Here is a 134936-nt window from a genome sequence, read left to right as displayed (position 1 = left end):
CTGGGAAGCGTGAATCTTGAAGAATGGCTATGTTTCAGTTTGCCTATTGTTTTGGAAAGTTCAAATCAAGTAGGTTTGCCTTTAAATGTGAAGTGAATTAAATTTATCCCCCATCCCTACTTGGAAATATGTTCCATTGGATTCAGTGCTACTTAAATTCACAGTAAGGTTGCTTAGGATTGCAAGCTTTCACCCTGCCCATTGGGCAATTGTCAACAGTCCATCCTCCTTTGCTGTCTAAAATAACATTTGAAATTAATGACTCCTGGGATAGGCATGCCTGTTAGTTTCAGTAGGTCTATTCTGAGTAGGACCAGCATTTTTATACACCCCAGTGATACAGCAGGGAACAGTGATGGGATTTGGGCTTTAAAATTTCAATGGCACCCTATGTGACACCAAAATTCGGTGCCCCCTGCCACTCATCTTCCGTTGTTTGTCATTGTTGCAGTGCCCCCTGCAGGACCCTCTTGGCTCAGCATCCAGTGCAAGTGAACTGGTTGCACTCCCTTAAATCTGCCTATGCAGTGAAGTGGCAAATATGACCAGGTGACCTGTGCACCTGCTTAGTCTGCCATGGGCAACTTCAAGGCCCCTGAACCCCTCCCCTCTTATCTTTACAGTCCGCCACCTTGGACTGGACAGCCTTTCAAATACAGAACATATCATGGAACTTGATGTATGAAACAGGGGTTGGGAACCTCCGGCCCAGGGCCAAATGTGACCCTTCTGGCCTCTCCGCTCTCACCAGGCCACCAAAAGGGTGGTTCTAAATGCTCCTCAAAAAAAGCCCTATAACACATTCACTTTAAAAAGCAACAACAACTTCCTGGAGTCTTTTCACATGCTGCATCTTGGCCTTTATGTCCCCCATACCATATCCTCCAAGTGTCCTGATTTTCCAGGGACAGTCCCGGAACTATGAAAGCCATCCCGGCTTCTGATTTGATCCTGGAATGTCTCCATTTCCTCTGCCAGGGCTGGCGCAACCAAGCTCAGGGAGGTGGATGAACCAGTGCTTGTCCCGAGCGATGGCAGTGGCAAGGCAACATCCTGTTGCCTCTCCATGGCCGCTGCTGGCATCCTCTCTTGGGGAGCTCATGGTGGCTGCTGGAGAGTGGGCAAGGAGGAGGAGAGGATGCTGCTGCTGAGGCCTAGCCCCATGTCACGCACTGGCTCTGAGGTGCAGGCAGAGACCTGGTTGGGAAGAAAGGGGGAGCGGAGCAGAGCGCAAGGAGTCTTGATGTGAAAAAAGATACTTTGTGTATCTGTGTCTAATCTTGCCCCTTTCTAAATTTTATTTATTGGTGTGTATTTCTTTTTGTAAATCTACCTAAGAATAAAATAAAATTGGGATAAAGGGGTTTTCTCAGGACGGTAGAGGACGTGTGTGCTGTGTCCCATTAGTGAAGTGGTGGGGGCACTCACCCTTCTTCTAATAACAAATATTCTGCCGGGGGGCACACAAAAATGGGGGGGGGGGTTAAGGAGGGTCAGTTGTGGGGACTGAGAAATGTCCCTATTGTCATCTGAGGGATATTAGAGGGTATGCCATACACCCTTACGACATGGGGACCATGATGTGCTACCCCTCTCTCACCCACCACTGTGAGGTCTTGAATCTGATGGACCACAACTCCCTCCTGGTTCAGTGCTGCTGCAAAGGCTCACCCAAGGCACAACGCCTTCCTGAGCACCGGATGGACAGACGCTGTTCCCAGCGCAGCTAAAACAACAGGCTTGCTGTGAAATTGGTGAGCGAGGAAAGAACAGGCTGAATATTGAGATGCAAATGAGCCCAGCCAGGCCAGGAGCCCAGGCGATACAGCTATTGTGCCTCTTTGCTGGGAAGCGAGGAGAGTTATTGTGAAAAAAGGGGAGGCTGAGATCCCACATTCAGCCTAGAGGACTGAAGGGGGGGGGATCTGCTTTCCGGGGGGTTAAACCCTATCTGGCAAAAGCAATGCTTGAACAGCTTCCTACAGTCTTGTTTTGGTGACTGCTGCCTCATCAGGAAACCCAGCCTGGCTGCTAGACCGAATTCAGGCATAATACCCTGCAGCTACCTGGTGCCCTTGGCAGCCATTTCCCATGGGTATAGCAGACATGGGGAACCATTTTCATCTGGAGGGCCACATTCCTTTCTAGGCACCCTCTGGGGGCCACATGCCAGGGGTAGGTGGAGTCAAAGGTAAAAGAGGGCAGAGCAATGCATGTAAATTTTGCTTTTCTAAAGCAGGCTATACATGCACCCTATCCTCCCTCCAGGCGAACAAGAAACTTGATCAGAGTTTGAGGACTCATTGCAGCCAGGAATCATAGACTTGCAGAGGTGGAAGGGACCTTGGGGGTCATCTAGTCCAACCCCCTGTAGTGCAGGAAATTCAGCTAAAGCATACATGACAGATAGCCATCCAACCTCTGCTTTGTGAAACAATACATGAATGGAAACATATCCCTCCTTTGAAATTTGCACTTCCTTGAATTTTGCAATGCAGTTCTCTCTCCAAGTAAGGTGTACATACTGGGGTAAAGCATGCATATAAATGAAAAGAACAAAAACATATTATATTGAGGAAAACTGCTTTGTGAAAAATGCATATTCTGCAAAATTGCAATGGATATATTAGGAGAGAGTTGCTGATGAGTTTTTAATTGCAAATTGATGCAGAAATGTGGAGAACTGAATTTAAGACTGAAAAAATAAGAAACAGAGAGGAACCAAAATGAATAGAGTCACCCAGCCAGATAAACCTGCTAGGCAAGGGGGAGCTCCTGATTCCATAAACCAGATCTACCAAAACCCATAACTCTTCCACTGTGGATTCCTTGTTATTAGAAAAAGCCTATTAATGTGTTTATGAACTTAGATGCTGCAACTGCCAGGTTCTGCTACTCGGCTCCTACCATTTATGTCCCTCTTAATTTTTATATCACCATTCCTTTAATTACTTGTGAGCTTTCCATATTCTGCCTTGCAACAGACATGGCAGATCTCAACATATTCTGGAGTGAACTGGCAACCTTCTCCTCCTGAACTGCATTACTTCCCAGGCCAAAATGTCTTGGTCAAGCCCTGAGAGGGGCTTTGCAGAATGCAGAAGCTATTGCTAGCAGGTGGTGATAGAATATACCATAAGGGAGCATTGGTGGGTGAGGACTATTTCCCCAGCAGTGATGAAAGGGAGAAGCTACAGGAATGATCACCTGCAATCAGCCTTGTTTCTTGACCGTGCAGACTGCCGCGACACTGCAGAAGGATCTGCAAGGAGTTGGCTGGAGCCAAACTGTGCGGTGAAAGTTTGAGTGCCATGAATCTGTGCAATGCACACCCTCCTCCCTGTGACAGGAATCCCTTTAGGCCTGGTCCCTCATATTAATGTCCATTAATGCAGCAGCGGCCAGAATGCTTCCCCTCTCTTTTACGGGAACGCTTCCGCCTCAGCGAAAACCAAAGCTACTAACAACCCTCCTCATCCGCCGCCCGCATCCCAGCACCCAAACTGACAAGTAAAATGGCCCTGTGCTGCATACTGATGGGGGGGGGGGGCATGCCAGAGGGAGCCAGTTCCCAAACTTCTGCGGCCTCTCTTGCCTTCCTGGCAAGAGGAGCCTTTTAGAACAGCGTCATTGTTCAATATGGCAAGGCAGGCTGGCTTTGGAGTCTTAATTAGTGGTTTGTGCAGCTATAAAAGGATTAGCTCAGAAACCATTGTCTGTGGCGTGGATTTGTCACCGATAGGAGCTGAGCAGGGGTGAGCCTTTGTCTCCAGACGCTGCTGAGCTCCAGCTACAGAGATTTCTCTTGGAAGGGTTAGGAATTGACCTCCTCAAGTGCCACAGGATCCATTTTACTTGTTTGTCCCTTAACCAGGGACAGTTCCCTGTGCATTTATTGCATGGCGGGAAGAGTCTGTTTTTTTTGGGGGGGGGGCTTCCAGATTATTGGGATAACAGGGTCCAATTACCCACTGAAACCCTTTTAATATGCAGGGTGAGCAGCGTTTGACTGTGGAATCTTGGTTAGAGAGTAGACTTTTCTCGTTGCAAACATACCCAGAGATGCTTGCGAGGAAGAAGTGAAGTGGACTTCACTCGTCTGATGGCAGACCTGCCTGATTCCCCATCAAAAGGAGGAAAGGAGAGAGAGAAAGAGAGAGAGAAAGGAAGAAGAAATGAGCCAGGCCAGATTCTTCAGAGAAGGAGTCATAGCTCAGTGGCGGAACATCTGTTTTGCATTCAGAAGAGCCCAGGTTCAGTCTCCAGTGTCGCCAGGTAGAGTTGGGAATGTTTCATTCCCGAAATCCCAGACAGCTGTTGCTAGTCTTTGTGGACAGGATTGAGCTTGATGAACCCCAGGATCTGACCTCCTGTATTTATAATTAAACCTGTCCTTAATTCAGACTCATGAGGACTGGAACCTTGCTTTGGTTTTAGAGAAAAAGCTGTAGCTCAATGGCAGAACATCCCAGTTTCAATCCCTGGCATCTTCAGGTAGGATTGGGAGAGACTTATCATCTGACTCACCCTAAAGAGAACCACTGCCAGTCAGTATTGACAAGATCAAGTTAGATAGACCCAATGGTCTGACAGCTTCTTATGTTCCTATGAATGAGTGATGAACGAGGTAATTAAAGCAACCCCCCCTTCATATCCATTGGCTAGTCTCGCCTATCAAACACTATCAGCCAATGGGCTCCATTTGGTCCCCCGTTTTTCAATTGCTCCCAGATGAATCGTGCTCCTCCTCCTGCCATCCTCTGAATCAGGGAAGGACAGGCTCTGTTGATTGTTAAAGCATCCTTCCACCGGGCATGTCGTTTCGCTGCAGGGACTCTTCTGCTCCCTCCCGAGCCTGGCTTTTTCTAAGCCAAACAGTAGCTGAGGAGTCTGGAAATGAAAAGGAGGCGGCTGCGGAAAACAGAGAAATGCCAGGAGAGGCGGCCCGGGGCTTTGTTAGTTCTGCACTGTCGAAAGGAAGGGATAATTTTAGATGCTAAATAGAGCATTGCAAGAGTGAATTATTAATAGTGCACCAGAGAAGTGACCTGGCAGCTCATGAAATACTTATAACCCAGCCCACTCAAAAATTCACTCCCAGCTTTTTGAAATGCAACCTCTGCTGTTGCCTCTTCTCGAGGATACGGACCAAGGCATGTTGATTTGTGTGTGCGTCATATGATAAAGATTGACTATTGAGTCAGGTCTCCATGTAGATGTTAATAAATGGGCTGCATTCCCAGGGAGATGATATATAGATGATAGATGATAGATTAGATGATAGATGATAGATAGATAGATAGATAGATAGATAGATAGATAGATAGATAGATAGATGATAGATAGATATCCTATATATCTCCTATTTTGCTGCCAGCTCCATTCTGCCCCCCTTGTTATTAGTGCTTTTGCTCTGACACTGAGACAAGATTATGCTTAGATGAAGGATATATGTTAAGAGGTCAAGATTACAGCCAGAAAAGGCCTTTCTCATCATATATATTTATACACACAGAGACATATTCTATGGAAATATTCGTATTGAAAGAGGGTATGTATTTATTGCATTAAAATCCCTGTTTTTCTCCAAGGAGCTCAGGGTGGTGTACATGGTTCTCCCCCTCCTCATTTAATCAACCTTGTGAGGTAGACTAGACTGAGAGGCACTGTCCTAGTCCAATACGCTAACCACTTTACACCACCTTCTTTACTTACCGTATTTTTTGCCCTATAGGGCACACCAGCCCATAGGGCACACCTAGTTTTTTTTGGGGGGGGGAATAAATAAAAAAATTTTATCCCCCCCCCAGGCGTGGGGCTGGGGCGAGGGAAGCCCAAGCTTCCCCCGACCCCAGCTCCCAGAACAGGCTGCTGTCCGCAAGCCTTGGGAGCCCGGCGGGAAGTTGCGCCGGGCTCCTAAGGCTTGCGGATAGCTTCCTGAAGCCTGGAGAGCGAGAGGGGTCGGTGAGCACTGACCCCTCTCGCTCTCCAGGCTTCAGCGAAAGCCTGCATCCGCCCCATAGGACGCACACACATTTCCCCTTCATTTTTGGAGGGGAAAAAGTGCATCCTATAGGGTGAAAAATATGGTATGTGTGTGTGTGTGTGGTCCCATATACACTATACATTTAAAGAGTACCATACCACTTTAAGCAGTCCCTGAAAGATTCCTGGGAGCCGCAGTTTGTTAAGGATGCTGAGAGTTGTGAAGAGACCCCCTATTCACCTCTCAGAGCTGCAATTTCCAGAGTGGTTTAACAATCAATCCCTTTTCCCAGGGAACTGTAACTTTGTGAGGGAAATGTGGTGGGTTGCGTCTTAATAACCCTCAGAGAACTTAACAAATTACAGTTCTCAGGATCCTTTTGGGGAAGCCATGGCTATTTAAAGCAAGAAGTCAAAATGACGTGCTCAAAAACATCAAAACTGCACCCTTAAATATACACACAAAAACATGGAAACTGAAAGTTGGAGATCTGCAGCCCTGCATAACAGCTGCATAGTAAGGCTGGTCCTGGAGGAAAGATGGACACATCTGTCAGTTTTGGTCTTCCAGGTTTCTAATTTTCCTAATCTTAAATTCAGCTCTCCATATTTCCCCAGCGATTTATGAAATTTCTCCTAATAAACATATTTTTGTATGCAGTTTTGACTAACATGCACATTTTGGCAAACAGTTTCTCCTAGTAGAACACAGTTCTTGTATGTTATTTTCACAAATATATGCATTTTTCCACACTTTTTTGGGGGGGAGGGTACACATTACTTGGCTTGGCAAAATTTGGAGGTGTGAATTTCAAAGGCTGGCTGTGATTCAGTTTGCATATTGTTTCAGAAAGTGTGGACTTGGTAGATTTCCCCTTTAAATGCAGACATCCCTATCCTGGAGGCAAGTGGTTCCTCCTCCTAGTCCAGCAAGCTTGGTTTTACCAGCTAACCTCACATCCTTGTTCACATGTATGGCTTTGGTAGTAATCAGTGGAAAGTTGTGTATTAGGGCAAATGGGGCACTGCTTCACCAACCATTGCCTGCCCTTAACCAGCCCCCATCTGCCTGCCTTCCTGTTTGCAACCAATCCAGGGGGTGCAACTGCCTTCTACCTCCTAGTCTCAGCTTCACCCTTGTAGAACTCAGCAGGGAGGATGATGGGGACAAGAAGAGCACATTAGAGCCTGTTGGATCAGGCCAGTGGCCCAACTAGTCCAGCATCCTGTTCTCACAGTGGCCAACCAGATGCAGGACCTAAGCCACAAGAGCACTCTCCCCTCCTGTGGCTCCCAGCAACTGGTATTCAGAAGCATTACTGCCTCCGACCATGGAAGCAGAGCAGAGCCATTGTGGCTAATAGCCATTGATGGCCTTCTCCTCCATGAATTTGTCCAATATCCTCTTTTAAAGCCTATCAAGTTGGTGGCCATCCCTGCCTCTAGCATGATCCGCTCCATAGTTCAGCTATGTGCTGTGTAAAAAAAATGTCCTTCTTTTTGTCTGTCCTGAATCTTCCACAATTCGGCTTCACTGAGTTCTAGGTTAATGAAAGAAAGAGGAAAAAACCATTCTCTATCCGCTGTCTCTATGCCATGTATCATTTTATAAACTTCTTCCATGTCACCTCTTACTTGCCTTTTCTCTAAAAGGACAAGTCCAAATTGCTGCAGCCTTTCCTTATAGGGGAGCTAACCAGAATGAGTTGCCTCTGCCTCTCATTGGCTTTTGCTTCACTTGCTGTTGGGCTCCCAGACCCCACGAGCCCCGGCCACTATTGGTCGTACATATTTGATGCTCCCAGGGAACAGCAGCTGCACTCCAAACACCACCCATTATGAGCCCCTTTGCTTCGGCATCCTTGAAGTTGCCTTGCCAAGTGCGTCCAGCTCCCGAGAGGAGAAAGGTGCAGCGCAACACAAGGCAAAGACTGCTCCGAGCATCAGTTATTAATATTTCATACACGTCAAAAAATTCTTTTATTTGCTGCCATTGCTGCTGGGAAAACTCAAAGGAGGGGGAGAAACAAAGGAAAGCAGAGAACAGCAAAAGGCCGGATGGAAATCAGAGCTGGAGAACTGACTTATAGCCCAGGGAGGAATAATGCATATATATAGTCAGACATTGGCTGCAGATTTCAGGGCGGCCAGATTGGGCTCTTGTTCAAGCTGCTTGCTTGAAAGGCAAAGGGAGAGGTCCACAGCTTAGTGGCAGAGCATCAGAAGGTCACAGGTTCAATCCCTGTAGGGCTGGAGAGAGTCCCTGCCTGAAATCCTAGAGTGTCACTGCCTGTCAGCACAGACCAGTGGTTCCTAAACTTTTCTTTCCACATACCACTTGAAAATTGCTGAGAAAAACAACAACAAAAATAACATAGGTCCTTCTGCACTGGGGACAATCCACTCCCTGCCCCTGAATTCATAAAATCCTGGAAAATTAATGGCTGGCACTTGATCTAAAACTCCAGATATCTGGAACTACCCATACATATTTAAAACCACACTAAATTGAGGGGGGAGTGAGAAGAAAGACTGAAAGCAACAAGCCACTCTCCCTTGCAACTTAAGGGTAGTATTCAACTAATATGTTCTGTCTCCTGGTTGTGGGCATTACTCAGTGAAGAGTTCAAAAAACATGTTCCAAATCCCATGGAAGCTTGACTTTTTATGTCCTTTATGGAGCAGAATTTTCTTATGAGCTGCTAGTTGCAGGTGGTCTTGTATCCAGTTTTCCATGTTTGGTGTGGCATAGGCTTCCCAATGTCATTTTGCTGCTAGTGTGGCTCAGTTGAACCATCCTTCCTTTCCTTTCCACCTGGCAGACATTGCTGATTATTCTGTTGGTGCCTCCATTAGTAGGGGGTTTGTCCAGGACCAAATTCATTCTGTACAGTACATCTCTCTCTCCTAGCGTCAGTCAGAGGCAGTGTGAGAAAGACTTCCTTTATCTTGATCCTTGCAGATTTCAGCTTTATCGGGTGCCTCTTCCAGGTCAAGCAGCTGGTCTCTCTCCTGACAATTTCCAAACCATCCATGATTTATGTTACGACTCCAGGGAGGTGCTTGCTTGACCCCAAGAAACTGAGGTCACTTGTTACCAATGGGAGCTTCCGATTGCTGGGAACGAGGCAAACCTCTCTTCTCAGCTAAGCAATTAGGTTGTTTATTTCACCAAGATATTAACAGCAAATGTGTTTGGGGCCAGATGGTTCCTTTCTCCAGGCACAATGTGATGCCATCGTACTGCGGGCTTCCCTGTCCCTTCTCTCTGGCTAGCAGGGAGACTCCTTGCAGGGTGATGTCATGCCATTAAATGCAATTCTCCATAATTGGGGATTAGAGGAGGACTTAACATGTGGGTGTCTTAAGAGCATAAGAGTCCTGATGGGTCAGCCCAAAGGTCCATCTAGCCTAGCATCATGTCCCCACTGTGGCCAAGCAGATGCCTGTGGGAAACTAGCAAACAAGACACAAGCAAAAGAGCACCTTCCTTCATTGGTGGCTGGTGAGGCAGCGTGGCAAGGGCTCGCTTGCTCTCCTGACTTCCCAACATGGTGGGTCACTGCCACTTACCAGAAGGGGAGGGATGGAGCACAGGAAGGTCAGCCTACTGCATGACAGAAGGAGCATCAGGCTGGTTCTGCTGCTACACAGTGCACCACGCTGAGGTCCCAGTGCCTCAGCCCTCCTCCTCTCAGTAAGAGGCAGTGACCCACAGTGTTGGGAAGCTGGAAAAGCAACGGAGCCCCAGCTGCCCCACCTCACTGGGCAATATTCTCTACCTGCAATCCCCAGCAACTTCTGTTCAGAGGCATACTTACTGCATCCAACAGTGGAGGTATAACATAACCATTGACAGTAGCTATGGATAGCCCTCTCCTTCATGAATTTGTCTAATCCTCTTTTAAAACTACCCAGGCTGGTGGCCATCACTGCCTCTTGTGGAAGCAGATTCAATAGGCTGTGTGATGTCCTTTTTTTTATCTGTCCTGAATCTTCTACCATTCAGCTTCATTGGGTGGCTCCTAAGTTCTAATATTTCTCCACCATGTGCATAGTTTTTAATACACCTCTATCATGTCCCCTCACCCTCTAAAAAGTCCCTTTCTTAATGGGGTGGGTGGGTGTTTGTTCCATCCATTTGATCATTTTGCTTGCCTCTTTCTGAAACTTTTCCAGCTCTACAGTATATTTTGTGTGATGCAGCAGCTGGAACTTTAGACAGTATGCCAAGTGAGGTCACACCACAGATTTGTATGATTATCAAGTTGTCATAGTGGCATCATGGGACTTTTGAGTTTAGAGAAAAGGTAAGAGTTGACATGCTAGAAGTTTATAAAATTAGGCATGGCATGGAGAAAATGTATAAAGAAAATTTTTTATCATAACACTAGAACTTGTGGACATCCAAAAGGAATGACTTTTTAATGCAATGCATAGTTACAACTATGGAACTCACTCCCACAGGCCACAGTGATGGCCACCAACCTGGATGGCTTTAAAAGAGGATCAGACAAATTCATGGATGTGAGGGCTATTGAGGGCTACTAGCCATGATGACTATGCTCTGTGCCCACAGTTGGAGGTGACCATGCTTTTGAATACCAGTTGCTGGAAACCGCCAGAGTAGAGAGTGCTCTTGTGCTCGAATCCTGCTTCCCACAGGATGCTGGACTAGGTGGGCCATTGGCCTGATCCAGCAGGCTCTTCTGATGTTCTCAGGTTCTTGTGATATCGGTGTTTTTATTTTCAACCCATTCCATAACCATTTCTAACACAGAATTCACCATTTTTACAGCTGCCACTCTCTTCATTTTGGAAGACAACCTTGGTTTCTCTCTCACACAGGAATGGGGAACCTGTGGTCCCCCAGATGTTGTTGGACTCCCAACTCCCATGAGTCCCAGCCAACATGGCCAAGGGCCAAGAATGATGGGAGCTATAGTCGAGCAACATCTGGAGGGTCACTACTTCCTCACCCCTGCTCTAATGGTCCTGAGAGAGGTCTCAACTACATGTGATCAGAGGGAGACAGAGAAACTGCAGAAACTGACTTTTTGGATGCTGCCTTCACTCATTTTTTTTGCAGAGCCTTGGAGGAGGAGGAGGATGGCAGCAGAGCAAAGGTCAGGAGAGGTCCTTTCTCTATTAACCAAAGGGCATAAGTTTTCCCCACTTCCCAGCCTCTAAGAGGAGCTGTTGGCACGTGCACTCTCTCCCACGGCCTTTTCTATTCTGAGAAGTGTTTTCCCCACCCCTCTCTCAGAACAAACAAAATATCCCCTAGAGAAACAGCGCCTACCATTTCTAGATGTGAAAAGGCCCAAGATGTTGTATAACTGGAAAGGACCAGTGTTGACTTCAAACTCACTTCTTTGTTGAGATGCATCCTTGTGCTCTCCTAGAGATCCAGGGCAGCTTAATAATTACCAGCACCAGGACCGCTTCACATAGGATGTGGGTGGGGAACGGCCATAGCTCAGTGGCAGAGCATCTGCCTTGCATACAGAAGGTCCCAGGTTCAATCCCTGACATCTCCAGGTAAACCTGGGAAAATCCACCTACTTGAAAGCTTGGAGAGCAGCTGTTGGTCAGTACTGCAGACAGTACTGAGCTAAATTAACCACTGACCAGTTTGAGGCATCTTACTCCATCCTGCAGTATTGCTCTGGGCAGAAGGGTCTGTTCCACTGTTCTCCCTGACCATTTTATTTTCCTGTCTTTTCATGTACTTGGTAGGTAACACTGGATAGTCGGTGCGGTGTAAATGTTGGGCCATGACCAGGGTTTGAATCCCCACTCAGCCATGAAGCTCCCTGGGTAACCTTGTGCACTGTATCACTGTATCTCATCCTAACCTACCTCACAGGGTTGTTTTGTAAGGACAGGTGAAGGAGTTATTTGGAGGAACGGTGGGATATAAACTAATATATAAAATAAATAAGTATGTAGCCACATTATTGTCCTACACAGACTTGTATTGGGATGCTAGTCCTTAGCCCAACTAATGCTTCTCTGGATAAGGTCCAAAATATCTTATTTAAAACAGCATCGGCTCATCACAGTATTGACAAAAGAAAAACGAAGCAGCAGCAGCTGCCTAGTTGGGATCCTCTGGCACTTCTGCTGCTCCCTCTCTTTCACATTACCCCTCCTGCCAATTGCCTTCTCGAGGGATTGGAGGGATTGTAGATTAAAAGACCACAACAGATAATACTCTCTCTGATATTAGAGGGGTGCAGGGAAAGCAAGATAGAGAAAGGAAATTACAGGCACCGGGGGGGGGGGGCAGTCTGGGAAATAAGAGTGGGGGTGGGGAGGCCAGGGGGTGGGGAAGAGAGAATGTGTAGCTTTAATCCACCCAGCTTTGATAAAGCTGGTGAGCTTTCCAGGGATTTCTTCACATGCACTTGCTTATAGTAATCCCCTCTCTTTAGGGAAAGCAAAGCATTCTAGGTGAAAACCACCATTCACTGAAGCTATCAGGGTATTTGGACAGGATGCTTCCATCCTGGATGACCAAGGGCTGAATCCGAGAAACTTCCTACGCCACCAGCCCATTTACCCTGATCTTCACGGTCTCCAGAAGAGACAAGTGTCTTGCCTTAGCAACCGAGATCCTTTACACTGGAGATTAGGGATGGATGGATCTTGTCAATTTGGTTTCTTGTGGTAGAACTGCTCTGGCAGACTCTGATCACTGTCAGGTTTGGAACTTAACTGGTCAAGAAGTTCCCATGATGCCTCAATTCTGACGTCAGCTTTTAGAAGCTGGGAGGAGTTTCTGTCTGTTCCCCTCTGGTCGTTGAGGGAGAAAGACGTAGTCTGTAATGGAGGCGGTGAGCCCAGGAGATCCCTGGGGGAATGTCGGAATAAAGAGCTGAAAAGGACAAACCTGGACTCTGTGTGTGTTTGACAAAGGACGTGACAGTTTTTTTACCGCTGTGTTTATCTCTGCTAAGGTGTGACTGAGAGTTACCGGACGACGGAGCTGAGTGGCGCAGCTGAGGGAAGCGCGCCGGACCGGGCTGCCATAAAAGCTAATTGAGGACCAATAAATCAATTAGCGGGGTCCCAATATATCTATTGCCACAGGTTATGGGTACTAATCACCGCTTGTAAAACTGTCACTGAAGAGGCTGCCGGAATGCGTTTGAAGTTGGCGATCGGAGCAACGGAGCGGCAGGAGATGGTGTTTTGCCTGGTGTTAAGAGGCAAGGAGTAGCTGCGGAGCTAAAAGCGGCTGACTGAAAGACACAAAGTGGTTGCCTGTGTTGCGGAGAGCTGAAGAGCAGCTGGAAAATCGTTTCTCCACGGAAGGGAGTGCCAGAGGAGCTTGTGATCTGTAAGTACAGCTTGGGGCCCCTTGGGAGAACGGAAGAGGATGGCAGGCTGCCAGGTCTTGGAGGACATTCCATGCTCACTTTAAGAAGTTGGGCAACCTGGCTGCTGATCTGAAGTCTACTGTTCTGGGTGCCAGGAAGCCAGAGGCCGTTTGCCTAGCTTTCCAGGGAGTTTGTAAGGCTGGAGGCGGAAGCAAGGGCTGGGAGATGGCTGCTTCAGAACAGGAAGGCAAGATGGCGCTGCCCACCTTAGTGAGAGCCGGTGCACAGCTGGGAAGGGCTGTGGGCCCCAGAGGGGGGACTATTGGCACTGTTGCTGTTGCTGCCAGGTCTGCAGAGTCTAAAAGGGCTATCTGGGAATGTGCTGTTGCTGTGAAGCTTCAGCAGGAGGCCAGAGCCTGGAGGAGGAATACAAAAGCCTAAAGAGGCTGGAGCCCCTGTCCCTGATGCTTTAGCCACAAGGAGTGCTGCTGAGCAGATCGGGGGGGCGAAGGTTTCCAAAGGCAAGTTTAAGAGCCTGCTGGAATGAAGTGGCGGTTCAGAGGGGGCAAAGCTGGCAAGGAGTGCTTTTCCGGAAGAAGGAGAAGGAGGCCAGCGGGAAGAGCCCAAGGCAGTGATTTTCCACTGGAGTTCGTCATTGCTACACGTGTAATGCAACGTGTCTGCATGAGGAGCTTGGAGAGAGGCAAGCTGCTGGGAGCCCTTTACCTACCACTGGGGGTGCAGGAAAGCGTCCTGGGAGCCCTGGGAGCAGTGGGGGGGCGGTGAGCAGTAAAAGCACAGAAAAGCCTCTTTTTCCAAAGGCTGCCAAGAGCTGTTTGCGTCGAAAGTTGAAGCCTGGGAAACAGGACACAGCTACAGGCTTCAAGGCCAGCCATCTGCTGCAGAGGGAGATACGTGCTGCAGAGTTGTCTGGGAACTCTGAGATAAGTCCGGTCTTCAGAGCAACGCAGGATGTTGCGGTTTCGGACGCTGCCAAGGACAGAGGCAGCGGGACGTTTGTTGCTTCTATGGCAACTGTGAAGAACAACTCCAGCCAGGACACGGTGACACGCTGGGTGTTTTGGATTCTACTATCAGGCAGCACCTGATAGGCAAACTGCGGAACTGCAGGGCTGTTTCAACAGGATTGACTGTTATGTTTAGCAGACGGAATGAAAAAAGTCGGTTTCTGCTGTGGCTAACGTGTTTTTCTCCCTTTTACAGGAGGAGCAAGAGGTCTACGTTGTGCCGGGACTGAATTGTTGTCGGTTATCTGTATCTGCTCTAATGAAGCAGGGGTTCAAAAAATATGCTTTGAAAATGACACCTGTTCCATTTTCAGAGGGGGGCGACAACGGGTCAAAAGGCGAAGAGCAAGAATAATTTCTTTGTTCTGGAGACACCTCTGGAGGGTGGTGGGAATACTGGAAAAGCGCAGGTGCAGTGTGCTAAGGTTCCCAGTCATGTGCAAAAGTTGCACAGGTGCACAAAAGGGTACAAACTCCGGAAATGTGGGAGGTCCCAAAGGTGCAGGGCATGCAAAGATGCACAGGTACTTGGTTTTCCCGGGTTTGGGAGGGTAGCCAAAGAAGCCCTTTGAGCTTGTTCACACACAGATCTGTCAGGACCCAGAGGTGTGAGAGTCTGGGTGAGGCCAGGTATGTGCCATCGCTGACAGATGACCACAGCCAGGTTGGCTGGTGTCTCTCTCTCAAATCACAGGGGGAGGCGGCGCAACTGATCAAGGATTGGGTTGCGGAGGTGGAACTAAGGTTTTCCACCAAGGTGCAAGGGTTCAAGAGCGACCGAGGGTCACAGTTTACTGGGTCTGCTCTGGAGGAGTTTTTCAAGGAAAAGGGAATACGTCACCAGGTGACGGGTGCGAAGTCTTCTCAAGGGAGAAGGGAGGCTGTGGCTGAGCCCGGTGATGGGGATCAGGTCCAGAATCAGGGTTCAAAACCCGGTGATGGGGACCAAGTCCAGGGTCAGGGTTCAGGGCAGGTTTGGGCATCTCCAAGGGTTGTGAAAGGAGTGTCCAGGTGTGAGGCTTCATCTCCGGTAAGCGTAATGGAGAAAGCTCACAAACAGGGTGTCAAGTCAGAGGGGGAAGAGTCTGACGGAGAAGACACAACTGCTGGCCTTAATGGGTCAGTAGGGTATCAGGTCACAGGTGCGTGGAAAAGTGTCGCACAGTGTGATTCTGGGAGTGTTGAAGGGGTTCAACAGGTGCCTGGGAAAGATGCCGGGAAGTGGCACAAGGCAAAGGGGAAGGTGTTGAACTCAGAAGAACTTGTCAGAATGGTTTCGGCATAGAGGGGGTGTCAGGTTTGGAACTTAACTGGTTAAGAAGTTCCCATGATGCCTCAATTCTGACGTCAGCTTTTAGAAGCTGGGAGGAGTTGGGAGGAGTTTCTGTCTGTTCCCCTCTGGTCGTTGAGGGAGAAAGACGTAGTCTGTAATGGAGGCGGTGAGCCCAGGAGATCCCTGGGGGAATGTCGGAATAAAGAGCTGAAAAGGACAAACCTGGACTCTGTGTGTGTTTGACAAAGGACGTGACAGTTTTTTTACCGCTGTGTTTATCTCTGCTAAGGTGTGACTGAGAGTTACCGGACGACGGAGCTGAGTGGCGCAGCTGAGGGAAGCGCGCCGGACCGGGCTGCCATAAAAGCTAATTGAGGACCAATAAATCAATTAGCGGGGTCCCAATATATCTATTGCCACAATCACATGGTCTCACAGCCAAACTAAATGGCATATGAAACATGCAATTGCAAGAAATAGTAGGCAATGCAATCAGGATTGGGATGTGCAAAGATCTTTTCCAGGTTGCACTTTTTTCTCTTGAAGGCGATGTTGATCTTAACCCTCTTTAGCCTTGTTTATGCAATGAGCGCTTTGCAGAGCATCCAGCTAGGAACGGACAGGCATGGTCCATCCCCCACCCCCCGCAGCTGCTGTTATGATAACATGTTAGGACAATGAACCCTAGCCTGTTCTGCCTGCTAGGCTGGAGCTGTTCAGCAAACTGTTTAAAAGCCGGGCAGATTTTTTAAAGCGACGCCAGGCCAGGAAGGAAGTCTCGGCTACAAGTAGAGAAAGAGTGGTGCTTTAAAACAAACACTCAATTTGTTCACATGTGAAACTTTCCCCTACACTTGGCAGCTCAGCATCCAGCAAGGCAATCAGATGTAAAATTGACTGACACTTAAAAAACAACCACCCTGCCCTATTGGAGAGATCCTTTGATACATCATAGCACTCTGGAAGAACATAACGTAAGAGCATAAGAAGAGAATTCAGTTATCAGGCCAATGGCTCATCTAGTCCAGTATGCTGCTCTCACTGTGGCAGATGCTTCTGGGACACCTTCAAGGAGGACCCAAGCACAAGAACACTCTGCCCTCTCCCTCATCATTTCCCAAGAACTGGCAGTCAGATGCCTCTGCCACGGCTAGTAGCTGCTGACAGCCTTCTCCTCCATGAATTTGTCCATCACTGTTTCCTGTGGAAGGAAGCTCCATAGTTTAACTATGTGCTGCATGAAGAAGTGCTTTCTTTCATCTGTCCTGAATTTCCCATCTTTTATTGGATATTCATGAGTTCTAGCATTATGAGAGAGAGTGACTGGCCAAAGCTCACCCAATGAGTTTCATGGCTGAGTGGGGAATTGAACCATGGTCTCCCAAGTCCTAGTGCCACTACACTCTAACCACTACACAAGCTTTCAAAAGGGAGAATAATCAAATATAGGAACATAGGAAGCTGCTTTATACTAAGTCAGACCACTGGTCTGTTTACCTCACTGTTTGGAAGCAGATCTCCTGGATTTCGGGCAAGGGACATAGCTCAGTCAGTAGAGTATGAGACTCTTAATCTCAAGGTTGTGGGTTTCTGCATTGCAGGGCGTTGCACTAGATGATCTTTGTGGTCCCTTCCAACTCTACAACTTTACGATTCTATGATTCCCAGCCCTACTTGGAGATGCTGGGGATTGAACAAGGGACCTTTGCACGCAAGGCAGATTAGGTGCTCTACCACTGAGCTACATCCATTCCCCTTTGCAGGAAGCAATTCATTCCTAAATGAAATAAAATCATCACCACCTTGGAAGCTGTCTGCCAAGCAACCACCTGGATGGGAAGCCCCCCCTGGGAAACCTCTGCATACTGCCCTGTGTCCCATGATGGAAGAAAGTTGGGAAACAGCTGATCAATAGAAGAAACAAACGTCTACCACTGTCCTCTTCATTATGGGGGCTGACCTCTCACTTGAGGACACTGACCCTTGAGGCAGGGATGGTGTTATGATGCAACCCTGACATCCAAGTAGGGCTCAGGCTGCACTATAGGAGAACAAAACTGTAATGCTGCTTCAGCATCAGATAGCCTTTGGCTGAGCCTTATATAGGAGCAGAAAAACTATCTCAACGGTAATCTCCACCTTTCCTGAAAGGTGACTCATAAGGAACAGTCCACTCTGGCATATATATTTTTTTACTCCAGTTGAGCAGAATTGTCCTAGGGCTTCTGTGAAGGAGGCTTCTGAGTCAGGGAATGGCAATTTCACATTTTTAGGTAGGAGGGGCACAGGTACTACAAGCTCTTCTTGTGTACTTGCTTGTATGGCTAGACTGGGATGCTGTTTGCCTTTGGATCCAGTCCTTTAGTTCAGGGGTGGCCAACTTCCAAGAGACTGCGATCTACTCATGGAGTTAAAGACTGGCAGTGATCTACCCCCTTTTGGGGGCTTCTTTGGGGGAAACCAGTGATCTACCACAAACATCCGGTGATCTACCGATAGATCACGATCTACCTGTTGGACATGCCTGCTCTAGTTCATTGCCCAAAGAAGGGGAATCTGATCCCAGGGTCAAGACTGATAGGGAGCCCGTGCCCTGCCAGCTGTTGCTGAAATTACAACTCTTGTTATCCCCAGCCATTGGAAATGCTGGCTTGGGCTGAGGGAATACAACAGCATCTGAAGCGCCATAGCTTCCCCACTCCCCACTCCCAGGAGAACCACTGTAATAGTCCATAACAGTATGTGCCAATTCATCCATGCATTTTTAGTAAGTAGAAGTCTATCTCCCAATTGAGGACTTAACCTGATGAACTTAAAATCCCTTCCTGGCAAATCAAGGCAAGCATATCAAAATCAAGGCGACTATGTTTGGAGTGGAAGCTGGAAAAATCGGAGGGGATTTTGTGAATCAGAATACAGCTGGTTGGTATGGAGACTCTTTGATGTAATATTCTACATAGGGTGGCCCTCCCCATCCTGGTGCCCTCCACTCCCTTTATGGCTAGGGCTGATGGGAGTTGGAATCCAAAGCATCCGGTTGCCACATGCTGTGACAAATCTGCATGGTTGGTTGGCTTTTCAGTTGTGTACTTTGAAGTTGCATTGGCCATCTATGTTTAGTCTTGTTCACTGAGTATCGCTTTATGACCTCAGCTTTAAAACAAATACAGACTCAAATGCCTTTCTAGCCCTTTGTATATATGAATCACAATGAGAGTTTCCATTCAGGCCAATAGACTAGAGAAGTACTTTTGTAGAGTCATCCAACATTTGTAACCATAATCACCAGTTGAACATTTCTTTGGTTACTGGCATGGACATTTGCAACACTTCATAGTTTATTACTGAAAATGTGGAGCACTAGGGTTAGTTAGCTAGGGAACAGGTCACCTAAGATCTTCAGAATGTTCTCCATACATTCGAGAGGAACTCCATTGGCTCCTGGGCATCCACACTGAGTCTCAAGGCATCCTCAGAAACACCAACATGGCAGCAAATGTTTCAGATGTTGTGATCAGAACCTGGAATCCTCCTTTTGAAATTTCTGACCAGATATGCCCACCTCTCTCTCTCTTTGTTTTCTCCTGTCATCATACTTCCTCCTCCATTCTACTTCTCCCTCTCCTGCCTCTCATTCGTATATATAAAAAATGAAAGGAAAATGGTGATGATGCTATTAGTGCCACCCATTTGTCCAGGCAATACCAACTTGTTGGCCTGATCCACCCAGTTGAAGACTATCGCTCAACATAAGGCTAAGGCCTCTTCTGCATGACTCATTTTTAAGTAGAAGCTCCTGCATTTCAGGCAGTTTTCCCCAGCCCTGCCTGGAGATGTTGGGGACCTCTTGCATGTGAAGCCCTGGCACTGAGCTATTGCCCTCCTGTAGTAGTATATGGCAAGACCAGTTATCTTGAGGATGGCCTGGGTGACATGTTACATTCTCCATTGTAAATGGATCAGGGTGTTTTCTGCTAAGAAGTTTTTCCATGTCAGACTCAGTTTGGTAAAGGCCTACAAAAGCTGCTCTTGAGACCCAGCAGAAATAAATGTTGGAAATCTTCATCTCCACTCCCCCCAATGCACATGCCAGCTGGCATACATACGCAAGACAAACAGAAAGCTCATGAGATCAGATGGTTTGCAACCCTGACTCACCAGATGGTTTAAGCGGTTTGAATCCAATCCAGACTGAAAGCAGCAGAAGCAGCATGGGGAAGGGGAGGAACGAGAGGCAGGTATAAATTCAGAGTCCTTTCTCATTCAGTGGACCGTACTGCATGATCTAATCCCTCTGTATTTCCAGTGATGAGGAAGATTAAATCATTTTGATGCTGCAGTGGATTTTCAAGATAAACAAAGCATGACACTGGCCCAGCACCAATAGAAAGCAGTTTGCTATCAGAACGAAGAATTTCAAACTACTGCAGACCACTAAAATTGCTTAATAATAATAATAATTTTATCATTTTCAGAAAAAAGTCTCAAATAAACAATGTAAAGCCAAATATAAAAACAAGGATAGATGCTCATAGGAAGCTGCCTTATACTGAGTCAGACCCTTGGTCCATTTAGCTCAGAGTTTACACCAGAGGTTTTCAACCTTTTTGAGTCCACGGCTCTCTTGACCAACAACATTCCTTCTGCGGCACCCCTGTGGGGCTCAGGAGCCCAGTTATGTCACCCGTTGCCTGCAGAGCTGCCAGCCTCTCATCCTTTTTCAAACTTCCTCCCTTGTGGAGTGTTCCCCCAGTCTCCTCTCCCCTCTCCTTGGAAGTCCTCTGGGCAGCTGCAGGTGCTGCCCCTGGTCTCTGAGCTTCCCCCCTGCCCCCAAAAGAGGTGCCTCCTCACACTGCCCCACAGGGGCCTGGGAAGCTCCCCCTGGCCGGCCCCAGAGCTGTTGCAACAAACAGTCGCACAAGCCTTTGGGAGGCAGAGATGCAAGAGGGCATCAGAGGAGGGAGGGATGGAAAGAGGGACAGAGGCCAGTGTTGCCCATGGTACCCCTGACAATCATTCACGGCACACTGGTTGAAAACCACTGAATTATACTAACTGGCAGCAGAGATGCACAGGATTGAGCCTGGAGCCTTCTGCATACAAAACAGATGCTCTACCACTTTACCTTTACCTTTTTACCACTATCACTTTGGAACTACAGTCTTAGAGAACAAGGCCATCCGTTGGGAATCCAGAGCGGCACCAATTGGGGAAGCAAAGGATGGTGGTTGGGGGCCCCTGTTTATGCTAGCAGTCTTGTGCCAGAATAGAAGTGAGCACACATGGGTGACACTATATCAAGGCTCATGCCTTTGGTTGGAGGACTGAGTCAAACAGTTGGACTGCATTAGAAGGCAAACCCCAGAAACCACAAGCAGAGTCTTTCTATGTAACTTAAGGAGGGAGATATTTCCTGCTGACAACATCACATGGCGCTTGAGCAAGAGTAGTAGTAGTGGTGTATTTCTACTTACGGTAGGGATTCTAGACCATAATCATTGCTTAAGATGCGGTTTTGTTGCTTTTAAGTGAAGCACTAACATAGTTTTGCAAGAAAGGCTCAGATAAATCATTTTTATTGGCAGCAGTATTCTAACAGAGAAGTAAAGTCCTGTTTTGGCAATGCCAGGGCAGGGCAAGAGTTCCCGGGCGTTCTCCAATGCTTGGCAGAAGACAACACAGGCACTGACACTGTGCAGACAGAGAAGATCAGGCTGCACGTCTTCTCCCCCTTACGAGTTGTAGAGTGCTGGCATCAGCAAGATGAGTGCAGCAAGCTGAGTGCTTGCTCCATTCTGCCTGTGACCAGAGTGGAATTGGCAAACTGCCCCCCTCAGGCCAACAACAATGCTCACACCAGAGTAAGACCCAGGGAAAAGCAGACACAAGAAAGAGGACATTCATGCGAACTCTCAGCAAATTAAGTAAAAGTGAGAGAGAAATTAGAACGATTTATGATCTCCATCCTGCAATGAGCATGGCAAGATGCACATACGAAGAGATTTCATTTTCATTGGGATGGTGGTTCTGTGCAGTATTGGAGTCTTGTTCAGAAACATGGAGTGTGTAACTTTACGAGTGTTTTTCCAAGGCCCACTGTGCATACACAAGACCACATGCACACAGAACAGGGCTCTATGACTAGGCACAAGTGTCACAGCTAAAGGTTGTCTCTGTTATGGCTTAAGAATATACACAGTGGCTATGTGGCAACATCAGATTCAATGCACATCTGTCAACGTAAAGCAGGGAAATACAAATAACGGCCTCTCTCTGATGGGAGTCCATATGGTGAAAGAGAGACATGGAGGTGCTGCAAGGTGCACCCATGCTACTAAATGGGCCTCAATCACGTCACATCAAATCGCAAGGAAGGACAATACTGTGTATTTGGCTGTTGCTACACGAGGCTGGCAGTGCACCAAATGAGTCCAGATCCACAGCTAAGCAAGAGCCAGCCAGCTCCATGTTTGAAGGGGTCCCCTAGTGCCCCATCCTTGGCAGTGTCTCAAGGCCAGGGCCTGCTCCACTGGCCTTGCCAAAACCACCTGAATTCCCCACTCAGGGCATTGCTGTTTGCCTGAGGATGAAGTATGGAAGCACTGGCCTGAATCGTGCCCTGGGTATGTCGTCACTGTCTGTCCTGAGTAGAGAGCAATGTTAATGCTAAAGAGAGTGTGTGTGTGTCACACAGCTGGAGGCTAGTGGTTGTGCTATTAAGATTGGCAGGTACCACCTGCTATGAGGCATGGTGGAAACAGAAATGCCAATGGGTAGGAGGAAGACATGCTGGAAATCAAGGACTGGTGGTGAAATGAACATTAAAGCTTTGACTTAAAAAAAGGTTAAAAAAACCAGGAATGTTCTTGGCCATCATAGAGGAGCTGACTTGAGAGGTACACCGATTATTGCTTTGTACTGTGGCACTTAGTAATGGCTCTTCAGTTGAAACTTAATGGCAAGGCAGTGAGTACTTTGGGCCTTCATCTTACATAAACACACTGACCTAAAACTATTCAGAAAGAATCTGCCCCAAGGACTTTCAATGGAGCTGACTTGAAAAGCGAAGTATGCTTCCAGTTTCTTGTCTAGGAATCATTTCTCTCACGTCAAGTTGCCTGAAATACAATAAAGTCCTGCTCCCAAATTAAGCAACAGATAAGAGGCTATCCTGCCTGCACCACCACCAGCTTCTATTAGGCTGCTCAAAGGAGATTTGCCTCCAATATAGAATTCAACGTCCAATAAAATGGCTTAAAACATTTTTTAAAATCACCAAGTACATGGATCCATCATCTGCTTACTAATTGTTCTAAGCCTCACTAGGGCCAAATTATGTAATAGGGAGCTCAGAATGATCAAATACTAGATAATAAAGATCTGTGGTTTCTGGTCTATGTTGTAAAAAAGAATGGCAAGTGTGTATTCTCTACTAAATATTTATATATCAAAGTTTTGCAGCAGTCTACATTTGTCCTAGAATTGTCCTACAGGCGGTGTAATGCAGGCAGTGACCATTTTAGACATGTCCAACTGATGCATGATTGCCTACGCACAGGTCCTCGGACCCACAAGAAGGCAGAATGGGGGCGGGGTGGAACAGGGTGGGACGGGCTTATATGCGTTCCGCCGACATGCGCGGGGGCAGGGAACATAATCCTTGCACAAAATGGTCACTGCCTGTAATGATTCCCCGCCCCACTTTTTAATGGACATATCACAATACCTTGTAGAAGTGCTGTGACAAGCTGAGTGGGGCTACTTTTGAAAACAACAACCATGTCATATACTCTATAAAAGAAAGAAAAAGTCTGGGATGAGTAAAACTAAATGTCGTGACCTGGGAGCATATTTACATAATTTCCAATGCATTTTTTTCCCCAATTTTGCATAATCTGCTATTGGTTTCTAGTCACTTGCCAGGGGCACGGGAGGCAAGGAACTCTGTAATTAACTATGGACCAGACTAGACACAATGTTTGTCATGTAGTTTGACATTGCATAGCTGATTCCTTTTCAACAAAGAGCTGGTGTGGGTGAGAAATGGATCAGGAATATACCAGGGAGAGCATGTAACCCCTTGCCCACAGAATTCCCCCCACCTGCTATCTTCAATGGGAATAAAGCCCTATTAGCACCCATGAGAACTTTCTTCCTGTTGCAAATAGCAGATGTACATGGGCTCCATTCTAATCAGGATGGCAGAGGTCCTGATTCAGCTTGTCCATCTCTCACATCCCACCATGGCAGGTATTTGTCAAAGAGAAATCAATCACATAAGCTACATTATACATTTCAGAGCTAGCTTGCCCATTAATTCATAATACCTTAAGAACAAAGTCCTCCTGGATGAGGACATGGTTCCAACCAGACCAGCATCCTCCTGTCTCTGACAGTGGCTGGCCAAATACTTTTGGGAACCCTGCAAGCAGGGTATAAAAACATTGGCTCTCCCCAGGTGCTTGTCTCCCAACAGGAATTGATTGGAGCTGGGCAGACTCTTCAGACCACTGGATCTTATTGGCCAACCCTTTGGCTCCCAAGCTTGTGACAGGTGTTGCCCTTACATCTTTACCTACATCATCACAATCACCTGGGCTAGACACTTGTATGTCAGGAGTGGGGGGAAGTGAAGCTGAAATTATCAAGAAGTGGAATTGTGTGTCAGATACCACACACTGGGCTCCTGCAGAAATGGCAGCTTACCCTAAGAAAACAAACAAACGAAAACAGATTTCCTCTCGGCTGTCGCGTTAATTTGGCCACCTGATACTTCCAGGCTGGCAATTTCTAACTTGGGATTAGATAATGTTTTGTTGAGTGGTGGTGGGGAGAAGGAATTCCCTCAATCCAGAGGAAAAGGGGAGCCCATTCCTGAAATGAATCCCTCCCTCCCTCCTTGGAAACTGACCGCCCAGTCAGTTTTTCTTGTCAAAATGAAGCATCCATCGGGTACCACTCGGCAGCTGCTGTTTCCAAGGTGTCTTTTGCCAGGAGCAACAGCCCTGCCTCTCCAGTGTTCCTTTCCGGCTCAAGCATTTGCAGTCCACCTCAGTTGCTGCGAATCAGTCCTGCTTCTCTCCTTTATGCTTCCAAGGGTAGATCAGCTCCCCAACAAGCAGCTTCTTGCACAAAGAGCCCCAGGAGTCCTTGGGGTAGCAGCTGTATGTTGGGAGCTTGTACAGCTGCACCACGCGGCCGTAGGTCAGAGGGTTTATCTGCCGGGGGAGAAGGAGCGAGAGGGACAGTTGCAGTGGCTGTACCTGGACAAGGCTGAGTCGTGCGCACGGGGTGAGCGGTGTGCCTGTGTGGATGTGTGCGTGCAACTCCTTTTCTGCGTAAAGAGTTGCTCCTCTCACATTAAAGCTTCACGCCTGACCGTTTGGTGATCTATTTCACACTCTTGGAAACAGGAGCGCAGAAGCTCAGCATAATGTGAGATCACAACTGACATGAGAATACCAAAGAAATGGCACTCTAAGTGTTTTTTCTGACATGGCTGTTGTTGGAAGACAGAATTAGGAGAGTGGAGTTCTTAACAATCTCTAAGCCACTGGAAATGGCTAGAGGATTCATAATTTGAGGTGACAGCACAAGGCTATTCTATATTCACTGCAAGTCTCACACTACATGTTATAGGAAGGGCTCTGGCCCTGATCCAGCAAGCCACTTAAACACAAGCTTAGCTCAGCATCTTAGGGGACTGAAGCCTGTTCAGATTGGACAGGATCCAGAGTGCTACAACTGACACCTTCCTTGCTGGGCTAAATGTTTTACAGAAAACTGAAGAGGAGTCCTGTGCACTCTCACAGAAGGGAAATTTGGGGAGCAGATCAATATGGAAGAGCAAAATGTTGTTCTAAAAAGCAGGAAAAGTCCTAAGCACAGGCCATCAAGCAATGAAATGATTTACCTGCATTAGAAGTCGAAGAGGTTTCCCAGCTTCCTGCTCCAGGACTCTGAACTTCACACCAGCTGAAAATACACAAGAGTAGGTAATGGAAAGATAGAGTCTGTATTGGCTGATTGGTTCAGTAGTCAACATGGTGCCCTCCTGATCTTGTTGGGACTTCAGCACCCATCACCCCTGACTATAGGCCACGTTGGCTGGGGCTGATGGGAATTGGAGTCTAAGAACATCGAGAGGGCATCATTTATTTATGGCTTGCATTTATTTATACTCCACCTTTTCTCTAAGGAGCTCCAGGTGGCACACAGGGTTCTCCTCCTCATTTAATCCCCACAATCACCCTGTAAAGTAGGCTAAGCTGAGAGGCAGTGACTAGCCCAAGGTCACCAAATGAACTTTATGGCTAAGTGGAGATTTGAACCCTGGTCTCTGAGGTCCTAGTCCAACACTCTAACCACTACACTACACTACACAGGCTCTCATGGCTCCTCTTGCAACAAGGCTTCTCTAAAAGATGCAGGAGAAGCCAAGCTAGGAAGATCACAGAGAAAGGTGAATAAACTAGGGAAGAAGTCCAGTTTTTCCATTCACTTTGTTCAGGGTTCAAACAAGCTGGTGTTTGTTTAAATGCCCTTAGCATTTCTGAACTTCTTGCATGTACAACATGATGGCACCATAGCTCAATGGCAGAGCACCAACTTTGCATATGGAAGGTCCCAAGTTCAATCCACTCTTGGCATCCCCAGCTAACAGAATCAGGAAGCAGGTGATGTGAAAGGCCCCCCTCTCCACCTGAGACTCTGGAAAGCTGCTGCCAGTCTAAGTAGACAACACTGAGTTAGATAGGCAAAGAGTCTGACCTGGTAGAAGGCAGATTCCCAAGAAACGGTCCACGGGGTTTTGGTGATCTCCCTTCTGACCTGTTTGTCAGTGTGACCCTACTGATGTATGTGGCAGGAACACCAGAAAACCACTGAACGCCCATAAGGTTTCTTAGCTGTTGGAGGTGATAGCATCTTGTTCGCGAAGCATAATGACAGATGATAATTTGCCTGAACTCCCCACCAGCAACCAATTAAATACATAGCCTTCCCAGTACCATGCAAGCCTTATGCAAACCATTGTTATTGCAGCAGTGGTGAGTGTTTCTATGAAATTGAACCCTGCTTTAAAGTACACATGGCCAGTCTTCAGATACCTGTCACTTGCTTCTGAGCAAAAATTTCCAACCTCTGTCCCCGCTAATATGCAACTTCTGAAGTTTTGCCTTGACTATAGTATGGAGCTTACATGCAAGTCTGTAGGATCGGCAGAGCCGGAGAATGACTGAATAAAAGGGCAGCGAGTTGATGAGGTCCACTAGCAGATGGATCAAGCCTTGTACAATCACCACCAGTAGACGGAGCTAGAAGGAAAAATGATTTTTTTTTTTAGTTCAATCTACAGCAGTACCACCACTGGACAAATTTGCCAAACTTAGGTTTGTCAAATACTCTAATTTTTCATTCTGAAAGAAGAAGCTGCAAGCAGAGGCCATTGGGACTCATTGGGACTTCTGGGGCAGAAGGCAGGGAGACAAAAAGCAGGCAGAGCCAGAGCCAAGGACAATTAATGGTATATTTGTCCCCCTCCCGCTCCTCCCTGCAGAGTTCTCACAAGGGCAACGCTGAGACTAAGGAGGAGAAGGAGGAACTGCTAGTTCCTAGACTGGCAGCAAGCAGACATCTAAGAAGGCAAGCAGGTGGAAGCTGGCTGAAGACAGCAACCACTGATTGCAACAATTGACACAACTGTTTTAATTGAGTGCTACTCAGACGCAGGTGGCGCTGTGGGTAAAAGCCTCAGCGCCTAGGGCTTGCCGATCGAAAGGTCAGCGGTTCGAATCCCCGCGGCAGGGTGCACTCCCATTGCTCGGTCCCAGCGCCTGCCAACCTAGCAGTTCAAAAGCACCCCTGGTGCAAGTAGATAAATAGGGACCGCTTACTAGAGGGAAGGTAAACGGCGTTCCGTGTGCTGCGCTGGCTCGCCAGATGCAGCTCTGTCACGCTGGCCACGTGACCCGGAAGTGTCTCCGGACAGCGCTGGCCCCTGGCCTCTTGAGTGAGATGGGCGCACAACCCTAAAGTCTGTCAAGACTGGCCCGTATGGGCAGGGGTACCTTTACCTTTACCTTACTCAGACACATTTTGAGGCAGACCAGCATATCAACTGACCAATCATCCCAGACTCTTTTCTGGCTCCCAGGAGAAGGGGAAGGAAAGTCCTCTTTCCCCTCCCAGTCTTGCATCCTGTCATCCAGCCAAGTGCAGTTTGGACCATACAAACCCAACTCCATTCCACTTCGGCCAGGAACTGTTCAGCCACCCTTCATAACTTTTGTATATCCCTTTGAGAGCATTCCTATAGAAAAGCAATCAATGCATTTATAAGTAGCAACAAAATCAGCAGCAAACTTACCAAGGTAAAGACCAAATAGTACAGTGCGGTTGTGGGCAGAAGAAACAGCAAGATGGTAAACAGCAAAGTGCCGATGAATAGCTGGAGGAGGAAAAGGACACAAATCAATCCTATAGTAGCTGAAGCCAGCTATAAAAAGAGATCTAAGTTATGAGTCAGTAGCAATACAAGGCTGAAATACTCTGAGAGCAAAGAAGCCTTATCCGTCCTGTTTTCAGATACATTTCATTCTGGGCAACCTTCTGGGGCCACATGCCAGTGGAGGGCAGGGCCATAGGCAAAAGCAGGCAGAGTGGGGAAAGTAAATTATACCTTTGTACTGCAAGCTATCTTCTATACACATTCATACACCATCCAGGGAAGTGAGAGGCATTATCAGAACTCAAAGACACATTTCAGCCAGTGAAAATGTTTACAGGTTTGGCGTATGATGTCAGCAATATCTGCAGGTGAGGCAGTAGATGTGCTGGACTGTTGTCTTACCTTGGTAATGGACTGGATGAAAGCCAATAAACTGAAGCTCAATCCAGATAAGTCTGAGACACTGTTAGTGGGTGGTTCCCTAGACCAGATGGCTAGGAGGTTGCCTGCTCTTGAAAGGGTTACACTTCTTCTGAAGGTATGCAGTTTGGGGATACTTCTAGATTCTTTGCTGTTGCTTGAGGCTCAGGTGGCCTTGGTGGCATGGAGTGCCTTCCATCAGTTTTGGCTGGTGGCTCACCTGTGCCCCTATCTGGACAGGCATAGCCTAACTACAGTGGTTAAGAACTTAATTCGTTCTGGAGGTCCGTTCTTAACCTGAAACTGTTCTTAACCTGAGGTACCACTTTAGCTAATGGGGCCCCCTGCTGCCACCATGCTGCCGCCACATGATTTCTGTTCTCATCCTGAAGCAAAGTTCTTAACCCGAGGTACTATTTCTGGGTTAGCGGAGTCTGTAACCCAAGGTACCACTGTACTGTTGTCCGTGCTTTAGTAACCTCTAGGTTAGATTACTGCAATGCATTATATGTAGGGCTGCCTCTGAAGATGGTTCAGAAACTTCAGCTAGTGCAGAATTTGGCAGCCAGGTTGCTCACTGGGGCAAGATGGTTTGACCATATTACATGAATCCTGGCCCAAATGCACTGGCTGCCAATTAGTTTCCAGGCCCAATTCAAACTGCTGGTTTTGACCTTTAAAGCCTTAAAGAACTCAGGACTGCAATACATCCATATGAACCTATCTGGAGCCTGCAATCATAATCTGACGCCCTTCTTCATGTGCCTCCTCCACAAGAGGTTCGAAGGGTGGCAGCATGGGCATGGGTCTTTTCTGCAGTGGCTCCCCGTTTGTGTTATGTTCTCCCCAGTAAGGTTCGGCTGGCACCTTCATTATACACCTTTAGGTGCCAGGCAAAAACATTCCTCTTCAACCAGGCCTTGGGCTGATTGACATCCAATGCTCTTTTAAATGTGTTGTGGGAGGGGGAAATAGTGGTTTGTTTTTGGTCTTACTTTTATTATATATTTTGTGTTTTTTATATTTTTATGTTGTGAAACATCCTGAGATCTATGGATGAAGGGTGGTAGACAAATTTAATAAATAATAAATAATGATAAATAATGATAACGATAATAATAACAAACACTTGGAGGGTGTGAAGCAGGGCCAGTAGGGCCTGGGTCTGGGCAGGGAATGTGTGGTCCCGGGGTCAGACAGAGAGGCTTGGAAGGGCACATTCAGCCCCTGAACCTGAGGTTCCTGAACTCTGATATAAAAGATCGTCAGTTGACGAGAACAAGAAACAACTTGGTTTAAAGCACTTCCCTTGCCACATACCCACCCCCCAGGAAGGACTGAAGAGCAGTGGCCTCCTTGGCCAACTCTAGACTGAGAAGAACCTGACAGCCCTCAGACAAAATTCAGCAGCACACTCTGCTTAAGCAGATCTCCAAAGCTCAGAGAGACAGCAGCAGAAGCTGGAAGGAATATTTGCATCTTGCAACCCCCACCCCCAGCAATCTCTTGTCTCCTGGCAGACAAAGGAGTAAAATAGTGGTAAGGAAGTTCAGCCCTAGCTTCCTCACTTTTCCTGCTTTGTTTGAAAGCAGGGTTGGGGATTGCGGGGACCCAGCCTCCACACTGGTCATGCTGTTACCTTGACATTTTGTAAAAGGTAAGCAGCAGATAGAGCCACCCCCCCACCCCACTTCAAAACATTATCCACATCCTGATGGGAATGTGTGGGCCCAACTCCATCTGATGTGAATTAAATGGAGCCTTTTAATAGAAACACAAAGCAGCAGGTAACTATGGCAACACTGTGGGGGTATGGTTGTAATTATTTGGTGTCTTTTACTCAAATTGCTTCCCCCCCCTCCCCACCCGCCCTTATCACTCCAGCGCTCTGACTTGTATGGCACCAGGCATCTGCCAAAGGAGTCTCTCAGGGATTAGGCCCCCTTCGGCTATAATTGCCTGAGAGCCAGGCAGAAAATTGGCCAGCGGAGAACAGTGAGATTCAGGGTTGAGTGATACACAGGGAGGCCGTGCCTGGCCATTGTATGGGCAAAGAGGAAGGTTGGGACTGAATGTTCCTGATATGCACCAGCATCCACGGTGTTCAGAAACATGCACAAAAGGTTGAATTGCAGCTCTTTCTGCCAATACACCTACAGATGCACAGCCGGTGACAAACAGCAAACCATTGGAAATAATGCCAAATTAAGCCCTTTGCATATGCACCACGGGGAAGGGGAGGGGGGTGAGTGTGCACATGCAAATCCACATGGAAACACAGAACTATCTCCCTCCCAGACACCCTGAAAACCCTCACCTGGTCCAAGTCGTAGGAGCAGGAGTCCACACGTTGCCTCAAGACGTTCCACTTCTTCCCACGGAACAAGCGCCACAGTGACGACAAGCCATAGATTTTGAGGCAGTAGAGCCTGGGTCCAGAGAGGGGGAAAGCACAAAATCGTGACTGATAGAAAATACCTCTGTCCACCCCCAAAAGTACCTTTAGGGGCTCTTGCTTCAATAGGGATCTCCTCGGCCAGCTGTCTAACCATGAGGTTCATTCCTTCTTGTGAACCACCCTAAGATCTTTGGATGAAGGGCAGTATATAAATCAAATAAATAAATAAATACATAAAATTCCAATGGCAGATTTCTTTGTTCCTGGCTGGGCACTCCACTGCACATCTGGCAAGGCAGGATGTTTACTGGAGAAAGCCAGGTCTCTTTCTCCACCAGCTCATGTAAGGTGACAGTGAGGCCCAAAGGCAGAGAGGTTGAGGCAGGGGAACAAACGCAGCCTTTCAGGCCTCGTTATCCAGCCCTCACCAACCATGTTCTACGCCTTCCTTGAATGCTTCTACCTGGCTGGAATGAGTGTGAAAATGCTTTTTGCTCGCCCGGAGGGAGAGCTGAGCATGTGTGCAAATCCCTGACTTTGGTGTGGCTGGAAACACTGCCCACTCCATGAAATGCCCTGTCCACCTTATGGCGTGCAGCCCCTGGAAGGTTGCCTACAAGTGAATTCTGGAAAAGGATCTTGGCTCTTGCGGTAAACAAGTATTCAAACTTGTACCCTAGAACCTATCTTGGAATGCTCAGGAGTTGAGGGGGTGTTTCAATAGGCCAGTAGTCCCTGTGGAAAAGGTTTTCTGAAGACTGAAGTTTGAAAACTTAGTAGGCTTCAGAACAGGAACACGGAAAGCTGCTTCACACTGCGTCAAAGTACTGATCCATCGAGGTCACTGTCTATAATGTCTGCCAGCATCTCCTGGGGTTTTCAAAACAGAAGCTTTTCCCAGCCCTGCGGGAAGGTGCTGCCAGGGACAGAACCTGGAACTTTCTGCAGGTGAAGTAGATGCTCTACCACTGATTTATAGTCCTACCCCCTTTCAGAACCAAAATCGCTTTCTGAAATTAATGAACAGATATATCCATCTTTCTCATTTTTCCTTTTCTTCCCTCATCTTTCTTTGTCCTACAATTTACTTCTCTCTCTCCTGCCTCTGATTTTCTAATAAAGAAGAAAAGAAGGAAGGAAGGAAGGAAAGATGGTGATGATGCTACTGGTACCACCCATTTTAAGCCAGGACATGAGCAACTTATAGGCCCGGCTCACCCAATTGAAGCCTTTTGCTGTATACCAGGCCCAGGCCTCCTGTGCATAACTGTTTTTAAAGCAGCCACTTCCCACTCCTTTAACCCTAACCCTTATAAGTCATCAGGATGGATCTCTGGCATCCAAGTTCACCTGGAGAGTTGCTAATTGCGTTCTGGGAATGAACCACCTAAAAGCTTCCTCCTTGGTGGAATCAGTTTTGCAAGTAAAACTTCTGGCCACCCAGCCCAATGCTCCTCCTGCACCAAATGCTCTCTGCAGCTCTGACAACCTTATACTCCCAGTCTCCCGCAGCCCAAGAAAACGCTGCCCTTTTATTCCCCAGCATGGTATCCTTATGAGAACTTGCTTTGTTTCCCTGGGCTTCTTTTCTCCAATTGTCCTCCTTGTCTTTGGATACAAAAGATGCAGCAGAGAACATTTTGTTTGGAAAGGCTATGGTGAAAGTAACCCTGACGTATTGGGTATGAAATGTGATATGCGCTGTGCATACACATTCTCCCCGTTTTTTCCTGTTTGCGACAGTAAAGAGTGCAGCACCCTCTGGTGGTCCAGACAAGTGCAGAAGGCTAGGAAAAAATATATTTTACCTGGGACCCTGGAAAGATGCTATCAGTCAGAGGAGACACTGCTTGCCTAGATGGACTCTGAAAAAGTTCGCTTCCCCCCCCCCCCAGATGCTGTTAGACTCCAGCTCCCATCAGCCCCAGCCAGGATGATGGAAACTAGTTCAGCAACCTCTGGAGAAGCACAGAGTCCCCCAACCCTGCTTTATAATAACTAAATTACTTGGGTATCATTGAGACTTCATAGCTCACACTCTTCAGAGTTCACATTACACCAACACCTGATACATTGAACAAGGTGTTTTACAATCTTTGGCCTAGTTCAGAGACACAACAATCCTGATTCAATGAGCCATGATTTGTGGGACTAGGAACGAGCCTTGTGCCCACACACTCTCTTGCGTGCCTTCATCCAACATTACTCAGTTTTCTATAAACACACTTTTCTGTGACCTTTGTATTAGGAAACTGCGGCTTGAGTGATCCTTACAAACTAGGATACCAAACTATGGTCTGATTAATCTGGTTTTCAGGAACCTCATTTTCCTGGTTTGCATGTACATGTAAACTGTGATTTAACAACCCAGCAAGTACTGAATTAAGATTAGCAATAGAAGGGAGGAAATGCATGGGCACATGCTCATTCCTGATCTGACAAACCATGTTTTGTTGGATGGGGCCATTATGTCTGAATCAGGTCAATATCTGGTTCATATTTTTCACAGTTCAGAGTGATCAGTCTCCACATTGTAAAGTTGGAGAAGCTACCTGCCCAAAGGCCTCTCAGTGATCTCTTGAATGGTGAGATATAATCTCAGGCCTTACATGCTGATGAGTAATGAGTTCACAGTGGTTCTTAGCACATGGGCATATGCCTAGCTGCAGCAGATAAACCACACCCACCTGGCTCCATAGACATAAAAACAGTAGATGTGAAAGGTCATGAGTGCAATGATATCAGAGACGATGGAAAGGGCCACTGTCAGGCCTAGACAGGCTGATAAGCCAACATGCCAGAGGATCATCTCAATGAAAGGAGACATCAGATGGATATAACCTGAAAGAAAGAAAAGGAAAGAGCAACACTGAAAAGAATATCACTTCTGTTCATTGAGAGGTTTCTGAAACAGAAGGAAACCAATGTAGCATCAAAATATCCACCCCCACCATCTTCCTCAAAAGGCTAAGGACAAAACCCAAACGTCTCATGTACTCTCTTCTCCAAGGGGTGACCCCCTAAGGCAATCTTCCCCAACCAGGTGCTCTCCAGATGTTTGTGGGCTACAACTCCTGTCAATCCTGATCAATAGCCATGATGGCTGGGCTATTGGTCCAAAACATCTGGAGGACACTGGGTTGTGAAAGATTGCCATATAGGTTTGCATGGATCTTAATATGTTCATTCAGAGCACAAATCCCAGTAAGCACACATTACCCTTTTGCCTGACTCGCATGGCAGGTGCATTTCAGCCTGTCAACATAAAGGAAGTAGAGTGGTGCATAGTTGATGAACAGCATCCCTGCAACTGATTTAGTTAAGCACAGGACAAGGATGGAACAGATTTGGCTTAATTCTTGAGTGGCTCACTTCCAAATTCACTCTGTCCACGGAGTATAAGCACATTTGGCCACAAAAGCTGGCCTGCTCGTGGATGGACAGGCTCTATATTAGTCTTTGCCATTCCAGTGCCCTCCCGATACATTGGACTACAACTTCTGCATGATTTGCCTTGTATCTTGGGTCCTTCAAATGCTACCAGAACGTGGCAATTTTGCTGGCATTTCTAGTTAATTTGAGGAAATCTACTTCTCCAAAAGATCAGTCTTTCTGCAATAAGGAAAGTGATGAGGAAATGCAATGGAAACGGTCTGACACCACTTGCTCTGATGCAAAGTCATTTGCAAACAAATCAGGAAGAACGCTGGATATGACCTTACTTTAAAAGTGGAAGTAAAATCCTTTGCATTTGGAAAAGTTCACAAAATTCTTTCTCTCGTTTTAAATCACAGGTAAACGCAGGTGCACTTACTAATCCAAAGGTGAATGTGATAAAGGAAGAACCGCCCCAACACTTGGTCCAGAGCTCTGTTCATTTTCAAACCAGCTGGCACACCCATCAGCCACTGCAGAAGGTCCTGGAGCTGCTGGGCCACATGCTACCATAAAGGATAAAACAGCTGGGGTTAGCAGAAAGCTGTTCTGTTGTGTGTGCAACGTGCTCCCCGCAAAAAGATGAGATCATCTGAAAGATTCTGTTACTCTTTCCTTTGTGGAAGGAAAAATAATGTTTTCATGGTTGTACTGGAAACATTCAGCTTGTTTGGAGTACACAGTGAGATTTGTTGGTGGGAATGGATTTAATTTTTCCATGTTGTGGAAGGAAAAAGTTGTTTGATAGTATAAAATGAAGACCACGTTTCCAGAAACTGGATCACCAGTTGGCGAGTCAGCAAAATATTTAGCAGCAGAGGAGAGCATCTGGTCTTCAGAAAAAGAACATTGCACCGTAAAGAACATCTTAGGAAGAGCTATGTGTGCAAATTAAGGCAAACAGAATGGATACTTGGGTAAAGTCCATCAACATCAGTGGGCTTAAGAACACACCATTCAGTAGACTCGCAAAAGAGAGGGAAACAGGAAAGTTACCACCATGGGAATGAATGCCAGAGGGGACATGAAAGGGGCATTAGAAATAATTTATCAGGGCCTGACACGTTTCAAATGGAAGGAGTCTTACAAGAGAACACAAGAAGAAGAGCCCTGCTACATTAGACCAAAGGCCAACCTAGGCCAACATTCTGTTCTCAGTGTGGCCAACCAGATGCCTATGGGAAGCCCATAAGCAGGACACACGTGCAATAGATCTCTCCTGCTTGTGATCCCAAGCAACTGGCATTCAGAAGCATATAGCCTCCCATAATGGATTTAATATAGCCATAATGACTAGGAGCCATTGAGAGCCTTCTCTTTTGTGAATTTGTTGAATCCTCTTTTAAAGCTTTCCATGTTGGTGGCCATCACTACATCCTCACATAGCAAATTTCATAATTTAACTATGCATGGGGTGAAGAAGTATTTCTTTTTGTTTTAGCTGACTTCTGAATGAAATTCAAGAAGAGAACAGACAATCCTGCATGCTATCTGACCTCCGAGGTATCATATTTCTTTCATCCTCAGTCTTGCAAATAGCCACATGCCTGGTTGCCTATAGTAATAATAATAATAATAATAATTTATTATTTATACCCCGCCCATCTGGCTGGGCCTCCCCAGCCACTCTGGGCGGCTTCCATAAAAACCAAAAATACAATAAAATATCACATGTTAAAAACTTCCCTGAACAGGGCTGCCTTAAGATGTCTCTTGAATGTCAGGTAGTTATTTATCACTTTGACATCTGCTGGAAGGGCGTTCCACAGGGTCGGCGCCACTACCGAGAAGGCCCTCTGCCTGGTTCCCTGTAGCTTTGCTTCTCGCAATGAGGGAACCGCCAGAAGGCCCTCGGCGCTGGACCTCATTGGTTAAAATGGCCTCTACACAACCGGGCAGGATGCCCCCCACTCCCAGTATTTGGTTTTCTATTTTCTTTCCCATAATGACTAACACGAGGAAGTGTAGTAACATGTATGAGGAATAAATACTTATTGTGCGCTTATTTTCAAGGCTGATAAATAAGATAATATATTGAACATGTCGTGTGTGTGTGTGTGTGTGTGTGTGTGTGTATAGTTGCCTTTTCTCAATTTTATCTGATAAGACAGAGTCTCTTAAGATTCTTTGAAAATGCATGGAAGACTCTACTGGGAATCCCAGAGACCAACCTTTAGAAATCTGCTACCCTTTAGAGACAAGCACATTGTTTTACTTACAGCAAGTGTTCTATTTACAGTAAAGTACAGCTCATGCCTAAAGACATACTCCCAAGATAAGTAGTTCTGCTCTACTTATCAGCTGACCTAGAGACATTTATGAAGGGTATTCTGCAATTAATCTGGAGCCTCAATAGTGGCAGTTAAGGATTCTTTCCTCCATTAAATATTTCATTGTCTTTAAACCTTCATCTGAAGCATCAGTGATGGATACAGCTACGATGGATTTCTGTTTAAGTAGCAAGAACAATTACCTTGGGATGGGCTTAGCAGCCAAGTTTTATGTCTACATTGAAGGCCACTTGCTACACTACCCTTTGTGTTTCCAGAAGTGGCTGACATGTCATTGCCATCAGCCCTTCGATTGCTCAGCACCTCTGGGTTTTGATGCTGCTTGAGTGGAGCTAGCTGGCAATACTTTATTGGAATGGGCCATCACATCTGAGGTGCCTGGGATGGAGTTGGGTATACAGCACCCATGTCTTCTTTACAACTTATGACCTTCACACAGCACAAAGTTAAACTGTGGCATTCACTATTACAGGAAGTCGTGATGGCCACAGACTCGGACTACCAGTTGCTAGGAATTTCAGGTGGAGAGAGTGCCTCTTGTGAGCTTCCCATAATGGATTTCTGGTTGGCCACCATGAGAACAGGATGCTGAACTAGATGGGCTGCTGGCTTGATCCAGCCTCATAATGCTTCCTGGGGAAAGAAAATCACACCTGTGCCTCCTGCTATCCCCACATTGCACTACCACGTTGAAGTGACATTGGATCTGCTATTCAGATTCTCCACCCCACTCCTCAAACATGCAGCCTTGGTAGCACTCTATCCTTTCAAACACTGTCCACAATATTCTAGTGCCACCCTGCTATTACCTACTGTAAAATTCAACAAGGGAAGAATCTGTGTGCTTCTAGCCACAAGACGGAAATGGCAGGAAGAGAATTGCAAAATGGCATGGGAAACTCATGTATACTGAAAGAAAAGAAGAGACAAGCACAGGAAATCCTTTCAAGGTATTTAGTACTCAGGAGCACTCCTGTGCTGATGCTGTCAAGTGGCACAGCTGTTGTGAAGGCAGCAGAAGGCTGATGGCGTTGGTGGAGGAGAGCCTGGTATAGGGTCTAGTGACAGGAGAGACTGAATGCTGCCAGTGGGAATGACTGAAGGCCAAGGAGCCTGGGAGGGCTGGATTTCGTGTTCTGATTCAAAATAAATGAACCGAGCATTTGGCTTCAGATCTCTAGTTTCTATGATTTATGAACTTGAGGTTATCTCCATGTTTGCCACACAGCATTTGGCATTCAAGATTCAGCCACAGGCTAGAGCAGTTTTCATTAATAACCAAACTGACTGTGCCATCTCCCTCGGTTTCACTCCCACCTGAGGCCTGGCTGGCTAGGGTCCAGGGCTGATCTGTGCCACCGCTGACTTCCACTGACTTGCTGTTCCAAAGGGAAGCGCCAGACACTTTAGAAACAGAGCTCATATAATATTTAAAGCATCCACCGGAATTAAAGATTTAAACATCCAAGATAGAAGAAAGCTATTTTGTGGCATGGCACGTGTTTGAATCTCTTGGTGCCTGCAGCTTTGCATGTCTGTCCACAGGATTGAAGACCCATAAAACTGTGGTTTTCAACTTAGCCTAGTATGAAGCCCACAATGCTTAACCATTTTGGAAAGGATCAGAGGTGGGGAACCCACAGCCTGAAATAGACTGTGTCTTTAGCTGCAGTCATTCATATTAAGCAGGCCTGACAATGAAAGGAAAAATGCTGGGGCCTGGGTTGGAATATCTCAAAAGTATCTTCTTACCCAGTGGCTAACAAGGGGCACAACTCCCACCAGACCCAGCAAGTATGGTCAATGGCGAGGAATGATGGGGATTGTAGTTCAGCAACATCTGACGGGCCAAAGGTCCCACATACCTGCACTAGAAGGTCTGTCTGCACAAACTCCATTGAGTGTACATGGGGGCTGTACTTCTTTTGGAAGCAGGTAATGCAAATCATATTCAGTCAACCCAAAGTCTAATCAGATGGAGACTTGCCTTTGCAAGTTGCCAGCTTTTAGACAGCTCTTCAGAAAAGAGATGTAGGAGAAGCCTCGTTAAATGTCTGACCCTCAGCCCTCACGTGGTCCTTGGCCTACTTTCATGCTGGTATTGAGAAAAACATTGGCTGGGGGGGAGGGGAGAGGGAGGCAGAGAAAGAAGTGGAGGGATGGGACCTGCCCATCTTCAGTTCTGGCACAACCCATTTTGGGCTCTGCTCCTGCCCATTTTACACACCAGCTCCACCCACCTCTAGTAGGCAGCCTTGAGAAATCACCACCAAGAGACTACATCTCTCAGTGACTAAAAAGAAAAAGTTTTCCCACCCTTGCTTTTGCCACATAAAAATGGGCCATTGCCCATTGCCCAATTTCTTTGTAAAGCAGCTATACTGCCAGATTCTGTAGGACTCTATTCCAGTCTGGGCTGAACGGTTCATTAAGAGAAAATGAGGGAAGACAGAAAAGCAAGAGAGCGCTAGTCATTTCTTTCACTGAATTTCAGGGAAAGGAACACTTAAATTAGGTCCTTGTTGTCACATGAACCTTATTTCCTAGGCAACTTTGCTCCATTCAGTGGCTGAAAGCAAACTTGCACCATAAAGAGAGAGTGAGAGAGCAGGAGTTCCCAATGCGCCATCAAATGCTCAGGACTCATTCCAGAACTGCTTCTGCTGGAGGAAACTGATGCCAGGAAAAGCCCATCTTGATTTTCAGATGCCAGGTTGAACCTGCAGTGCAGGCAGTTGATTGCCTCCATGTGTGGCATCATTGGGAAAGGAGGAGAGAGGCAGAAGGGTCTCTCGGCAAGGTGATTAATACTGAAGTGTGTGTTTTGTGCTATGTAGGGTTGCTATAAAATAGACACGGACAACTGTCTTCTCTAGAAACTGTAGAAGGTAGACAAAACAAAAAAAATTCCTTCCAGTAGCACCTTAAAGACCAACTAAGTTAGTTCTTGGTATGAGCTTTCGTGTGCATGCACACTTCTTCAGATAGTTGAAGAAGTTGTTATCTGAAGAAGTGTGCATGCACACGAAAGCTCATACCAAGAACTAACTTAGTTGGTCTTTAAGGTGCTACTGGAAGGAATTTTTTTTGTTTTGACTATGGCAGACCAACACGGCTACCTATCTGTAACTGTAGAAGGTAGAATAAATATTTATTTATTTAAACCAGGGGTGGAGAACATGAGGCCCAAGTGCCAAATGCGGCCCTCCAAACCTCTGTATCTGGGCCCTGGAACTCTCTCCAAACTGCACCGCTGTGATTCCTGCATTGCAGAGGGCAGGACTAGATGACTCTTTGGATCCCTTCGAACTCTACAATTCTATGATTCTGCACATCCTCACTGCACTGCTAGTGTTTATGATTTATGGATTTATTACCCAGTCTTTACCCTAAGGTCAGGTCAATACAATTAAAATACAACACTAAAAACAGTTAAAAACAAATTACAACCACAGGAAGAGTGGGGATGGGGGTAGGATGTCCTAAAAGTACAGATCCCAGGTGTCAAAGACCAGGGTAAAGAGATGAAGAGGTGTGTCTTCAGCATACAACGAAAACTGTATAATGAAAGTGCCAGACACACCGTGGCAAGTGACCCATCACCATATTGGAGCTGATGTCATTTTTAGTTAATCCTTACAGTGCTGGCCTCAGGGGTATGAGGCTCAGCCAAAAACTTACATCAGCCATTGGAACAAGGGCATTGGCAAGATGACCAATTCGATTCTTCTGGTACAGCCAGGACATCAGTAGTATCCCAAGAGTCATGTCAATCAGAAGAGAAAGAAATATGTTGGCTTTTCTGAAACCAGGGTAGAAATAAATAAATTCAGGTTCAAGGCAAGAGAGGAACAGCTAGATTTTTGGCAATCCATATTTTTTCTCTTAATATAGTTATTGCACTTAATGCTGTTATTGTAAAGCATATTGTAATTAGTTCTTACTGAAAGGCTGTATATAAATGCTTTTAATTAATTAATTGCCTATGGAAAACAAACTATAGTTTAAAATTTCCAAACAGGCAGGTAAAACCATGGCTTAGAGCTGCTTCTTTACGTACACCTCCAGGGGCTTCTGGAGGTTAAAGAACAAAAGCAACAATGCTTGTCAATTCAGACATTACACCAAGCCACAGCACTAACCATGGTTTGAAGTGGGTTTGCAAACCATGCTTTCTGGTTCTTGGGACTGTCAGCTGATCCAAATGATGGTTTGCCAGTTCAGACTTTACACTAGCTCAGCCTCTGCCAACCTGGTGATTTCATGATGTTTTGGAGTACGATGCCCATCAGCTTCCTATGGCTGTGCCGGCTGGGGCTGATGGGAACCGTAGTCTAAAATGTATAGAGGGCACCAGGTTAGCAAAGGCTGTATTGACTCAAGCTCTGACAACCCAGCATCACTCAGCACTGAGGCAGGCACAGGGGTCGATTCTGATAAAACTATTTGCACACCACCATTATGAGGAAAGACTGCAGCTCACTGGTAGAGTATTCACCTTGCATGCGGAAGGTCCCAGGTTCAATCCCCAGCATCTCCAAAGAGGGCTGAAAGAGATTTCTGCCCGAAACCCTGGAGAGCTGCTGTCAGTCAGGGAACATAATACTAAGCTACATGGACATAATGGGTTTGACTCAATACAAAGTATCAGATGTTCCAACAGCTGCATTATGCCAGCAGATCCTGTATGCATCTGGTAGAGTGGTCCACGGGACTGGATCGGTTTATTCAGTAAAGGTAAAAATATAATTTTTGGATTGGTTTTTCAGAGCTAAGAAGATTCAAAACTCAAAAAACCCAAAGTGATTCAACCAAAAACAACAACAACAACGAAAGTCAAATAAAAATATAAGGCATACAATGCAGTCGTTGGGTCATGAAATGCTGGATGTTCTCAAGGGGGTATCTGAGGTCACTGCAGCTGGGGAAGGAGCAGAAGGTAGGCGCTGGTACAAATATTCCCAACAGCTGCGTCAGTGCTTGCCAGGTTTGTTTCCTGGGCAACCTCTTTTTTTGCTAGACAGAAATGGAAGTTGTGTGGGTGGGAATATGGGGGCACACATAAAAATATGTTCTAATCTAAAACTCTCAGGTGCAGCTGTATGGACCATAAGCATCATGGAACAGAAAGGCATTTCCGGAAAAAGAGCAAAGCAAACAGACAGCAATTATATTTTGGGCAACAGGATAGTAGTCTTCCACCTCACTCATAAAAAACCCCACAAAGTCAGCCCTAAGCATTTCTGTGCTATAGTTAATCAACATATCCCAAAGTTTTTAGCTTCAGGGAGCTCTTTCCAAGTTGAGCAAGGCCATGACAAAGAGTGGTGGCTGGTCCATCAGGGTACATGGTGCACCCTCACTCTGTCTTTAGCCGGCCTCTACCTGCCTGCCTTTACTTTGAACAGGCCCAGAGGGTGGCACTGCCTCTTCCTTCTTAACCTCAGCACTGCCACTGTAGAACTCTGTTGGGGGGAAGATGGGGACAAAACTAGAATTAGTTGGTCTTGTCTGCCATCGGCTCTGCCTCCTGTTGGCCACCCAACCTTCCATCCTACCAGTCCCAATGGCCACCAGATGACACAGTGCTCCTGGCTTTTAAGATTTCAGTAGTTATTGCTTACAAATGTCCACATCTTTCTTGAATGCTGTAAGGGCTGGAAACAGGCTGGATTTGTGAAGTTGGATCTGCCTACCAGCTTGTTACAGATCAGCATATACAAGAAGGAAAGAGAGAAAGAATATTCTACTGGGCTGTGCCAGGGTGCTTGGGTATGTTTGGAGTAGTTATTTGGTTCCTGGGCAATACTACTAATAGGAACTGTGAGAATTTTTTTTTTTTTGTGAATCGCATAGTTTGTTTTGATGTATTTGGACACAGACCTGTTCACATCTACCAGGAGAATTCCCACCTCCAGGCCTTACCTCATTAGCTGAGTCTGATTTGGAGCCTTCCGCCTGCTACTGATAATTTGGAGGTGCTGCAGCCGGTGCCCCAGCTGCTCACAAGTTGACAGCTTGCTCCAGATGAAAGACAAGGGCCAAAACGTCAACACTCTAGATTTGAAAACAAACAAAAAAGGCAAAAATGTCAGTCAATGAAAATGATTGTGCAAGATTCCCAGGACTCCCCATGCTTCTTCAGATGAAAACACCTGAAAATTCTGAAATGCTGCAGTGATCACTTTATAATGCCTTTACATCCACACCCCTAAACCAGCCATTTGGGTGTCCATGGAAGGGGATCTCTCATGAATGAACAAGTTCACACGCCACCAGATTGGATTTGCACTGTTACACATTCCCATTGTTACTTGGTTGGTTGTCACACAAGTGTATCGGCTCAAAGGCATCAGGAATAACCATTAAGCTGGTAAAAGCCCAGCAGAATTCATGGTGGGCGGCCCTTGAGGCCTTTTCAGCTACCCTTCACAAAAGGTTTGTCAGGTTCAAAGCCTCGGAGCTCATCTCTGTCTGCCCCACCCTGGACAGCTGAGGTGCATCCCCAGTAAATGCAGCGCAGGGCAATTCCCTGCTCACATCCCCCGAATTATTCTGCACTTTGCTGCAGCCCACCACCTTGGAGCGAAATGAACGCACATCCGTTCAATTGGCCTGCCTGGTAACAACATCTGAAGTGACAGAGGAAAGAAAGTGTCGCTTGTTGATTGCTCTAAAAGACCCAATGGGTGGCGGCAGCCTAGGGCTAACTGCTCTTCTTGGCGACATAAATAGGGAGACATACAAAGTCATGTTGGAAAACATAATTTCCTTTTAATATTTCCTTTTATTTCAGAATTACAGTCTGCAGGACCTTATTTTACCACAAGGGAATTCCAAAGCACAAAGTAGAAACAGAAGTATGGAAAATGTTGTGCATGGGTTTTTTTTTGTGTGTGTTTTTTTTTGTTTTACATTTTTAAATCTAATATCTAGGGTTGCAACCTTCAATCAGTTTAATTAATTATATAGGACACTGTTAAACTTAATGATGAATAATCTGGAATTAGCAACCATCTGAATATGACACCAGATTATTCAGGATGGTATAATCCTAAACAGACTACGAGGAGCTCTAAAAAGCTTTTCAGATAATGTTTTTGCTAGTGGCATGCTGCATTGTAGAAAAACCATAAGTGTCTCTTTTTGGAAGGGGGGGGGGAACTAACCCATTTCCACCTGAGAACACAACTAGGCCTTCTGAATTATTTAATCCAGGATTAAGATTTCTGTTCAATATTTTAAATGCAGAGCAGAAAGACCAGCAGGATTTACCTAGAAACTCTTCAACCCATGTTGCTTTTCATGGAGAATGTGATTACATTTGTAAAAAAACGTATCTCCTTATTAAACAGCTTCCCATTTAAGGCTTGTGATATTATATATCTTCTGTTTTATTCCTTATCGGCATTAGTTTCTGCAACATTTATATAAAACCATTTCACATCCTGCTACACATTAAATAAATATGATAGCTCATGGAATTCTCCTTTATGTTTCAGTGACCAAAAAAGGCTTATTTTGCCTGGATATTATTCCAGAAAATTCATACAATTTTCTGGTAATACAAAAAGTAAAAAAGAAAAAAAGGAGTAAATTCTGTGTAACAGCAATACAGTGGTACCTCAGGTTACAGACTCTGCTAACCTAGAAATATTACCTCGGGTTAAGAACTTTTCTTCAGGATAAGAACAGAAATCGTGCTCCGGTGGCGCGGTGGCAGCAGGAGGCCCCATTAGCTAAAGTGGTGCTTCAGGTTAAGAACAGACCTCCAGAACGAATTAAGCTCTTAACCCGAGGTACCACTGTATGTTTATTTAGCCAGCCAACGTATCACAAAATAGTGTGCAAGCATTTCAGTTCTCCCGAACTCTTATCTATCTATCTTCATTATAACTAGCCTGAAGGAGGGTTCTGGAAAACTTTTTTTTTTTTTTTTTAAAGTATACTATTTTGTTATATTTTGTTGACTTAATAAAGGTATTGCCGCAACATAGATTTTGCAATTTGGTGGGAAATTGATAGAGAACCACGTTTGCAGTTTAGGGGTGGAAGGCTACTCCCTCGTCCTTCTCTCTGACACTATAAAATAATGAATGCCCATCAATCTGTTCTTTGAATTTTATCCAATGTCAGTCATACCCAGAGTATGCCACAAGGTGGTGCTAAAGAGCAGGATATAGTTCAATGTAGTATGGGGGGGGGGGAGCTCCTGTGAGATAGATTTCTATACATATATTGGAATCCATTTATAGTGTGGTTTCATTTAATTTTCCAAGCAAAAGCTGAAATTTTCTGCTTCAGTTGAAAAGCTGCATTACAAGCATCATATAGGAATGGTGTCTATACTATTTATGGCACACCCTGTTTCAGTGTCTATACTGTCTTAAACTGTTTTTAATTTTTAATTGTTGTGATCCACCCTGGGACATGCTAATGAAGGGCAGGTCATGAAGTAAATAAATAAATAATAGGCCAGCAAAGTTGTGTGTGCAGTCCAATATCCTCTCGTGTGACTTGCAGCCTGCTCTCCAACTTCTTGCATAGGGAAGGGTCTTCCCATTCACCCAAATAAGGTAGACAAGAGGGCCCCCAGAGAGTAAGCAGGGATCCAAGGGGTCCCAGCCAGTGGCGTAGCGTGGGTTGTCAGCACCCGGGGCAAGGCAAGTAATTTGCGCCCCCTAACCTGTGGATTTTAGCTGCGAGTGCGAGCGCCCCCCCCAAGAAGTTGCGCCCGGTGCGGACGGCCCCCCTGCACCCCCCACGCTACGCCACTGGTCCCAGCCAATTACAGACCACTTGATTCCCTGCAGCTCCATGATCTGACCTTCAACTAATGCTCCACTGAGCTGCTAGAAACTGGTCACATCCAGAACTGCTGTAACTGCTTTAGCTCTAAGGTAAAGGTAAAGGTACCCCTGCCCGTACGGGCCAGTCTTGCCAGACTCTAGGGTTGTGCGCTCATCTCACTCTATAGGCCGGGAGCCAGCGCTGTCCGCAGACACTTCCGGGTCACGTGGCCAGCGTGACAATCTGCATCTGGTGAGCCAGCGCAGCACACGGAACACCGTTTACCTTCCCGCTGGTAAGCAGTCCCTATTTATCTACTTGCACCCGGAGGTGCTTTCGAACTGCTAGGTTGGCAGACGCTGGGACCGAACGACGGGAGCGCACCCCGCCGCAGGGATTCGAACCGCCGACCATGCGATTGGCAAGTCCTAGGCGCTGAGGTTTTACCCACAGCGCCACCCGCGTCCCTGCTATAGCTCTACCCAGTGCTTTTTTTATTTTTTTAAAAAAATGTTTAGGTGTACTCTCATTTTGACTCAAGAAAATCACCATTTTATAGTTCAAATTGGGGAAAATAAATACAGTAAATGGACAAAAGTAAAAAGATTCGCAAAATGTTTAGGGGTACGCATATTCCTGCGTAGCCCCAGAAAAAAAGCACTGGCTCTACCTATTACCTCTGGTAGCAGAGATTCATCTGCATGCACAAGAGTTTGACACAAAACCTCCATTCCTGCCCCAGTGTTCCCCCCAGGCATTTGAAGACATGCTGAAAGCTACAAGTTTTACACACCAGTCAGAAAGTATGAAAAATCTGGCTGTAATATTTCATGACAGTATTAGTCGGTTGGAAACCTGTTGAGGAGTTCTACTCTCTATAGCCTGAGGCAACACTTGCTGCAATGGTTTGCTCATGAATGCTTTAGGTAACTAGTATCCAAATGGAATTAATCAAAGCTGCCCTTTGCCAGCTTGGAAACAATACTTCAATCCCCCGGTTTTGGCAGCACAACCTGATCTCACTTGAAGGCCTGCTGAGCTTTACAGGGGAGAGCTTTTAAACTTCACATCCATTCAGAATTACACTTGGCCATCCTCCAGAGGCCTTCCCATTGAAAACAGGGGAAGAATCCAACATCAATGGCATTTCAACAGGGCTGGGGATTGGGGCAGCCATCTTCTGGCCATCTTCCCCCTCCTTAGCCTCTGTGTTGCCCCTTGTTGAACTCAGCAAGAGACAAATGTAGAACTAGTTAGCTCTGCCTATCACTGACCGTGGCTTCACCTCCTGTTGGCCTCCCTGCCTTCCGATCTTCCAGTTCTAACAGGCACCAGCTGCCACCAGAGTCTACATTTTACACAACAACCACTTTCACAGCAGGGACATCTACAGAAAACATGTCAAATGTGATCCATGTTCAGAAGCCAGGGAGCTCCAGCCCAATCAAGACTACCTGGGGCATGTACACTGGTGTTAAGGACACACTTCTTTCATCGACAGTTCTGACATGTGGCATGAAACGCAGGTGCTGTTGCCAGCGAATCAGTTAACATGAAACAGTGTTTCACAGCAGTTTCACAGTGCTACTGGATCCAGCTCTGTCATTGCAGGCTCAGGTAGCCTCAGTGGCTAGAAATGCCATTTACCAGCTGCGACTGGTTTGACAGCTATGGCCATCCCTGGACCAGGAGAGCCTGGCCACAGTTGTTCATGTACTAGTTACTTCAAGATTACTGCAATGTGCTCCATGTGTGGTTTCCCTTGCACTTGATCCAGAAGCTGCAGTTAGTGCAGAATGCTGCAGCACGATTGCTGATGGGAGTGAGGCCTTGTCAGCATATGACACCTGTGCTCAGAGGTCTGCTCTGCTTGGTGATCTGCTACCGGGACGAGTTCAAGGTGTTACTATTAGTATATATAGCCCTTAACAACTTGGCACCAGTTTACCTACGAGATTGCCTTACCCCATATGTGCCCACTTGACTGCTTCAAGTGGCAGAATTGGCACTTTCCGCTGAAATCAATGTATTGTTGAAATAAATTAACTAAACGTTGTAGATTAGTTTTGGTTTTTAACCCATTGTAAAGCAATTTCACCACTATACGTTCCTAAACCCTAAACAACTTTACTGCTATACATGTGTAATTCCTAAACAACTTGGGCCCAAAGTACCTTAAGGATAGCCTGTTTCCTTATGCTCCACCTTGATCACTGAGGCCTTCTGATGGGACACTTTTTGTGGTCCCACATGTCCCTGGGCTTTGGATGGTACTTACCAGGGGCAGAGCCTTTAGTGTGAGTGGCATGTATTGATCTGTACATGTAAATTAAGATGGATGCATTGATGTTTATTGTATTGTTAATGTATTGTTAATGTGAATTGATGCCCCCCATTTTTTCCCCCTAATAAATTTGTGCGCATATGACTTTTCTGACAATATTAAGTCTGCACTAGGAAACTGACCAGAAAAACATAATTTTGCATATCAAAATATTGCACAGACATTTTAAAAAACCCAACATTCTGATTTAAGCTATGCATAAACTGTGTTTGATTTTGTTCTTATTCATCCCACATGACCTACCTGCTTTTGCAGACTCCACACACAAGTGAAAGTAGGAAAGTTATCAGCATACATGCAGGAACAGAGGCCTGTTTCAGTAGCTCCACAATAATACTGGCTTCTACTCCTTCTGACTGCCAGTGGGTGAGCTTGACAGGCCCCTCGTCATACCTGTCCTTCATGAATAGTAACTTGCTCTTTGCAACCGTGTCAAACACGGCAACTAATCTGGAAGCCTCCACTGTCTTCTGATCAGAAGAAACAACCTGGTCCTGTGCAGGGTGAAGCTGCGACAGCATCACTTTACGCTGGTCATAATAAACCAAGATATTTTCATCTTCCTCATTGCCATTAGAGTCTTTCCAAGAGGCGGAACAGCTCCAAAACTTGCTTCCTTTCTCCTTGCTGAGTTGGATCCAGGGGTCATGTGAAAAAATGGTGCCAAGGTCTTCAAGGAACCTGTCCAAACTCTCTTCCTTTGCTTGCTTGGTTTTAGTCCATGAGCCCAGCACAGACAGCTTGACTTGTGTTGCATTTTGCATTTCGGAGAGATACTGCTTTACCTGACCAGGAATGAAAGGGAAGTGGATCACAGCCAGGATAACAGCGGAGTTCTGTTCTGGGATCCATCGTCCAACCAGCAGGCCACTTTCAGCTGCCGAGCAGCAAATGGGGAAGAATATCTTAAGCACCATGATCTGGAAGCTTGGAAATCAGAAAGCCTGGAAATAAAAAGCACACATGCAAATAATGCTTAATACTTATGGATCGAAGCACAAGAGGCAAACCAAGAGAGTGGTAATGTTAACTAAAGTTAAGAAACAGTGCTAGTGTCATTTGAAGATGGCAGAAGAATGGCAGGTACCTGGACAGGTTTTGTAAAAACCAAAAGGTTTAAAAACAACTCTAAAAATGTAGTCAAAGCAACCAAATGAAACTCTATAGCCAGCATAGGAATTTCCCCCCAGACATTTATGCTAACCATCATAAGAACTGCCACAGTGTATCAGATTAATCATCCAAATTTGAAATCCAGTTGTGAGTTATACTTCAAAATAAGAAGTGTGTTTTACATATAGGAAAACATTTCATTTGATATGTCTAGTCAAACACTGGCTTCACTCCAAAAATGTATGTACAGTGGTACCCCGGGTTACAAACACCTCAGGTTACAAACACTTTGGGTTACAGACTCCGCTAACCCTGAAGTAGTCCCTCGGGTTAAGAACTTTGCCCCAGGATGAGAACAGAAATCGCGTGGCAGCAGCACAGCAACAGCGGGAGGCCCCATTAGCTAAAGTGGTACCTCAAGTTAAGAACAGTTTCAGGTTAAGAACGGACCTCCGGAACGAAGTTTGTAACCAGAGGTACCACGGTATTTATATTCTCATGTACATCCTCAGATTGAGAACAATGAGGATCTACTCTAAGCCCATTCCTGATGCACTGTGCTCATCATAACACAGTGCTAGAGCATCTACCTTGCACGCAGAAGGTCCCAGATTCAATCCTTGGTGTCTCCAAGTAGGGCTAAGAACGCCCATGCTGTAACTCCAGAGAGCGGCTGCTGGTCAGAGTAGACAACACTCAGCTTGGTAACCCAATCATCTGGCTTGGTGTAAGACACTTTCCTATGCTCCTATGCATCCATGCTCATGTCATTAAACTTCATTAGGTCAGTACTGACAAACCTATTGATAACTTGTGGCTAAGGTTGTCAGCATTTTCTTGGGCAGGGTTGCTATGCCTTTAGCAGCCACGCAACACACAAACTTAGCCAGTAAAGCTGTTTTCACCACTTACATCCATGCCAGGAAAATGTTTCACCTGCTAACTTTCTGCATTATAAGGCACAGCTATTAACTGTGCCTTGTATATAGGTTTTGCCACTCACCCTTCGCCTGTGCTTTGAACAGCAGCTTGACGCATACGCATTTAAAATGTGAAGGTTTTCCTACCACTTAGTTTCATGCTGCTAATTGGTTCAATTCTTCCTTAAAGGCACAAGAACCAGGCCAGTAACAAAGGGAGTGAGTCTACATATATCCTATGTGAGACTCTATATAAAGTAGTGCAGACTCCTCAGATGAAAGGCACTAAGGCAGGCATATATTGCATTATTTAGTTTTTTAAAATCACTCTGAAATCTAAGGTGACATCAACGTCTCAGTTTTTATACACAGAAATGAAAAATTGACCCTGGAACTAACTGACACTGTCGCTTTAAATAACTCAGCAGTATCAAACAGAAACACCATTAGCAGCAAAGGCGGGGGCAAGCCCAGAGTTAACAACATCCGGAAAACATTGTCCTTCTCTGTCCTTCAGCAAAGCAAAAAACTCCAACCACCCCTCGGGCAGTATGCTCTGTGATGGGTCCAGTGATTGGAAAGGAAACCTTACTGTCTGTTTATGGAATATATACTGAAAGGGAGAGATACAGAAAATAGATGTCCCTGCTAAAACTTTCCAATTGATCTACGGTAATATCTGTGATTCTGACATTTTGCTCTGGAAAAGAAATGCAATTTGTTTGCATTCCGAATGCTTCTATTCACCCTGGCTGATCTACTCAGAGCCACCACCACCGCTACCAGCCTGTCAAATGATGATGCAGGAGGCAATGTCTGTTCATGGATGAATTCCCAACCCCTTGAGGCAGAAAAGGGATGTCTGCTTGGTACATGTCCCGTTACTTGTAATGTGGAGAGGACCACTGTTACTGGTACTAAGGGCCAATTCCTCTCCAGTCCTTTCACTTATATAAGGGTTGAGGAACCACTAAAGGATGAGTGCAGCCAGGAGGATCTTGGGTGCACAGCTGCAGGCAGAGAGTGCACCTTGTAACAAGAATAAACAACAAAATGCATAGTGTTGCATTTCCCCTCCAGTGGACTGTAAAAGAAGCATTCAATGGCCTCTGAAATACTTGTGTGCGCGAGTTCACGCACATACTTTGGCTGGAGGGACAAGCTGGAGCTTCCAAGAAAGCAGGATCTTTTTTGGGGGGGACTACACATTATATTGGCAAACAAAAGTTGGGTAGATCACAGGGGCAGAGAAGGTATTTGTAGAAAATACAGTGGTGCCTCGCAAGACGAAAAGAATCTGTTCCGCGATTCTCTTCGTCTAGCGGTTTTTTCGTCTTGCGAAGCAAGCCCATTGACAGCTTAGCGGATTAGCGCTACAGCGGTCTAGCGGCTTTTCGCGATCAGCTGTTAAGCGGCTTATCAGCGGAACAGCTGATAAACGGCTTAGCACCTTAGGAAAAGGGGTGGGGGAGCGAAAAAAACCCGAGGGGACTCGCAAGATTTTTTCGTCTTGTGAAGCAACCCCATAGGGAAATTCGTTTTGCGAAGCGCCTCCAAAACGGAAAACCCTTTCGTCTAGCGGGTTTTCCGTCTTGCGAGGCGTTCGTCTTGCGGGGCACCACTGTAAAAGGCAGGCAGAAAGACAGGCTTAATCTTTTCCATACCACTAGGTCTTCACTATAAAAGCCCTTTCTCTGCCCATATTTTTCCATCAGAAAAGGATCCAGAAATTGGGGGGAGGGGGCTTGGGCTTAAAAGCTGTTGGTCTTGGAGAATTTGTGTGTGGGGAGGAGGGAATCAGTGGGTGAGGGAATGGTAAGGATTTGTCACATGTCCTACAAATGTTCCAACTTGGGACACTTCAAAAACTCTTCTTTCTCAGGCAGCCTGGCCTTCAACAGTGAATATGTGGATAGAGCTATCTGTCAACTTGCCCAATCCATACTTTGAAAGCTCTCCACAAGCAGGAGAGGTGCTTTTTACTTGTGTGTTGACCCTGATTGTCCCCCTCACCACCGTTGATCAATGCCCCACAATACAAAAAAGAACCCCATGAGTAGAAGGGCAAGTTTTGTTGGGCCTTTATCAGGACAGGTAAAGGTAAAGGGACCCCTGACCATTAGGTCCAGTCGTGACCGACTCTGGGGTTGCGGCGCTCATCTCGCTTTATTGGCCAAGGGAGCTGGCGTACAGCTTCCGGGTCATGTGGCCAGCATGACTAAGCCGCTTCTGGCAAACCAGAGCAGCGCACAGAAACGCCGTTTACCTTCCTGCCAGAGTGGTACCTATTTATCTACTTGCACTTTGACGTGCTTTTGAACTGCTAGGTTGGCAGGAGCAGGGACCGAGCAACAGGAGCTCACCCCGTCGCGGGGATTCAAACCGCCGACCTTCTGATCAGCAAGTCCTAGGCTCTGTGGTTTAACCCACAGCGCCACCCGTGCTCATCAGGATAGAATTTCATAATTCTGAGGAAGCCCAGCCAGATGGGCAGGGTATAAATAATACATCATCATCATCATCACCCCACAGGCAAAGTGATTCTAATCATTAGGGGAAAGGGCTCAGGGGTAGAACACCTGCTTTACAGGCAGAAGATCCTGGTTCAACCCTTGGCAGGTAGGATTGAGAATATCCCCGAGAGAGCAAAACGGACCACTGGAACTAACTGACACTGTCACTTTAAATAACTCAGCAGTATCAAACAGAAACGGAGGCCATCCAAATGCAGCATTACCCCATCATGAACACTTTAGAGTGTTCAGGGCACTTCATATACATTATCTTGTAATTATTACAACAACCCTGTAATGTAAGTCAATATCACTATATCCTTTTGCCAATGGGTTGCTTGGACTGAAAGAGAGAATGGTTCACATAAGGCTTTTTGGTGAGTTTGTGGCACAGATTTGTAGCTTACATAAGCACTGATACAAAATTCAAATAAGAAAGGGTTATAGTTTACAAGTGTTGCAAAGGTACGCAGCTATCTGAGATGATGTGGAGGACTGGCCACATTTCGCTGTAATATGACATTGGGCCCAAGTGCTTTTCTGTCACACGAAACCCAGACTACATAAAAAGCTCCCTGACAATGATATACACTGACTTAAAGGCAGAAAACAGGTATCTTCCTTTCTCTCACTCTAGCAGTCTAAATATAGTAGGGTCAGGTAATGCCACAATCAAGTTGGTAAAATCAGAATCTGGCACTCATAGGTTCAAGCTGCTGGAGGGAAGATAAAATCAAAAGCATGATGCAGAGCAGGAAAAAACCCTGTTGTGTTTATCTCTAGAAAAGAACACCAGATCCTAATGAACTGCCAGTACCTAGGAAGAAGGAAGGGATCCCAAAGTTGCAAAAAGGTTTAAGGGAGGTAAATGTGTTTCCAAGGCTCTGTTTTACATTTGAGTTTTGTTCAGTGTTATTTGGTTGTATGTGTACTTGTTTCAGAAAACAATAAAAGAGCCTGATGGATCAGGCCAAAAGCCCATCTAGCCCAGCATCCTGTTCTCACAGTGGCCAACCAGGTGCTTATAGGAAGCCCAAAAGCAGGACGTGAAGGCAACAGCATTCTTTCCATTTGTGATTGCCAGCAACTGGCTTTCATGGGCATATTGCCTCTGACAGAGGAGGTATAACATTATCAGCAAGGCTAGTTGCCATTGATATAGCCTTCTCCTCCATGAATTTGTCTAACCTTCTTTTAAAGCATCTCAAGTTGGTGGCCATAACTAATTCTTGTCAGAGCAAATTCTGTAGTTTATGCACCGTGATGTGAAGTTCTTTCTTTTTTCTGTCCTGAATGTTATGAGAGAGAGCACAACATTCATTCCATCAATTTTCTCTACACCATGCAGAATCTTATACATCTCTATCATGTCTCCTCTTACTCACCTTTTCTCTACACTAAAAAACCCAAAATATAATTTTAGAAATAAAAAAGGCTTAAGTAGTCCCAATATAGAGGATAGCTTATGCACCTTGATTGCAATTAAATAGGAATTTTCAGCATACAGAGTTTGCATGGTGTAATCTTGCCTTTTCCCCAAGAGATAACCTAAGGTGGCATGCACAGGGTTTTCAGGCAGTATCCCGCTCAGACACCAATCAATACCAGCATTACGTAGCCTCAGAAAGGCTAAGCATTTTATGCCTCAAACCAGATGCTAGAGCCAGTATGGATGGGATATAGGGAACTATGAGTATTACTAAACAGAGAGACTCAGGTTCCAATACTCTCTCAGCCACAAAGCTCACTGGGTGACCTTGAGCCAGTCACTCACTCTCTCCGCCTGGCCTGCCTCACAAGACTGTCATGAGGATAAGGGGAAGAAAGGGAATGATACCACGCTGAACCTTGTGGGAGAAGCGCACAATAAACATGTAATTAATTAATAAATAAGCCTATGTGCCTTTCTCCAGCCTGGAGGATTCCCTCCCGCCTTCCACTACTACTCCACTATACAGAAGCCCCAATTCTCAGTCACCTCGGGTTTGGGAAATGCAGCAATATGCACAGTATAACTCAGCTAGCCACGCACAATCCACACAAGCCTTAGTAGCCCAATTACGGTGACCAACTAGCCAGAAGGGGTAACCTGCCTGCCCGGCTCTTATGCCTTTAACAGCAGCTTATTCTGCAGGAATGAGCGGGTGAAATTTGGGGGGAGGCATGGAGATAACATACTAGCACCCGCTAATGGCCGCAGAGCAACCCAGTCATTGGGTCAGTTCAGCAGCTGGCAACCCTGGTCCCAATTCCATCCCACCATGCCACGCCGCGGTTCCCCCTCCCCCGTTTTGCATCCTTTTCTCTCCCAAGCCGTCAGAACTCCCCGCCGCTCGCCGACGACACTTACTTCCTCCCGCTACTCCTTCTAGCAGGCATAAAAGAAAAGAAAGAGCCCGCTCCTCTTGACATTCAAGCCACTTCCGGGTGCTACAGGCCGGTTGCTAGGAGACGCAGTCCGTTCCTAAGAGCGCTCCGTAAAGTCCTTGCCTAATTGCATTCCGGACGGACCCCCCGGTCTCCTGAAGTGGCGTTCTGTTTGATTGAGTTGATTGTTTTAAAAAGGGCAGCAGATTCCTGAGGTTTCCGGTAAGAAATTCTACCAACTCATTTTAAAACAATTTCTTTCGTCCCATTTAGCGGCCTGGTTTTTTTTTGCCAGCCCTTTTTACGAACATTTTCAATATCACCAGCTGTTGAAGAGGGAAATCTTTTCTAAGGCGCTCTCTCTAAGACTGACAGTTTTTTAAAAGAAATACGAGAGAGCTAATGTACCTTTGATTTATTTATATTTACTAATTAATCTGAAGAATTTACAAGCCACACGCTTTCAGAGCTGCTTACAATAAAATAGCAGAACAATAAAAGAAATCCACTTAAAGATATCAGGTGTTGCCAAAATGCAAGCAGATTCTGTACTAAGGAAGTACACCCCAAGCTAGCAGAGCAAAAACAAGGTATTTTATATCTGACATGAATTTGGCCTGTGATGTCATACTGACCTGATCAAGCCTAAAGTATCCCAGAAGGTAGAACAGGTTTCTAAACAGCAAAATACTCTTTGCCGCTCCCAAGAGGAGTAGTTGTTGTTGTTTAGTCGTTTAGTCGTGTCCGACTCTTCGTGACCCCATGGACCAGAGCACGCCAGGCTCCCAAGAGTAACTATCAGTAATTTCCTCTACAAAACTGGGGAAGGCATGCAAAATTCAGCCGTTGTATACCACACCCCTGGGTGGAACCCATTCTTTCCCTCCAATTCAATGTCTGCATCTCCCTTCTTTTTGATAAGCTTCATCTCTTCTATTAATTCTGAGAACTGTAGCTTGTGCCTTCACACTTCTGTTGGAAGCTGATAGCACTAGAAATTTGTTCTGTGCCTTCCTGTATGTCTTATTTGCAACCATCCATAATAAGCAACTTCACCCATGTGAGTGAGGGATGTGGGTGTTTATCACATTCATTGTATTGTTTTTGTTACCTGTTTTTGAAAACAAATTCCAACCAGGTCATTAGTCCAAAGGCTGAGCCTTTCCTGTCCAGTGGCCAACCATATGCCTGTGGAAAGCTCACAAGCAGGACTCAAGGGCCATGTAGCTCTTCTGCTGGGTTCTCCCAGCAACTGGCAGTGAGCAACTGGATACACTAAATTAAGGAGAAAAGTCTGGATTTTAGGTTCGTGCATTAGGAATAATAGGGTGGTCATGTGTGCAACTTTAGAGCCCTCTATTTGCAGGCATTCTCTATTGAAATAAAGGAGGATGTTAATAAGCAAAATGCTGACAAAGCAACACATGCATGGATCATTTAAATATTTTCTGCCCTTATTTCCCTATTGCTTCATTGTAATTGCATTTATCAACGTGTCCCTTTACAATCCTCGCAAATGAAGATAATCACAATTTAAAATATGAAATGTAGACAGCATATATTTTTGCTCTGAAAGTAAACCCCAAATTGCCTCCCAGTTAATATGGTGCAATATGTGGCATCCATTTCTAAACGTTATGAATAAAAACAAAGTTAATAAGACAAGAAACAGTGGGGAGTCTTTGACTTCTTTTATTACTTTGACCTTCTAAATATCCTGCTATGGTCTGTGATCAGATAATTTTATTATAATTTACTCTAGTTTTTAACATTACCAGAGACAAATATAATTCAGGTAATCTTACTTTTCATGAAAACATACATTAGAGAAAACTTTCTCTTTAATAATAATGGCATGTCTGTGGCTCCTAAAAGGCTCTGGCTCTTTAGAAGAACCAGGTTTCTTCCTCAAGGGCTATACTGGGCCAGCCCTACCATTGGGCAGGGTGTGACAGTCACTGTTAAATGCCAGGGGCTTCACGGACTTCTCTGTAGCCCCTAAGCTAGCTTCAGATGTGGTAGTACAGCCTTCACCAACCAAGTGCCCTCCATCTGCTTTGGACTACAACTCCCATGCCAGTTAGGGCTAGCCACAAAGGTTATGTTCTACCTCTGCTGTCAGTGGCAGTATGCCTCTGAATACCACTTGTTGGGAATCGCAGGTGGGTGATTTAAAATCATTTTAAAACAAATTGCAGTCAAGAGAATAGCACGGGCCCTGAAACTATATATATCAGGTGTCAAAGGCCAGGAAGAAGGCCAGTATGCTTTTGGCATACTGAAAGTGCCAGTCGCATATCTGTGGGGAAGAAATTCCACAATGTAGGGGCTGCCACAGAGAATGCCCTCTCCAGGCCACCTTGAACTTCTGAGGGTACTGGAACTACCAAAAGGGCCCCCTCTGTCAGTCATAACATCCAAGATATGGATATGGGTCAGATATTGGGATCTAAGCTGTTTAGCTCGAGTCCACCATGTGACAAAGGTGTAGTTTGCTGCAGCAAGTCCTTTTGAGTGCTAGAAAAACTTGGATAACTGACTGTACTGTCAGATGAGGTAGTGTGGCAGAGGTCAAAGCAGAAGATGCCTGGAGGTGAATGATGGAATAATCCTACTCTGCTCTCCCTCTAGGTGTTAGGTTTGGACTGTCACTGGATATACAAAGATTGTCAGAGCTGTAATGGGGTCTCACACGGTACTTGAAGACTTTGACATAGTTATCTCCACTATCAGCAACTAACAGCAACCCCTGGGTGGAACAAGCTATTCCCATTGGTCTCTGCAGACCTTTAGATACCAGGCAGATGGGAGACCCACTCCTGGGAAACAAGTGGACTTTCTGGTGCTGTTCATCAGCCACAATGATGTTGCCTTCTCTATCAGCGCAGACCCCAGAGGGATTGCCAAAGCAGTGGCCATATTTGCTGGTGATGGAAGAGACCAGTTTGTGGTTGCTACTGAAGAGCTTGACATCACCACATTCTTCACTCACCACAAACCCTCCTTCTGGGGCCAAGCACACGTAGCGTGGCCCACGCAGGTTGGAGACAGAGTGGGTGCTTTGCACCTTGAAAGCACAGTCAAGGGCAAAGCTATGAACTTTTCCTTCTGTATAGTCTGCCACCAGAATCTTTCCAGATGTATCCACTCCAATTCCCCTGGGGGAACAAAACTTCCCAATTCTTAGCCATTCTCCCTTGGAGAACTTGGAGTGATTGTTGAAGATGCGGACAGTCCCATTGACCAGGTCTGTAATTGCCACCATCCCTGCCCTGGTCACGGTCACGTCCTCTGGCAAAAAAGTCTCATTCTTCTTCCATTCCACACATGGTATAGACTGAAATGTTTGGCCTGAGCGGTTGAGGAAGTGGACCCTTGGTGCATTTTCACTAATCATGTAGATAAGCCCATCAAGCGAGCAGTGAATTCCACACACACCTCCATAATGGTTGCCGTTGGGGTTTGGGATCTGCTGCACCAGTTCATCTTGCCGGTAGTAAAGGGAGTTTTTGATATTGTCCAGGTCATGGCAGATGACCTTGGCTTTCTCAGCCAGCTGGTGCACTTGGTGTTCTGTCACCATGCCTGTACCAGGGTGGCTGTTCAGGAGAGGGCTGGCTTTCTGAAATGTGGCATCTGATTTAACTTGGAGGGCATAAACAGTCCTCAGAAGTTTCTCCTTCCGTTGTGTGTCTTCCAAGGTATAATCCATCCTTTCCCCCTTTCAAAAAGACAAACCACAAGCAGTTTTCAAAAATATAATGCAGTTTTGTATGTTGCTATTATGAATATATGCATTTTTATGCACACAGTAACCTAGTGCTTGGCAGGCGAACATTATTGCAAAATTTGAAGAAGTGCAAATCTCAAAGGATGGTGCCGTTTCAGTCTGTGAATTGTTTAAGTGTGGTTTAAGCAGCCTCACCTTTAAATGTGAACTGAATCATATTTCTCCCCCATGCCCCTACCCTTTGCATACTTTTAACCCTGCCACTCCCCCAAACTGCAAAAAAGTCCAGGATTCTTTTTATTTTTGTATACACTATATGCTTAAATCACCTTTGAAGCTCATTATTTCCCTCAAATAATTCTGGACACAGTAGTTGGTTAAGGGTTTGCTGGGAATTGCAACTCTGCAAGGGGCAAACTACAGTGCCCAAAATTATTTGAGGGAAAGAATGGGCTTTGAATGGATTTTAAAGGCATAGTGTGTACACAACCCTAAATTTCCAGTATGTGATTAAATCCCTCCCACAGAATAATGATAGACTGGAGGTGACATAAGAAACCCTTTTGGATCTACTGCAAATCACCATCCATCTTCCAGTGGATCCAACTCTATCTAATACCACCTTTTGAGCTAAGATCAAGCTTTTGGGTGGCGCTGTGGGTTAAACCACAGAGCCTTGGGCTTGCCGATCAGAAGGTCAGCGGTTTGAATCCCCACGACGGGGTGTGCTCTCGTTGTTTGGTCCCTGTTCCTGCCAATCTAGCAGTTTGAAAGCACGAAGTGCAAGTAGATAAATAGGTACTGCTCCGGCGGGAAGGTAAACGGTGTTTACGTGCGCTGCTCTGGTTTGCCAGAAGCAGCTTAATCATGCTGGCCACAAGACCCAGAAGCTGTATGCCGGCTCTCTCGGCCAATAAAACGAGATGAGTGCCACAACCCCAGAGTCGTCCATGACTAGACCTATTGGTCAGGGATCCCTTTACCTTTACCTTACTTCTACTCTGGGGAAAACAGTTTTGAGCAATCCTGGGGTGATGGACCTGCTGAGCAGTGCAGGGTATTATCTGTCACCCAGGTGCCTAAACCATTAGCCCAAACTGCCGGACTACAGACTCAAATAGTAAATAGTCTTAGCTGAAGCAGGGAATAAAGTTTGGGACTACTTACCTGTGATCAAAGTTGCCCAGGCTGTTCTCTTTCCCCCCTGGTTTGCAAACTGCTCTATAGAGAGACCTAGAGTATTCTCCTGTTTCCCTTCAAATATACCACTGAGATAAGTTTCCCAGGGCTCTGTTGTTAGTGACAGGAATTTGCTGCCCAATGCTTGTGTCAATAGGATTGTTTTGCCATGGTAAACACAAAGGCGCTCAAGTTAAAATAGACAAGAGCCCAGGGGCGGCCCATCCTGTTTTGCCACCTAAGGCAAAACGGGAAGGTGCTGCCCCTGCCGTGCAACCAAAGCCTTACTTATCACGGTTGTGGGGCTGTGGCTTCTGACTTCTGGTAAGATCTTGCAAGAGGTCCAGGAACCCGGAAGCCACCCAACGTGTATTTTGCACAAGCAAGAGTTGCAAATGCATCTCCTTCCCTATCAGTTCAGCATCCCCCTAGTTGCTGGGTCTTCACGTTTTGAGTTGGGCCTATTTCTTCAACAGTGGTGAAATGAATTAAATAACTGAAGTTGACAAGTAAATAGGCCTGTCTCAGCTGGACAGTGGGAAGGCTGTGGGAGGCTTTAAAAAAAAAAAAAGCATCTCCCACGGCAACGGACTCTGACCTTTTGTTGTTGCTTTAAACGCTGAGATAAACAAACATACCAACTAGGCCTCTGGCGCCCATTCACCTTTCTGAGGCTGAAGGCCTGTCAAGGCATGTTTGAAAGCCACCCCCAAGCCTCTAGCGACACCTCGGCCATGGGTTTGTTCGTGCTTAGGCTCTCCTTGCCTCCAGTGGGAAGCACAAAATGGTCCCCTGTCACCTCCATTTCTTATCTACCGCCTGTAAGGCAGGGTGTGTGCAAATCCATTTATTAATTATATTTTGGTGCCAGCTTCACACTCACAACAACAGCCTTGCGAGGTTGCTTAGGCTGAGAGAGAAATAATGATTGCCATCCGATCAACCAGTGAGCTTTGTTGTTGCTGTGTCGGAGCTTTGAACCCTAGTCTATATTGCGTTTGAGAGCATAAGGAGACACAGCCATTGGGGCCAGTAGCCACTGATAGCCTTATTCTCCATGAATTTTCCTAATCTGCATTTAAAGCCATCCAAGATGGGAGCCCTCACTACACTACCAATAAGGCTGTTGAAATAATTGCTGAGATAACATACAAGGAAGCACTTGAAATTATGTAAAGCAGGAGTGGCTAACCTTTGGCCTCCCAGATGTTGCTGGGCTACAACTCCTATTGGCCCTGACCACTGGCCAAAAACATCTGGAGGGCCACAGTTTGCACACTTCTGCTGTACCTGCTAAATTACATTGGCTTTCTCTGATAAAGCTGATCTGTACATGGTCCCCATGAGCAGAAGTAGTGTCTTGGGCATAGCTGTCAATGTTTTCCTTTTTTTAAGGGAAATTCCCTTATTCTGAATAGGATTCCTTGCAAGAAAAGGGAAAAGTTGACAGCTATGGTCTTGGGGTATAGGCTGAGGACTGTGAACAGGTAGAGAAGCTGAGGCATGGAGAATGAAGGAGGTGTATGGAAAAGCTCCTGTGGTGCCTTCAGGGCAGGGCAGTACAGGGCTGAAATTCAGGGTCCCTTTCAGGCAAGTGAGCAAGAGGGCACCTAGATGCTTGCCACATTTTAAAGCAATACTCATTTGCATTTAAATGTGGAATATGAATTATCCCAGTAGGTATTGGATTTTAATTGATTGCACTGTTGATGTTTTAAACTGTTTATATAAATGTGTTTTAAAAATAAACACAATTGTTTTAACTGTTTTTATATATGCCATTTATAGATGTTTTTATTATATTGCAAATCATTTTGGGATGCCTCTGGGCAAAGCATAAAACAACACCAACAACGCCCTCCTCCACATGGCCATACATAATTAAAATAAACTGAATTAAATCCAGAATCTAAAATTACCGAATTGCTCCACTGTGCAGTTCATTGGTAGCAGAGCACCCGCTTGGCTTGTAAGAAGTCCGCAGCATCCCCCAGTAGGTCTGGGGAAAGTGTCTGAGATCCTGGAGAGGGTCAGTCCATAGATGCTTCAGTTAGCCAAAGGCCTGGGAGAAGAGGAATGTTTTCGCCTGGTGTGTAATGAAGGTGGCAGGTAAGCCTTCCTGGGGAGAGCAAGATGAACTAATAGTCTGACTCCCCTCCCGTGGGCTAATGAGAAGGAGGACGCTGAAGAAACCCCATAATGCTTAAAATTTTCATTCTTACCATAGGGTGCTTCCAGAAGAGGGCTTCATACTGTAAATGGGTCATTCATGCATCACAGAAGGGTGGTGAGTGGCGACAGTGTTGTTGTTTTTAATTAAGAAGATCAAATTTATTTTCCTGAAGTTGGTAAATCTGGATTAAATGGGGTAGGGAGAATAAAGGCTGACACTTTTATGTCACTAAGATCATGTGGATGCAGAAAGGAAAGGAGAAGAGAAGAGAAGAGAAGAGAAGAGAAGAGAAGAGAAGAGAAGAGAAGATGTGCTTGAGAAACATCATTCCATTATAAACACAGGCCTGGAAGCACCTCCTAATTTCTAAATCCAGCAAAGGTTTTGTTGCAGTTTCAATGATGACCACTAGAAGGATCCATCAGTCCAACTAATAAATGAGAGAACGTAATGTAATGCAATACACTATTGAGTATATTGAGTGCAGGATGGGGGAACTTGCACACCTTCATTGCAATGCATATTTTAAAATGAGAAATCCAGCACAAAGCAAAATGGGGATATACGAAGAGGGTAGACATAAATTAAGTTATGCATTAATGCATTTAATTTGGAGATAAGGAGGAAGCCTATCACTATCTGAGGAATGGTATTTGGAATAGTCATCACAGGGTAATCCATGGAGAAAGAAATGGATTATTTTTTTAAAGTGGAATAAATTTATGAGTGGTTTTCTCAAATCATTTTTAATTTGATTTTTCAGTTCTCCCTCATTTGAGCATCATAGGGCTTTGTGGTGGTTTAAAAATAATAATAAAAATCCTGACATTTTAGGAACAGGATTGTTTCCACACTAGAGTCTGTTAGCACTGCTGAGGCATGACTTTTCCACAACCAGCCGGGAGCAGAGCTAATATGGATGTTTTGCACTGCACGTAATATAGTGCAATATTATCCACCTTCGTCCCACCCCTGTGGCCATGAGTCTTCAGGAATGTTTACTCAGGGCTGGGGACCCCTGTCCAGCAAATGGCCCACCATCTCTTTGAGGCAAAGAATGTGCTTCAAACTTGCTTTAAAGGTATACAGCACTTTGTATACAGCCTAGAGAACATCTTTCATCCCAACAGCCAGGGTGGTTCATATCCCCATGCAGCCATCAAGCTTCTTAGGTGACTTTGGCCAGTACCTCTCTCACAGACTAAACCTACCTTATGAGGTTGTTGTGAAGATAAAATGGGTGGTGGTGGTGAGAACCATGTATGGCGCTTTAAGCTCCTTGGAAGAAGTGTAGGAGAGAAGTGTAAAAAAATGAGTTCTATACTGCAGGAGAGAGGTTAATCCAGCCTTGGTCTTTTCTCCCTCCTGCACCTGTTCTGGGGTGCCTCCAGATAATCAGTTTTTTGTGAGAGGGATTCAGTCACATACTGTAAATTTAGGTTTGTGCAATTAAAGTGGATTAAAGCACTCTCTTGCAACAAATCCACTTTTTAAAGGTTGTTTTGTGGTTAGGAAAGTGCTGAAGAAAGTGTGGAACAACAAGTAAATTGATGGAAAGATGTATAACCTCTACACAAATTCAGGATGCGCACGCCTTGTCTTATAATCGTTCCCCCCAATGGATCAGAACAAATGCTGAATAAAGAACAGACATTGTATAAACTCCACATAAACTTTGAGCATGCAGTTCAGGATGAATGCTCAATAAACAATGGTCGGGGGGAGCCCAAGGTTTTCTTCTGCCTTTGCCCTTCTCATTTGACCCATTTGTCCACCCCAGAGACCCAAATGTAAACATGAGACAGGTGCTCTTGTTGGTATGGGAGACTGGGACAAGGCAAGCTTCCTTCTTCGTTCACCTGAGACCAACTCAGATGCCTATCAGCTGAGCTGTACCATAAAGGAGAAGTAATGGCTGACTATCAGATTTCCTTAGGTTGACCAAATAACCATGTACTGTAATGTGGCTGGCACTGGAGCAAGCTGGGTGTCCTCAGGGCGTGATCTGAACCACGATAAGTCTTGCAAGTCGCTCAACTCCTATCCAATTATCTAAACACAAAGGTAAACACTTTGCTTTTTGAACTTGAAATCTGATTGCCTCGCTCCACGCTCTCTCCTCCAGTTCATAAGCAGGAAAGGTTCTTCCTTCTCCATTGTTTCATTTGCCCAGCAGCTATGTTGTTGCTGTTCTCAGAAAACCTTTTTTTTTTAGTATCCATATCAGTATTACTATTGTTACTAGTTAAGAGCAAGGAGTCCAGGCGTGGAGGTGCTTTGCTGTTCCACATCTTCTTACTGGCTTACCGGGTGACCTTGGTAAAGTTGTCTTGTGTTGGAGCCTGTGGGCCTCTCCTCCGGACATTCTTTGTGTGTGTATTCTGCAAACGCCATTGTGTGATCAATTCCACCATGTGTTGATGGCCACCTTATAGAGTGATTATTATTCTTTAAAGCCAAGGGAGGTATCTGCCCTGCCATGAATTGTGTGGATACAATAGAGCAGGGGAACTGCCATCAGATCTAATTTTAATTTTAATTTCTGTGGCAGGAGGATACTTTTTTTGCCAAGATTGTGGCCAAGGAGGGAAAGCTGAACCATGCCCCCCCCCCCACTCTGCTACTTTTGTTCAGTAGGAAGAGGCATCAACAGGGTTCAAGGACACCTTCTGGGCAAAGGTACTCAAAGCAGGAACAGTGAGAGTCCTGAGGACCAGACAGAGAGACCTGGAGGCTCCCAGCTGGCCCCAAACCTGAGGTTCTCCATCCCACATGTAACATGTGGTTATGCCCTTCAAGAGCAACAAAAGAATGAGATCCGACAAATGCAGCGTGTGTAGCCTTACTGGTCACATGCAGTCAGGACAAGGTAGATCTTCTGGCCCGATTATCAGCTTTAAGCACCATGTGATCTTAAGACAATGATCAGTGGATCAGTCAGGTGCTGCTGCTATTTGGACTTGGAGTGAATCCAGGCTCTTTGCAGTAAACCAACAAAAGGCCAATGATTCAGAGAAAAGAGGTGACTGCCATCACTGGTTTAGGAAATACAGTGGTACCTCGGGTTACAGACACTTCAGGTTACAGACACTTCAGGTTACAGACTCCACTAACCCAGAAATAGTACCTCGGGTTAAGAACTTTGCTTCAGCATGAGAACAGAAATTGCGTGGTGGCCGCACAACGGTAGTGGGAGGCCCCATTAGCTAAAGTGGTACCTCATGTTAAGAACAGTTTCAGGTTAAGAACGGACCTCCAGAACAAATTAAGTTCTTAACCCGAGGTACCACTGTAGTTAAAGGTAGGTAGCCGTGTTGGTCTGCCGTAGTCGAAACAAAATAAAAAAATTCCTTCCAGTAGCACCTTAGAGACCAACTAAGTTTGTTATTGGTTTGAGCTCATGGAAGCTCATACCAATAACAAACTTAGTTGGTCTCTAAGTGCTACTGGAAGGAATTTTTAAATTTTGTTTCGGTTTAGGAAAGACAGTGAAATTCATCTTAGCCAGTGTTCTGCAGGGCTTAGGGTGAGAATGTGTTTCTAATAATGAGGCTTAGCCAAATATTAGACAAGTCTATTACCAAAGCTTTAACAGCTAAATGGCTACCATAGTGAGGGAACGTCCAAACATTTCAACGTGTTGGGAGTCCAAGCGGAGCTATTGGAGGGTGTTCTCGCTCAGGCTTCCACCCAGCCAATTCTCTTTCGGGAGATTCCATTCCATTCCCCAGTTGTCCATTCTCCCTGAACAGTCAGTTAGCAATTTTGTGCCCACTAATCACACCTGGTCTTCATTCAACTGTTTTCAGGCTTCCCCCTTAAGCAACAGAGACCAGCTCCATCAGTCACACTTGAACTTCTTGTTACAAGGACTACTATGGAACTTTTAAGAATTGGCGCCCAGGTTTGCTCCCCCCCCCCCATTTGTGTCATGCTGTTCAGGTGGTAAACCTGCAGGCAGTGACTGCCCATCTTGTTTGAATTGACTGGTTGTAAGCTGTTCAGGTACAAGCTGGGTACAAATGCTCTAAATAAATTATATATATGGCCTGCTAATACCTCTCTCGTGGGTGATGCTGTTTAGGCAACCCAAGCAAGACATAAACATCAGAAGGAGAGGGAATGATCCATGTTACTTCATTGCAGAGACTGCCTCTGCAACAATAACCCTAGCAAAGAGATCAGGCTATTCACTTCCACTCATTTTTTAAAATTTAATTTATTTATTTTTTACATTCTTTAGACCTGTGGACAATAAATAACACATAATACTCTTTATCCCACCCCCACCCCCCACCCCAGTGACATCCCTCCCCACAGCACCATACACTATAAATAAATAAATATAGCATGTATCATTTATTCACCAGTGTTTTGCCATTGACTGATGCACAAAGTGCAGTGGGGTGTTGCCCCAGCATTGGTGTTTGAGTGACTGTTGCATTTCATGGGTGATTGTGGTGGTGGTGGATGCTGTGATAGGAAGTGTGGGCAAACAAGACAATGTTGTGGCAAATGTTGTGGACGTGCCTCCTCTCACCCCAGCGTTTGGATGTTCACAGCTTAGCTTTTCAAATCGCGGAAATGTCCTCCTACATTAACAGCGCTAGTAGAGCACTTTGCTGATAGACAGCGTGGCCTCCTCTGCACCACACGTTTAAAAACAGTAATTATACGACTTAAAACAGCCAGGGCTTCAAAGAATCCTGAGAACTGTAGTCTGTGAAGTGTGCTGAGAGTTGTTAGGCGATTCCTTGTTCCCTTCAAAGAGCTCCAATTCTCAGAGTGGTTTAACAATCAATCCCTCTTCCCAGTAAACAGTGGGAATTGTAGCTCTTTGAGGGGTTATGGAAGCGGCTAACAACTCTCAGCACCTTTAACTGACTACAGTTCCCAGGATTATTAGAGGGAAGTGGTCCTGCTTTAAATGTAAAGTGTAGATGGGGGCCTATGTCATCCACTGTCGGCTTCCAGATTTTGTTGGAGGGCAACGGGGTGAGGGACCTCCAGCCTATAAGCATCATCAAGCCTCCCCATGTAGCCCGCAAGCCATGTTCAGCTGCCCTGCACCTGATGTCACATATTATGTCAGGTGTGAAGCAGGTAAAGGTGCAGCTTGGATGAACAAGTGCCTGCAAAGCCCCTTGCAAGCGTTTCTGAAGCACCAGCTATCATCTGATTGGGGAGTGCTTTTTTTGCAAAACACACCATCAAAAATAGGTTACCTGGTGTCATTTTGATACCAGGTGATTGGCAGGTGGGCAACCCTACCTGCCTGTCAAATTTAGTCTCTGTGTCTGTAGACTTAAGGATCTAGCCCACAGGCTGAATGTAGCTTCTCATTCCTGGACTACACCCGAGATGCTGAAAGCTGGCCACAGGTTCCCCAACCCTGGCACATGTGATAACATTTAGCACACATTAAACTACTTCTGAGCTCTTAGCTTGACATCCTTTCCTGCAGTTGTGATCCCTTATTCCTGTGGATTACGTAAGAGAATATGGCAGGTCCTGCCTTTGGAAAGGCATTCCTAACAAATGGTTGGACACACACACACACACACACACACACACACACGAAGAGCCCTGCTGTATTGGAAGAATGGTTCCTATTGTCCAGCATCCATGTCTTACAGTGGATAACCAAATGCCTCTGGAAAACCTAAAAGCAGGACGTAGTAGTTATTGCTCCCTCACAGTGGGCATTCAGTGGTATACTACCACTGACTCCAGAGTCCAGAGGTTCTGTGTAGCCACCATGGAGCTAGGAGCTGAAAGTTGTTTGAGAAAGCTGCCCATGGTGCACATGTTTTTATCGCTCTCCAAAACCTGCAAACCTCCTTTTTCGTGCCCAGAAGTGGAAGCCACAGCCCTGTAGCAAAGCGTCTGCTTGGCGTATGGAAGTCAGCAGGTTCAGTCCCTGGAAGCCACAGGTAGTAAGTAACCTTTTCCCATGGTTAATTTGATGATGAGGCTTTTGAGTTTTATCTGAGTTTTCCCCGACCTTCCTGCTTCTATGGTGCAGCAAAAGTATTTTTATTTTTAGTGCCTGCCTTTACCATACTGTATTTATGGTTCTGATGAATGTTAAGCTGGCTTGGTGAATCTTTGAATGGTGAAGGCAGCGAAACAAAAACCTATTAAATTCATTAATTTGACACATCTCGAAAACACAATGGACTGAGATCTTGGGAGAGCTGCTGTCAATCAAAGCAGATAGTGCTTGGTCAGATGGGATAATGGTCCAGCTTGATGTAAGGTCACTTTTTGTGTATTTGTGTATCCCTGATATGATGTGCAAATGTCATCTCCCTCATGCTGCTTCCAGCTCTCTAGAAACAAAAGAACAAAAAACCCAACCCAGTTGCCTACCTTGGATGCAGTTGCCAGCAGAGTGCATCCAGACTGTTGCTATTTTAGGGTGGGATTCAATCACATGCCAGCATATTCAAGATGTGCCGTTATAGCTGATTGGGAGCTCATGCACAACAAACCTGCTTCCTCAAAGAATCAGGCTTATGTGTGATAAGGAAAGTGACTAGAAAGTATGAAATGATACTTGCTTTTGTTGCAATGTCATCTAACCTCCCCATAAACAAATCAGGATGAATATTCAATAAACAGGTCATCTGGAAATACCCACTGTGGATACAGCCTTGAATACAGTTCTGTTCCATAATAGTCTCTGCTGACAATTGAACCACATCGCTAGCCTGTGTTGTGTAAGTATGGTGTTTTTGTTTGTTTTGTTTTAAAGAAATGAAACGAAAGCAAAACTAGCAAACAGCTTCTGGCATTCTAGTGATGTAAACAACACTTCCGGCAAACTTACACATTATGGTAAACTCATATTCTTCTGTATTCAGGTAGGTAGCCGTATTGGTCTGACGCAGTCAAAATAAATTAAAAAATTGTCCAGTAGCACCATAGAGTCCAACTAAGTTTGTTCTGGGTATAAGCTTTTGTGTGCATGCACACTTCTTCAGATAAGTATCTGAAGACAATACTGGACAATTTTTTAATTCGTATTTTTCTGTGTGTAGAATAACTGCAATGTGTGCAGAATCCCTTATGGAATAAGACACCATGCTGATGCCTTCACTGTCTTCACATGGTGTTCACTGCCTCCTCAGAACCATGGGCTAGGCCAAGAAAACTCCCTTCCCTCCTGAAATCTCAAAATGCTGCCATCTCCCAGGGCACAGTGCAGAGATAGAAAACCTGTGACCTTCCAGATGTTGCTGGACCCCCAACAATCAGAGTCCTGGACTCCTTCGGGAGGTTGTGCATTCTCCTTCATTGGAGGTTTTTAAGCAGAGGTTGGATGGCCATCTGTCACGGATGCATTGCAGGGGTTTGGACTCGATAACCCTTGGAAGTCCCTTCCAACTCTTATCATTCTAATAACAATGGAAGGCCACAAGTCCCCATCCACCATCCCTGTCATAGGACTGCATAAAGACAAGCGGTAATTTTGAACACTGTCACTTCTTTCAGCAGATGGGAGGGCCGGGGAATTGCTATGGGATCCTTTGCTTCCTTGCGCCCTGTCTAAACTACAAGTTTCTGTCAGTTCTAAACCAGTTTCAGTGGCTTGGTTTCCAGCAAAGAATCCTTGGAAAGTGTTGCTTGCTGTGAATTCTATTGGAGCTAAAATTCAGGGATGCTGAATCTATAACCCTCCAGATATTTTTGGGCTACCGTTCCCATCATCCCTACCCATCGGCCATGTTGGCTGGGGTTGATGAGAGCTGGTGTCCAACAACATTGGAGGAACTCCATTTTCCCAATCCCGAGTAACTCCTTTCATAAAACTATAGGGACAGGACAGGGAATGATGCTTAAACCAGTTTAACAATTGAAGCTGTGATGTAGAAAGATAACCACTTATCTGAATATTGTCAGGAAAGGGAAGCTTTTAAAATTCACATGAAGAAAAGAATTGTGCTTTTTAGTTGTGCTAACAATGCTGGTGACAAGCTTCCCCAACATTTTCCAGTCCTAAACCAGTAAGTAAGTACACACAAAACAGTGCCATACCACATTAAACAGTCACAGCTTCCCCCAAAGATTCCTGGAAACTTTAGATTGTTAAGGGTGCTGAGAATTGCTAAGAGATCCCTATTCCCTTCACGGGGTTATATTTCCCAGAACAGTCAATCCATCTTCCCAAGGAACTATGGGAGTTGTAGCTCTGTGAGGGGGATAGGGATCTCCTAAGTAAGCTCCCTACAAACTCTGTGGAACCTAATCCATATGACTGCTTAATAAACAGGTAATCTGGAAGCAAGCCTTATCAGAAAATGTATCTTGCTTAGCTGATAAGGGAGGAAATGGGGCAGATCCCCTTCTTACACATGTCCTTGCAAAAGGCGTTGATCTCATTTGCTCCCCAACCATCTCCAGGTCTGAAGATTGGGGACACAATGAGAGGAGGACTTACAGGTGTGGATGGGACTTTCCAAATGCAGCTCCATTTCATAAATATCTGAAAGGGGGATGCTATATGATTCACCTGGATTCCATGGCAGAAAGTTCAAGAGGCCATTGTGATGGGTAGGGCACCTTCCAGACCTCAAAGCCTTTTTCAACTGTTTGTTGGAGTTGGCAGGAAGAGTGTGGAAAGGGAGTTTTGTGGGCAGGGGACATGTCGAAGCGCTCTGGGCAAGTGCAGACAGAGAGGATCACGGGTCTGTGTTTATAGGACTGTGGATGCACACCCTGTCTGTCTCGTTTGGCAGACCACACGACAGGGAGCGTGGGATGGCTCGACACCCCATTGTCGGGATGTCTTCGGTCACAGGAAGTGGTGGGCCTTGGTTGGGGTTGGGTCTCCCATCTGTGCACAGCAGGACACTGGAGTCTGCCTCACACTTGGTGGTACGGCTATAATAGGGCTCCATCACATGCCTGAGTTCTAGTGGGACAGTAAGTGGGAGCACCTCGGCTTTGATGACGGCTCCCAGGTGGGTGTCTGAAGAGGAGCTTCTCCGGAGAGCCTCTGAACGACTCATTTTGATCAGCAGGTCAATGGTTTTGTTCTCTGTCTCAACAAGACGATCAGATGCCTCATCCTCTTCGCTAGCTTCACCCACCACCAAGCATCTATTGATGGAACCTGGATCTTTGTCATAGACCTTCCCAACACCAAGGGCATCCTTGGGTTCCTTCTTGTCCTGGTATCCTTTCTCCAAACCTTTTGAGGACCTTTTCACTGAGAGATCCAAAGGGCCCTCACTGGGCTTGGCTGCCTTCTCCAGCGCTTGATGGATATGAAACAGTTCCTGCCGGATTTTGATTAGCTGGTCCCTTAGCTGCTTCTGTGCTGGGCTGTCCTCTTTAGCCAGGTCTGAGAGCTTCTTCTCCACATCCTGATACTCCTCTAAAGTTTTGGACAAGTCACCAATGAGCACTGTTGTTGCCTCTGGGTCTCTCGGGTCAACAGTTACAGCTTCTGCTTTGCTTGGCTTGAGAAGTAGGTGGTCTGAAGGTGTAATTATGGGGGATAAAATGTCAGAGCCGCCAATCTTTTCCTGGTCTTCAGGTGGGCAGGCATGGAGTTCTACGTGCCAATGGTCCAGAGACTTTGAGGGTTGCATAGGGGCAGCTCTCAAACTGCTAAAGGTAGAGGGACAAAAAACAGACAGGGTGGAAGAGAACTGTTAATGAAGCAGGGCAAAAAACCAGAACAACATCTAAGGTAAAATAAGACCTCTCTGGTTTGGTTGAATGAGTTTGCAAGGGGCACTTTCAGATTGTAACTATTATTGGGTGGGAATCAGTCACATCAACAAATTCATGTTGCAAAATTTAAATTGATTTGGCATTTTGTGTTTTTCTCTGAAAGAGCACATTTTTTTGTACCATTGTCACTTTTTTGTACAATATTTACATTCTGAAGTGTCTTCCAATTCTGAGCTACAATTGCTCAACAGCTCTTTATGATTAATGTCTAAATTTATATCCAGAAACACAGTGTTGGAGATGGATGTTGGTCCAGTATTGACCAGCATTGGTCAATGTATCCATTGACCGGGAATCACTTTGGTATCCTGGCATACCACCTTCCCAAACTCTTGCACCTGGGGCAACCCTACCATATGTGGAGGTATGTACTGACCAAACTTCACCCTCTCCAACATATAGGAGAAGCATTAGGGTTCAGCAAGGATAACTTCCTTGATGCCCAATACCACTTTGGTAATATTTTCAATGACAGTTCCTTAGTAGCAGATGTTGTTTTGTATAGTGGCTTAACCACAGGGCATTGCAGCTTTTCATTTCCATGTATTCTTCAACAACCCTACCACCACCATTGCAATGAACTTTTCTGATAAGGGCAGTGAGAGGAACATCATATAAGATTACATGGTGTTGGCTATTTAACGAGCAATCTTTCTGATTTGTGTGCAGGGAGATTAGATTACGTTGCATCAAAGTAAGTGTCACCCCACACCTACCAGTGCAGCTTCCCAGCCACTTCCCTTATTGTAATCTTCGGGGAAGCGGGTTTGTTCTGCAAGAGCTCCCAAGCAACCCCCAATCAGCTTTAATGGCATCACCTTTATTTGCCAGTATGTGATTGATTCCTAGCCAAATACCACAGCAGCCTGAAGACATGCCCACAGACTTTTTGTGATAAGGAAAGTGACAGAAAAATATACTGGACAGCAGGGAGATAAAAATGGCTCAACTTCATCTAACATCCTCAGAAATACATTGAGATGAATGCTCAGTAAATAGCTGGTGCCATCTAACCTCCCATCAGACCCTGTGCAAACAAATCGAGATGAATGCTCAAGGAACAGGCTGTCTGGAAGTAACCAATGTGCCTGGTGGGCGGGAAGATACATGGTTGCTCGCTGCAAAACAGAGTAGGCAGTAACAGCCTGAATGGCCAAAGTGGCCTGACTGCATCATGTGTTCCAAACAACTCTAAGCTTTGCTTTAACAAGTCTCTGGTCTGTGTGCCCATCACTCAGCATCAGGTCTGGACTCTGCAGCAGCCTGTTAAGATAGAGGTCCCTAGCTTGATAACCCCGGATGTAACCCTAATCTCATTCCCCACTTTGTATGTATACATATTGCAGAAAATTCATTTAAAAAAAGAAAAGAAAAATTGCTTGCAAAGCTATAGAGCAGGTGTGGGAACCTAATTCAGCTCAGGGGCCACATTCACTTCCAAGCAACTTTCCAGAGGCCACATGCCCATTTGCGGCCAGAGGCAAAAGTGGGTGGAGCAATGAAAGTGAATGTTATCTTTGTACATTGGGCTACTTTTACATATACACACCCCGGCCTCTCCTCCAGCCGTGCAATCAGAGTTCAAGGAAACATCCCAGCCAGGCAAAAAGGCTCAAGGATGGTATGAAGTAGGGCTGCTGAGGGGTGTGGCCTGGAGACAGGGGGTGTGATGGGAGAATCCCAAGAGCTAGACAGAGAGGCTTGGTGGGCTGCATTTGGCCCCTGAGTCTGAGATTCCCCATTCCTGCCACACAGGATATCTTACGAAGCATGTATTAGGGATGGAGGCTATGTAGCGCATCGTACCTGGCCTGGTATGTGACTTTTGCAGGAGTCAGTACATCAGAGCCTACAAAATCAAGGCCGTTCCCTGCAAATTTCCTCTTCAGGTTGCTGTGGTTGGTCCCTCCACTATCCAAGCAAGTGGCCATGGGTAGTTCTGCCTTCCTGACACTATTGGGGAGAAGGGTGGCCCCCTCTTTTAAACCCGCGATGCTCCGGTAGGCGTCAGGGACTGGCTTTCTGCACAGGCTGTTGACACCCAGGAAAGAACCGCTCTCCTTCTCGTGGAGCAGCCATTTCTCCTCTTCAGCTTGGAGCAGCAATGCTTTGTGGCTTGTTTCTGGAGGAGGCGGCTCTTCCCGGAACCCTTTCACCCAAGGATGGCCGGTCTTCAGCACTGGCACCTTCAGCAGGCCAGCTTTGGGGGGCTCTGTGGGGGTTTTGGCCTGGGGAGGAGCAGGCACGGCGGCTGCGGGCTGTTGCTGGGCCTCAGGCTTGGCGGCGGCCATCTTGTTTTCCGCTGAACCAAAAGAATGCTCAAAGAGGAGCGGGTAGTAGAAGCGGGGCAGGAAGGCTGACCTCTCGGGGTTCTGCAGGGGCTGGAAGTGAGCAGAATGGGGGTGCATCAGCTGGGCAGTGGAGGCCAGGAAAGGCAGCTGGGTCAGGTGGGAGTGTGGCGTGGGGCTGCTGGTCACAGAAGGGCTGAGATAAGAGAAGAGGTTGGGGTTCAATGGATAGTTGATCCCCAGCAAAGAGAGGTTGAGGCTCTGGGGTTCATGGTATTCACCGTATGCTGGAGGAGGATAACAGGGGATGATGTTGCCATCGGGAGACAGCGTTGGGACCTCGCTGGCGCCTCTCCTTTGCCCATTGGCTACTAGCTTCCATTGTTCCATCAGGACCCCACCAGTCCCGGGACACTTTTTGGGCACTTTGCAATGCTTTGGTTTGGCTTCTAACTCCAGAGGGGGAGGCGGCTCTTTCCCCTTCACTATGTGCTTCTTCAAGGAGAAGACATCCGTGATGATGAAGTCCGGTGTGGGGTCTTTGCAAGGCTTATCCCTCTTATTTTTGAACCGGAAGAGCAAGGTGTTCATGTCAGGCTCTGCCGAGTCCTCCCCAGCAGGGCTGGCCTCTTTCACCTTCTCCTTCTTCTCCCCGGAGTCCATGTCCTGCAGCAGCCCAGACAGCTCCTCCTCTTCTTCCTCCTCCTCCTCTTGGAACTGGTTGGTTTCATCACTCATCCTTTCCGAGGCCAGATCTTCAGTTCCTGCAAGTTTGTCTCCGCTGCTCTCTCTGTCCGCTGCCTGCTTGTGGTTTGTGATTCCACTGGCCCCTGAGGCACGCATCTCAGGCTCATCGGGCCTCCCGCGAGTCCGCGAAGCCTCTGTGGCATGCAGGAGCCGGAGATCCGGGTGCAGGAGGTTGCCCTTCTTATAGGGCCAGTCTGATTCGATGAGCAGTGAGAGGGAGTTTTTGCACAGGCTGTACTTCATGTGGTTGTAAAGGTGGGATTTCTCCATGCAGGTGAAAGGGCACTGGAAGCACTTGTAGTTATAGGGCTTCCCCCATGGCCTGGGGATGTAGTGGGGCTTCTTGGGCTTGCGTTCTTTGTGCTTGTAGACCGAGGCCAGCTTACAGCCCGCTTCTTCCTTCGACATGGCTGCCCCCAACAACCCAGATCTCAAGTTATGGGGTGTGGGGCTCGAGGCATCCACGCCCGATGGCTCACCTTGCTGGAACCACAGTACAATCTGGAAAGAGAGAGAGCACAAAGATGCATTAATAGACAATGGGCAAAAATATATAAATCTAAATCAAATAAGTGTTGGAAATGTAAAGAGAAAGAAGGTTCTTTTTATTATATGTGGTGGTCTTGTAGAAAGCTTACTGGGAAATGATATATAATGAAATGAAAAGGATGTTTAAAATAACCTTTGTTAAAAAATCCGAGTTTTTCTTTTGGTAATTATAGGGGCAGAACTACCTAAAATGTATGGAAACTTATTCATGTACGCAACTACAGCAGCAAGAATGTTACTCGCCCAAACATGGAAAGAAGCAGAAGTCCCAGCAAAGGAAGAACGGATACAAAAACTTATGGAATATGCAGAAATGGTGGAACTTACCGGAAGAATAAGAAATCAAGATAACAAACTTTTTATAAAAGAATGGAAATGGTTTATTGAATATTTACAGATAAATTGTAAACGGATAAGATCATTGGCAGGATTATTGTAATAACCTGCAGTTTTATAAGAGTACATATTTGAAGTAGATGAATAAATGAGCAAATTAAGTTAATTTGGATATGCAGAGGATATTAAAAATAAATTCACTGGAAAATATGGGCTTCAGCTCAGCAGAAGAACATTTGTATGGCACACAGAAAGTCCAGGTTCAATCCCCAGCATCTCCCAGTAGGGCTGGTAATGTTCCCAGTATGAAACCCCGGAGAGCCACTGCCAGTCAATGTAGACAAAACTGACCTAGATGGACCAATGGTCTGACTCTGTATAAGACACCTTCCTGTGTTCCTGTCATCTCACACACACGTTTCACATTAAAAGGTGCATGATGCGACTTCTGTATGTACGGAGTACAGTAGCATCGCCTCACTTTTCTTACTTATTTCATATATATATATATATATATATATGGTCATATCCAACTCAGTCCTATTTCCTGTTCCTCAGAGATTGATTCATGCACAGCCTGAAATCGTAGCTGGGAAACTGGACTCCTCTCTCCTCTGCAAACACAGTTTGCAGGTCAGATGCTCAGAAACATTTGCTCTTCGTGTGCCTGAGGCAGCCTCAGAAATATTCACAGGCAGACCAGGACTGGTTATTCAGTTTTGGCACACTTCTGCTGTTCCCCTTCTGTGCTAGACTGAAAAATCCCCTAGCGCACTCTCCCTGGCAAGAAGGGGGGGGCAGCAGGAATTTGTGCTGAAGCACAACCACTATGGAGAGAACATAATATTGGACTAGATCAGCCTTTGGTCTCAACCAGCAGAGCTATCCTTATCATAGAGGAACTGCGCCTGGAGAGACTTCTAATGAATCATGGTTCGCATTGACTGGGGCTGCTTGCTCCATTTTGGCACACTCCCGCTGTCCTCTCCCTTCTGTGCTAAACGGAAATGTTTGAAGTGCTTCATATTCGCTGCCTGTTAACCTTATAGCAGCCCTGTAAGGTAGGGGAATAAATTAAATTTAGTTCTCCTCCGAAGGTCCGATTGATATTTTCTGAAATAATATTAAAACCAAAGCACAGCCACCTTTCGACGTTCACACTTTACTGAACTTTGCAATGCAGTTCTCCAGCCACACAGCGTGTACAAAAATGCACTTTCATGGGTAAAATATGCATAAAAATGCACTTATTGAAAATAACCAGCAAAAATGGGGGGGGGGGATGCTTTGCAAGAATGTGCATATTTGGGGAGAATTGCATACAAACTCATGCATGTTGTGAGAGATCTGAGTCAGATGCTGATGAATTTCCATGCTGTAAAAACAACGACAACCTGCAAACTGATGTGAAAACGTGGACAGCATTGTGTTTTTATTATACAATGTTTTGAAAGAGAGAAGGATAGGGAGGGAGAACTTGAAAGAAACCAAAATTGGCAGATTTGCCCCTCTCAAAAAGTAGGACAATGTTATTAGCACATAGCAGATGAAGTTATTTGTGTGTTTATGAGAGAAATTTGAGCTGCCATTCTGGTTTTGTGGGGGGTTAAAATTTGCCCTTCTGTCTTTACCTCTGACTAAAAAGCTGCGGGTTTTTAAAAATCTGTTTTGGAAAAACTTGCAGGCACCAACACAACTTTTCCTAATGGGCAAGTAGCTGTTTGGGAAGGGAAGTTATGTTGGGAAAGTGGCACTGGAGGAAATGGTTAAATGCCCTCTTCCGTCAGTGCTGTGGTCCTAATCTGAATCCACCCTACCCCAGTTGCTTTTTACAAACAAACAAACAAACAAACAAACAAACAAACAAACAAACCCAAAAACCAGAAAGCGGGGAGATCTGATCATAGATCTGCTCTAGTTTGGTCGCCAGAGATTACAGCTTGCCCTAAAACAGGCATGGGACTGATTTTTCAGTCCGAAGACCACAAAAACGGGTGGCGCAATCAATATAAATGTTACCTTTATATAGTAGGCTAGTTTCTACACATTCATGGGGTAGTGTGCTGCCTAGGCTGATTTTGAACTCTCAGTAACAGTTCACAGCCCCTTTTCAAGGCTATCTGTGGCCTCTCAGCGCTGGACAAGGTTTTGCAGAATAAATTTATGCATACTACAAAGTAGAACCATTTTAGCAAGCTGCAACAGGGAGGTTCTGGGGAGTGACCCCTGGCCCCAATCCTGACCCCTGGTGTCTTGATTTTTCCCTGGCAAAATTTTGGAGGCTTTGCACACCAGTGTCAGTTTGATCACATACACTGGATGAAGATGAGCAAGGGAGGGTCCAGGGGCATTTGGGCAGGCTTGCTGTCTGCAGGGGTCTTTCTACTGCTACCTGTAGCTTTGGGAACAAGGCTCTGGGGCTCTGAGAGACAGGTGTTTGGAAGCCTGCTTGGCAGAGCCTTTCCTGCACTAGCAGATATTCTTGGTCTGTTGAATTCCTCTACCTGCCACAATGCATTATTTCCGCTGGGCTGAGGAGACACAGCATTATGGGGATTTGCCCGGGGGCCAGCGCCACGTCAAGAGATTTTGCACCTGTGCATGGGAATTGCTGGATCCCTTTGCCACAAGAAGCCTTGAGAAAAGGAGCCAGATGCAGGGCAGGGAGTGAGGAAGGCCAAGCAAAGGGGAGAGAGGGTTCTTTTGGGGGGGGGGAATAGAGGGTGGAAGCAAAGGAACAAGAGCACCCAAGAACAGAGAAACCAAAAGGGGAGGAGGGAGGAAATAAGCAATGAAGCAGCAAAAGAGGGGATTGTATTGTCTGGAACATCGGACACTCAAGCCCAGCTGGTCTGAGTATAAGGATGGAGGAGACATTTGGTTCCGTTTGCATTTAAAGGCAAACTTATTTCAGTACATGAAACAGAATGCAGCCTTCCTTGGAAATTCAAACATCTCTGAATTTTGCAATGCAGTTCTCCAACCAAGTAATGCATACAAAAATGCACATAAAGTGTGTATTCAAATGTAGATGTTAGTAAAAAAAAACCACATACAAATGTGCCCGATATTAGGGGAAATCGCTTGGGGGGAGGGAAGTGTACATTAGGCAAAACCACGTTAAATTTAAATTGTTTAATTAGTGCTAAAAAACTGATGAATTTTCATATTTAAAAAATAATCTGAAAACTGATGTGGAAATAGAAAGAACCGAACTTTTATTAGAAAAATGAGAAACTGAGAGAAACTGAAACGGTGAGTTTCGACCATCTCTACCTGAGAACACTGGTGCAGTTAAGTAATTTGAAACTCTGGATTTAATAGCCTCTCTCTCTCTCTCTCTCTCTCTCTCTCTCTCTCTCTGTGTGTGTGTGTGTGTGTGTGTGAGAGAGAGAGAGAGAGAGAGATGGCAATGTCTATTACTTCAAATGGTCTCATGGGGTACAGGGTGAGGAATCTCTATCAGCCAGAGGGTCTCATTCCCTCCTTAGCAACCTTTCAAGGGCCACATGCCAGAGGCAAATGTGGGAGGGGCAATCAATGCAAACGGTACCTGTACAGTAGGCTGGTTTATGCACATAGTGCCACACACCCCTCACTATCCTCCACCCAGACAAGCAAGAGGCACCATCAGAGCTTAAGGGACACATCCCAGCCAGGCAAAAACAGCTGGAGCCTGAAGCAGGGCGAGTGAAGGTTATGTGCCGAGGGAGATGGGCCTGGGGAGAGGTCCCAGGGCCACATGCAGAGGCTTGGAGGGCTGCATTTGACCCTGGGCCTGCAGTTCCCCATGTCTGCTTTAGATGATAATATGTATTACAGTGGTACCTCGGCTTACAGCTGCTTCATGTTACAGATGCTTCAGGTTACAGACTCCGCTAACCCAGAAATAGTACCTCAGGTTAAGAACTTTGCTTCAGGATGAGAACAGAAATTGCACGGGGGCAGCTGGAGGCCCCATTAGCTAAAGTGGTACCTCAGGTTAAGAATAGTTTCAGGTTAAGAACGGACCTCCAGAACGAATTAAGTTCTTAACCCGAGGTACCACTGTACTTCACATACTTCAAAATGTGACAATCCATCCCTGCAAGTCCTACTCTGTTAGCAGATTGTTGGAGCCTGCAAAGTGCTTTGCAGGCACCACTGACCACCTGGTCAGTGGCGCCTGCAAACCCCCTTTTGACAAAGCCATGCCTTCACCTACCCCAGACCTGATGTCATACATGATTCCAATTGTAGAGGGGGGTGGGTGTAGCTTTTCCTTGTGGGCCAAACAGAGAGGCCTGGCAGACCCAACGAGGCCTGTGGGCTGGAGGTTCCCCACAGCACAAGAAGACAATTCCCTGCCCCGAAGGGGCTGCAATCTAAAATTCTACATGGGGCGGCAAACGAGGGAGGGGAGGGCGACAGCGGTCATGCTAAATTCAAATAGAACTTGAAACACAACTTCATTCAAATGTACATTTAGAAATCAGGATTTGTGTATACTCTTGACAAAAACAGCGGGGGGGGGGAGGTTGAGATTCAGAAACTGGAGTGCAGGGTAGGGGGTTGGAGCACTGTGGAGGAAGGGGTGTGGCTCAGTGATACAACACCTGCTTTGCTTGCAGAAGGTCCTGGGTTCAATACCAGGCATCTCCTGGGAGGGAACTCTGCCAGAAATCCTGGAGAGGTGCTGCCATTCAGTGTGGACAATACTGAGCTAGGTCTAGCTCAGCAGGGTCCAGCACCTGCCGTATGTTCCTGTGCTCATCTCAGCCTCCCTTTTATTGTTCTCTCTGCGACAGAGTGACATGGCGACCCCTCTGAAATCTGCTAATCCAGCAAAGGTTGTTAGACAGCAGAAAATGTGTTCCAAGAGTGCTGATATTCCTGGCAGCCAGCAAGGTACGCCAGCAACCCGTGCAAAAGTGGAAGGTTCTGTAGCTATTTGGCAGAAATAGCTGAAGGGGGTGTATGTCTCCGGGGAAAACCTGTTCTGCAGGAATCTGGGCAGTGTCCAGCCTCACTTGACCACCAGGCGTCACTAGTGCTTCAGCTGAGGCAGCTGCTTCTCAAGGGGTGGAAATTATCTTCCTTTATAAGATTCAGAATCTGCCCCACAGCTTTTGCACAATGTTGGGTTATAAAGCACTCTTCACCAGGCCAGCTGATAGGAGCTGAAATCCAAGCCACTTGGAAGCTGGCAGAGGCTGTTATGACACCATCCCAAGATGATCAGAGTCGCTTTTGTCAATCCAGAAGGCAGGCATCAAGCCTGAGCTGTAGGAAGTGGGGCAGACATTGCCTTTGTCAGAGCAGCAAATGGCGCTTCCCCCAAAACCAATTCTGAGCTTCAGCACTTCAGCACCCAGGACAGAAAACTCCACAAGGACTTCTCCCCATCTTGTTTCTTATCCGGTTAATAAGCTGAGTAACAATTTGCTCCATTTTATGAAACCCCAGATCAACTGCTGGGAAGATGCCTGTTTAACTGAGACATTTGGAATTCGAGGATACTCAAGGATACCTGGGCAGCACCCAGCAGCATTAAAACCATGGTAAATCATAAAAATGTAAAAGGAAAGGAAATAAAACAATAGTCACAAGGACTTTTAAGTCACAAGGACTTAAGAGACCAGAGTTCTAACCCCACTTAGCCATGAAACTCACTGGGTGACCTTGGGCCAGACACTGCCTCTCAGCCTAGCCTACCTCACATGGTTGTTGTTAGGATAAATTAATAATAATAATATAGTTATTATTAATTGAAAACAAAACAAACCGCAGAAGCAAAAATAAAGTATTACCAATGCACTTCATCCCCCCCAAACCGAGCAAAGAGATGATTCCAAAGTGAATTTCTGACAGTTAACCTTGCAGGCATCAAATGTTCCCAGTTCTAAATGGATCAGGATTTCCCAAAGCTACTCTCTTTTAAATTTTAAAAAATAGTACATTGAAGAATGAGTAGTTGCATCTGTTTGGGACCCGAAAGTGAGGCGCAGTGACCTAGAGAATGTGGTTGGTGGGTTTACAAGTGTGTCCTTTATTTCTAGCTCGTAAATGTTGGATGGAAAACATGAGATTGGGACTGTTTAGCAGATTCTCACGTCTGTGTTCTGGTTTGCCATGTTTGAGCATCGCAACACTACCCAGGCTCACACTGCCCTATCTCTGCATCAGGAAAAGGGATGAGGTGAAATGGACTCATAGACTACCCACAAGGGAAGCTGTCAGTTCCAGGTATTTGTTACCATTACCCTTCTCCAGGTGACCAACTTCACTTGGGAAGTTCTAGTTCTTGTGAAACAGAAACGGCCACCCCTAGGGACCGAGAGGGAAAGTGCAATAATGAGATCAGACAGCTGTGGAGATAGGGGTGGCGGCAGCAAAGATGCTGAACTCATAACACCTACAATTCCAGCAGGATTTTCGGCTCATTGATGGGAAGTGCTGCAGAGATGGGGCAAAGATTTAAGGGTTTGTTCCTCAACCACTGAAACCAATCATTAATGCTATTTGTTTCCCTAGAAGCCTTCCAGAATTTTTTTTATTTAAAGAGGACTAGAGGCTTGTGGGTGCTTTTGTAATAGCTGCTTATATGCAAGAGGAGCATGGGGTTGGGGCATGCCGGATTCAGCAGGCAGTACGAGTCAGTTCCCCCCCCCTCAAAGCTACCCCAAAGCTTCCCTACCTCCTTCCAGGCCCTTCTCGTCAGCCATTTGCAAAGATACAAACTTTATCTTTCCACAGGCCTTCTTTCCAAAAGGCCAAACACTCTCTCTTCAGCCTGAACAAAGCAGGAGAGGGACGTCTAATAGTCATCAGCTACCAACCACCAAGCGGGACGCGGGTGGCGCTGTGGGTTAAACCACAGAGCCTAGGACTTGCCAATCAGAAGCTCGGCGGTTCGAATCCCCACAACAGGATGAGCTTCCGTTGCTCAGTCCCTGCTCCTGTCAACCTAGCAGTTCGAAAGCACAAAGTGCAAGTAGATAAATAGGTACCGCTCCACCGGGAAGGTAAACGGTGTTTCCGTGCACTGCTCTGGTTCGCCAGAAGCGGCTTAGTCATGCTGGCCACATGACCCTGAAGCTGTACACCGGCTCCCTCAGCCAATAAAGTGAGATGAGGGCCGCAACCCCAGAGTCGGCCACGACTGGACCTAATGGTCAGGGGTCCCTTTACCTTTACCCTTACCAGCCACCAGTGCTGATTTAAGCCTTCAACACATAGTAAGGAAACAGCTAACAGCTGTACAAAAAGCTCAGTGAGAAGTTGGCTCGCTAATTCTGTTCCTCACAAAAGCACACCCCAATACATGATGCAAGTGGAATGGTCACTTCTACATTACCAAAAAAAAGGGAAAGCCTCACCACCCTCCAAAAGAGGACACAGCTTTCCACAGTTGCATGTGCTAAAAAAGAAGGTGCTCCTCTGCCTAAAAATGGCATATGCTAATTTATATGTATGGGAGCATATATTTTTTTTAAAAAAGCTCACCAATTTATCTCATCATCATGGAGAAGGATGCAGCTTAAGGGTGGGGTTCAGTTCAACACAATGATACAACAAACACATACCATCTTCCTCCATGAGTATTAAGTCCAGAGTCTAAAAACACCTCACAGGTCTTCTGCAGCTTAAAGAATTGTGTGGAAATGGAATTTCAGTCAGAGCTGTTTTTCTCCTCCTTCCCCCGACCACACCTAAGTGGGGGTGGCCCAGAAGACGGCCTTCTCTGTGGCAGCCCCTAAGCTGTGCAATTCCCTCCCCACAAAAGTGCACCTGGCACCGTCATTGTACTGCTTTTGCTGTGTGCTGAAGGTATACTTTATCCTGGCCTTTGACACCCAAGGTGCGCATTACTAGGACCCAGCCTATTCTTCCGATTGTTGTGGGAGGTAGGTTATTGCTTTGGTTTGATTGTGTATTTTGTGTTTTTATCCTGTATTTTTTATGCTGTGAACCACCCTGTGATCTTCGAATGAAGAGCGGTAAAGGTAAAGGTAAAGGGACCCCTGACCATTAGGTCCAGCCGTGGCCGACTCTGGGGTTGCGGCGCTCATCTCGCTTTACTGGCCGAGGGAGCCGGTGTACAGCTTCCGGGTCATGTGGCCAGCATGACTAAGCCACTTCTGGCGAACCAGAGCAGCACACGGAAACGCTGTTTACCTTCCCGCCGGAGCGGTACCTATTTATCTACTTGCACTTTGAGGTGCTTTCGAACTGCTAGGTTGGCAGGAGCAGGGACCAAGCAAGGGGAGCTCACCCCGTCGCAGGGAGTCGAACCGCGACCTTCTGATCGGCAAGCCCTAGGCTCTGTGGTTTAACCCACAGCGCCACAGAGTTAATTAAATAGTTTTAGCTGACTGTGTGTGTGTGTGTGTTATGGTTTTATGACCATCCTGGGACCTCGTGGTGAAAGGCAGGTAAGAAACCCTAATTGAACTGCCACCACCACAGGACAAGCTATGCCTCCAGTCCCCCGCTCATCTCCATGCTTTGTTAATAACCAGCACTTTGTTAAGACCATTAACTCTTCACTGCTTTCCACAATAAACACTTAAAAGCTTGATCTGTTTCTACCCCAGGCTACAAAAAACAGCAAGGGCAAAGCTTTTGCTAATAGCCAAGGAAGGCCTGGGAGCCAATAACCCCACAAGTCATTGGGATAAATGGCTGGTATTGATCGGTGTTTATGTCTGCGGTGTTTCAGCTGGGGAAAAACCCAGCCTGCTGTTCCCATCCTCAGCTTGAACCTTTCGCTTTTGACATGAAAATGAAAGAGGTGATGAACCCACAAATAGAGATTTGTGGGGAGAAATTTAATTCAGTTTGCACTTAAAAGCGAGGCTACCTGGTTTTGCACTTTACAAAACAAAATGCAAAGTGAAAAGCAGCCAGCTACCAAAATTTGCATTAAAATGTGTATATTTGCTGATGGATTTTCATAAGGACTTAAAAAAATAAAAATCACAAATTGTTATGGAAAAATATCGAGAACTGAATTTAAGACTGGAAAATGAGAAACTGAAAGAAATCAAATTGAACAGATTCACCCATTCCTACCCATCAAGCAATGAGGTTAGGAGACGGTTGTTCACTCAAAATATCTCCCAGCAACATGGCAAATAACCAGGGCAACGTGAGTTGCAGCGTAGCGTTCTGATCCGGTGAAGGAGCCCACAGAGTGAGACTTGTCAGGACTTACAGAACCATGGAGAGCTCCAAGTAAGCCACTTGCTCTGACAGCAGACTGAGCCTTTTAAAGCTCTCCCAGGTTCCGCCCCCTTGTGGAGCATCAAGATTCTTAAAGGGCCAATGTGCTGGCCTGAATATAGGCACTTCTCCTACTTTCCATGGTCTCCCACCTTTGGCCGCTAGATGACTCTTTGGTTCCTTCCAACTCTACATTTCTATGATTCTGTGAATGTGTGAGTCAGAATGTAGATTCCTTTCAGACTTTGCCCTTGTCTCCAAATTTCGTGATAACAGTTCTGAGCACCAAAGAATGCAACCAAAAATGTTGAAAATGTGTGTTTTAGGATAAAAAAACTACATTGTGAAATAGACACACTGAGATAAGATACATATTTAAGTATATCATGTGTGATCAAAATATTAAACTTATGTAAATCTACCCACCCCAAATCCTATCAACGGCAGAGGCAAATGAATAAATAAGAACAAAGTTCATTGTGGGCCTCCAGTTTTAATTCTGCAGCAACAAACCTTAGTTATCAATATTTAATTATTTAAATGTATTTATTAATGACTTAATTTAGAAAGGCAGGAGATCTGATCACAGATCTCCTTTCGTTTGGTCCTGCGAGATTGTCGCTTGCCTTAAAACAGGTGTGGGAATGCTTTTCAGCTTGAGGGCCACACTTATTTCTCAGCAACTTTTAAGGGCCACGTGGCAGTAGGGTCAAAGGCAAAAAAACCCCAAAACACTGGATAGAGCAATGAATGTAAATGTTACCTTGGTCCAGCGCAGAGGGCCTTCTGGCAGTTCCCTTGCTGCGAGAAGCCAAGTTACAGGGAACCAGGCAGAGGGCCTTCTCGGTAGTGGCACCCACCCTGTGGAACGCCCTCCCACTAGATGTCAAAGAGAAAAATAACTGCCAAACTTTAGAAGACTTCTAAAGGCAGCCGTGTTTAGGGAAGCTTTTAATGTTTAATAGGTTATTGTATTTTAGTGTTTTGTTGGAAGCCGCCCAGAGTGGCTGGGGGGACCCAGCCAGAAGGGCGGGATATAAATAAATTATTATTATTATTATTATTATTATTATTATTATTATTATTATACCTCTGTGCAGTAGGGTATTTCCTGGAGTTCAAGGGCAAAGAGGGTCTGTGAGGTGTGTGGCCTAGGGAGGTGGGCTGTGGCCAAAAGAGGGTGTGTATGGCTTGGGGAGAGTTCAAGATTGGACTAATGAGAAATTGAGAGGACCAAAATTGAGAGATCCTTCCATCCCTACATTCAGGCACCACCCGTCCGACATGGATGAGGATCGCTCGCGCCAGGGAATATACATTTACAACTGTATCCCCATGGCAACATCAGCACATGGTCCTGAGTAAGCGGTTGGGTCAAAGTCTGCCACCGGCTTCTGGCTGCAATCAATGGCACAAGGCCCATTGATTGCAGCAACTCTGGGGTGCACACTCAGTATCAAAAAAATAAAAAATGAGATTATATAAACACGCCCGCTTCCAGATGAATGAAAAGGTTGCTCTTTCCCCCATCTCGTGGAAATCACCCGGGGAGGGGCAGGGGGAGCATCTTGGAAAGGAACTTTCTGTTGAAAGCTCGCCTAGGAGCAAATGATCAGCTAAAACAATTGGACAGCTCATTAGGGGGTGTATTCAAGCAGAAGGACCACAGCTGACCTTCCCGTGTGCCAGAATCTCTAAACGGCCAGGAGTTAAAATCTCCAGGAAGCGGCTGGCAGCTATTGGGTCAGGGAGGACAGCTCCTTCAGATGCACCAAACCTGGAGCAGGACCAACCCAGTCCACCCCACAGGTGGCTTAGGAACATTGGGTTGTAGCCAACCAAGTCCTACTCAAAGTAGACTCATTGAAATGACTGGAGCAACGTTCGCCATGCCCATTCATTTCAACGGGGTCTCCTCTGAGCAGGACTCCTGTTGGAGACAGCCCATAGGAGTCTGACCATTGGTGTACACAGCTCAGTATCACCTACACTGACTGGCAGCAGCTCTGCAGGGTTTCAAGAAGGGGCTTTTCCCCGGCCCAGCCTGGAGATGATGAGGATGGAACCAGGGACCTTCTGCATGTAAAGCAGGTGTGCTGCAACTCAGCTACAGACCTTCCCCTTCCAAGGGCTTCAGGATAATTCATAAAATCAAAGGCTGGTGTCAGCATCTGGGATCCCGGGATAGCTGCCAGATTCCCACTGCTTAAACTGGCCCTTTATTTACTTATTGTCAGCTCTGAGCAGCACTCTGGCCTCCATTTTAATTTCTCACAATGACACTGAAGCAGCATCACTCTGGGGCATTGTGTGAAATCAATAGGATCACCATCGTTCACCCACTACTGCGAACCCTAACCCCAGGCCCAGTTCTCCTAGTGCATTGCTTCACTCCATTCAGTTGTATGGAACCAGGCATTGTAATTTGAGAAATACTTGTGGCGCTCCTGTTGATACAGTCTGGATCGTCCCCAAATGCCCAAATAGAAACAACTACTATTGTTTTATTACCCCTGCAGTTCGTTGTTAACAACTTTTCTATACCAATTCAACAAAAAGTCCTCTGGGTGGCTTACAAAATCATAAAATCCATAAATAAATAGCAACACATGCATTAAAACTGTCACAGCGACCAGAATAAGAACAAGGAATCAGCTATATATTCTGGAAAGTAGTTTGTCTGTCTGTCTGCCCGCCCATCTGTTCTCTAAAGGTTTCACCACTTCTCAAAATGCCGTCACAAAACTTGACACAAGGGCTGCCAAACTGGGGCAGTGGTCGTTGTCAACATTTGGACACTAGCTGCCATTTTGAATCAAGATGGCAGACCAAAACACAACTTTGGTGTGATCTTTTAGGTATGAGTTAGGACACCACTCAATATATAATCATCAAGCTCGACATGAGGGTTCCTGAGGTGGGGGCAGTGGTCTTCAACAATGTTTGTATGTCAGGCATCATTTTGATGCAAGATGCTGGACTGAAATGTGACTTTGGGATGATTTTCCCATTTTTTTGTCATAGGTTCACCTGCCTCTCAATCTATCATCACCAAACCAAGGTGGGGGCAGCCATCTTCATTTATGTTCCAGGCGCCATTTTGAATCAAGATGGCAGACCAAAATCCAACTCTGGTATGGCTTTGCCTGATTTCTTGGTGTGGCTCACTAATTACACTATCCATTTAAGAGAAACACCATTTTTTTGGTTTCTACAAATTCCTGGGCAGTGCTGGGCACTCGCTGCCAATCCAAAAGTAAAGAGCAAAACACATAATAAACCAGCATAAGAGGAGCATGAACCAGCAAAACTCAGCATAAATGTACTATCCTTACAAACAGCCAATGAACACACAAGGGTCGGCTCCCATTATTTGATACAGCTGTATGGTAGCTGTATGTTGTGCTAAATTTCATTGCTACCAGTTGGTGTGTTATGAACAATGAACGTCACTGGACAACGTTGCTACTCTCCCACTTTTTCTGCAACATGTGTTGCTGTTCTCTCATGATTCCCCCACGAAAATAGCAGGAAAGAACTTTATGCCAATATACTGCCCCAAATTTTGCACTTGATTCCCCTAATTTCTGGGTTAATGGGGTTGCAGATAGAACCAATTAACATGAAAGGAGCACTAAGGTATATTCCGCTACATTCCTACTGACTAGACTATATTCCGCTATATTCCCAGAAGTGGCTCCTGAATCGTGTGAAAGCTCAAATAGAAATAGGAAATTAACAATGTCAGAGAAACTGAATAAATTACCACCTGAATGCAGCCTGAATGAGACTATGGTGGAGAAGAGTTTTAAAAACCACTCCTGATCTTCATTTCCTCTGCTACAGAAGGTCCCAGAGCTTTGTTGTCTCCCAGCCACACACCCCTTCCAGACTCTCATTTGTATGTTGCCACCGTGCCCAAGTGACTTCAGGCTCTCAAACTGTGCTTAGGGGAACCCTGTGCCTTTCAACGTCTTCTGGTGTGCAGGTTTTAAGTGGGTTCAGCTTTTTTTCCTGGGATGGAGCTCAAGTGTTCAATGGTGGTGAGCTTCGCCTGATGAATCTCACAGCCTCTCTTGCGGGCACAGGAGCTGAACCCGAAAATAAAAAGCAAAAGGAAACCATAAGCACAGGAAGGTGCCCATCTAGCTCAGTATGGTCTACACAAACTAGCAGAAGGTCTCCAGGGTTTCAGACCCAAGGTCTTCCCCAGCTCTACCAGGAAACGTCAGGGAATCAGAGCTGGGAACCTTCTGCATGCAAAGCAGATGCTCTACCACGAAGGGGTGGTCAGTCTTTGTTTTGTTGCCTCTGCAACAAGGTTACAGAAGCTTCAGGTTACAGACGATTCAGGTTACAGACTCCGCTAACCCAGAAATAGTACCTCGTGTTAAGAACTTTGCTTCAGGATGAGAACAGAAATCGTGCTCCGGCGGTGCGGCGGCAGCAGGAGTCCCCATTAGCAAAAGTGGTGCTTCAGATTAAGAACAGTTTCAGGTTAAGAACAGACCTCCAGAATGAATTAAGTTCTTAACCTGAGGTACCACTGTACTTGCAAATAGCCCCCCACCCAGCATTTTCACCTGCCAACTCCTGGAGGGTGAGGGAAGGACAGAAGGAGGGAAAGAAAGCAAATTGTCGTGCCTTACAGTTAAGGATTAGTCTGAAATCCAACTTGCTGGCAGCTCCTCTGGGCTGTAAGCTCCCACTTTCAAAAGTTGCAGGTGGAGCAGGGTGGGCTGGTGGCTCTTTCCCTTTCCATCGCACTCACCTGAGCAGGTGAGCCAGGTAGAAGTGTCTAGGAGAGCAATCCTTCCATCACACTGATACGGCTGTGGGCAGAATGGCATCCAAGCCCAGGTTGCGGAAAAGAGCACAGCCAACTGCTCTGCCCTCTTCTTCCTCCCCGGCCAGCACCCATTTCCACCCATTTGCCCTCCAGGCTTGTTTGTGATTTGCAGTGGCCCTGGCAAGATTTAGAGTGGGGAGGAGGAGGAGGAGGAGGACACAGCAGGCAGCGAGGGGGTGAGGTCTCAGCAAAGACAAACCCCGGCTCATCGAAAGCAGGTCAAACCCAGCCAAGCACCTCAACAGGCACAGAATGAGCAGGATCAGTGCACACAAACCCAGCTGGCAGGAGGGGAGGGGAAGAGTAGGCAAGTACTGCCAGCCAGGCTGGTTTGAAGTTGACGGGGCAAGTGGCTGGGCTCATTGGCTTAGGCTGCAGATCAGCCGTGACAACATCTAAATTGGTGCATCCAACAATACCTAAAAGCAGCGGGTGGAGGACTTCAAATCCTAGGGCCAAATATGGCCCTCCCAGCCTGACTCTTGGAAGTCTCCTCCAGGCCTCACCCATCAGTAGCTCTGCCCTACGTCCTTTGGCTGCCAGGCCAGGTTCAAGGGTCTTGTGATAATTCACAAAGCCCTAAGCAACTTTGGCCCAAAGGACCTTGTGATTCTCTATGCTCAATTGCTGAGATTCCATGATGGAGGCACTTCTGGTGGTTCCCCACTTGCCCCTGATGACCATAAAGGTAAAGGTAAAGGTACCCCTGCCCATACAGGCCAGTCTTGACAGACTCTAGGGTTGTGCGCCCATCTCACTTAAGAGGCCGGGGGCCAGCGCTGTCCGCAGACACTTCCGGGTCACGTGGCCAGTGTGACATCGCTGCTCTGGCGAGCCAGAGCCGCACACGGAAACGCCGTTTACCTTCCCGCTAGTAAGCGGTCCCTATTTATCTACTTGCACCCGGGGGTGCTTTCGAACTGCTAGGTTGGCAGGCGCTGGGACCGAGCGAAGGGAGCGCACCCCACCGCGGGGATTCAAACCGCCGACCTTTCGATCGGCAAGTCCTAGGTGCTGAGGCTTTAACCCACAGCGCCACCCGCGTCCCCCCTGATGACCATAGCCTCCAACATTTCTCCAATGAAAATAGGGACAGCCTATTCACTTGTTGTTGTTGTTGTTGTTGTTGTTGTTCTGCTGCTGCTGCTGCTGCTGCATTTATACCCTGGCCATCTGACTGGGTTGCCCTAGCCACTTTGGGTGGCTTCCAACATATATAAAAACATAATAAAACATTAAACATGTTTTTTAAAAAATCCCTATACCTTCAGGGCTGCCTTTAGATGTCTTCTAAAGGTTGTATAGTTACTTATCTCTTTGGCTTAGGGGGTTGCATAATTCCATACCCTCCAACATTTCTCTGATGAAAATAGGGGTGTCCTAAGGAAAAGTGGGACATTCCGGCATCAAAACAGACACTGGGAAGTGAGTTCCACAGTTTATGCTCTGCTTGAATAAGTCCATGAGGTCTAGTGCCATGAGAGGCAGAGAAAAGTTTTTCTCTCTCCATTTCTCCATGCCATGCATCCATTTAGGAACTTCTATCATGTCACCTCCTGCTTTCCCTCTCTCTAAATTAAAAAAATCCCAAGCGCTGCAAAGTTTTCATTACAGTGGCACCTCGGGTTAAGAACTTAATTCATTCTGGAGGTCCGTTCTTAACCTGAAACTGTTCTTAACCTGAGGTATCACTTTAGCTAATGGGGCCTCCCGCTGCCACCGCGCCGCCACTGCGCAATTTCTGTTCTCATCCTGAAGCAAAGTTCTTAACCCAAGGTACTATTTCTGGGTTAGCGGAGTCTGTAACCTGAAGCGTCTGTAACCCAAGGTACCACTGTACAGGGAAGTTGCTCCACCTCATTGATCAGCTCTTTTCTGACTCTACAATAACCTTTTCGAGGTGAGGCGACCCAAACTGTACGTGGTATTCGCATGATAGATTTGCACCCTGGCATTATGAGACCCTACGCTGGGGAATCCTACACTGGATCTGGCGATCCTACCCTGAGCAAAAAGGCTGGTTGGGTGACCATCTTGTCATGGATGCTTTCAGCTGAGATTCCTGTATTGCAGGGGGTTGGGCTAGATGACTCTTTGAGGTCCCCTTCCAGCTCTAAAACGCTGTAATTTTGTGATTCTATGACCTCCCGTCTTCATCCATTTCTAAAAGTCTATGAATTTGCTTGGGGTTTTTTTCCAAAGCCATCCACAAGGGCTTAGGAGCTGTCAAGGGCCTTTCACTCTGCATTGTAAGGAAGGGGAGGCATATCCCACTGACCTTCATCCTCCCAGATGGCATAGCTTAAGCCTGCACAGGTGGCTGTCCGGATGGCAACAGCTTGGCAAAGTGAGCGGCTTCTGTGCAGTCCGGGAAGGAGCTCTTCCTGAGACTTACCTCCCTGGGAACAGCTTGCGTGAAAAGATGCCCAAGGAAGAAACAAAGCGAGGCAGCAGCCAGGAAACGCTATCAGGACTAGAAGCGCCGCAAGCGGAAGTATTGTTCACTGCCTGCCCAGAAATGGGCTTGACCAAAGAGGTCGTAAAATAAAAAAACAAAAGTGGGTGTTGTGAAGGGCAGCTCATGGGAAACAGGTAGATCTGACCCATGGACACATCACCCCACCTGGGAAGCAGTCTCCTAGAAATGACCTTGAACTTGTATTTGTTCATCTGCCCCTGGATTGTCTACCGGGACTGGGAAATGGCTGTAGCTCAGTGGCAAAGAATCTGTCTCGCAAGCAGAAGGCCCCAGGTTCAAACCCCAGCTGCTGCCAGTCATACTGTTCTGAGCTAGATGGACCAAGGGTCTGATGTAGTATAAGGCAGCTTGCTATTCTTGGGGGAAAGGCTAGCTCATTATTGTCTACACTGACTGCCAGCAGCTCTCCAGGATTTCAGACCGACTCTGCTTTCTCCAGCTCTACCTGGAGACACCAGGGATTGAACCTGGGACCTTTTGGATGCAAAGCAGGTGCTCTACCACTGAGCTACGATGGCCCTTCTTCCATGCTGCCAATAGGAGAGCAGTGAGTGTCCAGGATGTTGTAGCACCAAGCCAGCACTAAACGCCCCACCCCCATCCCTTTCTCCTTGATTAGGTACATCTACTTCTCATTGATTTCTGATGGGAAACCATGCTAATCTCCCTGTCATTTTTTCCTGTCCTTCCCCAGGGCAGCCTTTTCCTCCAAGGTCAAGGTGCTTATCTCTCTGAAACAATCAGTATTTACATTCCTCAACCCTTCGAGACTCAAGTTATGCATGGTGGGAAACTGTGCCAAGAGATCTTGTTGCCGAAACATGTGATTTGTTATTATTTTTAATCACAGATCTCATAATTTCAAGGGCCCCCCTCTCCCCCGTTTAAGGTCTTGTGAAACAGGAGATTTTTCAGGGTTAAGTCCTGCTCAGAATAGACCCATTGAAATTGATGAACCTAAGTTAATCTTGGCCCATAATGAGTCAGCTCTGAGAAGGACTAGAATTGGATACAACCCTTCAACCTATCCCTGTCCACTTGATAACAACGAGCAGCCTGTCTAGGAAATACTTTTTCACAGAGCAAAAATCAACTTGTGGAACTCCCCGCCACAAGATATGCCTAGTGCAGAGGACATGAGATAGGTGGAACAAGTTATCTGCTCCTATGGGAAAACCCATCTGCTCCTATGCACAGCTCAGTATATCCCAACACTCTTCTGAAGCCATGTCTTTCAGAGAAGCTGTCTTTGGGGCAGTCAGTGTGGTCCCATCTGGGTATGACTTCTGGGCAGATGTAAGGGCCCCCAGAAACCAGAATGAACAGGAGATCCCCCAAATACAGCAGAAGCTTCTCGCCACATTAAGTAAGTGAAGTAGTACACATTCCCATCTAAAGAGTCCATGTTCCCCAAATCCATCTAGCTGCACAATGAGGGGAGATGGTCAGTGGCAAAGCATCTGCTTTGCATTCAGAAGGTCACAGGTTCAATCCCTGGCATCTCCAGGTGGAACTGGGAGAAACTACCATCCGCAACCCTGGACAGCTGCTGCCAGTCAGTGTGCACAGTATTAAGCTAGATGGACTAATGGTCCGACTTGGTACATGGCAGATTCCTGTGTATAACCTTGTAGCCCCTGGTCAGTTTTGGATGGTAATGATGGACAAATCTGCCAGTTTTTGTTTCTCTCATTTTCTTATTTTCCTATTCTTCAGTTTGACCAATTTCCCCATCACCTTGAAAACTATTTAAAAAGAAGAAGTTTGCATTGAAATTCATATGCATTTGTGTATGCATTCCTCCAAATAGATGGATTTTTGCAAACAATTTCCATAGGCATCTGGTTAGCCACTGTGAGAACAGGATGTGGGACTAGACGGGGCATTGGCTTCATCCAGCTGACACTTCCCATGTTCTTAAAATACAAAGACATCAGAATTGCCAAAGGCACCTGCCTTTTGGTTCAGGAAGGGCTTATCTGCAATTACCTTTCATCTGTACTTTGAAGCACAGGTCCCCCCCCCCCCGCCACTTTCCCCATGAAAACTCCCTCTTTACTGCTGAATCAGAGCACTGAAAACCCGAATGGACCAGGGAAGCCTGCACCTATGCCTTGAAAGCACAGGGCAAAAGTTAAGTGTGGATAAGTCCTGAGTGCAAATGAGCTCAGTTCACGATCCACACCCATCTGCACACCTGCCAACAAAGTTTGAAACCGCCAACATAACTCAAAGATTGTGCTTTCAAACTGTGTTGAGACATAGCCGAGCAGCAGACCATCTGCTTTGCCCGCAGAAGGTCCCTGGTTCCATTCCCACCATGTCCTGGTACATGTCTGGAGCCCTGGACAGCTGCTGCCAGGCAGTGTCTACAACACTGAGCTAGATGAGCCAAGGATCTGACTCAAGATTAGCCAGCTTCCTATGTTCCCAAGATTGACAGATGCACTCTGTTCAGGATAGAAGCCTGTCCTTGTTTGGGGTGTGCGCTTTGACTGCTGGCTCCTTGGTTCACTCCAGGCCATTTGGAACGAAACGATGAGCTGCTCCCGTGACTCTTCTTTAGCTGTTCCACAAGCTGCTCCAGGGATATCCTTATCTCCCCGCAATACTGCGCCGCCCTTGGGCGCCACTCCTTTCTACCAGTTCCCAGGCTTGATTACCCTCCTGCCTTCCGCTCCCCCTGCCCGTTTCTTAATGGCCTTATATATTTAATCTTGCATTTGGCAGCTGCCTCTATTTGGAGCAATGTCAGGTTAATTCATAACTCATCACCACGGCTTGCAGTTCAGAGAGGCCTGCGGTCTCCAAGGGGAAGCTGTCCTTTGATAAGATGATAACAGAAAACTTGCTCCGCACGTTATTATTATTTTTAAAAAACAACAACAGGTAGCTTGAAAGTTTTATTCCTCTCTCTCCTCCCGGCTGAAAGGTCAGGGCGTCCTGCCTGCTCCTCTCCCCACCCCCTCTGGTTTTTGCCCTTTGTGTTTTGATAGGAGACATGTTCTGTTCCGAAGGCTCTGTAATAGCCAAGCTCTGATGTAACTGACGGGCCTTGCCAGCCTGGCTCACCCTGCAAGGGGCTTTTGGGGCTAGGGAAAAGGTAAACTCACCCTGACGGCTGCTGTTTGGAATAAAACCAGGGAGGTGGCAGAGGAAGAGTGGGGCCAGGAGAAGGAATAAATCAGGGTAGGGGAAACTGTGGCCCTCCACATGTCCATGGACTCCAACTCCCTTTAGCCCCAACCAGCACAGCCAATGCGCAGGGTGCAGGTGCTTCTGTTGATTTTAAATGCCCTGAATCACTTGGGCCCAGGATACCTCAAGGACTGCCTGAGCCCTTATAACCCTCCCTGATCATCGAGGTCTTCAAATGGTCCCCCATGGCTCAGATGCTCAGCTTTTTGCATGTGCGGGAAGCTATGCACAAGCTATTTGGGTCCAATTGTATGGAACTCCTTTCCAGCTGAGAACAGATAAGCCCCCTCCCTGTTGTACTTAGTATCTATGGAAGACTAATCCAGCAAGCACCGTAACAGAATTCTGAGTTATAGTTGTACAGTAAAGGTAAAGGGACCCCTGACCATTAGGTCCAGTCGTGGCCGACTCTGGGGTTGTGGTGCTCATCTCGCTTTACTGGCCAAGGGAGCCGGTGTACAGCTTCCGGGTCATGTGGCTAGCATGACTAAGCCGCTTCTGGCGAACCAGAGCAGCGCACGGAAACGCCATTTACCTTCCTGCCAGAGCGGTACCTATTTATCAACTTGCACTTAGACGTGCTTTTGAACTGCTAGGTTGGCAGGAGCAGGGACTGAGCAATGGGAGCTCACCCAGTCGCGGAGATTCAAACCGCCAACCTTCTGATCTGTGGTTTAACCCACATCACCACCCACGTCCCAGCTGTACAGTTGTACAGTAGTTTTACACAATTTTCATTTTTATTGCACTGTGCTTGTTCTACACCACTCGGTACCACAGAATTGTAGAGTTGGAAGGGACTCAAAAGGGAATCTAGTCCAAAAGGGAACCTCAGCGTATGGCTAGATACCATAGATGACTAAGCACAGGGTCATAGGAAGCTGCCTTATAATGAGTCAGACCATTGGTATTGGCTCAGTATTGTCTTTTTTAAAAAAAGGTGTATTTGCCATTTTCACAATGAAAATAGCAAATGCCTTCCTGCCCTGCTTCTCCGAGTACAGTCCCAGTCTCATTCAAACGCACCCAAATATTTCACATTCAAATAAAAGTACCTTTACGTATGTCCCTATAGCCATGCCTTTTTTGCAGTTGCATAGGAAATAAAGCCAAACCCTGCAGTAGCTCAACACTGTCTACACCGACTGGCAGCTGCTCCCCAGCATTTCAGACAGGGAATCTTTCCCAGCCCTACCTGGAGGGGTCAGGAATCAAGGCCACCGAGCTACGGTTCTTTCTGAAGCAGCGGCTTTCTCTTGGGTCACAGCATTTGTGGGTATTCCAGTCTGTCTCTATTCTATTGGGTGCAGGCAAATTTCAGTTGCACAATTGAAATGGATTTGACACTCCTCCGCAACAAACCTGATTCCAGGAAAACAAAAGCTGAAAAGCAATGGACTTCTTGCAGTAAGGAAAGTGATGGAGGAAAGCCTGGGGTAAACGCTTGTTGGGACAAGGTAATTATCACCTCCCAGCAAAAAAAATCAGGACAAATGCTCAATTAGCTCAGCTGGTAGAGCATGAGACTCTTAATCTCAGGTTCGTGGGTTCGAGCTCCATGTTGGGTAAAAGATTCCTGCATTGCAGGGGGTTGGACTAGATGACCCTCATGGTCTCTTCCAACTCTACAATTCCATGAAAAATAGCCAATGTCATCTGACCTCCCCATCAACTCTGCGCTGACAAACCAGGATGGATGCTCAACAAACAGGGAACCTGGATGCATCTGCGTTCAGACTAAAGCCCAAACGAAACGAGACATCATTGACATCATTAGCAGTTGCACAAACTGCTTTTAATAATGATATTGCCAAGGGGAGAGACAAGAATCCTTGTCTGGATTGGTCCCCCTGAGCTTGCTATTTACATGGGAGGGGGGAATATCCCATTTGCTCCAGGGGGAATCACCCCCCATACAAATGGCAAGAAAGGGGGAATGGGTTTGGGCAGCAGCAGGGACCAAACAGTTAAAACACACACACACACACACACACACACACACACACCAGGGTCTCAGTCCAAATCAGGGTCCCTGCACCTGTTATTTACTTTGTAGAAAGCTATTAGCACAATTGTTTACTGTTCAACTAGCACCATGTCTCATTTGAGCCCAAGTCCCGGAATTAGTAAAGAGAGTCATTTTCAGCTACTTCACCTGCTTTTTTTTTTTGGGGGGGGGGGGGAGGGGACACACATCAATGTTGGCCAGAATGTTCATTTGCATCACAAATGCCTCTCCTTCCATTTCTGCATTAAAGCCTGATCCTACAGTTCACTTTAAAAAAGAAAAAAAGGGGCGAGAAAGAAATCTCCAAGGCGATTCGAAACCTCGCATGGATTTCCAGCCCTTTGAAATTAGGAAAGAACTGACAATTGCAGCAGGATCAGACCACCCGTGGGCCACTCCTTTACTGCTTCGTGCTCTCCTTGCACCTGTCTCTGTGATATTATATTAATATGGCCCTCCTGCTCCCGATTTATAAAGCAGCCTGTAGCCCCAGGCCGACCAGAAGAAGCTTTTAAAACACACACGCGGGGGGTGGTGGTGATGTGACTTCTTTGTTCGTATATATAGCAAAACAATTCCCAGCTTGGAATTTATAGATTGGCCCCTTTAACTAAAACAACCTCCAGGGCCCAGAGAAACAAAGTACACTTTGGTTGATGGTTGATTCTCTTTTTTATTTTTATTAAAAAAAATTCTTAGACAGACAGCCTTTGCCCAGGAGGGGCAAGCATGAAAAATGTATGTGAGGATCCAGAGAAGGGAAAGATGCTGAACAGAGGCAATCGATCATGCAGCTCCGAAAGCCACACAGCTGTGCTGGTTTCCTTGTACTCGTACCTCGCCTGCTATCATCCGTCTCGGGGAGAGTTGGACCGTGGGTTTGCTCCACAGACCTGCTTCATGCAAGGAGGGATAATGTCAGCCAAGGACAGAGTCACACCTAGGGAAGGGAGAAGGCATTGCTTTCCCTCCCACCCTGGATTTGCCGCACACACCACCGTCTCCGTTCCGCTGCAGTTTGTCTTCCGCCAAATGCTACTTGCTTTGTCTCAGGGTCCGCCGCGATTAAATTGTGCGGGTCACAAAATCAGTGAATTAAGTTACGCTGCCGTTACATTATTCCTTTTTTAAAAAAATAATTTTTATTAATTTTTAAACATATTAATTATCATACATACCACAAAACTTCACATCTTATATAATCTTTTTGGACTTCCATCAGCACCTCTGGTGACCCCCCATTTTTATCATTTCTTCTGCATTTCTTAAATTCATATTGACTTTAATTATCTTAACTAACAATCCTCCTCTTTATCCAATTATGCAATAATTCAAATTATTCACCTCATAAAACTTCTTGCAAACCTACAAACGTAATCTGATCATCACAATTACTTTTCAAATAGTCCATAAATTTACACCAGTCTTCTGTGAATCTCTGGTCCCGCTGGTTTCGAATTCCTCCTGTTAGTTTGTCTAATTCTGCATAGTCCATCAATTTCATCCTCCAATCTTCTTTCGTCGGTAATTCTTCTTGCTTCCATTTTTGTGCCAATAATATTCTTGCTGCCATCAGAGTCACACCTAGGGATGGGAGAAAGCATTGCTTTCCATCCCACCCTGGATTTGCCGCATGCACCACCGTCCCTGTTCCACTGCAGTTTGTCTTCTGCCAAAAGCTACTTGCTTTGTCTCAGGGTCCACCATGATTAAATTGTGCGGTTCACAGAATCAATGACTTAAGTTACGCTGCCGTTAAGTTATTCCACCCCGTTCGTTTATGGATGCGCAGCTCCGGAGGTAGGGCACGAAATCTCAGAGTTGTGGGTTCGAGCCTTACGTTGCACAAAATGTTCCTGCAGTGCAGGGGGTTGGACTAGATGACCCTCAGGGTCCCTTCCAACTCTACAATTCAGTGATTTGGCGAAACACAATGCAAATGTGCGAATCATTTGTGGACTCAAAGCAACAGCAGCAGTGAATACAGATCAGATTTGCTGGACTGATCTCCATTTTGGACATGGGGTGAAAATGCAACCTGTGTGCGTGGAGGGAAGCTCATGACCTCGTCTGAAGGTTTTACCAGTTTCGCACCATGTTTGTTCTGTTGCTTGCAATAAATCAATCAATTAGGGTGTCAGCACCTACTCTCTGAAACCCCCTGCCGATTAATACTAAGCAGGCTATTTTGTTGTACTGTTGTGGTTTTTTTTTTTCGTTTTGTTTTTGCATCAGCTAGAAAAAACATTTGTTTAGGCAAGACTCCCCAGACATACAGACATTTCATTACCTACATTTATTTTTAAAATTCCTTGATTTTACGTAAAGTTTGATGATTTTATTATGTCTGTTGTTTTAAAGGCTGTTTTAGGATTTTTTGATGTCTATTTCACACCATTATAAAAAAAGCAGTACATAAATCTTGCTAAATAGATAAATAAAATAAATAAATACCCACCAGCTCCTGGAGGATCCATTAAAGGTCTGAAAAAAAATCTTGGGGCACCCCACACTCCACTTCACTGGGGCTAGGAATATGGGAGAAAATCTGTTCATAATGTGGTATAATGGTTAGACTGGGGCTTGAGAGGCTAGAGTTCAAATCCCCACTCAGCTATGCAGCTCACTGGATGAGTTTGGGCCAGTCACGACCTCCCAGCCTGGCCTACCTCGCAGGAGCGCATGTTATCCTGCCACAGAATATGTACAAGCATGCACATACTTTGTAGAGAAATTGGCAATTTTTATACCCTCTTGGAATGAAAAGTTTGAGGGAGATGTAAGACCTTATTTATTATTTTCTTTGGTTTCAAACTACGGGTTTTCTTTTTGGCAAAGGATTAATTAATCACTTCCTTTTCTGTGTACCATTCTTCCCTGTGTATTTGTATTGTTCGTAATTATTTTTTTTAAAATGACTCTATTAGGTATAGCTTGCATAGCAATGCACCTGTTCATGAAAATGCATTATACTGGGGCAAATAGCTAGCGAAAACTTGCATAGAAGGCAAAACTACATATAAAAATATGCGTATAAGGATAAATTCATGCTCAAATGCTGACGAATTTTTAGGAAGGCTTTTTATTTATTTATTTAATGCAAACCGATGTGGAAACATGGAGAACTGACTTGAAGATGGGGAAAGCGAGAAACAAAGAGAAATTGAAAATGACAGATTCACCCATACCTACCTGGGGCTACCCAAGACTTGCACACCCTGGGGGAAGGCAGGAGAGGAGAAGCCCAGGCCAGGGGGCGAGTGAAGAATATTTTGTACTGTTTGTTTGTATTAATATTTTAACATTGCAAACCGTGCCTCAGATACCTCGGCAGAAAGACAGTATTGTGATGCGTTTAGCTGAAAAGCTAGAGAGCCACAGCAATGGGTTGATCTCCCTTTGAATCCAAGGCTGCGGCTATGGGAGAAACAAGACCCTCTTAGGGTGCTGATGCTCTGAACCCCTCCATCGTAGGCTCAGGTCACCTATATGCGTAAATAAGCCATATAGTGTAAAGACACCACAGTCTTCACCCCAAGTAGTATAAACGCAAGCAATAAGCAAGTAAGTAAACAAACTATCCATTTCACGAAAGAAACGGCAGCAATGCGCACCCACAACAGGCAAAACAACCCCACTAAATAAAGAACACACAGGCAAAGAACAAGAATCGCCCCTCAAAAGGCAACCTGTATAAACAAGCCAAACAACTCGAAAAAATGTGAAGGGGTAGAGAGGCTTGGTAGGAGCCAAGGGGGTGACTGAGGGCATTGTGGTGCCTTCAGGAACCATTTTGAAGACCTCAACTCTAGCGTCACACTTTGACTTTTGCATCATTTTGTCAACTCTCTCCTCTACTCTTCTTGGGGGAGACAGTACAGTGGTACCTCGGGTTAAGAACTTAATTCGTTCTGAAGGTCCGTTCTTAACCTGAAACTGTTCTTAACCTGAGGTACCACTTTAGCTAATGGGACCTCCCGCTGCCGCCGCGCTGCTGCTGCACAATTTCTGTTCTCATCCTGAAGCAAAGTTCTTAACATGAGGTACTATTTCTGGGTTAGCGCAGTCTGTAACCTGAAGCGTCTGTAACCTGAGGTACCACTGTATATGCTTTTCGGCAGCACCCTGTTAAAGGATGTGACGGATCTTCTACTAAATTAAAACCATAATTTGGGGTCTCCTCCCACCCATAAACCACCCACATCAGCCATGTTCAGGCTCCTCCCTCAGCCCCCTCTCTGCATCGTGCACCATCTTCGATGCTAATAATCCTGCTTTGCGTTAAGCCAGATTTTAATCCATGACACCTGTTCTAACTGGAGGTGCCAGGTACTGGACATGGGACCTTCTGAATGCAAAGCAGATGCCCTCCCCTGGTCCCCCTGCCTTCTGCCCTACTAGTCCCAATGGGCACCAGCTATCACTGGTGCCATGTCACATGACAGCGTTCTCTGAAGTCTAATGGGCACCAAGGAAGATCTCTTTGGGCTCATTGTACGCCATCCATACTGATGATCCCCGCACTAGAACCTTTGCGGTGGGCTCCATTTTTATCACCCTCTTGGTTTTCTTAGCCAATCTTCTAATTACTGCTAAAAAAATTCTTTCTGGTTATTCTTTTCAAAAAATATAAAAAATATGGCTTAAGGATGCTTCCAACAAATGGGTCACTGAGTTATTGCAAGCAGGTTGCTAGCAAGAGGGTGTGGTTCTGTTTTCTACGGAGATGGAACGCATGAGAAGGACTGGGCCCACAAGAAACACCAACCTGGAAGCATCCTAAAAGAATGTTATAGCGCTATAACACTTTAAAAAAAAATGCTGGGAAGGGCAATGAGGACATAAGAAGAGTCTTGCTGGATCAGGCCAATGGCCCAGTTGGTCCAGCATCCCGTACTCACACGGGCCAGCCAGATGCCTATGCAAACCCTGCAAGCAGAACCTAAACAGAAGAGGACTCTCTGCTTCTGTGGCTTCCAGCAACTGGAATTCAGAAGCATTTCCTCCAACTATGGAGGCAGAACTTAGCTATCATTGGGCGAAGCCATGGATAGCCTTTACCTCCAAGAATTTGTCCAATCCTCTGTCAAAGCCATCCAAGTTGGTGGTGAAGGAGGGAGTTGCATAGTTTATCTACGTGTCACGTGAAGAAGCCCTTCTTTTCGCATGTCCATGAGTTCTAGTGTTACGAAAGAGGGAGAAAAAAAATCCTCTACAGTGGTACCTCTGGTTACGAACTGAATTCGTTCCGGAGGTCCGTTCTTAACCCAAAACTGTTCTTAACCTGAGGTGCGCTTTCGCTAATGGGGCCTCCTGCCGCCGCTGCGCGACTTCTGCTCCCATCCCGGGGAAAAGTTCGCTACCAGGAGCACCTACTTCCAGGTTAGCAGAGCTCATTACCCAAAGCGTTTGTAAGGAGGACGGTTCATAACCCGAGGTTCCACTGTATCCCCTATTTCCATGTCATGCATCGTTTTATAAACTTCTAGCCTGGTACCTCTGACTTGCCTTTTCCCTAAACTAAGGAGGTCCCAGATGCTGCAACCTTTCCTCATCTTTGCTCCATCCACTGGAAATCTTTTGCTGCCCCCGTCCTTTTAAGCAACTTTCCCCACCTCCCCTAACTAGACAATTCCAATCTATACTTGTGATCCAAAACAGAATAAGTGTTCAGATTGCCTGCATTTTGTGGCGAGGATTCAGTCGCATCCTGGAAATCCAGTCTGGAGCAGTTCAAGTGGATTAAAACGCTCTGTTGCTATTTAACACAAGACTAACACAACAAATGCACTTCAAATAAATCCCCACAGTGAGGTTTGTTGCTGGAAAATGATGGGAGGGGGATGATGCACTGAATAGTGTGGGATGAACGAACAATTAACAGGAAGACAGCTAACCACCGCACAAGCAAATCTGGATGGCTGCAGGATGAATGCCCGTTGCCACATCCTCTCACTGCAGGATGAATGCTTTATAAAGAGCTTGTTGTTGTTTAGTCGTTTAGTCGTGTCCGACTCTTCATGACCCCATGGACCAGAGCACTCCAGGCACTCCTGTCTTCCACTGCCTCCCGCAGTTTGGTCAGACTCATGCTGGTACCTTCGAGAACACTATCCAACCATCTCGTCCTCTGTCGTCCCCTTCTCCTTATGTTATAAAGAGCACACATAGTCAAATGAGGATGAATGCTCTACAAAACAGGTCATCTGGAGAAACCCATACTTCTTCTCTTTTTGCTTTTCGGCATTTCCTGGGGAGCAGTGAGAAATCATGCTTCAAATGAATTAAGCACCCAGTGATAAATAAATAACTGGGGATTTTTAAAATTAAAAAAATATATTAAGGATCGCTCTCTCCAAATTGCCAGTTGGCTGAATTGGGCCTTCCCCTTCTGCACTCCCAGCAGCTGCACCATCACAGCCCACTGCTGTGGATGTAGTGCTGCAAGGTGAATATGCCAAAAAGGGAGAGAAGGAGAAAGAACAGCACAATATCACCGGAATAGTGGAACAGCCATGGAAGTTCCACCGTAGCAGCTCACTGAGAAAGAGCAGCAATTCTTAGCGCTAGGATCTACCCGTATCGAGGTGATATGGGTCATAGCCAGGATTTCTCGCAGACAGGATTTCCTGCAGATTTGAAATATCTTACTGCTACTTGCAACTATGAAGGAGGGGTTGGGATTAGGAGAGGGGTAAAAATGGGTCCCCTCTATGTTTTGCTCTGCAGAGAAGTTCGGGGCAGGAGGGGGCGGGTTTTCATTCGGGAAATGGCACGGCAGGGGGGAGGGTTAAGTACCGCTCTCTCAGTGCTGCAGTCCCAATCCGATGGCTGCACATTAGGAGTAGTGCTCTTAATGCGGATTCCAGCCAACTACGTGTTCCAGGATACTTATAAACAGTGCTTTTTTCCTGGGGTACGCAGGGGTACACATACCCCTAAACATTTTGTGAATCCTTGTACTTTTGTCCATTTGCTGTATTTATGTTTCCCAATTTGAACTATAAAATGGTGATTTTCCTGAGTCAAAATGAGAGTACCCCTAAACATTTTTAAGAAAAAAAGCACTGCTTATAAGTTGTCATGGAAATCATTCTCCACCTGTCCTTCGGTTTTTTGTTTTTCTTTTCCAGCTGACATTCAACTTTCTGTGACTCCCTCTGTCCACAGTGTGTGCCCATATTTCACAGGGTTGCTGGGAGCAAGGAGCTTAAGAGTTCCTGTTTTTCAGTTGTGCAAACCTCAGCCTACAATATTTTCCATGTTTCACAGCGGCCCCCTTTTAACTCCGCTTTCACTAGGAAGGGGTCACCGGGTTCACGGTTTGAAGGCGTGATACCAGTTGACAGTAATGGAGTCGGTAATCAACAGAACCAAATAAGCCTTTTATTTCAAATTAATTAACTGCTCATTGGAAGGGCTAGATATGCTTTTGTTTTGCTTTGTTAAAAACCCACTGGCTCAAAGTTTGCTTCTACACGTCCCATAAATTCAGCACCTCTCCCATTAAACAAAGGATGAGTAATTTTTACTGCAAGAGGCCATGAGAGGAAAATCTAAAATATGGAATACATATCTCATAGATACTGTATGCAAAGTACGAGGATTGTAGGGCAGTCTTTGCCAACAAGCTGCCCTCCAGATGTTTTGGACTACAATTCCTGTTATCCACACTTCTCTCTCCTGTTTTCCCAAAACCTCTCTGTGGAGGGGGGATACACACACACACACACACACACACACACACACAGTGTTATGATTCTCTCAATGTTTAATTGTTTACATGTTTAATTGTTTTTCAGTAATAGATTTTTCTATGTTTTTTGCAGCTCTTATTTTTATCTGTAAACACGTTAAGTCCCATCAGGGAAAAAGGTGGGTTAGAAATAATAATAATAATAATAATAATAATAATAATAATAATTTACCAAGGTTATTTTCCACTAGCATATGCATTTTTATGCACACTTTACTTAGCATATGCATTTTTGAGCACAATGCTTGGCTGAAGAACTGCATTGCAAAATTCTGAGAAGGGTGAATCTCGTTTCAGTTTGCATGTTGCTTTGGAAAATGCGAATTAGGTAGATTCACCTATAAATGTGAACTGAAACAAATTTCTCCCCCTTTCCCAACTGGAATCAAGCGTTGTGCGCATGAAACTGCCCTTGCCCGCTCTCTTGCCTCCCTCTCTTTGTCTCTTTCTCCCTCCCTTGCATCCCCCACTGTTTTAGACTGCAAGCTCCTGGAGAGCAGAGACCTATATTTTTTTTTAACCTGTGAAATTCCATAAGACTCCATCTACATGGATGCAGCAGTATTTAAATTATAATTATTAGCAACATACCTGGATGCATCATCTCTGAACATAGCAAAGGGTTTGCGGTAAGAAACAGTGGTGTGTTCCTCTTACTTGCACCTCACCACAAATAAATAAGCAACAACAACCCGAACTCTGAGCTACTGGAAAGAACAAGCTACGCACAGACATATTCCTTCATGAAAATGCTAAGAGAGGTTTTGTATAGGTTCATAAGATGGCAGATGCCCTTGTATTGTCCCATTTTGTTTTGTTTTAAGCTGCTTGATCGCTTGTGCCTGCATACGCTAAGTGTTTTAATCTCTCCACGCCCGGGTAGGTTCAAATGGTTTCGTAGAAAAGGTTACGCTGCTAAGAGCACTGATGTGATGTGTGATTATACATCGGCCACTTGTCACCAGAACAGATCCAGATTCCCTGGGACCCAGATATTCCTAGAGCATTTAAGATTGCCGTGGAATCTAAGCAGGACATGGAGCCACTGGAAATGGGAGATGTTCGTAGATCATTTCATGGAACTATGGATTATAAGCATCTAATGCTGCAACTGGACTCTGGTGGTGATTACAGCTTTTAAAAAAAACCAGCAGCAGACAAATACCAGTCTCGACAAGTATCTTTGTGATATCTGGCAGGCAAACACAGCCCTACACTAATGTTTCAAATGCTTCTGGTACACAGAATAGTATCCTAATAATGCCATTGCACCCCTCACCTGCCTTCCCACTAACCTAGCTGGGTCTTTGCAATCACTTCGAGGGGAGGGCTGCAGCTCAGTGGTACAGCATCTCCTTTGCAAACTTGCCTGCCTAAACTGGATTTGGATAGGACTTCTATTTGTACGGCAACTTGGGACACATTGCCAGCACTCTGAAACACTGAACAGCGGCAACCGAAACGGCAAAAGGCTGGTTTCGGCAAGGAGGAAGCAACCGCACACCAAGCAGATGGGGGGAGCGCCAAAAGAGGACGTTGTCTCCCCAAAATCCGTCAAGAGTTCTTCCTATTGATTCTTTCCTTTACCCCAAACATGCTCCCTGGGTCTAAAAACCAAGCTGCTTGCTTAATTAAATTCCTTAAATGGCATTCCTCATTATAACCAAAACCAAAGGTGGCACCACAGCAGGTTCATTGATGGGCTATCGTGCCGACGCTTCGTTTTCCTGTAAAATCAGGGATTCCCAGAGATTTTGCCATACCTATCACACGGTCCATCGCTGTGAGATAACTGTTTACGGTGCAATTCCCTCCTGTGCTTATAGACAAAAATTGAACCAGGGGTTTGTGCGGGTGTAAAACAGCAGCGAAAAAGCGACAGGTTGCAGGGAAACACTGCAGAAGGAGAAAGGTTAAGTGGCCTTTGTGCGGCAGGGCTCCAGAATTCAGGATGCGTCTCCCAGGCTGAAGAAGCAGAGAAAGGGGGAGCAGAATTGCTTCACTAGAGCTTTGCTGGATTCGTGATGTTTCTCCTGACAAAAGGACAGGAGCAAGGTTGGACCTGCTGGGTTGGAGCAAAGGCCCGTTCAGTATCCTACTCCCACAGTAGCCAATCAGAAGTCTCTCTGAGAAGCCCACAAGCAGGGCATGGTGGCAGCATCAACAGTCCTCCCTAGCTGTTGTCCTCAAGAAACTGGCATTCCGTGGTAGACTTCATTTGCACATGGAGGTTCCATTCAGTGACAGAGGCTAGTAGGCTGTATCATGGGCTAACAGTGATCCTCGTCTGGCTCTATGTCTTCCCAACCCACTTTATTAGTAAACTGGCCCTATTTCTGCTCTTATTCACAACATTTGGCAACTTATTTGACTGAGCTGAAATTCCTCAGGGAGTGCAGCAGTGATGTCCCTGCACAAATTGAAAAGCTTCCACCTCCCTGTCGGGGGCTACACAATCCCCACTGAGCCATGGGTGAAAGCAAACACACTTCAGACATCCTGGGTATACACCTAAATGATATATAAAGGCGATCTCTATAACTTGTACATTGGCCACTAGCAACAAAGCGTATGTCTAAGATATTACTGCAGATTTAGCATGCATTTTTTGTTATATACAAATGATAGGAGAAGACTCGGTCTATTTATTTGTATCATTTATTTTATTTACCTTCCTTTTTAAAAAAATATAAAACCCAATAAAAAATAATCCCTGAGCCAAAACTGACATCTCAAAATCTTTATCTGAAATCAGAGTCAAACAGCCAGCCCTGCACATTGCTTGCAATCCCTTTGTAAAGGTCATCTTGTAGTCATCCCTGGACTTCTCCCTTTCTGCAAAACCTATACCCGCAAGCACAAAGAAAGCTGCCTTGCACCATGTCAGACCACTGGGCTCATCTGCATCAGTATTGTCCACACTGCCTGGCAGCAGCTCTTTGGGGTTTCATGTAAGGCACATCATTCCGTGTCTCACCTAGAGATGCAGGGGAATTGAACCGGGCACCTTCCCCATGCAAGGCAGAGGCTTTGCCACTGAGCCGTGGTCCTTTGCTAACAAAGGAAGCTGCCCTATACCAAAGTCAGACAGCTGCTCCATCTAGCTCAGTGTTGTTGGCACAGACAGGCAGCAACTCTCCAGGGCTTCATGGAAGTTGCATTCCCATCCCTACCTAATGCCAGAGATTAAATTTTCTGCATGCAAAGAAGGTGCTATGCAGTGCTTTATTTCTGGGGGGCACCCAAAAGTACGCAGTACCGGCACATTTTTTCTTCTAGAAGAAAAGCACAGGCGCTGCGACCCCTCCTGATCAAAACCCAACAGTTTCTGCCTCTTTCCCCCTCAGTTCCCACCAAAACACAGGGGTCCCCCAGCTGCCATAAAAAGTGATGCAAAAGTCATCCATCAACATGCTGAAACTGCGAGTGGGACCAACTCCAGGGACCTTCCAAACACAGCCCCCTTCCAATTCCCTAACAGCCACTGCCTCCCTTTACCTTCGAAGTCCCCTTGGTTCCATGAGGAGCATCCATGGAGGTTGAAGTTTCAGTCCAGACAAACCAAAAGCCCAGGTTGGGATACAACACTAAGTCAAACCATGGCTTAGCCCTGAGTAGTGCAGAAGCAACCGGGGTGAAGGGAAAGCACGGCAGCTGTGATATTTGGTCCGGGAATGCGTGTGTTTCCCCTTTTCCCACTAAGACTTGGTTTGGCTTAGCATTGAGCGGGCCAGCAATTCCAGGAAGGGTGTTCTCTGTAGCAGCTGCTGCAGAGGTTGACGAAGCTGCCCAAACTGCCTTGGAATATCACCTGTGGCTTACTAGGCACAATTTGGCCTCTGAAGGACTATATGCATATGCTATATGCAAATAAGGAAGCCAATTCTGGTTAAATGTTAGGAGAAACCTCCCGAGAGGGGTTGCTTTGCCTTGCAGAGGAGGCAGATTCTCCATCACTGGAGGGATTTAAGCTGGAGGGATTTAGGGATGGGCTGCAGTTTCGTGCCAGAGCATCTGCTTTGAAGGTCCCGGGTTCAATCCCTGGCATCATCTCCAGGTAAGGCTGGCTGACACCCCTGTTTGAAACCCTGGAAAGCCACTGCCAGTCAGTGCAGACAGCACTGAGCCAGCTGGACTGATAGTTTGACTCAGTTTAAAGTAGCTTTCCACTCCCATATTCCTAAGAAGAAGCTGGATGAGATGTCATATTTCCAAGGTCCAATACTGAGCAGTTAGTTGGCTGCGTGAAATGACCTCCAAGTTCCATTCCAACTCTAAAATTCTATAATTCTAATTGCATGTATATTTTTAGCCTATACACACAAGCAGACTAGGAAAGCATCCTCTTTGGAATAACTGCTGTTAAAGACCAAAGTTGCAATCCTGTACATAACGAAATCCTGCTGACTTTTCAGAAGGATTTAAGCCATGTAACTCCATGCACAACCGCAACCCAGGAACCTAAAACAATCCGTATTCTAAATAAGTCTTTCAATTCTGGATCTGTGAGAATATTGTTTTTAAAAGGGGGGGAGTGAAGAAGCCATGTTTAAGCTAAGTTTGCAATCTAACTAAAGTCAGAAACTCGAAGCAGCAGATGCCAAGGCAAACCACCCAACAGCTTGGGCATCAAGTATGGCAATAAGCAGAATGCTCTCAGAATGACTCAACCAGGCAAAATCAGTAGTTTTTAGTTTCACCCAAACAAATACCTCTAATAATAAGCTTTTAAAGAGAGAAAGGTGCTCAAATCAGTAAATTCCATACCTAGGCAAAAGTATTTTTTTAAAAAAAGTATTTTGATGTGATCAATAGCCCTGACAATGGGGTTGCCTCGAAAGGTAGGAATCTCATTAGGGATTGACAATCGGGTTTCTTAAGCAGGCTACTTAATGCACAAGAAGAGGAATCACATTTTGCACATTCAGGGTAAGCTCTGCCCAGAGGACGTGCCAGGAAGGAGCCCAAAGTTCGATCTGTTTGTTTGCATTTCCCACATTTTTCTGTAATGCCACGAGAACTTAAGAAACTACATAAAAGGTAGGGGAGGTGGAGGGAAGTTTTTGTATTTATGCTTTCTGCAAAGTCCATTCATCTCACTTCTGCAGAGGGCCAGTATTGTTCCAAAATCTGTTCCCACACACTTTTCCAGAAGAGAGATTTCCCCCAGAAAACCCACCCAGGTAGAATTTGGAACTTAAAATACTGTTACACTTGCTGCCTCACTTGCTCCTAAAAGTTGCCTTCCATTCCAGCCCTCCTGGAACCTCCTTCTTAAGGGGGGGGGGGGACCAGCACAAAGTGTCTTACCTTGAAGCAGGACCTTCTGTCTCTGCTGCCTCTCTCCCCCTCTCCCTCTGTGCTCTGCCTGATGTTCTCTCTGTGAAAATGAGAAGCGTTTGAGATTGTGCGGTAGGTATATATTGTCTGCAAGTCTGGCCTTAGGGCGTCCATCACACGGCCTTAGTTTACTCCTGCCCCTATAAGGAAGATTTTGTCACATGCCTGGCAGCTCCCAGCTATTCGTATGGCAAAAATGGGAAAGGGGAGGGAGGGAGGGAGAAAGAAAGAAAGAAAGAAGGAAGGAAGAAAAGGGGGGGAGAGAGAAAAGACGTGGGGGGAGGAGAGGAGGGAATCTTTAATCATGGGAGAGGTGGAGAAAATTTCCCAGCACAAACCCCACAAGAGAAAAATCCCCGCCTGACCCAAAGTTTTTGGATTCGCTTCTTTTTGTATCTGTGGCTCCTGGCAGAGTCTTTCAAGTCGCACTGGAGGCCTGGAGGATGTGGAGGGAAGTCTGCCTTGATCCACCTTCACTGGGCTCTCTGCCTCCGTGGGATTTGAGGGTCGGTTTGGCGTGTGGATGGTAGACGCAAACACACACACGCACTTTGCAAACACAAACCTCCTCCCTTGGAAAGCAGAAGGAATCAGATCTAGATTCCATTCACCCCATTATTATTCATGCACACTTTTCAAAGAAAACAAACCGGTCCACACTCTCTGCTCCCTCGTAAAGTGAAAGAAATAACATCTCGATTCCTTCAGATATATTCTCGCACGTGTATTCTGCATACTGAATCTTCAACTCTTGCTCCTTTTGCCTGCCAGCCCGCCTATGTATTTACGCACGCACCCCCCCCCCCCCAGCAGAACAGGCAAGTTAGTATATGGGCGCTTGCAGACTGCCACAATTTTAGGGTGGTATTCAGTCACATCCTGGTCATCCAAGATGCAACACTGAAGTTTATCTGGTGCTCTTTGCAACAACACTGCTTCTCCAACCCTCCCCCTCCTGCCCCCCCCCCGCACTTTTTTGATAAGAAAAATGAGAGGGCAATCCACCGGAGAACAAATGCTGTCGATGCAACTCATCTCACCTCCTTGAAAACAGATCAGGATGCCCACTCAATAAACGTGTGGCCTGGAAGCAGCCTCTGTGTAAGTGATCACTGCACATTCCTTAACATATAAGACACAGAATTTCAACGTGTGTCAGTGACCTGTAGGGAGGGGTGTTAGAGAGATCAATGGGAAGTTATTGTTAAATGCACTGGGTTCCCAACTTTAGAATTGGGAAAGTGGACTCTTTTCTTGAAATAAAATAAAATCCCAAAAAGTTTTCAACAAACAATGAAATCACCCCCCCGTAAATAATAATAAGAATAATAATAATAATAAGAAGAATAAGAATAAGAAGAATAATATTTATGTCCCAACTTTCCTCCAAGGAGCTTATGGTGACGTACATAATTCCCTCTCTCCATTTTACCTTCACAACAACCCTGTGAAGTAGGTTAGGCTGAAAGCCTGTGGCTGTTCCAAGGTCACCTAGATTCAAAGTGCTGGGGGAAAGAGGTAGAATGTTGTATATGTAAAGGTAAGGGTAAAGGTAAAGGGACCCCTGACCATTAGGTCCAGCCGTGTCCAATTCTGGGGTTGTGGCGCTCATCTTGCTTTATTGGCTGAGGGAGCCGGTGTACAGCTTCCAGGTCATGTGGCCAGCATGACTAAGCCGCTTCTGGCGAACCAGAGCAGTGCACGGAAATGCCGTTTACCTTCCCACCGGAGTGGTACCTATTTATCTACGTACATTGATGTGCTTTCGAACTGCTAGGTTGGCAGGAGCAGGGACCGAGCACTGGGAGCGCACCCCGTCGCGGGGATTCGAACCGCTGACCTTCTGATTGGCAAGTCCTAGGCTCTGAGGTTTAACCCGCAGCGCCACCCGCAATTTATAAGCACAGCTTATTTCACCACATTGCATTCATGGTTTGCTTGGTTAAATATGGAGTTGGGAAACAGGTCACTAGTCGCTAATGGTCTGCCAGCCCCTTCTCCAGCAGGGCCATTGATAGACAGCACTTCATAAACAAAAAGACGGGGCCTCTGCCCTCAAGCTGATTACACTTTAAAAATTGAGAAAGGCAAAAAAGTGGAGGGGGGTGATGTCACATAAGACTATAAGAAGAGACCTGCTGCAATAGGCCAATGGTCCATCTCCTCCAGCATCCTGGTCTCAGATTGGCCACCCAGATACCTCAAAAGGAAGACTACAAGCTGGACCCAACCCCTCCTGGAGGGTGAGCCAGTAGCCATTGATAGGCTTACGCTCCATGAATTTGTTTCATCCTCTTTTAAAGCCATCAAACTTGGTGGCCATCACTGCCCCCTGTGGGAGTGAGTACCATAGATTAACCATGTGCCATGTGCAGAAGGGCTTCCTTACATTTGTCCTGAATCTCCCAACTTGTAACCTCGTGGGCTGTCCATGAGTTCTAGTGTTATGAGGAAACAGCGAGCAAAACATGGTCCACTTTCTCCATGCCAGTCCAAGCTAGTGTCCCGCCTGCCTGCCTTCTTGCTTCCATGCTTCCAGTGCCAGGGGGTGGCACTGCCTGTCCACTTCCTGCCCCTGCTCCTTAGTCTCACCACTGTTCTTGTAGAACTCAGCAGGGAAGAGGAGATGGACAGGGACAAGACTAGCTTTAGTTGGCTCTACCTGTCATTGGTCTGGCTCCACTTGCTGGTGGAGTCTTTGCTTTCTGCCCCACCTGCCCCCATGGGCAAAGCAGCATAAAGTAACACAAAAATGGTTGTTGTTGTTTAGTCATTTAGTCGTGTCCTATGCTTTGTGACCCCATGGACCAGAGCACGCCAGGCATTCCTGTCTTCCATTGCCTCCCGCAGTTTGGTCAAACTCATGGCAGTAGCTTTGAGAACACTGGCCAGCCATCTCATCCTCTGTCGTCCCCCTTCTCCTTGTACCCTCCATCTTTCCCAACATCAGGGTCTTTTCCAGGGAGTCTTCTCTTCTCATTAGGTGGCCAAAGTACTGGAACCTCAGCTTCACAATCTGTCCTTCCAGTATGCACTCAGGTCTGATTTCCTTAAGAATGGAGAGGTTTGATCTTCTTGCAGTGCGTGGGACTCTCAAGAGTCTCCTCCAGCACCATAATTCAAAAGCATTGATTCTTTGGCAATCAGCCTTCTTTATGGTCCAGCTCTCACTTCCATACATCACTACTGGGAAAACCATGGCTTTAACTATATACGGACCTTTGTTAGCAAGGTGATGTCTCTGCTTTTTAAGATGCTGTCTAGGTTTGTAATCGCTTTTCTTCCAAGCAGGCGTCTTTTAATTTTGTGGCTGCTGTCACCATCTGCAGTGATCATTGAGCCCAAGAAAGTAAAATCTCTCACTGCCTCCATTTCTTCCCCTTCTATTTGCCAGGAGGTGATGGGACCAGTGGCCATGATCTTCATTTTTTTGATGTTGAGCTTCAGACCATATTTTGTGCTCTCCTCTTTCACCCTCATTAAAAGGTTCTTTAATTCCTCCTCACTTTCTGCCATCAAGGTTGTGTCGTCTGCATATCTGAGGTTGTTGATATTTCTTCCGGCGATCTTAATTCTGGTTTGGGATTCATCCAGACCAAAACAGTAAAGCCCATCAATATCCCTGCACTTTAGAGAAAAAGAGAACAAGGAGAATAAACAAGAATCGAAGACTCCACTTAATCCAAAGGAAGAGACAAGATATAGTTTGGCGCCTGAGTCCATATCTGCCTGTCCCTGGGGAGGGGTATTCCACAGTGTCGCCACCACAACCAAGAAGACCCTGCTCCTAGATCAGTGAAGGCACTTTGAGCAAGAACTCAGATGTGGAGTGGAGATTTCTCTTTCAGGTACCCGGGTTCCACAGGTTGTTTTGTACATGCATGAAAGTTCTTTAAAGGTAGCTCCTTGCCCTCTGTGGTTCTCCAGTTCACAGAACCATAGGGAGCTTGGGATGCATTCAGATGTAGGGGAAATTGTTAATTTTCCTGATAATGCTCCTGTCCTATTTTCTAATGTTCTTTTCACCTTGTAATATCTGGTGTGCTATGGAACTGTGGCTTTTTTAATGATCTCTTGGTATGTCATGCATACCGGTGGGTGTGGCACAAGAATGAACCTCTTTGGACAGTGTTGCTATTCCTTCACCCTTTTCCCCAGTGTATTATTTTGTCCCCTTGGAAATGGCAGGAAAGAACTGTAAGCAGATCTACTGCCTCAGATTTTGGCATTTTACTCCCACAAGTTTTTTGGTTAATGGGGTTCCAAACAGATTTTTTTTCTGGAATCAAAGAACACAGAAAAGAGCGTTAAGCATGTGCTATATTCCATTAGCTTTTTGGAAGTAGTTTTTATATCACGTGAAAGCTCACATATGATGCAAAATTAGGCATACAAATAGCATACATTAGGGGAAATTTGTAGTTAAAAGCTGACAAATTTTTATGGGGACTTTTTCACCCCCAAACTGATGTGGAAATATGGAGCACTGAACTTGAGAATGAAAAATGAGACATTGAGAGAACCTGAAAGATTTCCCCATCCCTACTTATAGCAGGTGATGTATGGAAGTGAAAGCTGGACCATAAAGAAGGCCGATCGCCGAAGAATTGATGCTTTTGAATTATGGTGCTGGAGGAGACTCTTGAGAGTCCCATGGACTGCAAGAAGATCAAACCTCTCCATTCTTAAGGAAATCAGCCCTGAGTGCTCACTGGAAGGACAGATCATGAAGCTGAGGCCCCAATATTTTGGCCACCTCATGAGAAGAGAAGACTCCCTGGAAAAGACCCTGATGTTGGGAAGGATTGAGGGCACAAGGAGAAGGGGGACGACAGAGGATGAGATGGTTGGATAGTGTTCTCGAAGCTACCAGCATGAGTTTGACCAAACTGCGGGAGGCAGTGGAAGACAGAAGTGCCTGGCGCGCTCTGGACCATGGGGTCACAAAGAGTTGGACATGACTAAATGACTAAACAACAAGAAACTTATAGCAGACCATTACCAGTGCTTCCCCCCCTAAAAAAATGTTTAGGGGTACTTCTCATTTTCCTACTCATATTGAAATGCTGCCCCTCAATGAGGTCAAACTTAGATTCACAAAATGTTTAGGGGTATGTGTACCCCTGCGTCTGCCCCCCCAGAAAAAAGCACTGGGCATTACCCATGCAACAGTGTAGAGCACTAGACTCTGGGAGACCAGGGTTCAAATCCCCACTCAGCCATGGAACTCGCTGTGTAAGCTTGGGCAACTTAATATTTTTCAGCCTAGACTACCACACAGGGGTTTTGTGAGGAGAAAAAATTGAGGGGAGAACCATATATACCAGCTTGGAGTAAAGGTGGGGTATAAAAGTAATAATAAATAAAAAGAAGGACATGGCAGTGTGTGGCCAAGAAGAGCAATTCCACTCTCCCCTCACACAACCGTAATCATACAAGGGGTAAAATCAGAATAGAACTCACGTCCCAAATACTTTCTGGAATCTTGTGAGCCTTGTTCTTTAAAACACAGGAAGGGCAAACCTGTGGCCCTTGAGATATTATTGGACTCCAGATCCCATCAACCCCATCCAGAATGGTCAAAGAGGATGGGAGTTGTAGTCTAAGAACATCTGGAAGGACACAAGTTCCTGCCCTCACCCCCAGTTTTAACATTTGTAAGCTGCCCCAACTTAGTCTTGCTTACCCTTTCCACAAGCCTCACATACAAAAAATTACACAAACTAACTGACTTCGAAAGAATAAATAGAAACAATCAAATTTTAAAAACTTGAAAAATTAGAAGAAAATACAAACTGAGTGAGTTTGCGAGGAGGGGGCTTAAGGAAGGAAACTGACTTCGGCTAGAAAGAAAATAAGGTGAAGGTGCCCCTGCCCGTACGGGCCAGTCTTGACAGACTCTAGTGTTGTGTGCCCATCTCACTCAAGAGGCCGGGGGCCAGCGCTGTCCGGAGACACTTCCGGGTCACGTGGCCAGCGTGACATGGCTGCTCTGGCGAGCCAGAGCCACACACGGAAACGCCGTTTACCTTCCCGCTAGTAAGCGGTCCCTATTTATCTACTTGCACCCGGAGGTGCTTTCGAACTGCTAGGTTGGCAGGCGCTGGGACCGAACAACGGGAGTGCACCCCATCGCGGGGATTCGAACCGCCGACCATACAATCATCAAGCCCTAGGCGCTGAGGCTTTTACCCACAGCGCCACCCGCGTCCAGAAAGAAAATAAAAGGTCTTAATTTTCTACTTTGGCCACGCCTACTTCCCCGACTTGGTGACGCCCACTTTCCCATGAAGCCCCTGGAGAGTTGACGGTGGGTCAGTGTTGTAGCCCTTGGCCCAATAAAGATGAGCCACCACTAGCACACTTTTCCAATCTTCATATCAGTTCTTCAACTTTTACACTGGGAGGCTTTTTCCAAAGAGAAAATGAAAACTCTTCAGCATTTTGCTGCTAATTTCTCTTAATATGCACCTTCCGTATGCAATTTCCCCTAATGTACATTTTTGCAAAGCACATTTCCCCCTAATATAGTGCATTTCTGCACACTCTTATCACTCATGTGCACATTTTTATCCACCTCCAGTTTTGCACAAGTTGAAATAAAGAAATAGGGGGAACCCACTTGGGAGGTAGAACCTCCTGAAACAAGGCAATGATGACCGAGGGCACACCAAATGCTGTCTCCTTTCACTAGGAGTGAGTTGAGGTGGAACTGGAGCTTCCTGGAGGAGGAACTGGTTGATTCACTGGAGCACTAAATAGGAACAGTCTACACCTCAACGTTTTGTTACAGTTGGCTTTTTATGTCGTCATGCATTCTATTTCCAAACCAACTGGCCATGTGCTGCTTTGAAGGCAGGACACAAAGACAATGCTCAGAGATGCTCGATCAAAGATTACAAGTTTTTCAGTTGCTGTTTTTAACTGGAGAGGCTCCACGCATTTCCCTCAGTTGTGGATGGTTTCCATGTAAAACGACAAGGATGTGTGGAGGTTTTTAAAAGGCCTGGGCATTCTCTAGACCTTCAAGAAACCAAGTCATTTGACTTGAGCTTCATTTTGGATAAATGGACCATTTGGGTTTCCCCCCACCAAGCTGGCATAGACTTTTTTCAGGGGCATGGAGGGGAACTCTTTCAATCCCTTGAAGCACTGGGGATGGGAGCTTCTGTATGTCAGTGGAAGCTGCTATATACTGAACCAGACCATGGGTCTATATAGCTCAGGAGTGTTGACAGTGACTGGCAGTGGCTGTCCAGAGTTTTAGGCAGAGGACATTCTTCCCAGCCCTACTTGGAGATGCTGAGGACTGAACTAGGGGACATCAGGTGCTCTGCCACTGTGCTACGACCCTTCTACAAGGAGTGCATGGCCTACAGAAGCTCCTCAGGTGTAATAACAATGGAAATGAAGAGCTAGAACTATCAGCTCCTCCGTTGTGTTGCGGGGGGCTTGTATTAAAAGTTACACACAAGCATAAAGAGAGACAGACAGAAAGACCTGTACAATGTGTGTCTATAGAGCTCTGAAGGATGAGTGCTTCTGTACAACACAACCATCCTGTACAGAGGGAAACCCTCTATTTACAATGAGGGTATGAAGGACATTGCATGGCTGTCGAATGTGGTCTCCTGAGAACTGGGTACGCTTCGTTTTCAAGGACAAATGACTAGCTCTACCTCAGTCACTGTCGGAAACGCCACCATCTCTGACCACAATCCCAGCACCTGCCATACCAAGCCAGTGGTGGCATGGAGGGCCTGGCTTGTATCTGCCTTGTGCATGTATGTGTGCAAGCAGCACACACCGCCGCGCTCATGCTTTCAACAAGCCTGGAGGCTGCTTCGGGGAGGGGGTGGGTGGGAGGGAGGTGGAACGGCAAAACGGTGAGCATGCCAGTTTCTCCCCAGGTCCACCGAGAGGTGTCTGTAGGGCTCATCTCAGAGAATGTCATAGTGCATGTGCTCCGCGAGAAGGCCTTTCAGGACTCATCAGCCCCGCTGTCACGCAGGCCGCTGCAAATCGGGAGTGACAGCTGTCTCTGCACGCACCATCCATCTGTGGCAAATGTGTCAGCTAGCTGAGCACTCCCGAGGAAACTGTTACACAGCCCGGGAATGAGAGAACGAGATAGAGGCAGACAAAAACAGGAAGCATTGGGGAAGGATGGGGCAGAAGGTGAGGGCTGATGAATGGACCATGGTAGTTACCAAGCTGGACTTGGAGGACAAGGTACCCCAAAATTGATTCCTACCATAGGAGCAGATGAGCGGATGATGACCTGTGTCCAACCAAAGTCCATCCAGTAGACACAACTCAGTTAATGAATTGAGGTTGATCTACCAGGCTTTTGAGACTCAGGTGAGGGAAAGGACCTTCTGAAGACTGGAAGGAAGGCTACAGGACTGGACTGCGAGGGAAAGTGGGCCAATAGAGATAGTTTGAATGGTTTCCATCGATTTCTTCCCCATAAAATAAAAGGGCATGGGTAAGGAATATTGGTCCTTTCTTAGCGGAGTGCTGTCTACTCCACTCTTGATTTCTTGCCCTGGTATGGTTTTTCCTCCCATATATCATTCTCTTTTTGGATATAAGGTCAACTTGGACACACTGAAGGCTGAAGCCATGTGCTCCCTGTCCATTAGAGAGTCCATCTTTGGACGTAAACAGCTTCAGTTTTGAAGGAAGATGCCCTAGAGTAGATACCCAACTTGAAGTCTGCCTTCTGACAGGCATAGAACCCTTGGAAGACAAGGCAACAGGGCCCCAGCTGCCTTCTGGGCTCAATTCAAAGTGCTGGTCATAACCTACAAAGTCCTAAATAGCTTGAGCCCAGCATAAATAAGAGATTATCTCTGCCCCTATATCCCACCATGATCCTTAAACTCTTAAGCCTCCCATGTGTACCATGAGCACTGTGTGGAAACTATGGGCTACTACCCCACTGTTCTGGAATTACTTTCCTCAGAAATAGGAATGGGGAACCTGTGGCCCTCCAGATGTTGCAAGACCCATAATTCTCTGGCCATTGGCCATGCTGGCTGAGGGTTGATGGGAGTTGGAGTCCAACAACATCTGGAGGTTCCCCAGCTCTGCCCTGGAAATTCTAGGTACCTTCCAGAAGAAGCAAAAGACCAGTTTATTCAAATCAGCTTTCAAGGTCCAGGGGTAAAGGTGGGGACACAGGAACCTGCCTTCTACCAAGTCAGATCTTTAGTCCATCTAGCTTAGTATTGTCTGCCCCAGGAGTTCTGTGATCTGCAGACCACCAGTGGTCCTTGAGCTTCATTTGGGTGGTCTGCGGCCTCTCTGTGGATTTGTGGCTCAAGATGGGAGACGGCCCATCCATCACATTAAATATGCATATAGATTTTAAATGGGGCTTGTTTGCTTTTGCTTATTTTATTTGTTATATTGGATCTTATTGTATTACTGTTCTAATTCTGTGGAATTCAATTTGTAGTACAATAAAATACAATTAGGAGGGAAACAAAGTTTGGGAACTGCTACCCTGCAGCTGCCCAAGGTTTTAGGCAGGGAATCTCCTCCGGCCATACCTGGAGATGCTGGGGATTGAGCCTGGGACCTTCTGCATGCAAAGCAGGTGTGCTATCCCTAAACTAAGGTGCTTTGAGTTTTGAGATTAATGCTTGCTCCAAGCCCTTGGGAGTGGGCAGACTACACACTGAATAAAATAAGAACAGCCAAAGGACTTTGTTGGATCAGACCAAAGGCGCAACATCCTTTTCCATATGCTGGCCAACCAGATGCCTTCAGAAAACAGGACATGAAGGCAAGAGAACTCTTCTACTTTTGCCCCACAGTGTCAGGCCTTTAGCTAGTTGAAAGACGGGCAGGAGCTGGGGCCCAGTTCAAGTGCAGGCAAAAGAAAAGCAGGTGGACAATAGACATGTTCACGATGGCCTGGGAGGTCAAGCACCAGATCAGGCAAATGAGGATCAAAGCGCCAGAGGGAAAGGTGGAGTCGGAGCCGGTCATTACCAAGTTTCAAGGCAGCAACAGAGGGTTGAAGACCCCAGGAGTAGATATAAGTTCACAGGCCACAGGTGGGCGTCACAACATAAGGCAGTGATCAAGACCAGGAGGAGACTCAAGGCAGACTGCTCAGAGGGATGTGTTGGTTTTTCTGCAAGGGCTTTATAGGGCTGGGTGTGCCAGAATGTGGAAAGCTCAGGAAATTGTGGGGACCATTGCGTATAGTAACTCTGAAGCGCAGTGATGACATTTGCAAAAGTATTTGAGAGATGGAAGTTGCATATTATAGTATTACAAAGATAATTTAGATTATGAATATACGTCTTTCTTACAGTAGTCATCTGAGGTACATCAAGTAAGGCCTATTTTATTCTTAACCTTTTAATTTTTATTTATGTGTTAGATAGTTATATATAATAGTTTTGTAATAACATATATAACTAATTTATTATGATGGGTGATATATCTTAAAACGTTGTTTGTGTATGTGTGTGTTACTAGCAATGGTTGTTAACGGATGCTGTGTTACATTTTATTTCCGAATAAAATTTATTCTTAAAAATACTGATCTAGCCGAAAAATGGTCTGACTTTGCAGAAGGCAGCTTCCTATGTTGAACACTTATTTATTTATTTATTTATTTCTCCCTCCAATGGGGCTATTTTAGCCCCCTTTTTAACGTGTTTGCATTTTCTTTCATCTTTTGCCATATTTGGTATTTTATTATTATTTGATTTGCAGTTTTGTTTGTATTGACAAAATTGCACGGCACCTAGAAGTCTAGGTCAGATGGGCAACTAAATGTGTGAGAACAAGGTATAAATGAAAGCAAATAGAAGGAGAGAGATTGACACACAAACGATTCCCCCATCACCTCTCTTAAAAGAAGGCTCTACCAACACAAGGCATATGGAAAGGAAAAAGGAAGAGAGAACCAGGGCGGTTATTTAACTGGATCACGGACCTGAAAATTCATTGCGACTGCCCCTAGTGGATAAAGGATAGTTGGAGTCCACATGTCTCCATCCATCCTCAACTTAGTTCTGGGTCAGTTGGAATGGCCTTAATTCACAGGTAAGGGCATCATCGAGGAATGGAAATTTCCCAGATCCAACATTAATGAAAACAAACAAATCAGAAGGAGTCGAGGTTTTCTTCCTTTACATTTGTCGATAATGGTTCTTGAAGGCAGCCTGGCTCTATAAAGGAAAATGGAGGGGGGGCTCTTGCACTGAACAGACAAGCGAGCCCTCAGGTGGGTGCACTGGAGTAAGGAGGACAGAGTAAGGGGGGCAGGGCAGGACACTGGAAGGTGTTCTCCCTCCCTCCCTCCTGATTTTCCTTCATTTAACTGCTTGTTTGCTGAACAAAACTAGATGTCCAGCTCAGAGCCTGAAAAGTTAATTTTAAAAACGGAACTAGTTTCAGTTCAAGATGTTGGGAAAGGAACTAGTTTCAGTTCATGTTGTCCTTTCCAGTGCCTTTTTTCTTAAAAAAAATATATGTTCAGGGGTACTCTCATTTTGACTCAAGAAAACCACCATTTTATAGTTCAAATCGGGGAAAATAAATACAGTAAATGGACAAAAGTACAAAGATTCACAAAATGTTTTGGGGTATGTGTACCCCTGCGTACCCCCAGAAAAAAGCACTGGTCCTTTCCCCAGACAAGCTAGATCTTTTCACGTTCAGTTCAGTTTTGTTCAAGTTCACCCTCTGTGATTTTTTTTCCTGCAGCATTCAGAATGCTACAAGCTGCTGTGCTGAAGTTTAAAATCTATTATGAAAACTCAGAAAACATAAATGCATACTCAGTGCAATGTAAGTTGTTTGATTTATTCTTTCCGAACAACTATGATCTTTGAATTTAAAGTCCCAAGGAGTCTAGCAAGTAAAAAACACATGGAATAGAATGAATGAATGAATGAATGAATGAATGAATGAATGAACTAGATGCTCCCTTGCACTGAGTCAGGCCACTGGTCCATCTAGCTCAGTGTTGTCTACACAGACTGACAGCAGCCCCTCCAGGGTCTCAGGGTGGGTTCTCTCCCAGTCCTACATGTAGATGCCAGGGATTGAACCTTGAGACCTTCTGCATGCAGGGCAGATGCTCTTGCCACTGTATTATATGGCCATTCCACCAAAAAGTTCAGTTCTACCCCAAACTTAATTCATGTGGAGTTCACTTTACAGCTAAGGGAGCTGCTGTCAGATGTAGTTCAGGGATTTTTGAACTATTGTAATTCAGTGAGCTTTGCTAAACCCAAGTAGTTTGTTCCAAGCACCAGGCTGGCTAAGTGAAAAGAGGCACATCCAGAGGTGCAATGATCCTCAGGTGGCTCAAGGGGTCAGTGCGTTTGGCTGCAGGTTGGTAGTTCAAGCCCACCCAGGGATAGATTCCTGCATTGCAGGGGTGGATTAGATAACCCTCTGGGCCCCCTCCAACTTGTGATTCTATGATCTTTTTAATGCACGTGTAGTAAATGATAGTTCTTGCCTTTATACTGCTTTAACGTGAAAATGACCTTGCAATATTTATGGCATTTGCTTTCCCAGCAAGGTGGGCTATCAATGTTATCTTTGGAACTGAAAGAGAGAGGGTGACTTGCCTAAGGCTGCTCAGCAAGTCAGTGGTAATAATAATGGTATCCAGCATTTATATTGGTGATGGGGAACCTTTGGCCAAGAGATATTGCTGGACTCCAGCTCCCATCAGCCCTAGCTAGCGTGGTTAGCGATGATGGGAGCTGGAGTCCAGCAACATCTGGAAGGTCAAAGGTTAGGCACCCCTGATTTATATAGAATGTACCACAAGTAAAGGTAAAGGTAAAGGGACCCCTGACCATTAGGTCCAGTTGTGGCCGACTCAGGGGTTGCGGCGCTCATCTCGCTTTAGTGGCCGAGGGAGCCGGCGTACAGCTTCCAGGTCATGTGGCCAGCATGACTAAGCCGCTTCTGGCGAACCAGAGCAGTGCACGGAAACGCCGTTTACCTTCCCGCTGGAGCGGTACCTATTTATCTACTTGCACTTTTGACGTGCTTTTGAACTGCTAGGTTGGCAGGAGCAGGGACCGAGCAATGGAAGCTCACCCCGCCGCAGGGATTTGAACCGCCGACCTTCTGATCGGCAAGTCCTAGGCTCTGTGGTTTAACCCACAGCGCCACCCGCGTCCTGTGTACCGCAAGTGCCTTCATGCAAGTTACCCCAGCAAGTCTTTCAGATGTCCTGTAAGGTGCCTTGATTGGTATAATATATTACCTTTATATCCCAGCTTTCCCCCAAGGAGCTCAAGGTGGTGTTCCCGGTTCTCTCTCCATTTTATACCCCACAGCAACTCTGTGAGGTAGATGACTGGCCCAGGATCACGCAGGGAGCTCCATGGCTGAGTGGGGACTTGAACCCTGATCTCCCAGGTTCTAGCGCAACACTCTAAAGACGAAACACCGCACCACACCGGCTCTCAGGGAATAAACTTCCTGCAGGCGAACCAGGTGCTCCACCACTGAGCTACTTCTTCCACCGTAGGGGGGAAATGTGCAAAGCTACTCTTGGGGAGGGGAAGAGGCAAACAGGTACCCAAGGCATTGACTTTCCCCACGTACACACCCACACGGCTCTGGCTACGTCCGGGCTCCTGCTGTGCTTGTGCGCCACGGAGCGCTAGCCTGATCGAGAGGTACGCAGCCTGCGTCTGCATTGTTAGAGTGACTCAATATGACATGGAACAGCTGTTGAGTGGAAAGCAATCTCCTGCGGGTGGAAGCGGGGAAAGGGGAGGGCAATGGCGGGGGGAGTTTTTGAGCTGTTCAGTGGATAATTATATCTGTGTGGGCTAAACCCTTCGCTCACAGTTAAACCTACGGGTCGTGAGAAAAAGAGCAAAGCTGTCAGGCCCAATCAGCATTCCCAACTCTGACAATCTCCTCTTGCCACTGGGATGGGGAGTGTGTGTGTTTGTGTGTTGAGGGAGGCGGGGGCAGGATGGGACCAAAGTGGGAGACAGCAAAGAGTGGGAGGAAGCGGAGAACGTCTTGACTAACTTTCCCAATGGAAAAGAGTTTGGACTGATTTCCCATCGGTAAAATCAATGGGGAATTTCCGGCCTGCAGCCTACATGCAGCCTACAGATATCAAACATAGCCCACATTCTCACCATGCCCTTAAACCTCCATGATACCGCTTTAAACAGCGATGGCTTTCTCCCCCAAAGAATTCTGGGAGCTGTAGTTTGTTAAGGGTGCTGAGAGTTGTTAGGAGATGCCTATTCCCCTTCCAGAGCAACAATTCCCAGAGTGGTTTGGCAGTCAGAGAACTCTGAGGGAATTCCCAGAGTACTCCTACGAAACTTTTCAAAGCTGAGGGCAGCTGCGGAGTAAGAGAGGCAGGTTGAGATGGAGATGGGTTTTATGAATCCCAGAACTTGCCCCAAAATCATACCTCCAACCCAGGCTTGGCCACATAATTCCAGACGTGGCTGCCATTCAGTTGCTGATGGATGAAAGCGCTGGAAATTTTGCCGCCGTTCTTACTGTCTAGGGTTTTGAGGCTTGCTGTTGAGGGTTGCTCATGTCCTCGCGTCCAGATACTCTCCGTCAGCTCACCTCCCAGTTAGGACGTGGGCTTCGAAGTGTCTTTTTGGGTGCTGCCGGACAGTGTCAGCCCTGGACCTTTTTGGGGCTCGCGTAGCCTCCGCGTTGCCCCCCAAAGTTCCTTCTAACAGCTGCTAGACACGGAGAGCCTGCGAAAAGCACCCCACCACGGAGGGCGGGAAAACAGGAAGTCCCCCAATAAACACTTTTATTTTGACATATAATATGCAATAAATACAAACATTTTAGAATAAGCCACATTTCCCCCCCTTCACCCATCACCCCTGCCACATAGAAACACCAAGCTTATGGAAATCTGGCGTAACAATACAAATATCAAAGGAAGAGCAAAGTTTTTGTGTCTATTGTTAGCTATTATCACCCGTTTTGGAACAGCCTCCCTAAACGGCTATTTAGGTGCCCGCGTTGTATTTCTTTTGGTATGTTGTGAAGATTGTTTTATTCTTTCAGGTTTTTCAATTTGTAATGCATTTTATTTCTTTGGCACATAGCATTTCACCCTTTGCTTTTTTTTTTTAAGGCTGGCTTTTATATTTTATTTTATGCCACTGTGCTGATTTCATCTTGCTTTCTGTCGATTCCAAAGTGGTTTTCAGTATTATATTGATATTGCTTTACTTTTGATTGCATTTTACCAGTTGCTACTGTTTTGTAAACCACCCAGAGGACTTGGTAACAAGCAGTATAGAAATGTCACAAGCAAACAAACAAGTAAAAACAAGTGTAAATTAATTGTTTGGCGTGGGGTGGGGGGTTTACAGTGGGCAGAAGTGTATCCTGCACTTTCTAAATATGGATGTGTACATTGCGGATTTCTATGGGAGCATTATGATACGGTTCAACATTATTTTGTCTCTGCTTCCTGGCTGTCACTAACATTCTGTTTTCTGAGTGACAAGACCCAACAGAAGCAAGTGCAGTGAACTTTCTGCAATTAAGCAATATCACTCTAGAAACTGATTGCTTAGGGGCAACTTGCAAAGGCACCCATGGCATCCCATAATGCTGGAAAAGATTCACCCTTCCTGCTTATGCTCCAGGAAAAAGTGCTTATGCTCATCCATTGTCTTTTGCTCACATGACAATTAAAAAGCATCTAGCAGTGCAAACCCAACCACATCTGCTCAGATGTTAAGTCCTATTTAATTCAGTGGGGCTTACTCGCAAGGTTTGGATTACACACCCTAAGACAGCAAACCCCACCATTGACATGTGAACATAGGAACACAGAACAGGGACCGTCACTGGAACGGCCTCCAGATGTTGGTGGGCTTCCATCATCTCTGACCATTGGCCACACTGGCTGGGATTTATGGGAATTGTAGCTTACCAACTTCTGGAGGGCACTGAATTGGGTATCTCTGGTTTAGGGAAGTAGGTGGTCAATCTGTTTTGACAAGTTTTACAAGTTATTCATATTGATATAGTGCTGCTCAAAGAGGGTAAGCAAGAAATTGTTGCCCTGACCACTGGTCCTGTTAGCTAGGGATGATGGGAGTTGTAGTCCCAAAACATCTGGAGGGCCAAGTTTGCCTATGCCTGTTCTAGGAGTTGCACCGACCTTGCGATGTAGGATATTTGCAGAGCTGGACTGCCTTTGTTGGGTCTCGATGTGTGTCTGACCTCTGGCTTCCTAATCACTCTGCAGTGCAGGCATCTCACCATTCAGTCTCCTCCGCTGTGCTGCTGCTTGGAATCTGCTGCCCTGCTTCTCCTCCCTGTTCATCATCTATGGTAGCTGGTGTGACAGTAGAAAGCAGATTTGGACTGTTATACGTCAATTCAGGAAAGTACACGAGGGCTTGTGTTTCTTTCTCTGACTCCTCAGAAAAGTTACTCTCTTGTCAGCTTCCCCGTGCTCATCAAAATGAACCGCATGTCTTGTGCTGACCTTTCCCGTATTCAAGTTCATCACTTTGTAACCTTTGCCTCCAATACCATATCCAATCATAACTGTCTATTCCACTCTGGAGTCCAATCTGCGCCTATTCACCTTGGGTACATAGGCAAAAGCAAAACTACCATGCACAATACTGCAACAAGCAAAGCACGTATGTGAAATGTGCTAGGTACTCTTCCATGCTAAAGCTCAAAAGGTGTGCATGTATCTCCCTTGGTTGACAGTCTGTTCTGTTCTGGAGATATACTGCCATGGCTGCTGCATTTCCCCACATGTATTTGGGAAGTCCAGAGTCATTCAGCATGCGCCTAGTCATCTCCATAAGAGACCTAAATTTTCTCTGAGTAATTGAGTTCAGTTGTGGGGTGAGGCTGGCACTCCTACATATGTTGTCTCTTCCTCTTCCAGGAGGGTTCTCATGTGGCTTGAAGAAAACTCACCTCCATTGTTGCCGACTAGAGCAGCAGGTTTCCTCAGAAATTTGTTGCTTACCATGGCAATATATCTCCTGAACATCTCCACTGTTTCACTCTCCTCCTTTAGAAGACACACAACACATCTTGGAAAATCATCTAGAAAAAATAGAATGTATTTATTTTTCGCTAGAGAGGGAACACTAAGTGGACCACACACATCAATGCACACAACATCAAGCACTCTGGTGCTTCTCTGTTGAGCGCATGGAAGGAAAGACTCTTGACGCTCTTCTCCATGATGCAACTTATGCTCTTTGTTGTGGTTGATACATTCTGGATTACCTTCAACCCTTTTGCAAGCTCCTTGCATTGCAGGTTCACAAGGGCTTTGATGTCTCTGCGATGTCTCAACTTCTTTGCCAGAGTTCTGCATCAGCTTCATCCTTCTGGCGTGTGTGTGCCACATTTGCAGTCTGGAGTTCTGAAAGATTAGTCTCATAGACACCATTAATCAAATGTGCTTCTGCATACAATCTGCCATCTTGGGTCACATGGTATTTACCATTTCCAAATTGTACAAGGAAATCTTTTCTGTCCAAGGTGTATGCACTCAGCATGTTGCAATTCAATTGTGGGACATAGAGGACCTGCTGAACAAGATTCTCTCCCACTTGATTGCTTAGCTTGCAGTTTAAGGTTCCTGAACCTGTACCATGTGTTTTTATGGTTTGGCCATTTGCAATTTGAATATTGCCACGGATGGGTCAATATTGTCAATGCCTCCAAAGAAATCTTCATCATTACTCACAGGATGAACATGCAGAATCAATCAACTATTTGTTTGATTATGAATCACAACTGTTTACAGTTAGATTCTTCTCTTCCAAAAGAAAAGTGCTTTCTCTGTCTCTGCTCCCCTTATTTTGATGGTTGCTCAAATTAAGGGGATTTTGCTGGTGGTGGGACCTCACAAAATTTGGATGTGTGTCCCTCTTTGTTGCATCTGAAATTCTTTTGGGTGGAGCCTTGGCTCTCCTTTGAGACTGGGACACATAGTTTGAGTCACTGGGTTTTGCATTCCTGGCTAGATAGATTGCTGTTCTCTCTACACATTCCTTTCTCAAGTGACCAATTACATCAATTAGCATTAACCTTGGCTTGTCATTCATGAGGGTGGAAAACATCTCAAATTTAGATCCTAGTGACCCCAGGAAGTAACTTCAATCCATCATCCAATTTGAAATCTGCAAGTTCTAGCTTCTCAACAATGGCCAGGAACTGTCACATGACTGTTAAAGTTTTTCTTGGTCTCCAGCTTTAATTTGAACAGCTCTATCATCCAAGCTCAATGAAAATGTTTGCTTCTGCATCCATAAGCCTTTTGTGAATTCTCAAGCATCTCAGCAGCTGTATGACATCTGTTAGTGTGAACCATTTGAGTATCTGAAATACTGTCTAGAATAATAGACACTTCTAGATCATTCTGCCTTTTTGCAATCTCCTTCTTAACCCTGCATCTTCTGTAGGTTTTGCTTCTTGGACACAGTTAAAAATTCCTCTGACCCTTAATCTGGCTTCCAATCTCATTTCCCACTGAATGAAATTGCTGTGGATGAGGCTAAGCAATCTGGGGCTTCCATTAGCAATGGAATTCTGGCAATTCATTTAAAAATGGAAAATGGGAGAAAATTTCCAAAAAGAACAAAAAAAGCTGGCAAAAATGCCAAAAATAAATATGGAAAAAATCACCCAAAAAATCTCTCAAAAGAAAAATGAAAAACCTTTTGCCTTGTGCTGGAGTAGTAGATGAAGAACAAAGGAAACAATAGAAACAAAAACTCTTCTTCTGGAGAAGCCTTGTGATTTGAATCATGTTTCAAAATGCCTTCAAAAAACTTGAAAAATTCTATAAAAGACTCTCACATTCTGGGATCAATTCCCTCTGGGGCCATAACTTTGTGTGAATCCTTGAAGGCTTTACTTCCTTTCTCATTGGAGAAGAGGGGGCATGACCTAGCTGAGTCTAGGAATCTAACTCTGTTGTCTTAACTCCTTCATGCACTAACTAGCAGTCTTGCATAGTTATATTTGACTGCAATTTCCCACAGTGACTAGGAGAGACTCCTGTCTGAGTCGCTACCAGTCAGTGTAGACAAGACTGAGCTAGATGGACCAATGGTCTGACTTGATCCAAGGCAGCTTTCTATGTTCCCATGACTGGGAGTGGCCCTGGGGCCTTCCGCATGCATAGCAGATGCTCTACCACTTCTTATTGTGGTCTTCTATTTGCACCCTCAGTTTGCCCATGTCCTGCTTCCTTAGCTGCACATTATAGTTACTACAAGCAGCCGGCACAATACTCACTCATGGCAATGATGAACAATTGAGAGGAAGACAGCAGATAAGCAGAAATCTTAAGTGTCCATTTCTGAACCCTGCAGCCATGCAGACACCTTGTGGGCGGCTTGAACGAAACAATTGGTTATTTGTGAGATTCCCTAAAACCTTGCTGCAGGCATTCTGTGCTGTCACCGGCTGTAAACACCAAGCATTTGCCCAAGTGCACAATCCCAGACCAGCACAGAATTGGACCTGGACATGACAGTGACAGCTAGGACTGTACGCAGAGGGCAAGCGGAGTTCGCCCAGGTTGCAAAGTGAAAGAGCAAGTTGGTTTCTCAAAACTTTTGGGAGGCGGCCATGATGGCCAAATCAGCTGCATATGAAAGGAAGAGAGAAGGAAGAGGAACAGATGGCTTCTTCAAAACAAAATAATTTTGGTTCCCAGTGATAACTGATCAAGTGGATGCTAATCCACAAGTGCTTATGCCATTAAAAATTGCTAGTCTCTTAGATGCTAATAATAATAATATTTATTTATTGAATTTCTGTTCCAACTTTCCTCCAAGCAGCTCAAGGTGGCATACACAGTTCGCCTTCTCCCCATTTTATCTTCACAACAACCCTGTGAGGTGGAATAAATAATAATAATAATAATAATAATAATAATAATTTATACCCCACCCATCTAGCTGGGTTTCCCCAGCCACACTGGATGGCCCCCAACAGAATATTAAAAACACGATAAAACATCAAACATTAAAAACTTCCCTAAACAGAGTTGCATTCAGATGTCTTCTAAAAGTCAGATAGTTGTTTATTTCCTTGACATCTGAAGGGAGGGCGCTCCACAGGGCGGGTGACACTACCGAGAAGGCCCTCTGCCTGGTTCCCTGTAACCTCACTTCTTGCAGTGAGGGAACCTCCAGAAGGCCCTTGGAGGCTGGATCTCAGTGTCCGGGCTGAACGATGGGGGTGGAGACACTCCTTCAGGTATACTGGGCTGAGGCAGTTTAGGGTTTTAAAGGTCAGCACCAACACTTTGAACTGTGCTCGGAAACGTACTGGAATAGGTTGAGAGGCAGTGACTGACCCAAGGCCTCCCATGGGCCTAATGAAGCCTGGCTAGCTTCCCCATTGGCCAAGAACCAAGCCACGCCCACCTATCATAAGAAGAACCTGCTGGATCAGCCCAAGAGCATCCTAGTTATCACCTAGTTTTCTTGTTATCACAGTGACCAATGAGACGCTTTTGAGAAGCCAGCAAGTAGGATTTGACTGCAATGGCACTCTCCCAGCCACTGGAATTCAGAGGTCATGCTGTCTCTGACAGCAGAGTAGAACATAAATGTCATGGCTATGTTACTATAGGTAATGCCTTACATGCTATTAGGCTCCTTGCCAAAAGTGGGGTTTGCAGTTCCCATTAATTGGCTGGTTTTTGGTGCCAGCACAGAGCTTTGCAAGAGATGGCAATCAGATTATTGTCAGTCCCTGCAAAGTCTGGTTCCTTTGGCCGTATGCTTCACCTGTGCCCATATGGTTTGACTTTCAACCCCAGGGGCCAAGAAAAATGCTCCACCTGATTTCCTTGTGGTGTCAGGTGACTCACAGTTGGGCAACGAGATGGAAAGTCTAGAGGGAGTGAGGAGGTACCTTAAAATAGCTGTTGCCCACCTGGTGCCCTCCAGGTGTTTTGGACTACAACTCCCATCAGCCTTAGCCTGGGCTGATGGGAGTTGTAGTCCTAAAACACCTGGAGGGCACCAGGTTAGTGAAGCCTGTCTTGCAATGCAGTGAAGTCTTACTTTTCAGTTTAACTCCAAGGCTGGCTTTGTCACCGAGCCTAGGCTTTGTCTGAGAGGGATGCACCCCACCCCCACCCTTTACACCTCTTCCTGGCTACTCACCTACACGTTTCGGCTTTAATTGGGTGCTTTGAAGAGTGATTTCTAACTAAGTTGCCTCCGCCTTCTGTGCAGTCAACAGGACAGTCACCGCGTCCCTAAAAACAATGCCACACTCTAATTAAGGCAGTGAAAGCTCAAGAAATCTTCTGTGACTTGTTTGTTATTTGAGAGCCTGAGGCGACTTTCTGGCTGGTACGACCTTGACAAGCGGCCAGGGAAACCTTCTAATGATGAGTCCACCTAGCCAGTCATGGAGAAAAGCGGTTTGTGGGTTGTGCGTGTGTTTGTGTGGGGACGAGGTGATGGAGGAAATAAAATAATGGAGAGAAGGACAGAACAGTAATGAGGGCCAGGCCTAGACGGCTTGTGTGGTGCCATGAGGAACAAATGGAGACTCATCTCCTCCTTTCCCAGTTGAGGATTTAGGAAGCCTTGGGAGATTATTTGCAAGCTAGATAGACATTGCAAAATATATATATATTCCATAATTACCTTTGTGAGGTAGAAACTGGTGGTTCTGCTGCTGAATTGAGACTAGGGCTGCAGTGGATGAAAGCTACACACTACTTCAGAAGCCTCATGGCCTCTTCTTCTGGCACCATGTGGTAAGTTTGGATTCAGCATCTAGAGACCAGAGTTAACATGGTGGAGCTTCTCCAGACAGACAGCCTTCAGCCCCTCACATCATTCTCCAGGGATCATCTCTAATCTCCCATCGCAATGTTTTTTTGCAAGGAATTGTCTCTAAATTACTACAATCACTATAAATAATAGAAGAACATATGTAAGAACATGGCCTTTTTGTGTCACTATTCACCTGTACAGAGTACTGAAATATCTCTTTTCCCCTGCAGCCCAGGGCAGCGATTTTGGGCTGGCACCCGCAGTACTTTTATAAGTATTTGAGTACTGGACCTCATTTTAATTTTTATTTTAAAAAGTACACCCCCCCCAAAAAAAGCACTGCATAAGAACATAAGAGCCAATTAGATCAGGCCAGTGGTCCACCTAGTCCAGGATCCTGTTCTCACAGTGGCCAACCAGATACCTTTGTTTCCTTTGCCACTTCAATCAGGCGGCAGCATCCAGGTGCTTTCAGTGGAAATCCAAACACTTCCATAATATTAGGGTGAGAAATGCCAGCTTCAGGTTGGCAAGAGACCTGGGCAAAGTGCACCAGTACAAGTACTTGACGGCTCATCTCAAAAGTGAGAAACCTCCAGATGCTCCTGGACTACACATCCCATCATCCCTGACCACTGGCTATGCTGGGCTGGGGCTGATGGGATTTGTAGTCCAGCAACAACTGGAGGACACAAGGTATTATCTGGTGGTGACAGCAACAGGTCAAGCTTCTAGGTCTAGCTCGGCCTTCCCCAACCTGCTGCCCTCTGGTCATGCCAGCTGGGGCCGATGGGAGTAGTAGTCCAAAACAGCAGATACCCATAAGAAGCTGGCAAGGAGGACCTGAGCATGAAAGCACTCACCCCACCAGCGATCCCCAGCAACCTGCAAATATGGCCTCTGATAGTGGAGGCAGAATATGGCTATTTATATGAATTTGCCCAATCCTCTTTCAAAGCCATCCATATTGGTGGCCACCACTGCCTCTTGTGGGAATGGATCCCAGAGTTCAATGATGTGCCGTGCAAATAAGTCCGTCCTTTTGTTTGTTCTGAATCTTTCACTATTCGTCGGATGCCACCACCACCCCCAAACCACCACTCCCTCCCTCAGCCACACGCTCCCATTTCCAGGCAAGCCCCCCGCCCCCCGAAGAGTTAATGGGGAGGGTTCTGCCATTAGCATTCTCACTAATAATCCCAAATACCATCCCTTGCCAGCTTGTCATTTTCATTAATGCCATTAAAGTGAGGCCTTCAACCAAGACAGGGAAGGAGGGAGCCAGGGGTGGCTGAGGGGCCCAGCAGACAGTTTTCCATTCCATTGACAGGCATTAAACTGCTTCCCAGTGACATCAAAAGGTCACCTCGGCACCAGCTGAGGACTCCATCTCCACTGTCACCACCAGCCTGTGCCTCTCCTTCCCTCCCAGCGCCTTGCACAGGTGGGGCGGAGGAGACAGAGGCCTGTCGCCCAGGTCCTCCTTTGCATCCCTAGGTGGAGGATGCCTCGAAGCCGGATAGAGCTCCATGCATCAACAAGCTGCCTCCTCATCACTCTCTCCGGGATGTTGGAGAAGCAAGCCGGCCATTGCCCCGAGCGGCTGCGTTCGGGGAGGTGTGTGGGGCTGCTGTCACATCACATCAGCATCCGAGGCCCGGCGCGGTGACTCGATTAAGTCCTTAGCCGCAGAACCAGTTTAAGGAGTCAGTGATTCACTCCACTGGCTAAGCGGGACCAATCAGAGCGCAGGTCACTGACAAGACACTGGCAACGTCTCCAAGGGATGCTGCTGCAATCTGGGGAGAAGAAGCATCGTTCAGGAAGGAAACCGCCCCCCCCCCCCCGCCAGCTCACCACATCCCCGTTCATGTTTCAGTGTGTTGAAGTCTTATGGCGTCCTGCTGCTCTGACATCAAGCGGGATTGGGTCAAAGCCAAGGCTGGCCGAGTGGGAAAACAAAGACTTGGGTTGCAGAATAACCTAGCTGGGCTGCATTCAGATGTCGCAATAAACTATATGGTGTGCAGTGCCGGATTTACGTATAAGCTAAACAAGCTATAGCTTAGGGCCCCCACTCTCTTGGGGGCCCCTAAAAATTTAAAGGGGGAAAAAACTGGATGTACGTTTCCAAAATATAAGATAAAAAACAAAGAAAATGGCTTTAGATACCTATTAGGTCCATAAATTACCATATAGCACATATTCAATACGAAAAACAGTGACAATTTATTGCTGACAAGGGACAGCTGGACATATATAGGGCCCCATTATCTTCAGTAGCTTAAGGCCTCATCAAACCTAAATCCAGCCCTGATGGTGTGACCAAAAGGAGACACAGACACTTAAAATCTCCTCGTAGACATGCTGGAGGAGTGGGGAGTAGTGATGAATCCAAGATTTGTTCACAACGCCACAGTTTAAACAGCAGCCTCCTCTTCCTCCAGTACGGGTATGAGGAGGAGATTTGAAATATTCACATCTATTTTTGGTTACATCAGCACCATACAGTTAAAGCACATGGCATTCTGAGCAAGAATCCAAGGAACTGTAGTTTGTTAAGGGTGCTGGGAACTGTCACCCTGTGAGGGATAAACTAAAGTTCTTGGAATTTTTGGCAAGATCTGGTAATACACACACACACACACACACACACACACACACACACCAGTTAACAAAAACAGACAAAAATCAATACATGTTACCAGAAAAAATCTGGATTCAAACATCAGTAATTCGGGTGTGACTTCCAATCACCCCATTGTGGTTCCTAAATTACGTTTTTGACTATGTACTTTCCTTTGTTTCTTCTAGGTTGTTTCAGTTGTATTAATTTAGTAAAGGTCTCTTATTTTATGCAGAAGCCATGTATTTTAAACATGGTTAAAATGTAACATGTGGATGCG

At 46.0% G+C, this 134936-nt stretch overlaps 3 protein-coding genes and 1 long non-coding RNA gene across 6 annotated transcripts; 1 reads left to right on the top strand and 3 right to left on the bottom strand.

Annotated features, from left to right (window-relative positions):
- Positions 1-21171: 21171 nt before the first annotated feature.
- On the bottom strand, positions 21172-55446 carry PIGQ (phosphatidylinositol glycan anchor biosynthesis class Q). 3 transcript variants are annotated; one of them, XM_028705520.2, is made up of 11 exons: positions 55286-55446; positions 47981-48681; positions 42529-42660; positions 40285-40405; positions 34692-34818; positions 33565-33718; positions 30797-30908; positions 27979-28059; positions 26812-26926; positions 25525-25586; positions 21172-24829 (listed from the first exon to the last, which is right to left on the bottom strand). In XM_028705520.2, exons 2-11 carry the CDS (start codon positions 48652-48654, stop codon positions 24677-24679), a joined length of 1731 nt encoding a protein of 576 aa, XP_028561353.2. In that variant the 5' UTR covers positions 48655-48681; positions 55286-55446; the 3' UTR covers positions 21172-24676. The 3 variants fall into 3 exon arrangements, with proteins under 3 accessions (XP_028561353.2, XP_028561352.2, XP_077774572.1); XM_028705519.2 differs by lacking the exon at positions 55286-55446 and adding an exon at positions 54634-54743; XM_077918446.1 differs by lacking the exon at positions 55286-55446 and adding an exon at positions 49441-49462.
- LOC144325426 (uncharacterized) lies at positions 54757-75562 on the top strand. Its single transcript, XR_013390572.1, has 2 exons — positions 54757-54872; positions 75234-75562. It is a non-coding gene; the product is annotated as an uncharacterized LOC144325426 (long non-coding RNA).
- Positions 56327-59812, bottom strand: NHLRC4 (NHL repeat containing 4). Its single transcript, XM_028705522.2, has 2 exons — positions 59548-59812; positions 56327-58371 (listed from the first exon to the last, which is right to left on the bottom strand). The coding sequence occupies exon 2, from the start codon at positions 58360-58362 to the stop codon at positions 57262-57264; it is 1101 nt and encodes a 366-aa protein (XP_028561355.2). The 5' UTR covers positions 58363-58371; positions 59548-59812; the 3' UTR covers positions 56327-57261.
- PRR35 (proline rich 35) lies at positions 69559-110346 on the bottom strand. Its single transcript, XM_028705518.2, has 3 exons — positions 110201-110346; positions 73283-75012; positions 69559-71350 (listed from the first exon to the last, which is right to left on the bottom strand). The coding sequence occupies exons 1-3, from the start codon at positions 110342-110344 to the stop codon at positions 70417-70419; spliced, it is 2808 nt and encodes a 935-aa protein (XP_028561351.2). The 5' UTR covers positions 110345-110346; the 3' UTR covers positions 69559-70416.
- Between the last annotated feature and the right edge of the window lie 24590 nt (positions 110347-134936).

This window comes from Podarcis muralis, chromosome 14 (genome assembly GCF_964188315.1).
Source record: "Podarcis muralis chromosome 14, rPodMur119.hap1.1, whole genome shotgun sequence".
In the NCBI taxonomy this organism is placed as follows: Eukaryota; Metazoa; Chordata; class Lepidosauria; order Squamata; family Lacertidae; genus Podarcis; species Podarcis muralis.
The sequence above is the reverse complement of the archived record's forward strand: the minus strand, read 5'-3'. Positions and strand labels throughout refer to the sequence as shown.

Coding starts and splice junctions, on each gene's coding strand:
- PIGQ (XM_028705520.2), bottom strand. CDS start 48,654: ATGGTGCTTAAGATATTCTTCCCCATTTGCTGCTCGGCAGCTGAAAGT. Junction 28,060..30,796: donor GCTCCTACGACTTGGACCAG/GTGAGGGTTTTC, acceptor TTCCTCCTCCAG/CTATTCATCGGCACTTTGCT. Junction 25,587..26,811: donor CCGATCCTACAGACTTGCAT/GTAAGCTCCATA, acceptor GTGTATTTTCAG/CTGGTGTGAAGTTCAGAGTC.
- NHLRC4 (XM_028705522.2), bottom strand. CDS start 58,362: ATGGATTATACCTTGGAAGACACACAACGGAAGGAGAAACTTCTGAGG.
- PRR35 (XM_028705518.2), bottom strand. CDS start 110,344: ATGGACGCCCTAAGGCCAGACTTGCAGACAATATATACCTACCGCACA. Junction 75,013..110,200: donor ACAGAAGGTCCTGCTTCAAG/GTAAGACACTTT, acceptor CTCTCTTTCCAG/ATTGTACTGTGGTTCCAGCA. Junction 71,351..73,282: donor AAAGTCACATACCAGGCCAG/GTACGATGCGCT, acceptor CTCTACCTTTAG/CAGTTTGAGAGCTGCCCCTA.